Source organism: Cololabis saira, chromosome 9 (genome assembly GCF_033807715.1).
Source record: "Cololabis saira isolate AMF1-May2022 chromosome 9, fColSai1.1, whole genome shotgun sequence".
Lineage (NCBI taxonomy): Eukaryota > Metazoa > Chordata > Actinopteri > Beloniformes > Belonidae > Cololabis > Cololabis saira.
This window is the reverse complement of record NC_084595.1, coordinates 36,579,154-36,721,117: the sequence shown is the minus strand read 5'-3', so window position 1 is coordinate 36,721,117 and position 141,964 is coordinate 36,579,154. Positions and strand designations below refer to the sequence as shown.

Sequence of the window (141,964 nt, the reverse complement as noted above, 5' to 3'; positions counted from 1 at the left end):
CCACCCACGTTAAGATGACCTTCCACTTAATACAGCTGGAGAACATTTCATAAGCTAATTTTTCTGAACCCACATATCCCTTCCCAGAAACCTCAGACCAAGGCAATCTGCTCCCAAAGCTGCTCCGCCTGCTCTTCCCTGCTCCGGTCTGGTCACATCTCTGGTCCAGCCCAGAGGAAGCCCCTCAAACACAAAACCACCTCAAAAGGCTATATAACCAGTACTCGAGTTGTAAAAAAAAAATCAGGGGGGATGGTGGATTTTATCATATGGGGACAGATCATTTGTGCTGATTACAAATAATATAATATATTACAAATAATAGCACTGACCAAAACACTGGCAGAAATACTGCAGGAATGACATAGCAGCAGTTAAATGCAGCCTTCTGTAAGCTTTAAATATCCACTGGGCTTACATCAAATACATCAAAACACAACAATAAAAACTGTTTTCTGAACTTATCAATATGACTCTGTCCTTCACAGGATAAGTAAAATGGATCACTGCAAAAACTCAAAATCTTAACAAGAATATTTGTCTTATTTCGAATTAAAATGTCTCATTTTAGTAAAAAAAAATCTCATTACACTTAAAACAAGACTCATCACTGGAAAAAACAACAATTTTCACCTGTTTCAAGTAGATTTTCAGTTAAAATAAGCAGAAAAATCTGCCAGTGGAACAAGATTTTTTTGCTTGTAATGAGAAGATAAATCTTGTCCCACTGGCAGATTTTTATACTTGTTTCAAGTGAAAATTGACTTGAAACAGGTGAAAATTGTCAAATAAGTCATTTTTCTGGTGTTATTTTTCTGGTGATGACTCTAAATGTTGAAATAGCAGTATACCACATTCATTGATGAAATGACATAAGGGATGGAAAGGGGGGATGATTTTGACTGTTTTTATTTCCGGGGGGATGCCATCCCCCCTCATCCCCCCTCAACTCCAGTACTGTATATAACCATCTTCAGGGATACACAGCCGTTTAGATGAGAAGTGGAGGGCAGTGAGGAAATCACAGGCGGTTAATGAATGTCTCATTTCCTTCTGTCCTCCCAGGAATCAGTTAATTAAAAAAATAAAAAAACAGCAGCGGGATATGAAACCAATAAGAGTTGGGCAGGACCAAACATATCCCTCTTTCTTAAAAGAATGTAAGCAAGTAATGAAACAATCTGGGCTGGAACAGCAACCGTACACACCCCACACACCGGGAACACTCTCCCAATAAATTGACAGCTTATTTAAAAAAAGACAGGCTTCACACTCATTGCTTCATCAGGGCTTTGCTCCGACACATCTGCACCATAGCAGAGAAGAGACGCCCGTGCCCTGCAGCGCTGACTCGCTCACTTTCATCACCGCTGGTTTTTATCTGCTGAACCGCGGCATCAAGTCATGTTTGCCTCCGGCAGTTTGAAGCTTGTGCAACTCAAACCACGTCTGCCAATGGAGGCGGTGGACTCGCAAACAAAACCAGAGGAAAGAGATGGGAGCACTCACAAACAAGAGCTAATGAGTTATACATCACGACTCCCTTTCACAGCCACACCTAAACCTGTAGCCCGGGGGAGGCAGATAGAGATCTGCTTTCACAACGTTCTTCATAATCAGTCACACAAGATACAGAAAGGAGAAACGGTGTACGGTTGGGATGGGCGGTATGGACTTAAAAATGTATCACGATCATTTCTGGCATTTATCCCGATAACGATAAAAATTACGATAAAAAATACCAATTCAACTCCACTATTTTTAACTATAAATCTATCACCACATTCAGTCTTTGGAGCCAAAACACTGCTCTAAAAGAATACTGAATGCTACTAATCATCAATGGGAATTTTTCTTTCTTTCTTTCTTTCTTTCTTTCTTTCTTTCTTTCCTTCTTTCTTTCTTTCTTTCCTTCTTTCAGACTCACATCTTTCTTTCTTTCTTTCAGACTCACATCTTTCTTTCTTTCTTTCAGACTCACATCTTTCTTTCTTTCTTTCAGACTCACATCTTTCTTTCTTTCTTTCAGACTCACATCTTTCTTTCTTTCTTTCAGACTCACATCTTTCTTTCTTTCTTTCAGACTCACATCTTTCTTTCTTTCTTTCAGACTCACATCTTTCTTTCTTTCTTTCAGACTCACATCTTTCTTTCTTTCTTTCAGACTCACATCTTTCTTTCTTTCTTTCAGACTCACATCTTTCTTTCTTTCTTTCAGACTCACATCTTTCTTTCTTTCTTTCAGACTCATTTCCTTCCTTCCTTCCTTCCTTCCTTCCTTCCTTCCTTCCTTCCTTCCTTCCTTCCTTCCTTCCTTCCTTCCTTCCTTCCTTCCTTCCTTCCTTCCTTCCTTCCTTCCTTCCTTCCTTCCTTCCTTCCTTCCTTCCTTCCTTCCTTCCTTCCTTCCTTCCTTCCTTCCTTCCTTCCTTCCTTCCTTCCTTCCTTCCTTCCTTCCTTCCTTCCTTCCTTCCTTCCTTCCTTCCTTCCTTCCTTCCTTCCTTCCTTCCTTCCTTCCTTCCTTCCTTCCTTCCTTCCTTCCTTCCTTCCTTCCTTCCTTCCTTCCTTCCTTCCTTCCTTCCTTCCTTCCTTCCTTCCTTCCTTCCTTCCTTCCTTCCTTCCTTCCTTCCTTCCTTCCTTCCTTCCTTCCTTCCTTCCTTCCTTCCTTCCTTCCTTCCTTCCTTCCTTCCTTCCTTCCTTCCTTCCTTCCTTCCTTCCTTCCTTCCTTCCTTCCTTCCTTCCTTCCTTCCTTCCTTCCTTCCTTCCTTCCTTCCTTCCTTCCTTCCTTCCTTCCTTCCTTCCTTCCTTCCTTCCTTCCTTCCTTCCTTCCTTCCTTCCTTCCTTCCTTCCTTCCTTCCTTCCTTCCTTCCTTCCTTCCTTCCTTCCTTCCTTCCTTCAAAATGTCATCAATGGGAATTTATCGTTTTTATCGTGAGATGACAAATTCTTACTGTGGGGAATTGTTTTGACGGTTTATCGTGAACGGTAAAATATCGCCCATTCCTAGTGTACGGTTGGGGCAGACAAAAAGCAATAAAAGAGAATGGGCAAAAGTTATCCACACAGAACTCTCTCAATGTTCCCATGTATTCTGAAACAAGAGCTGCTCTCTTGAAGAACCCTCTGCTAACCAGAACCATGTGAGCCACCACTTTTGTTGCCCACCATAAACATGAAAGAGCTGCAAGAGGAGAAAATGTTTCCCATAGATAGGCTTCTAACCGCAAGTTGTCCTCATAACGTTTTCTTGTAAGTGATGGCCACCGTCAAATAAATGTTTAGTACTCCAGAGTTGGTTAGATTTATGTCGTAGACCTCGTTTAAACATGATAACAATTCCAGCTTTCAACAGACATTAAAACAAGATATCCAGACTCCACATGAACGGTGAAGAAATACCGACAGAAACGTCAGTACCGAACCTATTGCCTCAATGGACGATAAAAAAAAGGACCCAAAAATGTAAACAAAAAAGTAAACGGTTCCCTCCAACTGCCTCGCACAGGAATAGACCCCATTTTACAGACACAAAAACAAATACTCCACCATAAACTGTGAAAAGGTGCCAGGCTGTGCTCACTCATCCAGAGTCTGATTACATCAAGACGCATGACTTCCCCGGAGAAAAGTATCGCCTAAGCTCACGTGTTTGTCTGTTTGTGTGTGTGTGCGTGCGTGCTTGTGCCAAAGTCTGAATAAAATCATCTCTTTTCATCTGGTGAGATTCCAGGCTGCACAAAAACGTGCTGACACCCCCCCCCCCCTCGCCCTATTTGAGCCGTCTCTCAAGGACGTGCCCTCCCTCAGCCCAGAATGCACTCCTTCATTGTGGACAGCAGGTCGCCGCGGCCCCCTGCCGTCCCATCCAGGACCCTCACGTTTCACTTCCACGAAGACAGGCATGATGACGGCCTGCTCGAGACAATGGTGGGGGGTTATAATTTAAAGGAGCTGTATCTAAGAGCAATAATAAAACGAATCATAAAATGACCCCGATATGTCAACAGACATTTAAAAATCATGTTCATTTCAAATACTTATGTCACTGACAACAGCACTCAAGCCAGGATATTCCAGTTTAAAAAGAGGAGTTGCAGCCCTCAACTGATGTTTATGTTGTCATTTTTTGTTTTGGCCTGAAGCTCCACCCTCCACCTATCTCCCAATCACCAAGTCAGTATTGTTTCTGAAGCTCCACCCTCCACCTATCTCCCAATCACCAAGTCAGTATTGTTTCTGAAGCTCCACCCTCCACCTGTCTCCCAATCACCAAGTCAGTATTGTTTCTGAAGCTCCACCCTCCACCCATCTCCCAATCACCAAGTCAGTATTGTTTCTGAAGCTCCACCCTCCACCTATCTCCCAATCACCAAGTCAGTATTGTTTCTGAAGCTCCACCCTCCACCTATCTCCCAATCACCAAGTCAGTATTGTTTCTGAAGCTCCACCCTCCACCTATCTCCCAATCACAAAGTCAGTATTGTTTCTGAAGCTCCACCCTCCACCTATCTCCCAATCACCAAGTCAGTATTGTTTCGGCATCCGGGTTGCCAGCGCGGCTCTAATTATCGCAGCCATGGCAGCCTACGTTCCTGCTGCATTCTGCAGCCTACCTGGCAACCTCTGGTCGGGGGGAGGAGGGGGAGGGTACACGCCGCTCATCAGTATTTTGAAAGTGACTGCAGTACCAGTTTTGGACATTTCTTACAGACGGCTCCTTTAAGAGGAAAATTTAATTTAAAAAAACAATGTGTTCATTCTAAAAGGAAAAGCATGTGTATCTCAGTTGTTGGAGTGGATCTATGGAATGGGTTGGGTGATGGGTAGAAGCAATGTAGAAATATAAATCAATGTAAAAAACAGTAAAAAAAAGGAAGTTCTGGGAAGTTATTTGATTGAGGTGGAGTTATGTTCAAGGGCGAAACTTTAGTTTCAGAGGTGGAGGGGACACAAGTAGGAATGGCAAATTTATGCGTGTAGCTGTAGCGTGGATGTGCAGTGTGGCTTTGTAAGACTACGTGTGTGTGTGAATGCGAACAATCAAACAATTTTAATATGCATTTACTTTTTTAGTACTTTACTTTTTTTAGTCCTTTAGTTTAGGAGCGGGGAGGCTGTGCTGTCTTCGCATCGCCTTCGCACAGGGTGTCTTGATGATTTGCAATTACAGGCTGAGCCTACCGTTAGTTTTGAAACTGTAAAAAGTGGGGGGGACAAAAACATGATTTTGAAAAGTGGGGGGGACATGTCCCCCCTGTCCCCAGTGGAAATTGCACCCTTGGTTATGTTAAGGAAAGATTGTGTTTGTTAGCTGGTTAGGTGCAAAGGCTCAACCAATGGGAAAATCGGTAGCCTAATAGGTAAATTAGCAGCTATTTATTATTAATATTTATGTTTAATTTATAATAGAGGTAACAAGGGGCAGGGTTAAATAAGTTTTACTTCTACCTGCTCCTTTTCAGACACTGTTTTTTTTCCCTGTTTGTATTACGTTTTTGTTGTTGTTGCTTTTTTTCTGTATGTTTTGAATTTGTTTTAAAATTTTATATTTTTTTCCTTATGTGTTCAAAATAAACAATTCAATCAATCAATCAATCAATGGTCAGCTCCCAATCTGCACTGCTGTAACATAGCTACAGTTGGATATAAGAAAAACGTGACTGGGCATGTAAGTCATTTAGGTGTCCAGCTGGGTGGGCTGCCTCCAGTTTACAGGTCAGAAACCCACGTTTGCAAGCAGAATTTTGCACTTTACAGTAAGAAAAAAAAGAAAAAGAAAAAGGAGATTCCAACTTAGATAATAAACAAGGTAAAACTACAAGAAACCAATCGTGGAATTGGAAAATTATCCACAAAACGTTACTTCTACTGGGGTATAATTGTTGATCGAGTACCATGAGATCATCTGTGGTGGGGGCTTAATGTGGAAAACTCAGCAGTTAAAAGACAGGATGAACATGTTTTATTGAATCTACTGATTGGAAGTTAACATTTAACGGGAATTTTCACAAAAGAGGAAACAAAAGTTTTGACTGGGTTCAAAGAAAATTAAATCTGAGCATTTGAGCTCAGATCAGAGGAATTTTTTTTTTTTAAACAAATAAAATACGGCACAATGTTAATCACAAAGTGTCCAAAAGCTCCACTTTGAACAAATGCCAAGTCATTTGTAACCCATTGTGCCTGTAATACCTCTCACGCTGTTCACTTCTTAGTAGAGAAACATTGTTTCTTTAAAAGGGGCGACGCAGAGTTTAGATGACCCGAGGCCAAAACTATGCAAAGTAAAGCAGTTTACAGAGCTTTGCAGCAAAATGTCAATTAACGCAAGCACTTGGGACAGTTTACTTTCATCAAAATGAATATCTTAAGCCCCTAACAAGATCGAAAATGTCATTCAGCCTAAGTGATAGTATAGATGGGGCCCTACAGGTGAACTATGGTCATTTTAAATTTGGATATGTACTAAAAAGGGAGTGTATACAATCATCTCCTTCCGGTCGCTTCCACCTTGTTAGAAGGTGACGACCAAATGTTAACAAAAACTACTGTTAACAGACGGAAAGGACAACATTTCATGGCTTCAGCTTCCTTAGAAGACCATTTTGTACAATAACAAAGTTAAAATTACTTCAGTTTGTCTACATAGACCCTATTCACATAGTCACTTAACATTTCTGAGTCTTGTTGCTGGCTTCCTATTCATCGTGACACAGTAGGTCTATTATAGGACTTCTAACAATTAATCACAATTTTGCTGAAAACAAATTCTGTTCTCAATCAAACTGTTTACATTCAGTCATTTTGGTCCCTAACAAAGGTTTACACTCCTTACCAACTTCAGAAAGTTCTTTCAACACTACTTTCCCTTACTGAGTTAATAGTTTCACTCCAAAATAATCAGTTCCTGTAGACTCTCAGTCATCCAGGTCATGGTAACTCTCAAAGACTTGAAACAAGGTACTGGACTTCCTCTCCTTTTGTTCTTAAAGTTATTTCACCATCTATCCACGCTGGAAGATAAAACCTCTCCATGAACAAACAAAGAGGAAGTCCAGTTGCCTTATTTTAAGCCTTTAAGAGTTATAAGTTCATCTTGGCACTAATATCCAGACAGAGAATGTGAAATTGATTTTATTCGAACCAGGCCGTGGCTGTGCTGTTTCTTTGTGAAAGAAGAGAGGAATAAAGAGGGGGGGAAAGGAGCAGGGGCTAAGAGAACATGTTAAAGCATTTTCACATCAGCGTTCAAGAGCCGTTTCATTTTTGACCACAAATAAACCTCTGTGCAACCTTGTGGGAACGAGCTTCGTGGCCAGAGTGAGTGTGACTACAGTTCAAGCACCATTTCATCCTGTTATAGTGACCTCACTCCTTTGTTCGGGTACACAGAACTGCAGCTCTGACGCCCAGAGCGGAGGTCAGACACCTCACTTTTTCCTCTTCCACACTCCCGCAGCTATACGCCTCTTTACATTGGTCAAAAAGCCTGATGACTTCAGTAAACATCTGCCTTTTCAGTGCGGTGGGAAAGTGTTCAATCTGCATTTAGTGCTGTGTCAAATAAATCTGCAGTAGTCTGGTTTTCATCAGCTCCAGCTCCCACCAGCCGCTGATGGGTTGCGAGAAAGCACACAGCTTACTTTTCCTTTACAGAAACACCCCTGAGACAAAAAAAAGCATGTACTGCGTAGTTTGAGTTGAAATGTTTCCACGCTGACACTCACTTATATACAATGACTCAGAGGTCCAAACATTTGGAGAGAGCTAAAGCAAAAGATCCCCCCATCACTCCACTCTCCACGCTGGATGACCAATACGTTCTACTCATCCCTCAGTGAGGGGTATTCCTGTTAATCGGCCCAGTCAGAACCCTTGAGACCTTGTTTCAGACTCGTTACAGTCTGCGGATGCTTCATGCTCAAATGGCAGCTGACAGGAGAAGCATATTCTATTCATTTATGGTAAAAAAATATATACCGTATTTTCTGGACTATAAGCCGCTACTTTTTTCATAGGTTTTGAACCATGCGGCTTATACAAAGGTTCTATTCTGTGGATTTTTTTTCCACCGCTCGGGGCGCTCTAACCAGAATTAGAATCAAAACTAAGACAAAATAAATGCAAAGAAGAATACGCTACTTTTTCTTTAGCAGATAGAAGTAGGTAGAAACAGATTTCAAACAGATAAATAGATAAATAAATACTGGTTATTTTCTCTTGGTTCTGTCCAGTTTTAATCAGCAAAGTTGCTGCCGTGTTAAAAGACTCTGTTAGGAAAGGATCTATTTAGGTACAAACATGTACATCATTTACAGTTCAAAATGGTTCTGTACATGTAGTAAATATCTAATCTAACAACATAAATATTTGCGGCTTGCATATCTTTTTTTTTAAATAGAGCGGATGCGGCTTATATACAGGTGCGGCTTATAGTCCAGAAAGAAACGGTATATAATAGATGAGTGGATATAATGTGTTATGAGGCTTATCTTATTTTATGCAACTAAAGCAAAAATATCTTAATTGTCCTCCAGTGGCAAGCAACAAGTTTGTGAATGTCCAAAAGCATTCAGGGGAAAGGCGGCAGGTTAGATCAATCACAAATTTAGTAAAGTTCAATTTAACAGCATCATACCACAATTTGTGTAATTTGTTGCGCTTATGTTTTAGCTGTAAATATGTTTAACAGAAAACATATTTGATAGTGTGATGATTCTCGCCTCCCCTGGTTTTGCTGAAGTTCGTCCTTGAACAGAGCTTGTGTAAACACTACAAATGTTTCTGGTTTTGTTTAGCTTATGATGTATTGCCATTTCCCCTCTGGGCCAGCACAGTGTGTGTCGGCCAGAGAGCTCCATGGGTGGCTCTCACACACACACACATGGACCTCCTCTCTGGACCTGAGTGGATAGAGAGGTGGAGGCGGCTGTGTGGACACATGTGAAATACACATTAAGAGATTAAAAACCCATAACAAACAAAAGAAATAAACAAAAAATGTTTAAAAAAATGTGTGGAGGCGATTTCTCTTCCACTGAGATGAAATTTCCTACTTCACCACATGTTACATCTGAAAAGTGGTGCAGCCAGCTCACTTTACTTTCTCCACAAAATGTGGATTGAAAAAAGGAATCCCTCTTCACCTGGGTGATGAATAAATTAAGCATGCAACTGTCTTAGTACCAGCTGCTAGAAACATCTGCAATAATAGCAACATCTGGATTTCAATGAACTGCTCTGAATAAGTTTTTCTTACATTGTGTCCGTGTGTGTGCAGATGTGAATCCATCTAACACACCCACTCGCAAGACAGCAGAAAAGTGTTTCTTTGTCGTGTTACTTACTTTGAGTCAGAGGACTTTGGAGGCGCAGAGAAGAAGTCGTGGACCGCTTGATCCCCTCCCGGTGAAGCCCCAGCTCTCCAAACGCGTCGCCCCTGCCTCCTCTTTCTTCCAGACGTTTTTCTCTCCCCGTCCTTCACACAAAGCCGTCCCACTGGCCTGTGACGTCACCGGCCCTCCCCTACTCCTCCGGCCGCCTCCTCCCATCCCCCACCCGGGATCAGCGTCAGGGAAATAGATACATGTGTTTTGTTTTGCAAATAATATGAATATATAAATGAATGAATGAATGAATGAATGAATGAATGAATGAACAGAGGTGGCTAGAGTAGCCAAAAATTGTACTCAAGTAAAAGTACTGTTACTTTAGAATAATATGACTCAAGTAGAAGTAAAAAGTAGTCATCCAAATAATTACTTGAGTAAAAGTAAAAAAGTACTTGGTGAAAAAACTACTCAAGTACTGAGTAACTGTTGAGTAACGTCTGATTATTATTTTTTTAACACAACCATTCAAACAGACAAAAGTACAAAATAATCATCTTCAGGCAAATTCAATCAATAATAATAAAATAAATTAAAATTAATAAAAAATTAAAAACAGCTTAAATTAAAATAATCTTAAAGTAAATTCAAGTACTTTAATAAATAACAAAATAAATAAAATAATAACAGAATAAAAAAATAAATTAAGCACAAGTAGAACAAAATATTTTTTAACCAGGCAGAAGAATCACCCAGTGATGTCATGAGATTGATGCGTACGCGGATAAAAGGGATAAAAGAAAAGTAACAGCTCAACGTAGCCTAATGTAGCGGAGTAAGAGTAACAGTTTCTTCTTCACAAATCTACTCAAGTAAAAGTAAAAAGTATAGTGATTCAAAACTACTCCTAAAAGTACAAAATGTCTCAAAACTTACTCAAGTAAATGTAACGGAGTAAATGTAACTCGTTACTACCCACCTCTGTGAATGAATGAATGAATGAATGAATGAATGAATGAATGAATGAATACTTTATTACAGACTCAAAAGGTTCCATATAAAATACATAAATACATAAAAATTACAGGTCACACATTAAAATACATGCAAACATCTGTTGTTCCAATGTTTCCATAGTCCAGATGTGTACCTTCTATCACTCCGTGTGATGTTAGTGAGTGCAGTTATTAGACAATTTTCTGACTCATGGAGTCGACACATACATTTAATTCCTCAGCAGAGCATGGAAGGTGGGGACATAACAATTAACAAATAAACTGCTTGCAATTGTCCATCTTGGAAACTTAAGGAGGATCCCGAACGCATCATTATATGCTACCTGCAACTTCTTTAGCTTGGCTTTGGTGGTATAATTACACCAAAGGTGAGCTGTGTAAAGAGGTGTACAATAGGCTCTGAATAGATTTACCTTAACATCAGCTGTGCACATATGGAATCTACGGGCAGCACATTGGCCTGAGCATAGAGCTGGATGTCATCATCATGACATAGATCCTCATTTATGATGTGACCCAAATACTGTACTCTCTTAACAACATCTAAGGGGCGGTCAGACAGTAAGAATGGGGGAAACATGTGTCATAAGAATACAAAAGTTTTGTCTAAAGTTTTTTACTTATTGATTTATTTCAGTCTTTCTTCTCATGAGCAGCAGGACATGCGCACAGGTGCGCGCTTACACGCCATGCTCTTAGGCCAGGATGATGTGGTTAAAGTGGCAGGTGCAGATTTGATTCTTGAAAGTGAAAACCAATCTTACATCTTTCATTTTATAGGTCTTGTCTATGAAAATCAGTTTAGCGGAAAGTATTAATTTTACATGCCCCAGAAAAAAGACAACTTTTTTGACTGCAGCATCTCCAGGTCTCTTCTTGCATCTACAACCAGGCATTTCTCAGGACTGTTGCTTTTTTTACCCAAATTCTGAAATACTTTATCTTATATTTAACAGGCATATCATACAGTGAAAGGTCAGAACAGTTATGAATACTCATGAGTTCACACTTGTTCAGATTCAGATGCAGACCTGAGGCTTGGGAGAACAGTTTAATTGTTTCTAAGGCCAATAGAATTTGTTCATTGATTTAAGAAAGATTGTCGTGTCATTGTCAAGCTGACTTATAATTAATTTATGGTTGTTTATGTCTAATCCTTTAATGTTGAATTTGCAACAGTTATAGCTAGTAATTCTGTGGTGACAATAAATAAAAGAGGTGAGATGCTGCATCCCTGCCTGATGCGTCTTTCTATACAACATAGCAACCATATAAATAAATGCGTCACCAAACCCAAAATGTTTTAATAATAAAAGCATGTTCGATTGAATCAAATGTTTGTGAAAGTCCAGAAACAACTTGAAACCATCATCTTTGATTAAGTGATTGTAATCAATGAGATCCATAACCGGGCAGATATTATTATGAATTGACCTTCCTTTAAGAAAGTCTGATTGTATTGAAGTAATTATTTTAGAGATCCCTGTTTTTAATCTAGCTGCCAGGACTTTTGTAAAGATCTTGTAGTCCGTGTTTTTTCTTATCTTTTCCGGGTTTTGGTATCAGTTTTATTACACTTTGTTTCATTGTTTAGTTCTTTTTGATTAATGAATTCACTCAAGTCTCAGGACTGTTCCTCTCTGTTACAGTATGTTTTGTAGACTTTTGAAACATCATCAAAAAACGCAGGAAATGTTCCCATTCAAAGTTTGCAACTAATCAAGTACTTAACTGTTTTGTTCAGGAATGATTGAAAGATGATCCTGTGGACTCCCAGAATGCAGAACCAACTTAAAAATATGACACTTTTATCTGGTTGCACAACAATCAACATGACAAATGATGATTCTTTCTTTTGTATCAATAGAATTTGAATGTAAGAAGTTATAGCTGTATTTCATACTTCGGTAAGCGATATCTCCATGAACCATGAGAATCTGCATCTGACACAATGAAATGTAACTGACCGGTTGTGTTGATTAAAGATGATAAATGATTCTAATTTTCAACACTTTTTGAATATATTTCACATCCAATATATTGAAGGCTTAACAATAGGTGCATATATTTTCTGTACACCTCAGTTGTGTTGAATATTTCATGAATGGATGTGTTAATGAGATGAGGAACATGACTGCTCTGGGAACGCCCTGGATTTGACTGACAGAGTTACACCTCTCGGTTTTCTCTTTGTGGTTCACATGCTCAATATTTTAGGCAGGACAAAGACTGGGCCATGTTGAGAAGCTGTTTGGTTGAGAAAGTTTTAAATTATGCACTTTCATTTTTTTTTTTGTCATTTGGTCCCATAGCAACATACCGTACAGTATAGTTTAAACTTTAGACACAGTTTTGGAAAAGTATGTTCATGCTGTCATTTCCTGCAGGAAGGAAATGATGCAACAATTGTTTAACATGTTTACTTTCAAATCTGATTATCTTGATTATCATCAGAACCCAAATAATCCTAGGAATTCATTGTGTCTTTACAATTTCCAGTGTGTGCTCTATTAGCTTAAGGATATGAGCACAAAGCCTTCATGTAACATGTTTTCAGCCTTTGTTTGATAATTCATCATAAAGTAAACATCCAATATATTTGTTCCAGCCACTTCAATACCTGTTCAGCTTGACCTGTACAATTATAAACATTCAGCATTTTCTGTGTTCAGTTATTAAGTATCTTATGCGTTTTATGGCAACTTCTTATACAATTATTTGCCCATTTCCCTCCTCTGTATCAGACTTCTTTCCACACATCCTAGCCTTAATATTCATATGATAAACAGACACACAATAAAAGTAAAAAAAAAATCTCTCTTACTCTCAAACTCTTTTCCTCTTGTTTCATTTCATTTGTTGATTAATTCCAGACATGTCAAAACGATTCTATAGAGCTTAACAACGTCAACACTAGTATTAATCTATGTATCTATATACAAATAGATATACACACACATGCATATGTCACACATTTTCAACATATAAAATCCCCTTGTAAATACATGTATATAAATAAATGAATATATTTTAACTGAATGTACACAAAATAAATACATTTATGAAGTAAATCTATACCCAATGAGTACACACCTATCTATACCTATGTACATGCACACGCATAACAATACACATACACACAAATCCTGTTTAACATGTCTGAACAGGGTTGGGAAGAAGTAAAACTTATTTAATCCTACCCCTTCTTCAATATTCCCTAATTACACTAGATAGTCTGAAAGCTCATAAAGTCTTTATTTTTGGTAGAAAATGACAATATAAAGTTTTAAGATGCCATCCCTCATACAAATATTGTCCTTTTTCACATTTCACATCATGACATTTCTTTTCTTTTAGCCTTCTATTTTATGTTTTGTAATGTGTTTATGATGTCAGGTCAACCTCTCCCACGCTGTTTTTTTTAACCACATTCTTGATGCATAATGCTTGTGTAATATTGCATACACACAACCTACGCAAAAAAAAAAAAAAAAACAACAAAAAGGAAGAAGCCCAACAACTCCTCTTCCCAGCTCGTTCACACCAAGCTTCCACTTCCCCTCTGGGATGCTGCGCTGGGAGTTTTTACGTGCCGCCCTTGCAGCATTCTTCCCAGCCTCAAACATGCTCTACTGTCTGTCTGTCACTCACATGAGGCCTCCGTTCTGCGCTGCCGCTGTGCCACTGTGTCATTTAGCTGGCCTCATGCCTGGGACGTCCTCATACCGCACCGCTGTTCTGTTTGTGTGCGCCTTTCCTGCTGAGAACACTGTGGGAGGTGAAAAAAAAAAGAAATAGCTGTAAATACAGAAGTGTGGTCATGGCAGCACCCTTGTCCCAGGACGCAAGAGGATGTTCTTAGATGCAGAGTCACTCCATGGGAACTCCAGGCAGGACTGAAGAGACACTGGGAGAAATGCATGGGGTTGCTGGTTAGCGGCTGTGGAGAGGAAGTTTTGATGATCCCATTCTTAGTGCATGGGTTCACGGGCGTCCATGCATGTGAAAATACAGGCTGGTGTAATTAGGTTAATTATAGTAAATATGTGCCTGCACTGACTCCAAAACTATCAATGAATGAATCATGTCATCAATTTCAAAACAACATGAGAAAACATTTCAGAATAAAACTGTTAATAGTACAGCTCTGTCTCATGGAAAACACACTACCACAATACATTTCTGATCAGACAATGGACATAGGCCTGAAAACCAACAAGGCTGACTAACATTAGTGTCCGCCAAACAGAAAGATGGCAAGCAGAAAATGTAGAAAGGTGGATGGGAAAAGTTCAAACAAAAGAAAGAGAAGTCATTTGAAGAAGATGCTTCAAAATGTAGAAAGCTCACAGAGCTTTTTGGCAGCAGTGCAACTGCAAGCAGCCAAAGCACTATAATGTCATCACCGAGCGAGACTGAGAACAAGGTGGACATCCAACCAGCCCCACCACATGCTGATGAAGGGGAGGCAGCTGAGGGAATATCACCAGAGGAGGATGTAAGGTAAGTGAAGACAACATAAAACCATAGCATCAAACAGGTTACGGCTCTGCGGATTTGCGGTGTGATGAGGAGAAATATGTGGCTTATTTCTATCAAAATGAACACGTAACTACCAAGCATGCCAATTATAAGTAGTTAAGCAACCACAATTGGCCGCGATTTCATATTCACCTCTGCATAATTCATGCTGACCTTTAATAGCCAACATTCAGAATAACTGCTCGGTGTAATTATTGTTGGAAAAGTCAGTTATATCAGTGATATAGATTTTTTTCTCTTTAAAATGCAAGCATATACAGTAAGTGACACATAAGTGGTCGTAAAATCAGTAATAGAGATTTTTTTCTTTTTAAACTGCAAGCATATGCCTGTAAAATATCAGTATAAAAGACAATATCTTTGTTCATTTTTGGTTTAGGAAATGCAAGTGATGTATATTAGTATTCGTGAGTTCTTGTGTAGTTCATATGTGAGGGTTATTGGTGGGTCTACTGGGGGGGGGGGTTCCAGGGTCATTTTTTAGTCCCAGTCTGTCCCTGCAGGTGGGGCACTTGTATCCTCCAAGCTGGGACAGAAGCTCCAGATACAGCAAGAACATCACAGATCTCAGTCCGGAAAAGTGCAGCTTTGGAACAACGAAAATACAACCGTCAAGTTAAAGTTACTAGTCATTGTAGCTTCCACCTTCAAGTGACCTCTGTCCACTAAAATATAATCATCTATCTATTATACATTATCTATAGGATCACATGGGTCGCTTGGAGGCTATTCCAGCTCTCCTCATTTGTAAAAAGCGCAAGATAATGGTTATATAGTTTGCTGCACATCCCGTTTGACATTATTTGCAATGATGACTCCTAAAATGGTTAGGCTTGATTTTTGTATCCAAACGGGGAAAGAGGTCCTCATTGAAGGCAAAGAAAAACTCTAAAGGCTGTTCACAATGGAACAGATGTTTTCACTGTTTTTACTTACAAAATGTACACTTACTAAGCCTTTCAACAGGTCTTGTTGTAAGAGTTGAAAAATGCATGGATTACCTCATTTTTCCCATTTGAAGGGATGTTGATCCATATTTTTTTCCACAACACCTACAGCGTGCCAGCATTTTCTCCCATGCGAGTGGCTATCAGTTGCTTCAGAGGCTGAAGCTTGAGATCTTCAATTCTGAATAAATAACCGCGGGGGACAAAGCAGATTAATTATCCTTGAGTTTCTCATCCAGCTAGTCCTTGATGAAGGAATCCACTTAATTAGAGGTTGAAATGCCTCAGTGGAGGGAAGTAAACATAAGCTTACAGCAGACAACAGTGTGGTCAGAGACCTGGCATTTGGGAAAGAAAAAGAAAAAGACAGAGAATAAATCATGAACATTTTATTTAGTAGTGGGTTGGTGGGGGGTAGATTGGGGTTTAATCCTGAGAATGGCTTCAGATGTGAAGATAAATTAAGTATGACATGAAGATGACGCAGCAATTTCGATCATTAAAACACAGCAAAGAAGTGATGCGTTGGGCAATAACTTTTAAAGAAACAAATTACTCTGAAGTCTCTGCTGTGGCCAAAGAAGCATCTTCATGATGGTGAAAGATGCATTTGTGTGTCAGCAGGTCAATCTGAGTTTGACTCCTTAATGTTCACACAAATGTTTAAATGTTCATTTTGAGGAATGTGTTGTAAACATTTTCACTTCATGCTTATTTAAATTTTGTTTTATCTGGCAACCCTTTGTCCTTTATGCTAATATAAAAAAAAAAATGTATCAACCTGAAGACACAAACATTGAATTAATACAGTCCAACACATTCCTGTGAAATTACATTTAGCACTCAAACTCACTGGGTATCAACAGTGTCTTTCTGTTGTCGGCTCGGCCAAAATATACGCAGCCCTTGGGATCAGTGACTTTATGAATTATGCTTAGGCAACGCACATGCGGTTGCTAACAAACAGAAGAAAACCGACGCTGCCCCATATTTGGGGGGGCCGCTTACAGTACTCAGATTTTCCACCACTTACGTCATTTTAAGTCTGCAAAGCTTTAGCTCTTCAAAGCCCCCTAGAGAGCGCTTTCAATCTCCTCTGATTGCTTGATTGTCATTCCTTGTGCCAAACTTGCCACAAGGTAGGAATCATAGAGAAACAGGTGAATGTGTTACACGAGGGACACATTTGTTGGTAACCCTCAATTAAAGACAGACAAAACCCACAATGTTGACTGAATTAACTCGAAACTGTCATTGTAGCTCCAGGCAAAATCATTTCCTGAAAAATGACTAATGAAAATCAAACATTGCTTGTGAGGTGTGTTTGAAAAACAAAACCAACGGAACTGGCCTGGACATAAATAATGGGACCCTCACCTTGATATCTTTGTGCACAATCTTTCTACAGTATTCTTTTATTTGAATGCTTCATTCTTCCATCTGTGAACAGAGAGCTTACATGACTTGCTTAAAAACTCCAGTCCAAATGACATTCTCCAAGAAGCTTTGTGGCTTGCATGCATTCGGTTGGATACAGTCCAGTCTTTTTTTTAAATTTTTTTAATGATCAACATTGATCCTCCTTGTCCTCCTCAATCGTACACTTTGTTCGACGTTCTTCGGTTACCATTGATATTACCCCTCACTTTAATTTGTCATCAGTTCTCCTCTTGTAGCCATGTCCAGGGAAGTTGGCTACAGTCCCAGGGACATGAAACTTCTGAATGAAATGTGTAACTGCGGTCACAAGACCATCAATCAGCCTGGAGATGGTCCTCTAGACTTTATCCTTAATGTGCCTGTCTATAATTTTCTCTGTGATTGCTTCAGACAACTGTGTCCTTTGCATTCTCTGTTTAGTGCGGTGCAGCACCGTGATACCAAACAGCAGGGGGACAACTTTTCACCCTTTACATACAGTCAGACTGGCTGACTGCAAGACTGAAGGCACCTTTGATGCTAATTACAGGACGTACTCTAGTTTAGCATGCCAATCTCTTTTCTAAAGGTGCCAGCTCATTTGTCCAGGCTAGCTTCAATAGTTTATTTTGTTGTTTTGTTTTAAAACAATTCTGTTGAAGCACAATTCAAAAGTAACGTATGGTTTCCATAAGTCACTCTTTAGTAAATAGTTTTTTGTTGTTGCTTTTGTGTCGGATTCAAGTGATTTCAGTGACCGTGTGGAGATTGGTGTGGAAGAAGAGACTAGATGATGTTAGGCATTTCAGCCAGAGCAGGAACAGTGCTTTCTAGAGAGAAAAAATGTGTTTGCAGTTTTGCAGTTTTTTTAAGAAGAAGGGGAAATTAGGGTGACTTTCTAAAAATCCATTGTGAAGTGGAGCCACATGGCCCAATGTGTGAAAACTAGTGGTCAATGTCACTCAAATCGACTCGCATGTCCTCCATTAATCTGGTTGCCAGGGTGACAAAACCCTCATAGGATGTGGTGAGACCACATGTGAAAAAGACAGGCATACATGTACTGAAGTTGGACAGCAGAAAGAGCCGATGACAACTGAAGAAAAAATAGTTTTGCAATAAGGTTTTTATGGTCACTTTAGATGCTCTTTGCCTTTTCTGAGGAGCTGCAGTGAGGTTGTGGGTTAGTAGCCTTCTTAGCATTCTTGGTGGTTGTAGATTCCTCTGTACTTCCAAAATCTAATCACACATCCATCCATCCATCCATCCATCCATCCATCCATCCATCCATCCATCCATCCATCCATCCATCCATCCATCCATCCATACATCCATCCATCCATCCATCCATCCATCCATCCATCCATCCATCCATCCATCCATCCATCCATCCATCCATCCATCCATCCATCCATCCATCCATCCATACATCCATCCATACATCATCCATCATCTCTGCCTGTTTTTTTTCCTATTGAGGGTTACAGGATCTGCTGGAGTCTGTCCCAGCTCTCTTTGGGAGATGGGAGACCCTGGACAAGTCAGTAAGTAAAATCATTCCAATGGTTATAGGAAAGAATGAAATTGACCAGCACTTGCTGAGGAAAAAAAAAGATTAATTAATTACAGTTTTTCTCAGTCGCTTTGGTGCTATTCTCAGATCACTCTTAACATTTGCACAACACTTAGTGCATTTCTCAGAACAATTATCACAAACTGCAAAACCTAGTGGATGACCTGCAAAAGCGCGTCACTTGCTCAAAATGGATTGTCTATCCCTCAAAAGCAAGTACTCATGTCAATGAAACTGTCAGTGTCGTCAAAATGAGAAGTCCTGTCACCATCGTTTATGAGCATGATAGTCAAATGGCTTTGTCATGTTTTCATTAGGACACTATATTCTCTAAGAGTTTTCTAATGTAAAAAAAAAAGGTCAGGACTTGGTGACACTACCTGAAAATGCTCAAGGCAGAACTATACACTACTTGTACAGCCATTTGAAAACTACAGTAAAGTTACACATTGCTGTAGTTAGGGGAGTAACTGAGTACAAGACACTGAATATGTATGTTTCACATTTTTACTGTATGCTCTTTGCAATTCTACAGCATTGTGCAAAAGAAAAATACACTACAGTCACTAATTTACTGTAGAACAAACATAAGAAACACCTTTTTGGTAAAGCCGTGCACAAATGTGAACAATACACTATAGCAGTACATATTCTAACTGAACATAGGTACAGTAAATCATTCTGGCACATCCAGACGTTCCTGTCTGTCTGGCCACATATTTTCATCTACATCACAACGGATATCATCCCTTGCAATGCAACGAGGAAAGTATGTTCTGGAGTGGCAAATCCACCCTCTGCATGAATCTGCTGTGATGTCGTCACATGCTGCATCCATGGCTGCTAGCAGGGTCATTTGTGTATGTGGACGCCGGTCATAAACCTTCCACCTCCAAGCAGAAAAAAACTCCTCAATCGGATTAAGGAATGGGGAGTAGGGAGGGAGATACTCGACCAGGAAAAAATGATAAAGAAAGGTATTACAGTAAATTAGCTTGACACAATTTGATAACTTGTTCAACAATTTTGTATGTAATGACTAAAGCAATGAAATGAGGACTATTAGTTTTTTAGGAAATGACTATTCAGCGTCCATAAGTATAGTTCATTTTGACTGACATGACATAAACAAATGATAATGTTGTAAAACAGCAGAGAATTGTATGAGAGCAACTGATACATGTCCAAAAGCATTTGCAATTTGTTCAGAGGAAGGAGAAACTGCTACTATGATGTGGACAAAGGACTACATGTTGTGGAGGTTGAACTAATAGTTATGAGAACTTTCATTCTGATCTGAGAATAGCACCAAAGCGACTGAGAAAAACTGTAATTCTGTCTATTATTATTTTGTCCAAAGTTTTTTTGGTGCTACTCATCCAGACTTGGAGCCACTTTGGATGAGTGGCAGGTTTTTTTCTATATCACATGTATTGGCTAAGGCAATTCTCTAAAAGCAAAAACAGCTGCTCATTCATGTGATAAAATATATCTCAAACATTTTTGCTCAATCAGAACTGCGGTGCGATGAGCACGTTTCAGAAAAGGCAAAACACACATCGTGCTTTAGTAAAAGGTTTTCCAAAATTCTGGACATTTTGTCAATTTAGGCCATTTCCCAGAAAAAGACATAGTGTTTCTTGTGACTGTAGTGTTTCAGCCCATGTGTGTCATCTCTTAATATCAAGCTATGAGAAGGTTTGTACTCCCTTTTCTGTGAAATCAAGTTGTTTTTGAGCAAAAATTGCTTAAACAGCAGAAAGGATGAAAAGGGATGAAATGCCATCTTTAAACTTTATAAATCCTCTCATGTCATAAGCTTATAAATTGAAGACTGGCTGTGGCTGTTCAGCTTTTGGAGAGTTGCTCTCTGAAACTTTGTGGGGAGAGAGGGAGAAGTTTAAACAGGAAAAAGTATATGGAGAATACATTTCATACATGGTGTTCTCTCATTAAAAAGGGATGAGAACGTGTGTGACAGCCTTTTTTTTTCCTTTTTTTCTGAAGTGAGAAAGTTTGTGGTTATCTTCTGTGAAGCCACTACTGTCAAAGCATACAAAATAAACCCACGTTCAAAGCGGATGTGTTGAAAAGTTTTTAGATTTCCTTTAGGCATCCCACGCCGGCTCATTACTGCAATGAACTATGACCTTTGCAGGGAGTGAGAATTAGCAGGCAACTAAATATAAAAAGCAAAGGAGCTTTTCATGCATTTATATTTGTGTTTGTGCACAGATGCACATGCTGGCCTCCTGAGGAAGACTGGCAGGCTGAAGAGGGACTGGAATGCCTGGTGCTGCAGCTGCTCGTCAGACGTTCGTGCTCCCCCCTGTGCTATTCGCTGTCTGAACTTGCACATTTTGAAACACTTCCTAGATTCTCAGCATTAAATCACTTCACTGGGACACACAAGTAATATTATTTTGGAAGATGATCAGAATTGGTCTTGAACCCTGGGCCTGCCGTAATATGTCCATTCAGCATAACATTTTCATAAAATTAAAGTTGCATTTTGTGAATGCTGATCAAAGAAGTTCTGCACTTTTTTGTTCTGTCACTTATCTGTCAGAGCTTGAGAAAATGTAGTATGTTGCCCTCTTGTGTGTAAAGTACTGCACTACCATGCACCCTCTTAAGCAGGCCTTTCTTTGTTTCTTAAACATCAGTTTATTGTAATAAATAATCTAACTTTTAAAAAAAATAAAGGAAACAAGCGTGAGCTTAAATATTTAGTAGAGTTGAATCAGTCACAGAGTGTTCTCATCCAGTGTCTGTCGGTCTCTTCCTGTGGCCTAAACTCCACAAAAATGATGATTTCAGCAGAATGTTTCTTCAGCTTGAGTCGTGATTGGACCAGAGGAGGGGGTGGAGGTAAACAACGGGGCTGTGGTGGCGCATGGAGTCTCCATATAACAGGAGACCATAGATTGAAGCAGCACGTAAAATCTGAACATGTGAGAAATGTTCAGTGGGATAAAGAGGCCGGTTAGTGATGGCTCTCACATGCACCATTTTTATATTAGTGCTGTTTGTGTTCATGCAAACTGACAATAGCACAAATGTGTATTGTTCGCTAGTCTAGTATCGGTGTGCATATTGATTAACTTGTAACAGCATCAAATAAAACTTGGAATGCAGTTACTATGCAAAAACACAATATTGTGATAAGAATGGCCATTCGCAGTGTTAAACCAACTTTCCTCTGTTATATTCCTACTGCAACCTGTTCAGAGAAGACGCTTGATCAGTTTGTTAGTAGTCAATAGTTAACCAAAACTTTGTCACTCATACTCCAAACCTGCCCCCCACCCCAGCCACCCTGCACATATTTAGTTTTTAAACACTGTCGTCTTTCAGTCTAAAGCTTAAAATCTGTCTTGTTTCCCAGCCAATCTCCCTCCCTGTCCTCACGTCTGAAACCACACCAGCTCAGTAGTCCACTGTGAAGAGGTCCTCCCTCTAATCTCTGCCCAATCCTTTCACCCTCTGCCTCAGTCGTTGGTCACTGAAGTTGCACAGATGGCCACAGTTCCAGCCCCAGCTTGCAGGAACTAGTTATAGCCACACAAGAAAAATCTTAAAAAACTTAGTACATATAAGGCACAGAGTCTGGGGCTCCAACTGGAATAGTTCGAATTACTTTAAGGAAACTGAATATGGTAGATATTTACTATATGGATAGATTTCACAGAAAGGAATCCCTGGAAGACTTTCTTGAAGGGTCAGTGTGTAAAGATTGATGTGGCGTTTGTGGCTCTTCAAAGATCAGTGAAAGGAGAAAAGGAGCTATGGCGCAGCCACAAAGTCAGTTCATCAGCTTTATATGGTGGAAAGAAAAAAGGAGACAAACGTTTTTTTTTAATTTAAAAGATATACCATTTCAAGCTTCTGTGGTCCATTGATTACACGTTACGTAAGTCATCTGCTCAGTGGACATGGCATTAAAGCTGGTAGCGGGGAGAGCGCTCACTCCGGTGCATCTGGAGCTCTTTTCAGACCACAGTTGTGGTTAAACTCTGCACTTGGAATTTGGGGTCTCCTCCATTATAGAGATCAGCTGCCTGAATCAGCACCACCGTGACACATGACACATTTGAACTATTTCTGCTCTGACACACAAAGACATGCACATATGGGGTAGCCCACTAAAAGTATACATGCAAAGACGGAGCAAAGACGCTCAGAAGATGCCTGTGAGTTGCTTTTGCAAGTAAAAATGCTGCAGCTTATTGTAAATTTGCCACTTGTCCTATACACAGTCAGAGCACAAGAACCTTATATATAAGTAAGCTGTGTCTTTGTCTGGTGAACAACTATAAAAAATGACTTTTTGTGACATTTGAAAAGTTTAGTTTATTCCTTTTTTAAAACACCGGGTTTCGTTTTTCTACCTAATATCAAAGAGTATGGTAAGTATAATTAAAATATAGACAACAAGTGACCTTTTAACTTTATCTCTTTCATTTGACCAGTGCTCAGCTTAACAGCACGAGTCTGACCCTGCAAGAAAACCGGTTTATGTAAAATAGCATGTTTGCTAACAAGGGCCAGAATTCATTCATCCATTGCAAAACCCATTATCACATGAGATGCGATTAGCACTCCAACACAACCTGACGAAATCCACTGGTGAACCGTAGATTGGAGGCGGTTTCCTGAACTTTGACTCTGTTGATAAATACACGAGAAAGAGCTATCTGTGACATTCTCCCTGAAACTGGATAGACCCAGCGCTGACGGATCTGCAAACCACCGGTCTGCTGAAGGTCAATAATCCACCTATCTTTGTGTGCAAGTGTGTACTTGTGTCCATTTTTTTGTAAGTGAGGGCAGAAATGAAGAGAGTTGGAGGAGAGAAGGGTGTTAATGGTTAACCTAAATCCAACGATAAAATGCAGTTGTGGTTTTAAATGCGCAACAATAGGGAATCATGACATACAGGACAAAATGCATCCACGGGGCTCTATTTCAACATCAACTATTAGGCAACAGGTCCAAAATGCTGCAGGGAGAGTTATAATTGAACTCCTCTTAAATCCACAATAGAAATTAGACATTTAAGACTGTTAATGACCAGCCTCTTTAGCCTCTTAAAGACCCCACATTTAAACACTTCACAGATACAACTTATCCCAAAAACAGCATTTTGCTGTCAGACTGCAGGTTTACTTGTGGTTCCAAAAGTTCAAAAGAAAGGAGGGCAGAACCCTCAGTTATCCAGCTCTCCTCCTGTGGAACCAGTTCTCAGTTCAAGGTTTCAGTTCAGGGGGCCGTATATTAAGCTTATGATAAAACCTTTACATGTTTAAAGCCACGCAACGACCTCGCTACATGATGACATTTACATGCAACATCCAGCTATATGAAAATATACAGGTTTCAGGACTGGTGATTTTTTTAATTTGCTTTCCCTAAATGGTGAAGTTTATAGAAAGAAAACATCTTTAGGGGATAAATATTTAATTGTCCCTGGATAGCAGATACCAGGATCTCATGCAGATGCTGTTGGTTTGTGTTCATCTCTGCAAGGCTGCAGACAATGAATGAACTAAAGTGTGGAGCAAGTCAATAAACATCGAACTGATTCAAATTTGTCACTTTAAGCATTATGAGATTTTAAAAGAAAAACATGCTGATCATTTATTTATTGTGAATAAAAAAAAATACATTTACTACTTAATGCAACTCTCAATGAAAAAAGTTATTCAAAGCACAGATTTCTCACTTCATATATTAAAGATGCTTTCATCAGTGGCAAAACACTGAGTTATACTTGCCACTCAAGAGCTGCACATAAACTGCTCGTTTCAGGCTTGTGTGTATAACAACACTAACCTCAACCTCTCAGGAAAGAAATTTGAAAAAAGTTTGTCTCGACAAGAGGATACAAACCATGATAGTTCACGGCAAAGCTCTCTTAAACAGGTGCTATAATTCATAGGGCTGTTACCATAATCCTTTCCACAGCCAGAATTCTCTTTCTGTAACAAATCCATTCCCTTTTCTAACCTCAACTGGCTGATACAACCCATGGCTTTTTCATCGACCCGTGTGCCATTCTGTGTTGGCCAGCGTCCAAGCAGACATTTACCAAGATAATGTGAATTTGGCATCAAAATGAAATCCTCCCATTTTTGTCCACCAGTATAAAAGTGGTGACAAACAACTCTTGTCACTCTTCGGGGATTCACTTTTACAAAGTGCTGCAACTGAAACTGGGAAGAGATGGCACCTACCAAAAAGGTAATTCAAGCACTTTGCTGACAATGAGGAACATTTGTTCCTTCTTGTTTTTTTTGCAAACTTCACATCATCAAACACAGAGAAAAAGTAGGCCAGTCTTAGATAACGGATTGAGCTGTTGCGAGTAACATGTCGATCTAAGTTTTACGTGAGAGTGCACGCTTGCTACACAGCCAGACTAAAGCGGCGACTGCCGAACAACCTCTAGCTAAAACTGCTTTTATCTCAGCACCTTTGTACCCAAACTGCAGCTTTTCTCAAATAAACCCATGCAGAATGATAAAATTGTCATTGCACATAGATTTTTGCTCAATAAATATGTATGACATCCACCATCTTTACTCTCATATTGTACCTAAATAGATGTTGTACTTTAAAACTAATTTTTATTATTTTTAAAGATGTAAAATGAGCTAAGATATATCGGGTAAAGCGTGCTGGTGGATCTCCCCAATCAAACAGGGTATCCTCGAGCGTCTCAACGCAGGGGAGGTTGTGATCGGTGATGGAGGCTTCGTGTTTGCCCTGGAGAAGAGGGGCTACGTGAAGGCCGGGCCCTGGACCCCCGAGTCAACCGTCACCCATCCCGAGGCCGGTGAGACGGGCTCCACTCCTGAAACTCACAGGCTAAACTCACATGGTTTTACAAAAACATGACAAAGTTTATCTTCCCCAGTGCGACAGCTGCACAGGGAGTTCCTGAGGTCAGGATCTAACGTCATGCAGACGTTTACCTTCTACGCCAGCGATGACAAACTGGAGAACAGGGGTCAGTCACTGAAAATCACAGTGAGTACATAACGGAAACCAATTTGACAATAGAAATGGTTCCTACAACCTGTCAGCAAACATTTGGGGTGGTTGTGTGTCATCATTAAACTGATCACCTGCCTTCCTCTTTCAGGGAGCAAAAATTAATGAAGCCGCCTGTGACCTGGCCAGGGAAGTAGCCAACGAAGGAGATGCCCTCGTCGCTGGAGGAGTGTCCCAGACCCCGTCCTACCTGAGCTGCAAGAGCGAGGCGGACGTGAAGGCCATCTTTAAGAAACAGCTGGAAGTGTTTGTGAAGAAGAATGTGGACTTCATGATTGCTGAGGTGAAGTGGTGTTGCAATTCAGAGCATTTAAGTCATATGAAAACTGCTTTAATTTAAGATGTTATCAGTGAACTTTAATTGTGATTTCAGTACTACGAGCACGTCGAGGAGGCGGAGTGGGCCGTGCAGGTGCTGAAGACCAGCGGGAAGCCCGTGGCTGCTTGCATGTGCATCGGACCAGAGGGAGACATGCACGGCGTCTCACCTGGGGATTGTGCCGTCAGGCTGGTGAAGGCTGGTACGCATGCTTTAGTGCGCGACGTCGCACGTTCTCCTTTTTGCTTCTTCAGATGATAAGAGCCAACAACAATTTCCCTTCCAGGTGCCCAGATTGTGGGAGTCAACTGCCACTTTGACCCCCTGACCTGCGTGAAGACTGTGGAGATGATGAAGCAGGGAGTGGAGAGAGCCGGGCTGAAGGCTCACTACATGGTGCAGCCGCTGGCATACCACACCCCCGACTGCAACCGTCAGGGATTCATCGATCTGCCAGAATTCCCATTTGGTACATCTTACACTTCAAAAGGAGAAACAAATACAATTGTGCCGTATTTTCCGCACTATAAGGCGCACCTAAAAGCCTTTAATTTTCTCAGAAACCGGCAGTGCGCCTTATAATGCAGTGCGCCTTATATATGATCATTACGGTAATTTCTGTTACTGTAGTCAGGGGGATTGTAGCTACTGTAGTTGGTGTCGCCGAAGTAACGGTGCTAAAAACAGGAATCGTCACAGACGTTCAAGACAACAGCAGCGACACTGACTCGCATAATGGCGACTTTGACGAGACGGAGCAAAGCTAGTTTTTATTTTATTAATAAAGTTTGACATAAGGTACTTTTCTTCTTGTTTTTTTTTTTTGCATTTGCTGTAGGATTTTGTAGCATTTCCTGTAGCGCAGCTCCATCAGGTAGATAAGTAACTCAACCCCAGCCACTATAGTATGTTATTTGACCATATATTTATTGCGCCTTATAATGCGGTGCGCCTTATATATGGGAAAAGTTTTTAAATACGTCTTTCATTGAAGGTGCGCCTTATAATGCATTTTCATCTTCCTTCTCCGCTCAGGCCTGGAGCCCAGGATCATGACCCGCTGGGACATGCACAAGTATGCCAGAGAGGCCTACAAGGCCGGCATCCGATTCATCGGCGGCTGCTGTGGTTTTGAGCCGTATCACATCAGAGCTGTGGCAGAGGAGCTCAGTGTTGAGAGAGGAATGAAGCCCCCTGCATCAGAGAAACATGGAATGTGGGGCTCGGGTCTGGAGATGCACACCAAACCTTGGGTCAGAGCCAGGTAAGAACACGTGAACATGTTCATTAACCTGAGCTGGGGCATGATCTGGAACCAAAATGAAATGACCTGGCTCTTCTTCTAACCTAGGGCACGCCGCGAGTACTGGGAGAACCTTGCGCCTGCATCTGGTCGTCCCACTTGTCCGTCCTTGTCCACACCAGAAGGCTGGGGAGTGACGAAGGGCGATGCTGACCTGATGCAGCACAAAGAGGCCACCACCACCCAGGAAATGAGGCGTGTGATGGAACTGCAGAAGGCCAAGACCTCTGCATGAGCAGGGTGGAATGAGAAAACCCATGCAGTCAGTCAACAAGAGGGGGTCAAGGAGAAACGACAGAACGCCTTCCCAGTTCAGGCACTTTTAACAACTGCAGTCCACTTGTAAAGTGTTATAATCCCCCCAAAAAATAAAACTGAGTTTGTTACTTAAGTTTCCTGTTATGTTTTGTCAGTGTTGAATCAGTGATTCTGGACTTCTGTGGTAAACACAAAACCATTCAAAACATGGTATACACATTTCACATATGAACCTCAGTGGATGTTGAAAATGTCCTCTGCAATCTAAAAGTAGGGTCAAACATTGAACATAAATAAACAAACAGAAACCCACCCACTAACAGTGGGGTTTGCAAAAACACGAAGAACTGAATTGGATCCGGTCCAAACTAGTAGCACACACTCACAATACTCTCATTCACTTAAGGGGAGGTAAAGGAATAAACATTGCCGTTGTGTAACCTACCCGTGACCAATCAGAGCAAGTCCAATTTAGAGTCCTCCCCTTCTTCTGGGAGATTTATTGTGGCCCTCTGCTCCACACTACGGTCACTTCAGCTTCTCAAAGTCTGAGCAATCAGGGGTCCAAGGAGCTGCAGGATAATGGCACCAACAAAGAAGGTATGTGTCAGAGCAACATATGCAGGAGAGCTGTGGAAAATATCCATGCAGGAAAGTATAGCTGGTAGTTTTACCCAGAGCCAATAATCAGATGTATCACACTCAACCTGCAAGATAATTGAAGGATGTTATAGTGGTTCCGGGTCAATTGGCTTAAGTTCATATTTTACTAATATGTTGGATATCAGTGGTGGAAATTTCTTCTCCCAATCTGAAGCACTGGTGGTGACAGTTTGGGTGGAGCACAGTGCTAAATTATGATTATGTTTTTCTGTGGGGTATATACTGGGCGGGGGGGGCTTTAGTCTTCCTAATGCATCTACAGCACAGCTGGTATGTCAGGTCACATTTCTGACCACCTAGGCTTCCAACAGTTGCTAGAAATTTCTCAACATTAAACATCTATGATGCACTTTAACACCCCTCGAAGATTAGGTTTAAAGCATTTATTCTTATAATTATGTATTATTATGATTAATTCAATTCTCAAATTCTTTAAGAAGTAGAAGGATGTGTTTTCAACTTTCTAGGATTTTTCCTGTTGGAAAAAAAAAATAAAATAAATTTCCTTTGTCCTTCATCCCTTAATGATAAATAAGAGAAGTTTTGGTGAGCATAAAAACAGCATAAAAGGAGGACATAAAAGGACTTTTTCCTCGGATTTGAATGTAAAAATGATTTGCAGTTTCCACTTCCACTGCACTAAACCACGTTCAATATAGTGATTATTATTTAGTAAACAATTTAAACATCATGACCAAAAATCATCACACACCAAACTAAACACAATACGGCCCCGCTCCAGATAAGCACTGGGGTCAGTGAGTGCGTGTTTATCAGGCTGCTCTTCTGATCTCTGCTCTGCATTTGGGATGCTCTGATGTAGACCCACAGTAAAGGCTGATTTATGGTTCCGCGTTACACCAACGCAGAGTCTACGGCGTAGGGTACGCGGCGACACGAACCGTACGGTGCGTGTCGCCGCGTAACCTACGCCGTCGATTTAACGCAGAACCATAATTCAGGCTTAAAACGGTATGAGCTGATGTTCCCAGGTAGTTTATTTTAGTTTATTTAGTCTCTTAATGCAGTTAAACTTTACCAGTGTTCTGAGTTCACGGTCTTTGGTGTTCACAGGGAATCTTGGAGCGTCTGAACGCCGGAGAGACGGTGATCGGTGATGGAGGCTTCGTGTTTGCCCTGGAGAAGAGAGGCTACGTGAAGGCCGGGCCCTGGACCCCCGAGTCCGCGGCTGAGTACCCCGAAGCAGGTGGGGACAGGTCTCTTCTCCCTTCTACAAAACAACATTTCAGTCTGCAACTTAGAATTCTCTCGTACTTTTATTTTGTTATGTATCTTTTTTATAAGTGGAGAGGATCTGCAGTTTTTAAAAGCTCCACAAAAAAGAATCAGTTTTTCTCCTGCAGAGGGCACTGTTTTTAGTCTTTTTTTTTTAATTGAGAAGGAGTTATATACAAAGAACATCAGACAAGTGCTCCAATATATGCAACAAAAAAATAAATATAAAATTCCAGTGAAATGAATAGGAGTAGGGAGAGTGACACATAAACGAGTGAATAAATAAAAAATAAATAAATAAAAGTACATGAAAAACTAAATAAGTAAAATGTAAATGCAGTATTCATCTTTAAAAAAAACTTCTCATATATATCGGTGCATGTTATACTTTGTTTAGTGTCAATTAGTTTAAGGGATTTAATGTACTCTTTAAACTTAAGTAAGAAACCTTTAAAATGGGGTGGAGTTTTGGAGTATTCACATTTGTGTATTTGAAATTTGCCGGTTTATAATAAAAGTGATGTCATTTTCTTCAAGGACAAGATAAAATATCACACTCCTACAGTCAATTGAGATGTTTACCTTGATTTTAAACACTATATATTGTTCAAATTGAGACCAGAAATTGAAAGATCGAGCACAGTGGTAGAACAAATGAGTTATGGTTTCTGGTTCCACGTTGCAAAAGTGCAGGCACTGCTTTTAGTCCATGTTTGTGTTCCTTTACTTAATGACGTCACCAAGACCCACTATTATGTTTTGAACAGTATAGCGGGTAAACAGCTTCTAAATGATCCCAAAAATAAGTATATGGCGCCGTAAAAGAGCATCTTCTGCTTACCCACCGCTTTTCATTACATGTCACCAGTAATATGACTTTTGCAGTAAGTTTACATCTCTTCATTCATGTCTAGTGCGTCAGCTGCACAGGGAGTTCCTGCGCGCTGGAGCCAACGTCATGCAGACCTTCACCTTCTACGCCAGTGACGACAAGCTGGAGAACCGAGGCAACAAACTCACTTTCACTGTAAGTCACATTAGACAATGCGCCACTTTAAATGAAAAAAAAAATGAATGAAAAAAAAATAAAATTCTGCAAGGGGCCGGTGTTAGGAAATGTCAGTGAAAAGGAAATATTCAGTGTTTGGATTTCCAGTTTCCTCATTCTCACCAGTTTGAATTGGGTTTTGATTCTGCAGGGAGCTCAGATCAACGAGGCCGCCTGCGATTTGGCCCGTGAGGTCGCCAACGAAGGTGACGCTCTGGTTGCAGGGGGGGTTTCCCAGACGCCATCCTACCTGAGCTGCAAGAGCGAGAAGGACGTGAAGGCCATCTTCAAGAAACAGCTGGACGTGTTCGTCAAGAAGAACGTTGACTTCCTGATTGCTGAGGTAGATTCAAAACAAACGCAATTGTGGAGGAAACAGAATAAACTGAATTCAATCCCAGTTTCTGAATGCTTTCTAATGGATGTTAATATATATATGTATGAAAGCAATTTCTTGAATAACACTAAACACTTTGTCTGACAGTACTTTGAGCATGTTGAAGAAGCCGTGTGGGCTGTGGAAGTGCTGAAGGAGACGGGGAAGCCTGTGGCTGCTTCTCTGTGCATCGGACCCGACGGAGACATGCACAACATCTCACCTCAAGAGTGTGCTGTCAAACTGGTCAAAGCTGGTGCGTAAAGTGTTCTTAAATATCAATTTAAGGCAATTATCCCTTCTTCTCCCTCAATCCACAATAGATATTCCACACTACTTTACATTTTGTGACCAGACAGTGTTGATGGCAAGACCATCACCAACAAGCAGCCATTAAACAAGACATCTAGTGAGCTTTAACTGGGATCAGCCTGCAGACCGAAACTGATCCCACTACATGCTCTGTTCAGTCACAGCAATAAAATGTTTATTCATAAAAGAAAAAGAAAAAATGTAAACAGTCGCAAAAGTGCACAGTTGCAACTCGAAGCTGACGTTCTGTAACTTGGTTGTTTACTTATGTCCTATAATTGCATGCTCTCCAGGTGCCCAGATTGTGGGAATCAACTGCCACTTTGACCCCTTGACCTGCGTGAAGACCGTAAAGATGATGAAGGAAGGAGTGGAGAAGGCCGGACTGAAGGCTCACTACATGGTGCAGCCGCTGGCATTCCACACTCCCGACTGCAACTGTCAGGGATTCATCGATCTGCCAGAATTCCCCTTCGGTAATAAGATACTCCCTTGCACTTAAAGTTTTGCTAATTAGAATGGCCTTGTATTAGATTACACACTAAAAATAAGCTTTTTCTCTGTGTCTCTGCACATATCCTCTCTGCTGAAGTAGTGTATTAGCATCCAGTGATCACTCAGATGCTCATTTTCCCCACAAACCACCAATATGCACTTCACTAACCTAACTTTCTGTCAGGCCTGGAGCCCAGGATCATGACCCGCTGGGACATGCACAAGTATGCAAGAGAGGCCTACGATGTTGGCATCCGATTCATTGGTGGTTGCTGTGGATTTGAGCCGTATCACATCAGGGCTGTGGCAGAGGAGCTTGCCAAGGAGAGAGGCACCCTCCCTGCTGCATCAGAGAAACATGGAATGTGGGGTGCCGGGCTGGAGATGCACACCAAGCCTTGGGTCAGAGCCAGGTCAGAGGCAACTATGAATCTGCCATTCTCTCCCCGAATGTGCCTCTGAACTCATGCTAGTGCTTTATGAGCAGCGAGTACTAACTAATAACTCTTTTTTTTCTTTTTTCCTTTAGAGCCCGCCGTAACTACTGGGAGAACCTGAGGCCGGCCTCTGGTCGTCCACAATGTCCTTCCCTGTCTGAACCCGATAGCTGGGGTGTTACAAAGGGCCACGCTGATCTCATGCAGCAGAAAGAGGCCACTTCCAAGGACCAACTCAAACAGCTGTTCGACAGGTCAACGACGCACTGATTCAGAACATCTGCTTCCCCCGTGACAACATGAGTCGAAGAGCCACACTGTGGAGCTGCTGACACACAGCCGTGTATAGAATCTGCAGTGTTGCACCTTACCAACATACGTGGCAAACTCTCACTCGAGACTGCACTGCTCTGTACTCTGTCTATTGTGCAAACGAGGCTACAGTGTCTCAAGTTAGGAGATGGACTATGTTGAAACAGAAACCTTCTTGCTTTCCATTAGCCTGGACCAGTTTGTTTTATAAAATATCATCATAATAAAAAATACAAACTGATAACTGACTATTGAGGTTTCTTTGTGTGGATTGAATGGTGAAAGACAAAAGTGGGGGATGATCTACATAGTACATTTATACAGTGCATGAGCTAATGTTTTACAAAATAGAGAACAAAGTATCAATGCAAAGAGAACTTATAGAAATTCATTAAGCCTCCTTAGGTTGGTGGAATAGATGTGGTTAATCATGCAAATGCAGAAAAAAGTAAAACAGGTTTGAATAATGGTTTATTTGTTTTTAGCCAAACCCTTGTGAACACACACAAAATGAAATCTGCACACTATAATTTCAGAACATGCAAGGCAAGGCAAGTATATCTGTGTAGCACAGTTCAACAACAAGGGGATTCAAAGTGCTTTACAGAGACATTAAAACATCACATAGTAGAGAATAAACTTTAAAAGAACATGATTTAAATTTTAAACAAAAAGAGAAAAAGAACAATAGATGAAAACAAGTTACAATCTGATCCAGTTTTGAAGTTCAATCTTAAAAGTATCAGTGAAAATTTAGAGCTTTATTCAAATGCAGTTCAGAACAGGTGATTCTTCAACCTGGATTGAAATACAGAGTTTCAGCTGATCTGAGGCTTTCTAGGAGTTTCTTCCAGACATGTGGGTCATAGAAACTGAACGCAGCTTCTCCATCTTTGGTTCTGACTCTGGGAACTGATAAAACCGTATCCCGATGACCTGAGGGGTCTGGAAGGTTAATACTGAGTCAGGGGGTCACTGATGTATTTTTGTCGTAGATTATTCAGAGCTTTATAGACCAGAATCAGAACTATATTCCTATGTCTGTTTTCAAGCAAATGTCCTTAAACACTTTGGTCAGAGCAGTCTCAGTGCTGTGGTGCCGCTAAAACCTGAGTGGAAGACATCATAGCAGTTGGTTTGTGTTAAAATGTTATTTAGCTGTTTTAATGAGCTTACTTCAAAATAGGAGATTTGAGATCTGCTGGTAGTTGTTCATTTGTTATTTTTCAGCAGAGGCTTGATTACAGTGGTTTTCAGTGGCTCTGGAAACAACACCAGGTCTGATTTCAACATCTTTGAGACTTTCTGTCAGCAGGATGTCTAAACAGCAAGAGGGGCAGTTCAGTGGACGTGTGATGTCCTCCAGGTCCTTGCTGTTAATGGGATGAACCTGAGTTATGGTGTTTGAACCGGTTTTCAGTGGACACAGTACATATCTTGAACCTGCTGTTGAAGTTTGAACTGCTTGTCTGGTGTTTTGGATTTTTTTTGTGAAGAATTTGGCAAGACGTAAAAGTCTATAAACTCCCAAATGTCGGCACAACTGTGGCTCAGATATGATACATGGATTTTACTATTTATGAATCTACCACATGTAAGAATAGGTAGGACAGATAGAGCGATAGAGACATTTTAATGCAATACACACAGGAACTTTAATATAGTTGCAGAAACAAGTAATTGTTTCCACTGTCTTTTCTCTTTTCCTTCCATTTCTGTAACTGTATGTATCAAGACCAGTACTCGAGTTGAGGGGGGATGAGGGGGGATGAGGGGGGATGAGGGGGGATGAGGGGGGATGGCATCCCCCCTGAAATAAAAACGGTCAAAATCATCCCCCCTGTAAAACTGCCATCCCCCCTTTCCATCCCTTATATTACTGCTATTTTGAGATTTAGATTTAGAGTCATCACCAGAAAAATTACTTATTTGAAAATTTTCACTTGTTTCAAGTAAATTTTCACTTGAAATACCGTAAGTAGAAAAATCTGCCAGTGGGACAAGATTTATCTTCTCATTACAAGCAAAAAAATCTTGTTCCACTGGCAGATTTTTCTACTTATTTCAAGTGAAAATCTACTTGAAACAGGTGAAAATTGTTGTTTTTTCCAGTGATGAGTCTTGTTTTAAGTGTAATAAGATTGTTATTACTAAATCACTGCAAAAACTCAAAATAAGAATATTTGTCCTATTTCTAGTTAAAATGTCTCATACATTTTAACTAGAAATAGGACAAATATTCTTATTTTGAGTTTTTGCAGTGATCCATTTTACTTATCCTGTGAAGGACAGAGTCATATTGATAAGTTCAGTAAACTGTTTTTTATTGTTGTGTTTTGATGTATTTGATGTAAGCCCAGTGGATATTTAAAGCTTACAGAAGGCTGCATTTAACTGCTGCTATGTCATTCCTGCAGTATTTCTGCAGGTGTTTTGGTCAGTGCTATTATTTGTAATATATTATATTATTTGTAATCAGCACAAATTATCTGTCCCCATATGATAAAATCCACCATCCCCCTGATTTCTTTTTATAACTCGAGTACTGATCAAGACAATCCTGAATTATAATAAAAATGTATAATTTGTATAAACTATCCTTTATAACACAACCACTCTGAGGATGAACTTACTCTACATTGATTAACTAGTGTATCTTTTTTTTAATACTTTATAGCAGTAAGGTGCGAGTATAAAGTCAGATTATACCAATATGGCCAGTGTGTGCTGTGTTCTGCAACTTGATCTATCTGTTTATTTGAAAGCGGACTCTTGAGTTATCTGGTAGTGACACATCTTCCTCGTAAAACCTCTCTGCTGCTTTTGATTGGACAACCTGTGACCACGTGACAAGGTCCTCCCTCCCCCAGGCCCCCTTATGCTTAGCATCCATTCTAGCATAGTGTCCTTGTATTGTCATATTAGAGAAAATAACCTGCCAATTTCTAAAATTATGTGTAACAAATAATTTCTTGATTATTGATATTTCGTCGTGGATTTAAATCTTTGTGTGGTCTGTATCCGTCTAAGCTTAATGACAGAAGATTAACAGAGGACAAATGTATGGCTTAAACCTGTCAGGACTATCACTGTCAACAAATCTGTGAACTACTTGGAATTACCGGTACAGAGGTAAAGACAAAACTCAAGGTAGGCTATGGCTTATATGACAGCTGCTTAAAATTATGAGTTCAGGTCGCCTTCTCAAACTACATTGATAAATACTAATAAATATACCCTTTGTGCATTCTGCATATTCCCCATCTTTGTGAATAATTTTGACACGTTTCTCACGTTTTTCAATTCACCAGTATTGTAAATAGCCGCAACACTCCTCTGTCTGCACCATAGACATATATGTCTATGGTCTGCACCACTTATTTTATTTAAAAGAATAAAGTGTACTGTTTTGATGGCAGCAGCGCCCTCTGGTGGCGAGTCTCTGCAGCTGCAGCAGCTGTTTCTCCAGACCGGAAGTGCACCCCTGAGGTCGTCATGGGGAGCAAAGTCAGCTCCAAAATGGCAGCTCCCACCGCTAAAGTAATTCAGGTAACATCGTTTATAAAATCTCAGCTGTTGCAGTTTCACTAATGTATTGTTGTTTTAACGGAAGGTTTAAGGTGAACTGTTGCTTTTGTCGCGTTTTGATCTAGTTTGAGCTGGTTTGGGCGAGGCTTTGTTGGGTGAAAAGCTCGTCGTACCCTTGTTAGTGTCCTTGTTACACTCAACACACCACTGTCCTGGCACGTCCAGCTGCACATATACACCCATTAAATAGGATTTAAAGTTAAAATCACAGATTAATTATCTCCTCGGGTAGATTAGGTTGTGAGCTAAAATCTTCATGTTTAACAAACGTCAGCTCCTGATTGATTGAAGATTATGAATAATTTTCCTTCATCATTCAATGCTCTGTTGTATCTTTGTATTCCAATTACACTCATCTTGATGCTGCTTACACGTTTGTTTTTTACAATTTTCATATTGTTGATCAGTTTATTTCTCTGTAATGGCAAACTCATCCTATAGTTTTGTTTAGTCTAGTTTACAACCAAAACTCCATTGATTTTGTGTTCATAGTTTAACATGTTAAAGATTGGTTTTACTATGTGAAACATGAAACATGCTTATTTTTTAAATTTATTTTAAATGTTATTTTACTGAGAATGATTTAAATTTAAATTTTATTAAAATTGAAAATATGAAATTAAATATGATTTATTTAAATTATGGAGAAATCATTACAGCGCTAATATGATCAGAATTTCTACATTTTTAATCCAAATTGTCTTAATCATCACTTGGAGTTTGAACAATTTAGATAAAAAGGATAAAAATGTGACTGTGTAGTGACCACTCACGAGCAGTACACTGTTTAACTGTTTAGGTTAGAATTCACAAGAATCTAGCCGTTATTAATGATGACGATGTGTTTTCTGTTGGTGTTCTGTTGGTAACGTTGAGTTAGTAACGAGAGACTGGATTAAACAACACAATTTTTTCCTTCGTCCACAAAAAGCGTTTCTCTGTTTTTTTTGTTTCCAAACTCCTAGCTGCTGTTGTCCCAATACTCAAACTTCTTTTTTTTTTCTTTTTACCCAGCCATGTTTTTTTGTTTGTTTCCTTCCAGGCTGTACGGCCTCACATGCCTCTGATCAAGTTCCCCAACAGACACGGCCTGACAAAGGCCAACGGTGAGTATTTACTGGATATTAAAGCTTTCTGTGAGGAGGCCTGGAGAGCGTGTTTTAAAAGCAGAGGTGTATACTGACAGAATACCCGAACGAGAAGGATCAGAAATGGACGGATAACCGCGGCAGGTCTGGTGCTGGTTTGGAGCCTGTTTTCACGTTGGTCAGTTCTATATTTGCTGATAATCAGAGCCTAGTCTCAGCCAGGAAAGGTGGTGCACCAGCTCTTTCATTTTGGAGCAGGGAGCTGCTTGTATCCGGACCGTAGGACAGAATAATAGTGACCAACCAGGCCGATGGAAAAAGTTGTGACCGAATTGTTTAGAAAACACAGAGCCTGTGTCACATAATACAGGAGGAAATCTTCATAAGCAGAACTTCCATATGAAGCTGAAATCCAAAGACTAGTGCAAAAGTGGCTTTCTCCGCCATTTAGCCATTTAAAGGATTAATATCAGTCAAGTCTACTGTTTGTAAAGGTCATGAAGTGCATTTAAAACTATTATTAGTATTTGTTCATTGTTATAACACCACCAGTAAAAAATGAAAAAACTGTTTAACAGATAGTCAGAATTACAAAAGATAGGACAAGAAAGATGATATGGTGCTGATTTGCAGGGACATCTGGGATCTGTGGATGGGACAAATGTACCTCCCTTAACTGTAAACCTCCACAGAAAATCAGAATACACTAAAGAGTTCAGATTATATGTAGGGATAGACGTGAACAATGATGTACTGATGAGGTTCTGCAAACGGGTCTTTAAAGGTTTAGAGTTGACCCAACTGATGTGAGTACTCTTGGTCAAGAAGGGGCACGTGTCCTTCCACTTCATTCTCACCAGGAGACTATAATCTAGTTAAAACATTGATCAAGTTAAATATTGGATGTGCCAGAATTTTCTTTAATTAAATGAATTTTGGAGCCAAGAAAGATAGATTATAAGTCAGCGCTAGCCTTCAAACCGTGAAGCTAAAGAACAAAGAGCCAAACTAGAAATCTGGGAGTGTATCTGGAATTGGACCTGAATTTCAACAGCCACATTAAGACAGTAGTGAAGTCGGCCTGTTATCACCTAAAGAACATATTAAGGATTAAAGGACTGATGTCTCAGCAGGACTTGTCCACATTTTTATCTTCAGTAGACTGGACTACTGTAGCGCTGTTCTCACAGTTCAGAACGCTGCTGCCCGAGTCCTCACTAGGACCAAGAGAGTGGACCATTTAACTCCAGTTCTTAGATCTTTACTCTGGCTTCCTGTCTGTCACAGAATAGATTTTATAATCCTGCTGCTGGTTTATAACTCTGAACGGGGTCAGGCCGATCTATATCTCTGATCTCCTGGTTCATTATAAACCAACCTCGGTTGTCAGGGTCACGCCTACTTTCTGTACCCAGCGGTAGAATCAAACACGGTGAGGCAACGTTCTGTTTTTACGCTCCTCACTTCTGGAACAAACTCCCAGAATGCATCTGGGCTCTTGAAACTCAGTTGTTTTAAGTCAAGGTTGAAAACCTTTTTATTTACTGCTGCGTTTCAGTAACCCCCCCATAAAGCATGACAACCTTTATTTCTTGCATTTATTTGTCTAATTATTTTTAACGTATGTCTTTTTGTCTTTAATTCCTGCTTTTTAAACTATTTGACTTTTTAATGCGTTTTTAAAAAGCTTTTCATGTAAAGCACTTTGAATTGTGTTGTACATGAAATGTGCTGTACATATTATGTAAATGCAGCCTTGAACAACATACACTTTTTTTGCAGCTGCTTATCTGGCACAACACCACAGTGGGAGGCTCAGACTCTTTATATACACAATGTTCATATGACCCTTCTTTTGATATTGGGGAGTCTTTTTTTTCCACATTTCCTTTTAGGCATTAATGAGGCAGTTTTTAAGCAGTATAAACTTCTTTTTTTTTTTTTACCCAGTCAAGATTTCATATTTTTGTTACTTTTACCGTTTTCCTCTTTCCTCTTCCAGCCCAAGAAGCACTGAAAAGCATAGGAATTAACCTTCCACAACACAATGCTCCCAGCTCCGGCCCTCCTGTATCCAGACCTCACATACCGTTGACTCCGGTCCCAGGGAGCCCGGACACGCTGGCCTCCATTCAGCTGCTGCCTGCACGCTACCGCAGGAGAGCAATGACAGCGGATGAGATGGAGTACATCCAGGTGAGAAAAACCACCACACACAATACAAAATATATTTTTTGTCATTTTTTGTCTTGCACAGTATTAATGTGAATCTTTGAAAAGTTTGGACACGCCAGGTGTGTGTAAACTGATGTGTATTCTGTCTCTCTCTCTGCCACAGCGCGGTGGACCGGAGTGACGTGAAACTACCTGATGACTGCAACCAAAGTCCTTATCTGTTGGAGATCAGTCCGTCTTTATTCTTCTCCTCAGCACAAAATTCATGCCACGAGACATGTAGAATAAACTATTAAATGAATCCGTTGAAATGTACATATGTTTATTTTTAGATGATTGTGATGTATTTTAAGTTCACACTGGTGAAACATCATTGTAATTTACAGAAGTCATAATATCCTCTCAGTTTCACCTTGTTCACCATCTTGGCAGTAAAAATGTTTCTTGCATCTTTGATTTTGATAAACTCTGGTTTTAAACCTATAATCGGCTTAATTAACCGACTTTCCAGTTAAATATTTCCATCTTGTTTTGTTTTGGCTTCATTTCAAATGCCACCACGAGACTAAACAAACGAAGAAAAGAGATGGATTAAGAAGTTACGTCGGCTCTCAAGTGTTGCTTGTGTGACCCACTGGATTTACATGATTAAAAGAATACTGCTTTTTGATTTTTGTGTTCTTAACATGCTTGATGTCGGCACACAAACGACCAGTAAATAATGAAATTAGAAACAACAGGCCGTGATTGTTGGATAAATGAAGAATATCTGGTTCACTTTGAGGTGTTTATTGTTACCATTGCTGGCATGCTCCATATGGTAAACATCCACAACATTGACATTTCACAGCAACGCCTCAAGACTGGCCACCGTTAATGTTTCTCTAACTAGGAGCTTCAGTAAGCAGTTTATTACTCGGATGGATGTCGGCACAAGTATACAGACAAGACGGGAAGGCAGAAAGTGAATAAACTCCTCACCAATCTGGCTGGGAGGTTGTTGACTTGGTCTCGTATCAGAGCTGAGAAAATCTGCTCGCATGACTTTTTTTTTTTTATCTAGAAGTGACACCCAGGCAGAAATTTTAGAGAATAATTCTACATTTCACACATCTGCCTTGTGGCAAAAAAGAAAAGCTTCAAAACACATGAATTCAGAAAAATTCATGGCTTTACAAAAATACCTTTTGGATGCTTAAATACTCAATATCAAACACAAGTTATGAACAAAGTGCAGTATAATCAAACACAGCAATAGGGAGCCGTCAAGTCACAAATGATCACGACACGGGAAGAAACACGAACGAATGCACACATTACTCCGGATTATTCTGGCTGGGCATATTGGTCCAATATGTGTCTTGGTTATTTGCGTAAACATTGATTTGTTTTTGAGAAATCTATTAACTTTCAATTGGAATATCTTGTGCAAATGTAAAATGTAGCAGAAACAAACTACAGCCACACTGGCAGCCAAATAACTTGTCAGTTGCTCTGTTCCTCCAGTTCCTCCAAAGCCGGTAGGAAATCAGCGATGGTGTCCACCACGTAGTCAGGCACAAAGCTGTGGTTGGTGGTCAGGTCACTATTCCTGTACTCCTGGGCCTCCTCCATCTGAGACACGCCGGTCAGGGTGAGCATGGTGTCCACACCGCAATTGGACCCAAACAGCATATCTGTCTCCAGGCGGTCCCCGACCATCAGGCACTGGGCAGGATCCACCCCGCTGAACTGGCTGGAGATGCACTCGAACATGAAGCGGCTGGGCTTGCCGATCACGGTGGCCTTGCGACCCGATGCCACTTCCAGGGCAGCGATAAGGGAGCCGGAACCTGCCAGGGAGACAACACGGAGGCAAGGCTGAGTTACAGTAAACCCCATAAGGGCAGGTATTGCAACTACAGTTTATCGCCATCTTATACTTTTATACAGTAGAACTTTCTTTGAAACATGAAAACCTAATTGGAAGTTGTTCAGTGTTGAATTCAAACTTTTTAACTAGTGATGCACCGAATGTTCGGTAACCAAAATTGTTCGGCCGAAAATAGCAAAAAAAAACACTTTCAGTGTTCGGTGGAATAAGTGGGGAAAAAAAACGAACAATTAATAACGGCATGTTTAGATGACGCAAAATAAGTGGATAAAATAAATAAAAAGAAAATTAATCCCTTTCCCATATTTATACTTGTATGGGAAAGAGAGTGATTTTCTTTTTCTTTATTTTGTTTTATCCACTTCTTTTTACAATGCACTTTAATGCATTAAATGCGTTTTTTTTGTTTTAAGGCCTATGTTACAATTTTTCAGCAGTCAGTTATAGGCCTAATTTAAGCTCAAAGATGGACAAAAAAATTATTTTGCCAATTTATTTATTTTAAATTATTGTGCTTTGTTGGTATAATGTCTGCTGGAATATTTAAAAAATGCTGGGAAATGTTCAGTTGTTCATTCATCAATAAATATTTCTACCTTGTAATTTTGTAAAATATTTTTTTTCTTTGAAAAGCATGCCTAAAGCACATTTATTTGATATATACAAATCGCCAAAAAATGTGCAAAATAAATGGAAAAACTGCGAAGAACCATGTTTGGTATGTTATCCGGTATTCGCCCAAGTGTTTATTATTATTTTCGGTTTCTGACACAAATTTTAATTTCAGTGCATCACTATTTTTAACATCCTTACCCTTCAGGGCCTAGAGTCCCTGCATTATTATCACCTAATTTGTACCATATTTACTGACATTTTGTGTATTTTGTAAAGAAAAATGGGTTCAAATTCCACTAACATGATGCACAGTGAGTTCTACATTAAAATTGTGAGTGAATAAATGCAAGCTGAAAAACACACCGACAGCAAGTGGAATCTCTGTGTTGTGATCAGAGACTTCTGGGGCCGTAAATATCAAAAGAAGCTTCCACCTGTAGTCTGCTGTGTGAGGATGGAAGGATGTGTAAACAATGCGTAGAGAAAGAAGAATGAACAGCAAAAAGGGCCATATACATATCCCTGGTGACCTCCCTCAGTGTCTAGTTGACAAAACAGATGTGGAGCGCAGCATGAATGCTCCAATTCAGTCACTTTGAAAGCTGGAACTCTTTTGTTAGTGTTTTATTTTTGTTTGGACAGCAGCAGGGACGCCCAACCTCCCCTCACGGTGTAGTGTAGACTATACCATGAAAATTCCCAGCAGCATACAGAAAATACTCTAATGCAGGGGTCTTCAACCCTGGTCCTCGAGCCCCCCCGTCCTGCATGTTTTAGATACTCCCCTGCTTCAGCACACCGTGATACAAGTACCTGTGTCATCAACAGAGTTGTGCCGACCTTGATGAGGACCATTAATTAGAATCAGGTGTGTTGGTGCAGGGAAACATCTAAAACATGCAGGACAGGGTGGGGGGTCTCCAGGACCAGGGTTGGAGACCCCTGCTCTAAGGTAAACGCTATATCATTGGATTGGAGGGAAATGGCTTTATAAAAAAGGTCACAGGTTCAAATTTCTACTTGAAATGACTGTTTTGCACTTTAAAATAAGATAATCCTGATCATTTAAGAAGGATCAATAAAAATCCGGGGGCCCCCTCATTGCTCTGATGGGGGTAGTAGTCTAGTGGTTACAGAGGTGGGCTTGGGTCTTCATTTGATATTTACGGCCCCACAAGTCTCTGATCACAACACAGAGATTCCACCTGCTGTCAGGTGTTTTTCAGCTTGCAATTATTCAAACACTTACCATTTTAATTTGGAAATCACTGTGTAGACCCAGGTTTGAGCCCCAAAAACATGGCTACCAAAAATATACCACCTTGGGCCCCATAGCAAGGCCCTTAACCCTGATTGCTCCTCAGGCGCCAGAATAAAGGCAGTCCACTGCTACTAGTCTAAACTAGTGATGGGTTAAAAAAAGACACATTTCTGGTCTGGATGATTCTGCATATTTTCAATATTTTCAGTTAAAATCTATTCTTACAAAATTTTAATTTGAAAGGAATCAAGATGGGATCTAATACTGTCCTTAATAGTAAACTAAGAGCTGCTTCCACAGGACGAGGAACAGTTTCAGTTATTTATAAATTACTAAGTTCATCTCTGCCTGACAGCACCACTTCTACCAAGTCACAATGGGAACGGGACATTGGTTCATCTCTCACTGCAGACCAGTGGAATCTAATGTTAAAGCAGTCAACATCCATTTTCAGTTGTGTGAGATATAAAATTATACAATTTAAAAATATACATAGAGCTTATACCACGCCACATAAGTTAAGAAAAATGGACCCAAATGTTTCTGAACTGTGCTGGCATGGCTGTGGTGAGCTTGGTACATTTATGCATTTACTATGGTTCTGCCCAGGGGTCCAACAATTCTGGTCTGAAGTAATTGACATTTTAAAAGCTATTTTGAATATTCATATTCATCAATGTCCTGTTGTATGTTTATTAGGGAGTGCAATGGAAAATATACATGTAAAAATTATACAACGTATCATTGCCCTAGCTTTTCTGTTTGTGAAGAGGACAATACTTATGAATTGGAAGATTTGCAAGCCAAACTGCTATAATAAATACAATTGGCTGAAGGACTTTTTGGATTTATTGCCAATGGAAAAGGCAACCTCAATCCTTAAAGATAATGAAAATGGCCAATTTGCCCCATGGACTGTGATTAGAGAACACCTGAGAATAATAAAACAATAACATGACCTGTTGTGTTGGTCACAAGCTTTTTATTTTTATTGTACTTATTTTTCTTTTAGAGCTGGACCTGAACTGACACTAGAGGCTCCATCATCTCTAAAGTTTATCTGTACCAACACTTCCCCCCACCCCCTTGTATTTTTTTTTTATTATTTTGTCATTGTAATGTTTTTCTTTTTGCTATGTGAAATATGGTGTTAACCTCTTTTTTGTCTTCATTTTGAAAAATAAAAATTATAAATAATAAAAAAGGACACATTTCAGTGTGTTTCCATGTATATTGACGAATAGTGATTATTATTATTATTATTATTATTAAAAGTGAGGCCTTATCTCTATGTAGTTCTGTGGGTCTACAGGACTGTCTCAGAAAATTAGAATATTGTGATAAAGTTCTTTATTTTCTGTAATGCAATTAAAAAAACAAAAAAGTCATACATTCTGGATTCATTACAAATCAACTGAAATATTGCAAGCCTTTTATTATTTTAATATTGCTGATTATGGTTTACAGTTTAAGATTCCCCGAATATTCTAATTTTTTGAGATAGGATATTTGAGTTTTCTTAAGCTGTAAGCCATGATCAGCAATATTAAAATAATAAAAGGCGGGCTGGTGATCGATTCAAATGTCAAGAATCGATTCGATTCCGATTCTTAATATTCAGAATCGATTATCATGATTCGATTCGATATTGATTTGGCTTAGTGTTATTTAAAATGTTTTTTGAGCTGTTGCCTGAATTATATGACTGTAAAATAACTAGTGAAATAATAATTTCACAATAATTATTGTGAAATAACTAAGAAATAAATAACTCAAACAGTCTTTTCAATATCCATTTAAAGCAAAAAAGAAAGAAATTGCAACAGTTCATGCAGTAAACAAATCATTTTAGCTCATCTAATTTATTCTGTCACCACGCACACATATTGCCATGAAGCACCTGGCATTTATCAAAAGTGTCATGAAAAACTGTGTGTCCGACTACTGGGATTAAAGTTCACCGGGCGAAAATGATGAAGGGAAATTTTTTTTTTTTTTTTAAATCGATCTTTAGACATAAGAATCGATTTTTAGGAATTAATATGAGAATCGATTTAGAATCGGAAAATCGATTTTTTTTTTCAACACAGGCCTAGTTGCAATATTTCAGTTGACTTGTAATGAATCCAGAATGTATGACATTTTTGCATTACAGAAAATAAAGGACTTTATCACAATATTCTAATTTTCTGAGACAGTCCTAGGCTGTACATGTGTGGATTTAAAGGCTTATTTATGGTTCCGCGTTAAGGCTGATTTATGGTACCGCGTTACACCAACGCAGAGAATACGGCGGAGGGTACCGCGGCGACGCACACCGTACGCCGTAGGCTCTGCGTCGATGTAACTTATCTCTCCTACCTGGCAGGATCCGTCCCCCGGACAGCGGGTGCCAGGGGTCGTTGTCGGTGGCCAGGAACAGGCAGCCCGGGTCCCTCAGGTAGCAGGAGGCTTTGGCCAGCTTGAGGAAAGTCATTTTATCATCGTGGCCCACCAACACCGCCCTGACGTCCGTGTGCAGGTTGCAGGTGTAGATGGAGGCTCCCTCCTCGTCCTCCTCCTGCGGGCAGCAGACCCCCAGCTCCGTCAGCTCCCTCCGCAGCCCCTCGCAGCCGATCACGAACACCCGGCCCCGCACCTGCACCACGTCCCGCAGGTACAGGGCCGAGCAGTAGGACGAGCTGAAGATCTGCTCCAGAGCCACGTCGGCGAAGCCCAGGCGGCGGAACTTGGTCAGGTAGTTGTCCCGGGGCCGGGTGGAGTTGTTGGTGACGAACACCACCCTCTTCCCGCGCCGCAGCAGCGCGCTCACCACGCGGGCGGCCCCCGCCACCTCCGCCTCGCCGTGCCAGATCACCCCGTCACAGTCGAACAGGAACAGCTCCTTCGCCTCCAGCAGGCTGCGGAGCTGCGGACCCAGGATCTTCTGGCAGCCCTTCAAGCCGAAGGCGCCAGCCATCCCGGCGGTTTCCTCGGTGTCAGTCCGTCTGTTTCAGCTAGTGGTGAAGCCCCATGTCAGGGGTTGGCGCATAATGGGGTTGCAGAAAAACGGGCCTGGCGATATAACAACAAACCATGGGAGAGGAATCACATTGCAGAGACCTTGGCGCGGTTACATCGGTTACATGCACGGAGAACAGCATAAACATTGACGTCCAGCCACGCCCCCTGTGTGAGGGCTGACCAATCACATTTCAGCTCTGTAACCAATCACGGCTTACGTCTCGCGAGACTTCCGGACTGAAGGTAAAATAGCGCCCTCAATGGTGACAAAGCAATTTAAAGGCTTCTTTCTTTCTTTCTTTCTTTCTTTCTTTCTTTCTTTCTTTCTTTCTTTCACCTTTAATTAACCAGATAAAAAAGACCCATTGAGGTCAAGACCTCTTTTCCAAGGGTGACCTGGCCAAGGAAGGCAGCAGCACCCGTCCACACACAAATAACAGCAATCACGTAAATAACATTAAAATGAGAGTGCAAACTGTTTAGCAAATAAAGTGCAATAGTGGTGACTTCAATAATATGTAAAAAACAACAACTTCAGAAATAATTAAAAATTTAAGAACACAGGCACAGCTTTCTTTCTTTCTTTCGACACAGAGACAGTTTCTCCCCCCACGCTGTTGCTTTGATGAACTCTCATCACTCATAGAGTCTCAGAGTAATCAATCAATAACTGTGCAATAGTAATAACTACAATCATATGCTGTAACAACGCACCTTTCAATAATCATGTCACTTTTATTTATATAGCACATTTAAAAACGACCGAGGTCGACCAAAGTGCTGTACAGATTCTGATTAACCCTATATTTCCGAATGTATTATAATTGATACATTAATTGACAAGACCTCTGCACAAACTCCCATAACAAAAATATTTTTATACAATAAAATCTAAATAAAAATCACCTCATTTATTCATAGTATAACACTAATGTTATTTAGAAACTGTTAAAGAAAAACATTTAATTCATTATATAATAAACACGTTAAACTAGGATTTTCTGTGTGTTCTTTCATGTGTCAGGCTTTAAAGGGATAACATGTGTATGTGAAAAGACATTTTGTTTTTTTATGCATTTTAGTCAGAGCTCATTTTAATATGTTATATTTCATATCTATTGGACGGAGTCTGGCATAAAATTCACAAAATTTTATCAGAGAAACTTAATTTAGCATACTGTATATTTTCCTTTAAAAAAATCTGATAAAAGTAGTGGGGTCAAGAGTGCATTATTTCACCCTAATGAAAGTGATTATACAAAAATGAAAAATAGTTATCCAAATACTTTGAGGTGAAAAAGAAAACAAATTTGTTTAATTCATAGCAAAAACAAGTAGCTATATACTACTTTTAGCTGTGATTTTTATTTCATTTTATTTATTTTTTACTGATGTAGCCGACTCATCGTGGGATGGGGATATCAAGAGTTTCTTTCTTATTTCCTAGTCACTAGATGGGGCTGCAACCTACTGAAATCACAGATTTGAGCACAGAATTGTTGAGATCCTAGAGACCGCCATGTTTATTTGTGCTTTCATAACTTCTTCTCTTTCTACTCTGCAGTGTCCCTAATCTACTGTTGACTATTTGGTATTATATTAAAAACAAAACTGTGGTTTTGTGCCTATTTGTTTTTTTCAGTGGCAAAGGCTTTGTCTTCCTCCTTACACGTCACCCAAGCAACATATGTGCTCGGTCTGATTCAGTTATTCGGTCATGGCGACCTCTAGAAGCAGTCTGTTGTTGAGCTAAGTTTGGAGGAGCAGTCTGAGCCTAATTAGTTTAGGGTTTCTTTTATTTTTACTGAGCAGCCGTCAGTGGAGTCTGCTGTTTGGAGATGCATGTTGTCACTCCTCCCTGCAGGAGTTTGCTGCAGGTGCTCCAGCTTCCACCCACTCTCTAAAAACATGATGTTGGATTAATTAGTGATTCTAGGTTTACCAGAGATGTAACAATAGATTGCTATCTCTTTCTTTGTAATTAACCTGTCCAGGAAATAACCTGCCTGAAATGGGATAGACTTCAGTTCTAACTCGAGCAACTGATTTTTGTTTTAGATTAAGAATGAGGCAGCAAATTGTAAATTTAAAGAGGATCAGACCCTATCAAAATAACTGCCCATTAATTTTTTTTTCTGATGGTAAAGAAATTAAACCAGCCAAATGTGACTTTGGTGTATTTTTCTTTTTCATACGTTTAACTTTTTCCGGTTTCGTCATCTTGTCCCATCATGCTCTCTCTGATTTAGACCGTGTGCAAGACAAAGGAAGACTCACTGGCACCGTCAACTGCCAGACAAGCAGAGAAAATGAAATGCAGGGCAGGAATGAAACAACAGACATCTGAGTGGGCATAGAGCAAGCTGTCTTAATTGGTGATTATTTCCCTGCGTATCTGCATTTCCCTTGCTGCTAACCCCCAACACAGATGTGAGAAGTAGAATGGAGAACAGAATGGGAGGGGGGCTTCAAGACCTGCTTGTATAAACACTGGCTAAATCACTGACCAGAAAGAGATCTGTGCTCTTTTGTGCCTTGATTAAGAAGGGGAAGGAGGTTTAGTGAAAACGAGGAAAAGATGGTGTGGGGTCAAAGTTGATCCTTGCAGGTGGTGCTGGTGTATCCGGTATAGTATATATAGTATAGTATAAAGCACCCCTGCGTACATGTATCTATATAATTTCATACATACACAAAACTTGCAGAAAGGGCAAATTTGATGAATTTGAATATATGCTATGACAAATTATTTGTCCACACAAGTGTAGTTAAACCAAACAAACCAAGTGACACGAAGGAATAATGTGCAAAAACATTGGGAGAAAAAAACGATTGCTTAGTGAGAGCAAGTGTTTGTGTGTGGTTCTTTGTGAAGAGTGTAATTAGTTTCAGCATGCAGCACAGTCGCATCAAAGCAGCACAGAGGTGTTGGACAACGTGCCGCTAAGGAACAAAAGATATCTGGCAGACTTGATGGCGCTGGGAGGGGAGAGGGGAGACACTTGACATTAGAGCTGTTGACCTTGAATGAAAGTGGAATGCAGAAAAGAAAAATAATTGATTTTATGAAAACAGTTAAGCGCTGAAATAGGATTTTATAAATGTCATTCAGCAATTAGAAACCGATATTATGAAGAAGAGGTGTGGCTATGAAGAGAATTAAACGCTCATCTGTCTGCTGTCAACATTGTTTGTGTTGATTTTTTAAATGTATTTTAAGAAGAGGATGAATAATCTAAACATTTAGGAATTATTTATTAATCATCCGACTATTTGAGGACAGCAGGCAAACATTTATTAGAGGTTTTCATGAATGTTGTATGAGTATCCTTAAATAAACCCTCATTGTATTTTTTTGTGTTTATCCCTATTCTTTTTCCTACACAAAGCCCAGCAGAGGAGGAGAGGTCCAGAAAGACCCAGGGACAGGAGGAGCAGCAGGTCCAACAGGTATCTCTGGTACCAGGGCTGTGCTAGGGAAGCTGGCTTCAGATGGGCTCCACCTCCGCTGCTCAGAATGTGTTCCACCCAGTGGGAGAGTCGAAGGGCTGGAGGAACAGGGTGGGATTTATGAATCCTGCTGAGGGACAAAGCTGAGGACTTAAATCTAGCAAAAAGAAAAATAAGGAGGAGCAGTTAGAAACATTTCTAAATTCAGTAAATATCACCCATCAGCCACCTGCATACCTGTTGTCCTGTAGGAGTGTTTGGATGGTAGTACTGAGCAGTTCCCTGGTGATGTGTGTGGGTTTAATGGTGAGGCCAAGTCCCTTTGCTTCAGCCCTCACAACGTTATCAAACTGGTCTCCAAACAGAGGAATTCCCAGCACAGGGACACCATGAAACACGGCCTGGAGCAGACTGTTTTGTCCCCCATGGGTGATGAAGAGACGCACTTTCTTGTGACCTGAAGTAAACATTAGCCCCTTTCACACAGCCAGTTCGAGGCGGGAACGTTGCGCCTTTAAGCCGCCTCGCTGTTCTGTGTGAAAGTCACGGAGGCGGAATGGGGGGGCCAAGTGGCCCCACCAATAAGCCGGCAGCGGAGGTAGTCACAGAGCCGAAACGGGGTCTGTGTGAATGACACAGCCGGCATGCCGGCATGCCACTAGACGCTGACGCTGTCGTCACGCCTCTGATTGCGGAACGCCGGCATGCTGTGTGAATTTACAGACGGGAGCGGCGTTATGCCGGCGTTGTATGGTTCTGTGTGAACCAACAAAGGCGGCGTATTGGCAGGACTTCTTTACACCAATATTGCGGAATCTCTGTGTGAAAGGGGCTATTGATAAGAGAGACAACATTTAAAAAAAATAAAAGGTTTGCTTAAAGCAAAGACCAATTCAACTTACCAATTAGGACAAGTTACACTTTAATTAATGCCGACTACCAAGACAAGCATCTCTTTTACTATGATGTGGACATTACAACACAGTGCAGTGGCCAGATTAACTTTATTTTATCATTAAAGTCTGTACTGAATATTGCTCAGTTTATATTTTTTAGCAAATTAACCCTTGTGCTGTCTTCAGGTCAAGGAAGGAGGAAAGGAAGAAAGAAGGAAGGAAGAAAAGAAGGAAGGAAAGAAGGAAGGAAGGAAGGAAGGAAGGAAAAAAGGAAGGAAGGAAGGAAGGAAAAAAGGAAGGAAGGAAGGAAGGAAGGAAGGAAGGAAGGAAGGAAGGAAGGAAGGAAGGAAGGAAGGAAGGAAGGAAGGAAGGAAGGAAGGAAGGAAAGGAAATACAAAGGAAGGGGGGAAGGAAGGAAGGAAGGAAGGAAGGAAGGAAAGGAAATACAAAGGAAGGAAGGAAGGAAGGAAGGAAGGAAGGAAGGAAGGAAGGAAGGAAGGAAGGAAGGAAGGAAGGAAGGAAAGGAAATACAAAGGAAGGGGGGAAGGAAGGAAGGAAGGAAGGAAGGAAGGAAGGAAGGAAAGGAAATACAAAGGAAGGAAGGAAGGAAGGAAGGAAGGAAGGAAGGAAGGAAGGAAGGAAGGAAGGAAGGAAGGAAGGAAGGAAGGAAGGGAGGAAGGAAGGAAGGAAGGAAGGAAGGAAGGAAGGAAGGAAGGAAGGAAGGAAAGGAAATACAAAGGAAGGGGGGAAGGAAGGAAGGAAGGAAGGAAGGAAGGAAAGGAAATACAAAGGAAGGAAGGAAGGAAGGAAGGAAGGAAGGAAGGAAGGAAGGAAGGAAGGAAGGAAGGAAGGAAGGGAGAAAAGAATGAAGGAAGGAAGGAAGGAAGGAAGGAAGGAAGGAAGGAAGGAAGGAAGGAAGGAAGGAAGGAAGGAAGGAAGGAAGGAAGGAAGGAAGGAAGGAAGGGAAAAAAGAATGAAGGAAGGAAGGGACAAAACAAGGAAAGAATGTATGAGAGGAGAAAAGAAGGAAGGAAGGGAGGAAAGAAGGAAGGAAAGGAGTAAAGAAGGAAGGAAGGAAGGAAGGAAGGAAGGAAGGAAGGAAGGAAGGAAGGGAGAAAAGAATGAAGGAAGGAAGGAAGGAAGGAAGGAAGGAAGGAAGGAAGGAAGGAAGGAAGGAAGGAAGGAAGGAAGGAAGGAAGGGAGGGAGTAAAGAAGGAAGGAAGGGAGTAAAGAAGGAAGGAAGGAAGGAAGGAAGGAAGGAAGGAAGGAAGGAAGGGAGAAAAGAATGAAGGAAGGAAGGAAGGAAGGAAGGAAGGAAGGAAGGAAGGAAGGAAGGAAGGAAGGAAGGAAGGAAGGAAGGAAGGAAGGAAGGAAGGAAGGAAGGAGTAAATGTATTTTAAAATCCTTAAAGGTGAACTTTATCTCTCAGCTGTTGTTTTTTTTCAGTGTCTGAGAGAATTCTAGGAATATACGTAGGTGTTACAGATAATCAATGCAATATCTTCTGCTGTGATCTAACTTTTTGACAGATTGAATAGAATAGAAGATAATAGCTCATTGCATTTGTAGAGAACGGAAAAGGAAACAGACTGTCCTCACCTAGCAGGTCATTAACAGGAAGCCAGTTCAATAACCTTAGATTGGGAGGTCTATCCACGTGAGTGGGCCATTGCTGAGAATCATACCTGCAAGCATATTACTGCAGACTTAGGAACATTTAATAATATTCTGATATTACCAGTTTCCTTTGTGCATTTATAAAGATTTGGATAGTGACAAAGAGTTAAAATGTCAGTTTGAACCCTTGTCTGAATGTATTAAGATGTTACCTCCAGAGGACTGCCTGTGGGATCCTGCTGAATCCAGCCACCAGCTCCACAAGCAGAGGACCCACGGACACAGACGACACCATTGATCCAAGAGTCACAACAATGAATCCTGCCTCTCCAAAACTAGAGATCCACAAATCAAGTTCCTAGGGGAAGGTAAGCACAGAGAGCAGGAAAAATATGTCAAGACAAATAGGATGAGATAAATAATAGTACCGTATTTTACGCACTACAAGGCGTACCTAAAAGCCTTCAATTTTTTCAAAAGCTGACCATGCGCCTTATAATCCGGTGCGCCTTATATATGGATCAATATTGAGCCACAACAGGTCTCGCAACTACGGTAAACTTTTCTTACATTTCTCCATACTTGGCCTTACTGGGGTTGAAAGTCGCGACTAATGGATGGCGTTTTGGCGGGTATACTGGCTTTTGTGAGTATGACGTTTATTTTGAGCGACGAAAAACAATGAAATATATTTATTCTAATATGTCAAGATCACAATAATCTTCCAATTTAGAACTAAAATATTAAAGAACTAACACAAATAAAATACTTCAATTAAATACTTTTTTTTGTAATTTATTTTCCCAAGCCACTCGGAGCCGCAGTATAAGGATGAAATAGCGGAGCCGCAGGTTGCCGACCCTTGGTCTAATTGTTGTGGTATGGTTTTTAAAGGACCCAAGTGCAGGGAGAGAGAGGGAGGCCAGAGGCAGGAGTTCTCAAAAACAAAAGGATTTAATCCAAAAAAAGGCAAAACACAAGGCGCTGCAGAGCAGGATAAACAAAAACCAGGAACAGGGAAAACCGACGAGGAGACATGGAGGGAAGAACCAGTACGGACCGACAGGGAACCAAGGAATAACAAGACAAGATATACTGAGGGGATAACGAGACAAGACGAGACACAGGTGTGGACACAATCAGGGCAGATGGGACACAGGCGGGGCAAGACAGAACTGAAAGTTACAAACACTGGGGGGAAGTGTCAAACCCTGACAGTACCCCCCCCTCAAGGGACAGATCCCAGATGTCCCCAGAGTCCTAACCCAGGGTGGGCGGAGGGGGCCTGGAGGAGGGCCCAGGCCACACACGGCCAAAGTTCCGGGGGCCGACCTCGGGACCGGGCAGACCAGCGAGACCGCTCGGGGGGGCGTCCCCGAGGCCTAGGCCTGGGTCTTGGCGGGGGGCGTGACGGGGATTCTTGGCGTGGCTCGGGAACCTGACGGGGCTCGGGAACCTGACGGGGCTCGGGAACCTGACGGGGCTCTGGGACCGCCTCAGGAACCGAGGGCTGCGGGACCGCCTCAGGAACCGAGGGCTGCGGGACCGCCTCAGGAACCGAGGGCTGCGGGACCGCCTCAGGAACAGAGGGCTGCGGGACCGCCTCAGGAACAGAGGGCTGCGGGACCGCCTCAGGAACAGAGGGCTGCGGGACCGCCTCAGGAACAGAGGGCTGCGGGACCGCCTCAGGAACAGAGGGCTGCGGGACCGCCTCAGGAACAGAGGGCTGCGGGACCGCCTCAGGCACAGAGGGCTGCGGGACCGCCTCAGGCACAGAGGGCTGCGGGACCGCCTCAGGCACAGAGGGCTGCGGGACCGCCTCAGGATCCGGAGTCGGGGCTGACAGGAGGCGGGAAGCCGGAGTCGGGACTGACAGGATGCGGGGAACCGGAACAGGAGCAGACAGGATGCGGGGAACCGGAACAGGAGCAGACAGGATGCGGGGAACCGGAACAGGAGCAGACAGGATGCGGGGAACCGGAACAGGAGCAGACAGGATGCGGGGAACCGGAACAGGAGCAGACAGGATGCGGGGAACCGGAACAGGAGCAGACAGGATGCGGGGAGCCGGCGTCGGGGGGCAGAGGATCCCCGGAGCTGCCCGAGTGGGGACCCGGGTCCGTGGCGCTGGCTGCGGGGGTACCCGGGTCCGAGGTGCCGGCTGCGGGGGTACCCGGGTCCGGGGCGCTGGCCCCCCCTCAAGGGACAGATCCCAGATGTCCCCACAGTCCACATCCAGGGCGGGCTGGGGGGGAACACGGGTCCTCGGAGCTGGCTGAGGGGGGGCACGGGTCCTAGGAGCTGGCTGAGGGGGGGCACGGGTCCTCGGAGCTGGCTGAGGGGGGGCACGGGTCCTAGGAGCTGGCTGAGGGGGGGCACGGGTCCTCGGAGCTGGCTGAGGGGGGGCACGGGTCCTCGGAGCTGGCTGAGGGGGGGCACGGGTCCTCGGAGCTGGCTGAGGGGGGGCACGGGTCCTAGGAGCTGGCTGAGGGGGGGCACGGGTCCTCGGAGCTGGAGCAGGAACAGGGGTCGATGCGTCCAGGACCACCGCTAGAGCAGGAACAGGGAGCGATGCGTCCAGGACCACCGCTAGAGCAGGAACAGGGAGCGATGCGTCCAGGACCACCGCTGGAGCAGGAACAGGGGGCGATGCGTCCAGGACCACCGCTGGAGCAGGAACAGGGGGCGATGCGTCCAGGACCACCGCTGGAGCAGGAACAAGCTGGGACTGGCGCTGGCGCCGTCGCTTCCCCTGGGGCTGAGAACCCCCGGGCCCGCCTCGAGCCAGGCGTGTTCCCCAGAAGGGGGGAACAGGCTGGAATGCGTCCAGGACCACCTCGGGAACAGGAAGAGGTGCGTCCAGGGCCCCCACCGGAACAGGCTGGGGCTGGCGCTGACGCCGTCGCTTCCCCTGGGGCTGAGAACCCCCGGGCCCGCCTCGAGCCAGGCGTGTTCCCCAGAAGGGGGGAACAGGCTGGAATGCGTCCAGGACCACCTCGGGAACAGGAAGAGGTGCGTCCAGGGCCCCCACCGGAACAGGCTGGGGCTGGCGCTGACGCCGTCGCTTCCCCTGGGGCTGAGAACCCCCGGGCCCGCCTCGAGCCTGGCAGGTTCCCAGAAAGGGGTCCCCATTTTTCTCTGCCTCTCGGCGGAAGAACTCAAAAAGAGTAATATACTCTCCCGCTGGGTCCATGTTGGTCGGTCCGTTCTGTTGTGGTATGGTTTTTAAAGGACCCAAGTGCAGGGAGAGAGAGGGAGGCCAGAGGCAGGAGTTCTCAAAAACAAAAGGATTTAATCCAAAAAAAGGCAAAACACAAGGCGCTGCAGAGCAGGATAAACAAAAACCAGGAACAGGGAAAACCGACGAGGAGACATGGAGGGAAGAACCAGTACGGACCGACAGGGAACCAAGGAATAACAAGACAAGATATACTGAGGGGATAACGAGACAAGACGAGACACAGGTGTGGACACAATCAGGGCAGATGGGACACAGGCGGGGCAAGACAGAACTGAAAGTTACAAACACTGGGGGGAAGTGTCAAACCCTGACACTAATGGATGCAGAACGTAACCCCAGCCTCTACTGTAGCGCCTTATAATGCGGTGCGCCTTATATATGGAAAAAGTTTTAAAATATGTCATTCGTTGAAGGTGCATCTTATAATGCGGTGCGCCTTATAGTGCGGAAAATACGGTAATAATATCGAGCCCAAGGGAAAGCATAGGGGAGAGAGGAAATAGAAGAAAATAAGGATTGTCATTTTAGAAACTGGTGGCCTATCCATATATTTTAGGTTTGTGTATCAATAGAGACCTGTTCCAAAGTGTTTGCAGGTTTATTTAGCAGACCTCCCACTAGCACGGTGTAGGGCATTAGAGGCTGAGGGAACTCCAGTGAGAAGTCTGTGTTGAAGGCCCAGAGTTCAGCTCCTTGCTGTAATTCAGTCAGACCACCAGGGGGTGGACCTGACTCCAGGTGGCGCTCAGCCACTCCCTTAAAGATCCTCCATACAAGTTCCTGACCTTTGACATGAAACACAAGACATAATCAGAAAATAAAGCCCTTTTGTAGCGTGATAAGAAAGTGTCTCATCTAGAGTGCTTTTTATAACGGGCAGTGAAGACGTCAGCTACTGAATCTATAATCTATAATACATCTAGCAGTGTTTGATTTTCAGCGTAATCCCCTCCTTACCAACAGGAGACAGGAGAGAATAGAAGAGATTTTTCGCACGACTCCAGAGGCTCATGTGGTCAGACAGCTGGGAGCTGAAAACTGGGACGTAGGAGAGGGGGCTGGGCAGAGCGATGGACAGAGGACCATTTAGAGTGCCAGGATAGAAGGCAATGTACTGGACACCTGGAGTATGGAAAGAGTTCATGTAATGCTGTAATGTCAACATTCAAAGGGTGACTGCTATTACACTGTCCAAAGTGATACTAGGAGGATTTACCAAGTTTGTGTGCCAGGATGAAGGAGCAGGGGTTAAAAGCATCAAGGATGATGAGATCGTAGTGTTCACACTGAAGAAAGGTTATTATCTCTTTATCCCCCAGCAACTTGTCACACTGGAAGGACAGATGCCCCATGAATTTTAAAAAGCCACTAAAGTTATCCCTGAGAGTAAGACACAGCAGAGAAAACATTATGAAGCCACTTTAACAATAAAAGGTTAAACAATGTACAATAGGGATGAATTGGGAATACTATTGTCATAATTAAAGAGTTTCTAAGTGTCATTTATTTATCCTGTCAATCCTGTTCATGCCTAGAGGTATTTTATGAAACAGAATTACCTTCCCAGTAAAAACTGTGTTTGCTGTTCCAGAAACCAGCCATTGTATTCTTTGATGTACTTCTCTCCCAAGGACCAGGAGCTTCTCAGGTAACTTTCTGAACGTGCAGTGTAGGGAAACCCTGGGAGCGATACAAACGGGCAATTATTTACATACATAATAATATGTATATTATTATGTAATAATTAATAATTTACATTATTATAGTAACTAAAAAAATGAATAACGTTAACAAACTCTTTCTAAAATGTCTCTGTTTCTATAGGAGCAATATACCTGTAATAACGGGGTTGCCTACTTGCAAGAGCATGCGGACCTCATGGCCTTGCTGGTGTAAGCTATGAGATACTTCATCTAACAATAGATAGTGGCTTCCACCTAGACAGGAGAGGAGAGGAAATAACAGTTTCCACAACATTCTGCAGTATTACTTGCTACTGAAAATGTAAATAAACTTGCAAATAAACCTTTATTTTCACCAACTCTTGTAACCAGTACTCGAGTTGTAAAAAAAAAATCAGGGGGGATGGTGGATTTTATCATACGGGGACAGATAATTTGTGCTGATTACAAATAATATGATATATTACAAATAATAGCACTGACCAAAACACCTGCAGAAATACTGCAGGAATGACATAGCAGCAGTTAAATGCAGCCTTCTGTAAGCTTTAAATATCCACTGGGCTTACATCAAATACATCAAAACACAACAATAAAAACAGTTTTCTGAACTTATCAATATGACTCTGTCCTTCACAGGATAAGTAAAATGGATCACTGCAAAAACCCCAAATCTTAACAAGAATATTTGTCTTATTTCTAGTTAAAATGTCTTAGTAAAAAAAAATCTCATTACATTTAAAACAAGACTCATCACTGGAAAAAACAAAAAAAATTCACCTGTTTCAAGTAGATTTTCACTTAAAATAAGTAGAAAAATCTGCCAGTGGAACAAGATTTTTTTGCTTGTAATGAGAAGATAAATCTTGTCCCACTGGCAGATTTTCCTACTTATTTCAAGTGAAAATTGACTTGAAACAGGTGAAAATTGTCAAATAAGTTATTTTTCTGGTGTTATTTTTCTGGTGATGACTCTAAATGTTGAAATAGCAGTAAAACCACATTCATTGATGAAATGACATAAGGGATGGAAAGGGGGGATGACAGTTTTACAGGGGGGATGATTTGGACCATTTTTATTTCAGGGGGGGGTGCCATCCCCCCTCATCCCCCCTCAACTCCAGTACTGCTTGTAACTGTTTTTAGTAATTAGTTTATTTCCCTGGCAGGGGGGTTCATACTGTTAATAATTATAACTATTTCTACAGGAACTAGGCAAGAAGTTGTTAACAATCCCTAGTCCATTACTTACCAATCAGACAGAGAGTCAAGATCTTAGCACACTGAAGAAGTGGAAAAGCCAGAAGAGAGAACATCCAAAATACAATCCTCATTCTGTTATTAGCAGCATACGCTGAACTCAAGCCAAAGTGTTTTATCAGCCAATTAAAACAAAACAAAAAAACACTAATTGAAATGTTACAGTTGAAAACATATATTTCTATAAAAAAAAAAACAACAAAAAAATTTGCCTTTAAAATATTTTATACCGTCTGCAGTCTGAAGTTGTCATATGTGAACTCCCCAATCCGTACTTGGTGAACTATCAAGTTCTCCTGTTCACTTTGTCTTGTAAAAATATAAAAAAGGTCCCAAAAAAGTCCACAGTTTTTTTCCCCCTTATCTTTTAGTTTTTGGCTGCAAGAATAAATCTATTTACATGCAAGTTGCTCTATGTTCTCTGCCCGTCAGACACTGAACGACTATGAGCCCTGGACCTTGCAGTGATAATGAAAGGGAGAGAACACGGGAACGGGTGGTGTGAGGGGTGGGTGGGGGTGAAGGCTTCCCCAAGGTCCCATTTTATGAAATGGGACAAATGGAAATAGGAATACTGTTATGGTTTGTCTTCGAACCCAAGTGCAATGACACCAGACAGAGTTCAAGATCAGCCAAAAACACAGCCTAATTTATTATAAAAATGACAAAGGAGGGGAAAGTTCCGCTAACAAACAAAACTGCCTCCTTAAATGGCAGGAGGAAAAAAAACAACTCACTGAAAAAATCTCCACAGGGAAAAGTTCTCCACAAAGTAGTCCACAAGGAGTAATGTAAAAACTCGAGGGAAATAGCAACCATCGTCTATAGAGAAAACAAGACGAGCTACTGGCAGTCCCGCTATTTAATCCCTAGTAGCCTATATGCCTGACAGGCTGAGTCCTAACAAATAAGAGTTTAACTCCCAAAAGACTTTTAATGGAAAGAATCCCACATAATGTTACATAAAGTATTACTTTCTGAAGGGTTCTCATAGAAACGACCTGACAAGTGTTATCTGCTGTGACTGATTTTTACTTTGAGACTCTAACAAATCTAACAAAACATGATTTTTATCTATTTATTTTTTTATCTTTTGTCTTTATGTATATTCTTTTCCAAAAGTACTAACATTGTCCCAAATAAATTGTGATGGGTTTGCCTGTGGCGTGGCAGGTCTTAACTGGCAGTCAAGCTTGACATGTAGGTTATCCTGGACAATGCTCTCATTGTGTCCGTCAGGTCGTTACAAAACCAAGTCACTGCAGGATTGTGTGAGGAAAATGATGTATGTAACAGCAAGTTACAGGGGTCAATCCACCCATCAATGAGGTAATTTCATAATTCAAAATATGATGTACTTCCCTCCCTTAGTTTTGTTTCAGTAATTTCCACTAAATCAAGAGATTGCTGTATATATTTATATTTATTTATTATTGAAGCATAAACATGAATGAACTACATGTTGAACTACTTCATCCCGATCACTGGGCCGTCCTTCATCCTAATCACCCTGGAGCATTTGGTGAATATTCTGAAGCAAACAGAGAAAGACAGAGAGAAACATATTTTAGAAAAAAAAATAAAGGTTTGTAATGGAAAAATAACAATGTACTCTACATTTCGGACACATGGTTATACTTTATATAATGCACTTTGATTCCAGACTTGTACTTTGAATGAACTCACTGTCTGAGTCTTGGAAATGCAACCATCCTATCTTATGCTCTTTGTTTTTTGTTTAACTTTATCTGAATCCAGGAAGGAACAGCTGATCACCTGTACATTGTAATTTCTTTCTTGACTGTTTACAGACTTGATGACATTTGGCATCACACCACACCTATAGATCATTATACATTTACTTACACAATCTTTGTCTATAATTCACAACTACACATAGGGGCAAACCATCAGTGTGCAATTATTCTTTGTTGTGATTGTATGCTGATCCCTTGCAAGGTTTTCATTAAATGACTTAAAGACCATTTGGTTATTTTGTCAGTCTTTATTTTCAGATTTCCACCACAGGTTAAGTCTGTGACTGAATAAGAGTCAGTTTGTGTGACTGATCGTAGCAGCAGAAAACAAACGATGTGCAACCTTGGATTCTCATCAAAGAGATGGATCATAAATAGGTTCAAATAAAATTTAGATCAGTATATATTTTTAGACACTTACAACGAGCTGGTAGTGCGTTGAGTTCTCCATCAGAAACTTGGTATATGGATGCTTAGAAAGAAGAGAGAACGGAACACAGTCTTCAGGGTCGTATCCAAGTTCTCCGTATACTCGTGCCAGGTTCTAGAGGCCATCATGGAAAAACAGAATTACCATGACAGAAGCAATAAAACATTTACATTTCTTTCTACATTTAATCACGGATTCATTCATTTACTTTCCCTAAATACTGAGTATTGAGTATTTGAGTATTCAAAGGGAGACAGATACCTCTGTGTGCTTCTCCTTACTCAAGCAGCCTGGAGGAAGGAGGTGTTTGCCTTTCATCATTACAGCTTTGTGGCAGAAGACATTAAGGAGAGAAGAAATTGGCACTTCCTGCTCTCTCAAATGACTGCTTGATGGGTCAGGAGTCTCATCTTCCTTGTAGGCGCTGTTAATTTCCGAGGAGACCAGTTCTGTGGCTTCTTCTATGCTGGGCAGAGACTACAACACCGAGACAGCACAGACAGCTTCAACTCTAACAAATATTAGACACTACAAATCTGACAATTCCTACTGGGAAACCATTAGTAACACAATAGTAAAATACTGGTTTAAGTTATTCATCTGGACCATTTGAGAAGACTGACAGAAAATGTAAATGTATTGCATAGTATAGGACAAGGATTAAAATCAATTTTATTGGGATTTTGTGCACTGATCTTTTTGTGAATTCACCTTAACAGCGTGGTCCATTGAAGGCTGCCTGAGATCTTGCCCCAGCACCACACTAAGTGCTCTGATAAAACCATGCCCGGGGTCAGGGTCAGCTGCAAAGTACTGGAGCATCAACACATAATCCAGTTGAGGAGGAGAGAATGAGTGGTCTGCAAACAGCTGGAAAAAGAACTAGGAGGGCAAGAATAGAATAAATGTTTAATCTTTCACGGGGCCGAATATATCAACTGTAAACACAAGACATCAAGGTCGAGAGTAAAAGTGATGTGACTGTAAAAGCTTCGTAATCTTTTATTGTACATGTATGATTATTAACTGGTACATGTATTTATTGTTAATTTGTTTTTGTCAATGGCTCTGTTCATTTTGTTTAATTTTACATTTTAAGAAAAAAAAGAATGAAGCTGTGAAATATTACACCCAAGTACCTTGCGAAGGTTAGCCAGACGGTCAAAAGGCAAAGGCTCCTCAGGAACAGTTTGTGTGGTATCACTGGAAAACCACAACTCTGTCTGGTGATAAAAGAAACAAAAAAACAAAAAAACTTGTTTTATTTTTATATTTGGTAAGCTAAAGTTCTCATTTTATCTTCAAATAGCCTACACATTACAGACAGTATACTAAAGAAAATGGCAGTAATGGCACAAGGGGGCACCACTGGGGATATGAGTGGATATGTTCTTGTAACACAGAGAAGGAGTTTTTGCATTTGAAAACAGTTAAAATGTCTGAGCAGAAAAGTATCTGGATCAAGGACTAACCTTTAGGTACTGCTCTTCCTTTATGTAGCCTGTACCAGCAACATCTGCTACCTTGAAACGTCCCAGTACAACCAGTAGCTGTGTTAGTGAGGGAAAAGGCCAAGGGAGAGCAGCACTGAGTAGAAACCGCTGCCAGTCTATCAGCTCATAGTCAACCTTTAGCAGAGGGACAATCTCCGCCCACTGGGAAAAGAGGATAAGGTCTTTATTGTTCTTTCTAAAAGGAATTGTTTTTCTTCATGAGATGCTTCAACAATGCCAAAACAATGCCATGCCTTTGTAAGATCATATCATAAAAGAACATATAGAATAAAAAAAAATACAGGAGAAAAAAGAGCACATCCTATGGCCAGTACTCGAGTTGTAAAAAAAAAATCAGGGGGGATTGTGGATTTCATCATATGGGGACAGATAATTTGTGCTGATTACAAATAATATAATATATTATAGCACTGACCAAAACACCTGCAGAAATACTGCAGGAATGACATAGCAGCAGTTAAATGCAGCCTTCTGTAAGCTTTAAATATCCACTGGGCTTACATCAAATACATCAAAACACAACAATAAAAAACAAACAGTTTTCTGAACTTATCAATATGACTCTGTCCTTCACAGGATAAGTAAAATGGATCACTGCAAAAACTCAAAATAAGAATAGTTGTCATATTTCTAGTTAAAATGTCTCATTTTAGTAAAAAAATCTTATTACACTTAAAACAAGAGTAATCACTGGAAAAAACAACAATTTTCACCTGTTTCAGGTAGATTTTCACTTGAAATAAGTCGAAAAATCTGCCAGTGGAACAAGATTTTTTTGCTTGTAATAAGAAGATAAATCTTGTCCCACTGGCAGATTTTACTACTTATTTTAAGTGAAAATTTACTTGAAACAGGTGGAAATTGTCAAATAAGTTATTTTTCTGGTGATGACTCTAAATATTGAAATAGCAGTAAAACCACATTCATTGATGAAATGACATAAGGGATGGAAAGGAGGGATGGAAGTTTTACAGGGGGGAGGATTTTGACCATTTTTATTTCAGGGGGGATGCCATCCCCCCTCATCCCCCCTCAACTGCAGTACTGCCTATGGCAGACCCAGGGACATGGTCACATCAAACTATAGTACAATAACTTTCAATGTACGTAAGGAATGGCTTTTTTGGCGGGGGGGTCTCCACCTTTGCTTCAGTGTTGCCCATCCAGGGTTTTGGCACAGTGTTTCTACCCGTGTCAACAGAGACCAACTCTTTGAGCAAACTGAAGAATGCAGAGCTGGACATGACACCTGAAAGTGAGAAAAAGGAAAACAAATGACTTCTCGATATGGATAAATGATTACCTGACCCAGTTACACTACATCTTGTCTGCCTTGCATGCACCTGATGGAGCAACGCTCCACAGCCTATGGCGGAGTGATTCCAGCTGAACCATAGTTGGTGTGGACCCTACTGGTGTCTCCAGAGGAGCTGGACCGAGAGGAGGAGCCAGACTTTCCACCAAGAGATGGTCTCCATTTATACAGATGTCAGACCGTTCCTGAAGGAAAAAAAATGCTTTCAGGTGTTAAACTGGAGCATTTTGTTTTTTAAATGTGAATACTGGAGCTTAAATTCCGTTATTCTAAGCCATTACAAACCAACACCAGCTCATACTGCAACATAGCTCCAGCCTCTATGTGGTGGCGAGCCACTTCTGATAATTGGTCAATACTGTAGAAGATAAGAGAAATGGGAATATTGAACAATTTATGGCAACATTCTTCTGTGGCTGATCTGACAAATAAGTCATTCAAAACCCGAGGTTTTTGAGAAGCTCTATATAACATTTTTTTAAATAATTGTTCTAGATGAGTTTACTATTAAAGCACTTTGATTTGAATATCACTTATGTTTTGTAAATCTTAAAGTAAAACACAGTTGGTTTAACAGTTTATTTTGCATTTTAACTAAATAGCCTAACTTCCCCCATTTAGCTTTATGATCAATCATATTCAGTTCAGTGCTACCGCTGGTTCATTCATATTTATGTTGTAGATATGCACACTTGGCTGCATCCTACAATATCACACAAACAGATGCTCATATATCATACCACTTCAGTTCTGCAAGAAACTGTGCTTGTAACCAGTTTTCCATTTTGTCAGAGGTCTCTTGTGCTCTGCATTGCAGAGAGTGTACCATCTCCAGGCCATGCCTTTTCACCAGCTCAATGTGCACCGTTGCTCTATTCTCTAGAAAACAAAAAGAGGAAGAGACCCATGCAAAGACTGATACACACATATTGATGTATTATTCATACACATATACATGCACCAGTGGAACTTCTGCATATATGTATTTTATTTTATATTATTCACTTTCAGAGCAGTCTTTCATGTTTTTATATCAACCTATCACCAAAAGCCACAACTTCAAATCAGGCCATATTCAGTGTATATTGGAAGTAAATGAGTCAAAACTCATTTTTTGAATCTCTATTTTTCTTTTTCAGTAAACTGACAGCAGTAGCTAGACAGTTAATTTAAGATAATAAGATCACAAGGCAATAACACTCTATAAATAATATATCTAATGTTGAACTTTTTATGGACAACTTTTTTCATTTTATTTTTTCCCAATTCCAAGTTCCCATTTTTGAGCAAATGTGGCATCAATAGTACAGAAGAACAAAAGAACACACACAACCCACCATTAAAAAAATCAAAACAAATATTATAGCTCTTAAAGCTTGCCTTTAAAAATTTGAACAAAGCACACACAGTACCAATATTCATGCCCAGGATTTCCAAGTCTATAAGTGAAGGAACAATTCTTGCAATGGTCTGTAATGGTCTTTCTGCATGTTTATTTTGCTTGTTTCATCCAGTATATACTTCCTGTGTTTTTCCATTGTCAATTGCTAGACCTTTATCTGATCTCCATCTTTGCAACCCGAGGCTCAGCCTCAGTTCCCTGAGGTCCTGCCTGTTTTCTGCTTACTTGACTTTATTACTCCATCTTCTCCTTGTGTTACCTGTTTTGTCTTTTTTAATTTATGTTTGTTCCTCTGGATTATCTGCCAGTCACGCAGTGCTTTTTGTATTTTAGTTGAATTAAAGCTACATAAATTCCTCAAACACATTTGTCGCAATTATAACCTTTCTTGTCCATTGCACCAGCTGACTATTATGTTACTAAAGCATTCCCAGTTAAAACACTGCAGTGCATTGTTTTAGCAACCTGTGGGCAGTTCAATACACGGCTGGCCAAAAGATTACTGTATGTCTAAAAGAGGAACAAGCTCAGTTTGCTGTGCGTTTGTCACAATGTGGGCTATCAGGGTCATACACTACACAGACTGGACAGGATAATTAAAACTGCTTCCAAAATCAATAAACATGAACTCCCCACACTGGACTCCCTTTACAAACACCACACCATCACACGGGCAATTAAAATAATTGAGGACCCCTCACACCCTGCTATCTGTTTAAAGCAGCACTATGTAACTTTTCCACCTTAATATCATAATTCCAGAGTCATTGTGATGGTACATCAACTTCCAACAGGTTTAATGACACCTCTGTCATGGTCTGAGGGGTCTGTATCGCCTTCACTGGCACTATGTAACTTTGAGGAGCATGGTAGGAACCCTGCCACACTAAAAAACTACACATTTTTACGGCTTTGACTGCTTTACGGCATACGTCACTTCCCCCTCCTTCCCGATTCGTAGTCGAGACGAAAATGGGCGGGGCTTGGAGCGCAGCTCCGCAGAAGCTGGTAACCCGTTGCTGAGTTGTAGCTGCAGCAGCTCCACACAACAGACATGGGGAAAAGATCGCTAATGGTTTAACTTTTCACCGCTTTCCTGCTCGGAGGCAGAACCACGGAGGCCGGCCAATTATCTGAGATAACAAATTAAAAGAGTAAAAGAGTCGTTGGCTCGGTTGGATCGTGGCTGTAACGAGTTCGACCAAACATAACCTTCCTCAGTAAACAAACAAACACGCAAACAGACGGGCGTCGGATCAAAACACGGGTTAATTAAACCACAAACAAACACTCACAGACCGGGGTCGGATCATTCAAACAGGTTTTATTCCCCACTTCGCCAGCTAAACGCAGTTGTTGGCCAGCTCTCTGCGGTGCGATTAATTTTGTTGAGGAAAAAATATGAACTATTTAGCAGAGGAAAAAAATAATCTCACGAGGAAAAAAAAATATTGCTCACGCCTCAGAGCCTCTTCAAAGCAGTCAAAAAAAGAAAAGAAAAGTAAGAGTAATACAAAACATGTACTGTATGTTGTACTATTATACTAATTTATTGAAACACATGGCGAGTCAAACATTTACCAAAGCAGCTGCCAAACACTCCTAAACAAGGTAGCCTAAGACGTGGGTTCTGCAGAACTGCGGCAGTAAATCCTTCTAAAGAGTGGCGCTCCGACGAGGAGCTCTATTCTTTAGTAGGGATTTCATATGGATCCAGACCGTTAATAATCATTATTTTCTCCATATACCGCTCCCTGGCTTCCTTGTTTAAGGTATCCCGGTAAATTCCGGTTCCTTTCCAGCAGTTTAACATCTTTTTTTTTGCGTTCCATCTGTTCACTTGGTGAAACAGAAAAGCGTCCCGTCTTCTCTCAAAACAAATGCACGCGACGGGACAGGAGTTTTCCGGCAGTACGCGCTGGTGCTCATGGGAAACGTAGTGTTCTTTCTGGTAAAGCACTACCGCTTTTGTCCAAAAGATGCCGCCAAACTCAGAAAAGCTGAAATTTATGTTGTGCTGCTTTAAGTGCCTCCGCTCCCAGAGGAGGATTATTTATAAGTCACTGGGTAAAAGGAATAATAGATACAACAACTCTTTCCCTCGGCCGTACGACTACTAAATGCTTAACTCCTAGTCCTATTTAGGTGGTCCTGTCTGATATGTGCTGTTGTGCGCCTTGTCAAGTTTTGTCTGCAGTGTTATTACTCTGTCTTTTTTCTCTGGAAAATGTTCTGTCTTTTGTATTGCTGTGGTGTACTGTTGCAGCTACCACCTGCACTGTGAAACAAATTCCACCGGCCTAGCCGTGTGGCAATAAAAGGAACTTGACTTGACTTGACTTGACTTACAGTATATGCTCTCGGATGAAGGAGAAAGTACTTCAAGATGTACAAGTGTATTTTTTGGCAAGGTAGGTAAAGGCTCTTTCACTGATCTCAAAAGAGATACACCCTAAAGCGGGGGTGAAATGTAATTGCTTGGTCCACAACTTGCTTAAATGGGCTGGATTCCAACTGTCTGCTAGCTTCCTGGGAAGTGGACTGAAACGTGGACTGAAAAGGGTATTCAATCAAATGTGGTGATATGCATTGGGGATGTTGTAGGTTCTTCGAAGTAGAAAAATCTTGTTATGTGATGCTCCATTAGATGACATGAAGGCAGGCAGCACTGGTTATGCACACAGTGGAATGGAATGCAGCCACGGTTCAAAAGGAAGTTCATGACATGTCATACAAATTTCATTATACATCAGGAAATTATCTCAGCTTGTGAAAAAAGGCTTTGTTTCCTTGATAATTCAGTGGATTGTAACGACAACCCAGGAGTAGATATTTTACTTGCGTGTGCATGTGTGTGTGTGTGTGTGTGTGTGTGTGTGTGTGTGTGTGTGTGTGTGTGTGTGTGTGTGTGTGTGTGTGTGTGTGTGTGTTTACCCTCATTACTCAGTGCGGCTGAATATTCTTGAAAAAATGTCTCTCTACCTTCCTGACACTTAATCTTCAGTGAGCCATCGTCATCATCTTGGACAGGGGGAGAATGAACGGTGAGTTACAAATAATGTAGAAAAGCTACAGAACATGTACACTTTATGAAGTGTTTTTTCAAATTTTTGACTGTTTGACTGCATTTCTTTTTTCGTTGTGTTTGCCATTGCTGAGGCTTTATTGTTCTGCTCCTCACCGGTGGAACAAACTTCCTGTAGACCTGAGGTCTGCTCCAACTGTCAGCTCCTTTAAATCAGGCCTAAAAACATTACTGTTTACTGAAGCGTACTCTTAAATTAAATACTTACCTGTTGTACTCTACTACCCTTACTTTTTAACAACTTGTGCTTTTTATTATTTTACCTCTTTTCTTATCATTTTACTTGATTTGATTTGTTATTTATTGTATTTTATTTCATTGTATTGTATTATTATTTCTTATTTCTATTTCCCTTTTTAATTGACTTGTTACTGTTTAATTGTGTCTTGCTGTTTTTAATATTGATGTAAAGCACTTTGAATTACCTTGTGTTGAATTGTCCTATACAAATAAACTTGCCTTGCTTTGCCTTCTCTTGTAAACTCTCCTCATTCTCTTTTATCTCTGGCTGATGGGCTTCTGCTGACACTTGTGTAACCTGTAAAAGTTAGTAACAAAAAAAAACAATGCATAATAAATACAGAGTACGGTACCTTAAAAATAGTGTTATGCAAATACTCACTGGACTAGACAGACTTACATGCTGAGAAATTAGCAATTTGCTGATGGCTTCAAGTGCTGCCTCACAGTCAGTGGTGAGTTTTTCGTGTGATGGCTGAAAACAAACAATGAAAACAGTCACTCTCTACTGTGTCTGAATAGCTCCATTATCATCTTCATTAGAGTGTAGCAGGAAAGCTAACTTTTTCAGGTTCTTCATTTTTTTCATTCTTACTGCTCTTTGAGGAGTGAGATCTGTTGAAACAAAATACATCTTTCAATATCAATAACCGTACACGCTTTGCAATCTTGCACTGGCTGATATGATCAGGTTGATAATATTAGTGGGTTTCTTGTCTCTCACCTCTCACTCTGAGCTTCAATTCCAGGTGTTTCCAGCAGGGGAATACGGGGACATTTGGGGAGTGGTTCAAGTGGCACTTGTCTCTGCGTGCCCAAATAGTAGACTCTTAAAATAGCAGATGTTTCCTCGAAACGGCTCAGCTCTACCTGTAGAACGTCATTAATCCCACATTGTTTGTTTTAGTTGTTTTTTTTAAAGGGTATTAAAAAACAACCATAGTGAAGAAAGCAAGTAGGTGCTGTTAAGCTTAAAAATGTATGATATCAATAAAAGAAACCCAAAGACCAGAGATCTGAGAAAGGTTAGAAAAATTATTTTGAGCCAAATGGTTAGGGTATGTAGAGATACCTGTGTTAATATAGAGTGGTGGTTGATGAGGAGAAAGGTGTGCTCATCCAACCAGTCATTACACAGGAGCTCAGCCCTCTTCTGCTCATTTTCCTCTCTACGTTCGTCAGTGATGTCCCACAGTTGTTCACGCAATTCCTGTTTGCACACCAGAACATCTTAAATATACACTACCCAATATGTTTATTTTCAGCAAAGTTATGTCATGAGCAGTTAAAGAATATTAGCTTTGGAAGACAGTTTATTGCCTCCTTACATCCAGCTTCAGGTATAGCTCTGCCTTGATCTCTTCAGAGTCTCTATCATCAGGTGTGCTATTGAAGCCCTCCTGCCACTGAGACAGTAACTCCTGCTTTATGTCTGGACGTGCCAAATATTGCTTGTATCCTTCTCTGCAAAACACAAGGATTAGGTAAAACACTTGTGAAAGGATACAATTAAAATGCTATGAACATAAATGTTTCCTTCAACTGTAAAATATTTCAGACTAGGACTTTCATAGCGTGGCAGTTAATGCTCAGTAGTTCACACCGAATCTGTAAAGGTAAACATACATTACAAAATCTAAAATAGAAAGATAAAAAAGGACCAACAAATTGTTAGAAGCTCAAAGTGTTGCCAAATAAACTAGAGATTTTCAGGGCCTAAATGGTTTACTAGTTTTTCATGTTGTACAAATCCAAATGTGCACATTATAAACTTTATTGCATGTTTCCCTAGTTTGTAGTGACACAAATCCTATTTGTTCTACCTAAACGGTTCGCAGTAGTACCTGATTTCAAAAAGCTGATGATCAATAGCACTGCGTTGTGAGCGCAGCTGCTGCAAGACTTCCTTTATATCATTTACATAGGAATCCAATACAGTATCCCAGTATGCGCACTGGTGCTGTGGTTTCTCCTAGGGATATATATTTAACAAAGAAAAAAGAAGGTGGAAATCAATAAAGTAGAGAGAGAAGGAAAGTAAAATAAAACAGTGAAACAAAGGACATTGCACAAAGATGTCACATTTTCACATAACATTTAATACACTCTAATAGGCAATACAGATATGAGACTACAGGTCCACTTGATGAAGCCAGAAGACCAATTAGCAGTAGCAGTCATACATGTATTTGGATGTTGTTTTAATTACCGTAAATAAAGAAAAACAACAAAAATATAAAAGATTTATCCTACTGGAGGCAGAGGATCATCCACGTTGTCTTGACTGGATGGAGCTACACCTGAAGAGACGAGCTCGTGCTGGTTCGTGGGGACTCCGTGAACATCGTCTTTGGACTCAGAGACAAGTGATGCATGTTCTTTTTTTTTAAAGATTTTTGGGGTTTTTTGGAAGGACAGGAAGGAGGTAGAGAGAGAGAATGGGGATGACATGCAGCAAAGGTGCGCAGAAGCATGTTCTAAGTAACATATGTATTTGTCAGAAAAATAAGTTAAAATAATGATTCAAAAATAATAATGTATAACTGTGACACACTCACCTTTTGGGGAGTGTGTGTTGGATCTGCAATGTATAGACTCAGTTTGGACTTCTTCCTTCTGCGCATTTGCGTCTGATTTTGTAGGGTCATGTTCTTCATCGGTAAGAACTGGAAGTGGCTCTACGGGTTGTGGTTGAGTTGTTGTGTCTGAAGTGTCAGCAGCTTTCACACTGTGTAATTTCACAACTTCAACAGGTAATCTTGTTTCCCCTGTCTCCTCTGGCCATGCCCACTGACCTGCCATTTTCTACATCATAACAGTTTCTTAGAATTCAGACAGCTCTGCTATAACCAATTATATATATTTTTTTTTTTTCCGTGTTTTCTTGGCTATGTGTAATATTTTTCTTTGAAAATGTTATTTACGCAAGAAAGATGATCTACATGCAAGTACAGACAAACAGACACAACGTTTTGTTAAAACGACTGCATTTGTGTGTCAAACTCACCGTGTATTCATCATAGTCCAGGTTGTTGAGCATCTCCTGCTTCTGAAGTTCTGTGGGGTCTTGTGAAGTGAAGGACTTGGAGCTTTCCTCATGGGTTTTTGTTGGCTCATACAGAGACAGACCTTTGAACAGCAGTTCCTTCCAGTCTCTCATCGTCTTCCCTGGAATCAGGCTGGGAATGACACCGTATGAAAAACACATAAGACAAAGCAAGAACTGCAACTGTGCTGAAAGTGACAGCATCTGAAAATGGTTACTCTATTTTGAACTTTTTATTCTAATTATGTTTTTTAATGCCGTCAGAATGCATATATCATTATTGTAATAGAAAGCCACTGAAATTAACAATAAACAGAAATGGTTCATGTGGATATGTTTGAAAAAGCTGATGTAGTTGACTAGTTAAAACCCGCTGTAACTTACATACTATGAATATTATGCAGGGTGTTGTAACCAGCGCTTGTTGAATGATTTGATGTGACAGCATAAAGAGAAGACACCCATATAAGCAAATGTATGTGACGTTTTACAATCATTTTTCAATATTTTTAATGTTCCATAGTTTTTAACATCAAATCCTTATTTGCAATAAACTTTTTTTATAATTAGTCTTCAGATTTCAGTTTGTCTGTCCTTTTCGAAGATGACCCTTCCAAATTTTAAGCTCTTATGAAATAATTTTTTTTTAACTATCTGGTTTAACTTGTTTGTTTCTTTTGAAAGAAAATGAATCAACTTTTCATTCAATTTATCCATGTTCATCCATAAAAATAAAACAATGTCATCCTTCATACTTCGGATAACAATGTCAGAAAAAATAAATACAAACAAACAACTCTGATTAAAAATAGAACAGAAAAGGATTGTTTTTTTTAAACTTAAAGTTTAGAATATTCCTGCTGTCACTGATAGCCCAGCATTAATAGGTTTCTGTTGCATCTTTCAAAGGCACCTATTACGACTTACTTTCCGGTGAGCAGGCGATATTCTCCAACATTTGTTGCCAAGTCCACTATCTGTTCCAAAGTGCCCTTACAGCTCTCAAAGTGTTTTATCAATTCACTTTGGGCTCTCTCAGCAGCAATCTTCTTATGGAATTCAGTCCCTTCTCTGATCTCTTTTTCACGGGCTAACTTACCCTCCTGAGCCAAAACCTATACAGAGCCCAATCAGAAAGATAGTCAGAGGGTGGGGACTCGGAACACAACTCAGAAAACAAATTCCAATGGAACACAGCATTACCCATCTAATGTGTTATTTTGACCCATTACTCTGTAATTGTACAATTTTCAGTTTTTTCCCCCCTCAAAAATATTACCCTACTGTTAGTGAACCCCATTTTTGCACTCAGAGATAAAACCATATCATCTGAGTGACACTGACAACTATTTTGACCAGTGTCACAATTCATCACTCCATTATTCAAAATCATCTTTATTTTGCCTCACATATTCCACTAGATAATACGATTTATAAAATCCCAAACTATGTAATCACAGAGCTAATTCTTCTTCTTGCCCTGTTTATTTTACTCTCACCGATTCCCTGTGCAGAGCTTCTTGGAATTCCCTCTCTCTTCGCTCCTGGTACTGCTGCGCTCTGTACCGGCGGTTTTCCCTGATCACCTCTTTTTCCTTACGGTTCTGGAGTACCTGAGCAGCCACACGCCGCTCTTCCTTTGTCTTTTCTGTCAGACGCTTCACCAACAGTTCATTTTGCAGGGCGTCCTCCTGAATCAGAGGGTGCACATTGAGTTAATGATTCAGAATCTAAATGGCAACAGTACATTATCAATTAGTCTGAAAACTAATAGGACAGCAGGATGTTTTTTTTTCTGAATATTGCACGTGAATGTTAAAAGTTAATATTTTTGAATTGTTCACGTTTCCTGTATAAAAAAAATTAATTGTAGTTTGTCACATGGTTTTTCTTTTTATTTAGTAAACAGTTGGTAAACATTTTCAGGTTTAAAAGACGTTGAAAAAACGGCTATGTTGAAAAATTGTTCAAAACTGGTTCAAAAGTGAAAGTTTTTCCACCGGCTATTTGAAGACGTTTATTAAACGTTCATATTTAGACCAAATTTCACCTCAATTTCCAATACTGGTTCTGCAATGCAAAATTTCGATGGCCGAAACATAAAACCTCCTTGAAAGATGCACTCTCCTGAGAGAACAAAATTTAAACTTTCTTAAACAGTTGTATTTTTTATGGATACCCAATGCATGTAACACTGTTTTGTGAACAAGATTACTATATGACAGAGTCGATATTAATGAGTTCCAAAGTGGAGATTAAAACATACCTAAATATTTCAAGTAAGTAAGTAAGTTTGTGTTGCATGAAAATAAGAAAAAGAATAAACAACCTTATATACCAGGGGAGTCTGACTATTTCTTCTTCTATTTCTTCAGCCTTATAGTTAGTGTCAAAGAGCCGGTTGTACACTAAATACAAGACTACTTAAATGAACCTGCTTTGTTTTTAATCATATTACATAATTGCCTTTGCATTTAACTAAAAATATTATATATAAAACTGTATTACTATTGTAGATGCTGATGAGTCGGCCTTCAGACCACTAAAATACTAGCTTCTCTCCATAAGAAGAAACATGTCTTTAGTTCCCTTCCATCTTTTTATTCCCTTTCACTCTTCAAAAGATTTTCTTTTTTTGAACATTTCTGTTTCAAATCCAAGACTCAACCACAAAGCCATTGAAGGAAATAGGTTAATTTGAGATACTGCCATTTAATGGGTATTATCTTGAAACAGGTGAGGAAACAAGATGTGTTTGGTAACATGTCATTGTGGTCGGGTGTATGAATCTAAACCAGACTTGTATTATAAGCACACAATTAGCTTTGTATGTTGTTGTGAACCAAATAAAATGAGCCGGCAGATTTGAGTTTGACATGTCTGATGAATACGTATTCATGTTGAAAGAAAAAATGGAGAAAAAAATGACATTATGGTATTTCTCTATGGTCTCTTGTACCTTCTCACTCTTTCTTTTTCCTTTCTAATCCTGTTTTTACATTTGATAATCATCAAACTCATTTTCTCACTGTTGATAAAATTCAGGACAATTTGTTGCAATAAATGTTACTAATAAAACCCCCAGAAACTAGCATATAACACAAACATATACTACAAATGTTGGAAACAAATATTAACTGCCACCTTACATAAGAGTCGATCTCATGCTCCTTCTTGTGCAGGCATGTTTCTTCTTGGGGCTGCTTGATTTCCATCATTGTCCTGCTAATTTCTGCATTTTTCTTCTTTTCAAGCAGGTCATAGAGTTGGTGAAGGAGGTGCATGGCAACACCTTCCTTCTCCTCCATCAGGTCTTGGGCTGTTTTCATGTCAAATGAAATCCCCAGTAGCTTTAGAGAAGGTTCAAGGCGTCTTAAGTTGTTCACTTTGGAGATGGCGGTACTAGGACAGAATAGGTGATTGTTATCAAGACTTTCAAGAGGTTTGAGAAGTAAGAAGAACAGAGGCATGAGAAATAAAGGGGGTAAACTCACTCTTTCTTCATAAATGAAAAGAAATCATCTTGCAGCTGATATCTATGAAGAATTTCTCCAATGAGGTAACCACTAGAGAAATTCTTGGCAACGCTCTCTGCATCTGTAAACATGAACACAAATCATCATGCTGAACCTTAGACGTACTTAGTGAACTGCATAAATAGCTACCAAAATTCATAGACATAAGATTCATTCTTATGTCTATAAATAAAAAGTGTAAGTTGAATCTACTGCCACGGAGGCACAGAGGGATGGAACGATAGCAGAAAATAAGATAACCTCAAAGAAAAATAAAGATAACCTCAAAGAAAAATAAAGATAACCTCAAAGAAAAATAAAGATAACCTGAAACAGGACTGGGAGGACTGGTGGGGCTTTGACTAAATCCTGAGGAGAAAGTTTGTTGTTCCCGTTAATGTTCATAGAATAAGAGTTTGTATATCTCTTAATATTGTTAAATAAGTTGTAGGTTTTAGGTCCTTAATATATATAATATTTTTCTACATTTTTTTTCTGGATATTGTCGATAGGAGAGTTTGTACATCTTAAATGCGTTGTAGGTTTGAGGTCCTTATATTCTTTTCAACATTTTTTTTCTGAATATTGCACTTGAATGTTAAAAGTTAATATTTTTAAATTTCTCCCGTTTCCTGTATAAAAAAAATAATTGTAGTTTGTCACATGGTTTTTCTTTTTATTTAGTAAACAGTTGGTAAACATTTTCAGGTTTAAAAGACGTTGAAAAAACGGTTATGTTGAAAAATAGTTCAAAACTGGTTCAAAAGTGAACGTTTTTTTCCACCGGCTATTTGAAGACGTTAACGTTCATATGGTGACCATAGTCGTCTTTTAAACGTCTTTTCAACCAAAAAATGTTCGCTGAGATAAATGGAGACAAAGCTGCCGATTATCTAAAATGAGACTGAAAATGTATTAAAACTATACTTTGAGAAGAAAACTTTGCAGAAACATCCCCATTAGGTTAAACCCTAGATGTTGTATAATGTACATGTGCAATCCTTCAACAACGATTGGCATCAGCTGGGGCGATATGTATTAAATAAATACTTACTGACAGTTTTCGAAAGCCGGAGGCTCTGGTTCAGCCACCTGTATAATTTATCCGACATCCTCCTTTGTGTAATAAAATGCACCTTAATTTCACCTTGTATTGTAACTCACTAAGCGGGAGACGGCGCCGCAGTAAACACGCTCTCTGTTGCCATGGTGACAACAGGGTCACGAGGGGTGTTAAAAATCAACAAGTTGATAATTTTATGAACTCAACTGGAAAAATGTGCGTAAAATCTCAAATCAAATCCAGAAACTATAACTGAGGGAGTAGAGAGGGGTAAAAAACATCGTGACCTGCAGTCCCCCCTCTGACCACCTGCTGTCTACATCTGTTTATAAAGTCATAGGCAAGTTTATTTGTATAGCACAATTCAACACAAGGATATTCAAAGGGCTTTACATCAACATTAAAAGTGGCAAGAGACAATTAAACAGTAAATAACAAATAAAATGAAATAAAATGATAAGAAAAGAGGTAAAATAAAAAGCACGAGTTGTTAAAAAGTAAGGGCAGTAGAATACAGCAGGTAAGTATTTAATTTAAGAGTACGCTTCAGTAAACAGTAATGTTTTTAACCCTGATTTAAAGGAGCTGACAGTTGGAGCAGACCTCAGGTCTACAGGAAGTTTGTTCCACCGGTGAGGAGCAGAATAACTGAACTGCCTCACCTTTCTTGGTTCTGGTTCTTGGGACACACAACAAACCAGATCCAGATGAACCTCAGGGGTCTGGGAGCTTCATAGGAACTAACAAATCCACCATGCATTTTGGTCCAAGACCTTTCAGTGCTTTGTAGCAGTAAGATTTTAAACTCTATCCTTTGATTCACTGGAAGCCAGTGTAGTGATTTCATGACCGGTGTAATATGGTCCAGTTTCCTGGTCTTTGTAAGGACTCTGTAGTGCACCAAGTAAACATTGTGTCTGTGTCTCTCCTCTCTCTGTTCTTCATTCTCTCCATCTGATCTCTCTGGTCCCCCTTATGAGCCAGGTCTTGGTCCAGGTTTCTTCCCTCCTAAAGGGGAGTTTTTCCTTGCCCCTGTTTGGCTTAAGGTTTTTCTCACACTAGGGGAGTTTATGTTATCATTGCTCAGGGGTCATTTTCTGGGTCTTTGGAAAGAGAGACGACTTCTGTTGTACCGGTAATAGATATATATACATAAAACTGAACTGCATAAAAAAAAAAAGGTATATCTCTATAGTACCATATGAGGCCTACTGGACTAAACTGAATGCTACAAAAAAAGTAAACAGCACTCAGTGTTAAGTGGCCAGACAAATCACTTTATTGCCATCAAACAGGTATATTATCATCACAGTAATTTGCATTATCACTGTTAACATTATGCATTCACCAGGAAGAAATGTATGATCTGTTCAGTTTCCGAAGTAATAAAATAATCTCACAATCTGCAAAATACTGTAAATTCTACTGAACTTTGAGGGAGAAAAGCATTTGGCTGATTCACACATTCATGTTATCATGCAATGGGTTAGTCAGTGCTAGTGTTAATTAATCCATGGTAAAACAGAAAGATACAATAGGGCCTTCGCACTGTAGGTGCTCGGGCCCTAATTAAGGAATTGAAAAGTTTACAAGCCACTTTGTTTTTTCCAAAGCAATATCTTATACAGCATGCATCAATTTCACAAAAATATCCTGGGCCAGAGATGAAGATTTGCTTGACAGCCCTGCATAATGTTTACAGGAGAAGGGGGAAAAAACAAAACCAGACAAAAACATGCCAGGAGTTCCTTTGCATAACTCAAAATGGTTTAAGTCTCTGGCGAAGCAACACAGCTGTGATAAAATGTAAAGATGGCTGAAGTCAAGAGCATTCTTAATTCAATAAACATGATATTTCAGAAGGACTTTTCATGTGTTTCAGCTCACATCAAATACACATTTTGATAGACTATGTGGTATCACAATTACAAGCATTTACATTAAAAAAAACAACTGGTTAGTCAGCATTATGTTCTGTGGAATAATCTCATCTTAATAAAAAGTAACATTTTGTAATGTAAGAAAGAAACAAGAATCTAAATATTTATGTACAGTTAGTTGCATAAAGGAATTGAGAAAAGATGTGCAAATATATTTATCTTAAAAAAAAAATCATGTAACATATCTGAAAAGTCACACTTGTTTAAGAAAGCACACTTCAAATAACAAAAAACAATGTGCAGCCATTTTTAGACACTTAAAACTAGATACTTAGAGTTCTTTACAATTACTTTGAATCAAATACTAATATCTCCAAAGTTTTTTTTTAACCTCAAATAAACAACTCAAAATTCAGATTTGCTTTACAAGTCAAAGAAAACAAAGTTATATTTTTCTTTGTTGTCATAATGGACTGTACCAGTAACCAGTTCATCTTTAAAGACCTCCAACATGGTTAATGGTCAGTCATCTTTCCACGTCACAGTAGTTTTACTTAAAGCTTGTTGGCTGGAGGCACTTACAAAATATTATAACACAAACTGCCACACAGGCAAGCCCTGCCCTGACTCAAAACATACCATAAAATAAAGGACTGGGACCACCGGAGAAGTGTATCAAAGGATGGACTGTGCATTCTGATGCTTTTGTCCATGCCAGTGGTGCGTTCTGAAAACGCATAATACCCAGGAAACAATGATCATGTTTTTGGGGAAACTCAACTGCTACCAAGTAGCTAAAGTAAAGTAATTGCCCTACATATTAAAAAAAAAAAAAAACTTCATGATGGTGTGAAAAATCATTTCCCAATACATGCTTTCCCCTTGGTCCCTTTCCCCAACCATAAAACTCAACGGTGGCTTTTGCATTCAAAAGATAAAGATTGAAAACGCAGTGAAGACTTGGGGCTCAAATATCAAAATGAAGCAATGACTTCTTTGCATTCACTCAATGCCTTTCAGATTATTTGTGAATTGCATTACTGCAGCATCTTGATTTTTCACAAAGATAGTCAAAAGGTGATATGGTTAAAATGACTGGAAGCATTATGCTTGTCTAGGCTATTTAGCCACTGTAATTACCCATAAACGTAAGTTCTGCAAATCAAAAACGTTATACACCAATCACCATTTTCACAATAAACAGCAAAGCTTTAAAAAATAAAAAAAGGGCACTGGCCTGACGGTAAAATGTGTTTCTTAACAAGAAAACGATAATAAAAAATAAACTCTTCTGGTCAACAAAACAAAGACACTCAAACGTAACAATAGTGTGTTAGATTACATCAGTCTATGTTTATGTTCTAGCTTATATTAGTGTATATCTGATGGGTTCACCACCCATGCATTTCCAGACCATAGTAGAAAGCACCACTCCTGTATCTGTGTGGTAGAGTAGGAGATCTCTTTCAGAAGTGTATCTTTCAATTAACATCTCGCTGTATTAGACAGTAGTGTGAGAAAAAAACCATCATGTCAGTAAGAATGGGAGCTACCTTGGTACTGATCTAAGTGATCGCACCTTTCCAATAATTTCTTACAGCCAAGAGGCATATTTTCTTTCAGTGGCTCATCAGCTTTCAGCAGCCAAGATTACCCCAACAGTGGATCAACATCATTGAACGTATTGGACAGGAAATTTAGCTGATACTTTGTAGCGTCCTCAAAATTGTCTCAACCTTTACGTGTTTTTCAATGTTCAGCTATTTTAAAAACATCTGAAATGCAAGCTATAAATTGGACATACTCAGCTAAAACACAGGATATGTCATGGTGAAATGCCCATTGCAACATGGCGCAGAAAAAGGCCGTGAGGGGATCCAACAGTCGCCAGGTAACCTGGGGATGCGTTCAGTTATGGTATTAACAAAGAATACATCTTCTGAGGATAATCCTTTTTAGAATAGACTATTTCATATATATGTATATATACAAATGTACATATTTTGATTTATACTATAAGTATGGAAATGGAAATAATTAAATATGCATTTCTGTTTGATGTAAACACCTTAAAAAGAATTAATGACCTGCTGTCAGAATAGGGGTTTTAACAGTGTAGTGCTGCACTGGAGGGGATATCATTAAAGCCATGTTTAAGTCAGAGTTGTTGAAATACGACAATCACAAAAGGAAATAACAATTAATGTTAAACCCATAAAACTATGGCTGCTAACAGGGACAATGAGATGATATCATGGTTTTGTGGATGACAGTAGGTTGGAGAACCAGGTTGCCGCCGCTGACGAAAGCTGTCGTTTCTCTTCTGCGTGTTCCTCTCCATCAGGCAGGAGAAACTGAGTGGAAGCAATAGAGGTGGGTGATCCAAGAGAGGGGGCTAAGCTGCTCCTGTCACAGGCCTCAGTAGGAGAGTCTAAATGCCAAGATGTCTGGGGTTTGTAACCCCCAGAGCTAGAAACCTGGGGTTCTAAGAACGGCTCTGGAGAATCCAGGCCCATCTCATCACTCAAGGGTTTAGGATTCATCTGGGGCCGGTAACCCCCGGCTCCATCGCCAAAGCTGGCAGAGCCGTCCCCACAAGAGCCCTGTGGATCCGGCTGGAAGACCAAAGAAGAACCTGAGGTCTGGATCCCTGTGTATGTCACGTCGGTGTGTGCTGAATCCAAAGAAGATGCAGAAGAGACAGAGGAGTCTGGAAAACGTGGTCTTATGGGGCGATCATCCACCACTTGGTTGTAGTAGCGCAATGCCAGAGGCTCGTCTGTGTCAACTGATTCATCTTCTATCCCCTGCCCATCATAATCCTCATCTTCTTCAGGAATGACTACAAGCATTTCTTTACTAGAATCACGCTCAGGCTTTTCTACGATGTGGACCATACTGTGGCGAGCTGGCTTTATATCCAGAGGGCCCTGAAAGAGAAAAATACAACACCGCTGCATCACTTTTAATAGGGGGCGGCATCATCAAACTTCTCGCTAGATAAAGCTGTTGAGAAATAACCAGATGAGTGAATTAGGATGCTAATGTACCTGTGTCCTTGACCAATCAGTGGGCAGCTTGGGCTCAGGTATGTCTGGATAGAATGCCTTTTTCACCCTAGTAAAACCAAACATAACTTGTTAAATAACATTATAATCAAGCAGAATTTCAAATTTATTTAGCAAGAACAATCAAAAGCTTGTTTTTAAGACATTCAAGGCCTGTTTAAAATAGGTATTAGATGCCATAATAGGTCCCCTTTAAGATCCTGGCCAATGATGGTTTAAGTACATTTGTTTCCTTATGTCAAAAACACAAATGAGAAACACAAGATTAGAGAAAAATAATCTCACCATTTTCTTTTCTTGAAGCAAATGAAGGTAACAGTGAGCAGCAATATGGTTACGATTCCCAAAGTTGCCAACATTTCCAGGATTAATCCTTCTGCTGTTAATTGAAAGCAACAAAATAAATATTACACATTCAAATATGGACTTGTTGTAAGACACTACAGTACTGTAGATGAAGTTGCTTATTCACGTACCGCGTGGCTCCATTGTGATAGAGACAGTGGCGCCCGTGTCCTCGCCTGCCGACGTGTATGCCTTCACCGTAAATTTATAGACTCCTTCAGACAGACCTTTTACAGCATATTTCCTCATCCCAAGGTCTGACAGATTTGCTATTGAAAGGGCAAGATGAGAAACAAAAATGAGAGGAAATTAAATTTTGCAACATATAAAAACATACTTGAGACAAAAAGTGTCTTATAAAAACTGAATCATTCATGTTTTGTCTACTTTTCCCTTTTCAAGTTATTTGCTATAAACAGATGTACTGTTTAGAAAAACATGTACCAAGCAGTGTGAGCTGGGAACCATTGTTGATGTAAACATTGTAGCCCAGGAGGAAGCCTCTTCTGTCAACTAGTGGGATCTCCTCCCAGGTAAGGATGACACTGGAATAGTCCCGGCTGATTCTCAGATGGACAGGACTGGAGGGCACTAAGGAAAGGGGGGAAACAATAGTGGAGGAGGGTTGATAGTGAAACAGATAGAATTACTTCAATCTGCAGTAAAATGTAGAGCTGTATGTCTGACGTAATACGTTTTTCTAAGAGGTGAAACCTTCCACATGCAGCACAACACTCACCAAGCTCCTGCGTGTATCCCTGCCATCTCTCCATTAACTGAAGGGAATCTGAAGGGCAGCTCTTGAGGGAAAAGTTGTATCTCACACCAGGCTGGAAGTTGGCTGTTGACAAGGGAAAATTAAAAATGAATGAATGAATGAATGAATGAAGTTTATTCAGTCATGACAACACAAAACACCCCAAAAAAAAACATTGTGCTTAGCATTAACATTTCATACAAAACCAAAAATGTGTTGAACAATGACTGAAAAGGCATAGGCTGAAGCAAACTGCTTATAAAAGCCTATCCTATATTAACAACTTTCTTTTTGTTGCTACCGACCTCCAGAAAACCAAAAAGAAAATAGAAAAGCAAAGAAACAACAGAAAAGCAAAGAAACAACAAAAGGCAAAGAAACAATAGAAAAGCAAAGAAACATTAACAGATAGTCAATTGCACTTATAAGCTTCAAAAATAGCTTTACAAACCATTTTTTTTAAAACCCAAAGAGAATGACATGTTTTTAAATTTATGTTGGCATCATTCCAGAATTTAACTCCAGTAATGGAGACACATCTCCTTTTCATACCTTTTTTAGCTTTTTGTACAGTGAAATTGTAGACACGTCTGAGATTATAGGGAGTTTCCTGAATTGAAAACAACCTCTGTATTGAGTCAGGGAGCATTTTTGATTTTGCTCTGAACATAATTTGCATGATTTTATAATAAAACAAATCATAAAATGTAATAACATGAGAATTTAGAAAAAGTGGATCTGTGTGAGCGTAGTAATCAGCCTTATTGATGATACGTATGGCTCGTTTTTGAAGTTTTATTATTGAATTTAAGGTGGTTTTAAAGGTGGATCCCCACAATTCCACACAGTAAGATAAATAGGGAACAATCAATGAGTAGTAGATCAAATGCAAGGCCTTGGAATTCAGTACATTTCTGGATTTATACAGGATTACGAGTGATTTTGAAATTTTCCCTTTAATGTATTCAATGTGTTGTTTCCATGTTAACTTTTGGTCGATGACAACCCCAAGGAATTTAGTCTCAAAAACCCTTTCAATATCAACATTACATATTTTTAATTTAATATTACCATCACTTTCATTTTGATTCCCAAAAACCATGAATTTTGTTTTCTTAATATTTAAAGATAATTTATTTACATCAAACCAAGTCTTGAGATTTTCCAGCTCTCTTTCTACACAACAAAAAGATTATGAAGTGCTACATACATTAACATTTCAAGTTTCACAGCCCGCTCCTGGCAGGTAGTTGAGCATGTGAGAAAACATACATGCAGTGCATTTGAAACTTGCTCAAAACAACAGTCTGATTTCACAAGCTTGCATGCCTAGAATACCTGACTCAATGGAGACATTGGTACTTCCAGCAGCCACACGGAGCCACTCCACTGGACAGTCAGCCGCGCATGATGCATCGTACCATTCCACCACATAACTACAAGAGCTGCTGTCGTTGCGTTGCCAGAACAGGGAAAAACCACTGTTTGTATAAACCGTTCTGGACGAATTAGGAGGTTCCACATCTGGAAAGACAAAAGAAAGCATCTATGTTTAAACGTAGAGCAAAACAACTCCATATTCACTTTTTTTTTTAAGTAAATAGCCTCTGCTTTAGTCTTTCATTTTCAAGCATTTCAAGCCTGTGAAGCCCCAGGTGCTCTCAGGGCTTCTATGACAAATTCATCTTTTTAAATCCCTCTTTACAATTCGAGAAAATATTCAATACACACTCGTTCTATTTCCACATACCATTCGAACGCAGAGGTACACTTGCTGTTGGAGATGCTCCTTTATAGCTCTTTGCAATGACGGTTGCTATGACTGTTGCGTCACTGCTGAAGGAGGACATTTGTGTGAGGTTGACTCGTACGGAGTGAGTATCAGGTGGAACGACTTCTGTGTGCTGTAGATTTTCCTCAGGATTCCAGAGAGTAACTTCATATCCCGTGATATGACCGTGGCTCTGTTGTCGAGTCAAAAGCTAAAAGAAATCAAATTGAGAAGAAGGAACAGGGGAGAAAATTTGGAGACTATTTTAAACCTTGTTTAATTGATGAAGAGTCAGACATGTTGAAGAGACTGGGGAGACTAGAGCAGACTACTGGCAATGCGAATGACTGACCTAAACGCCAACTAAAAATCAATAATTAACTCAAATTCAAAGTTGAAAAAAGCAAGACAACATTACCTTCCAAACAACAAGTCCGGTGTTGTCTTTGTTCATCCACATCCACACGTCGGGGGCATCTGGAACTACAAATGGAGAAAAAAAATATATAAATATCAAACTGAGCTTAAACATGAGATGATGAGAAGATGCCACAATCAAACCCTGTACCGTAGGTTTTTGTTGTGAAGGAAAACGGTTTGCTCCAAAATCCCCACTTCCAGAAATTCTTCTGGGCTCCACAGTGGACGCGAACACTGTATTCCTCATCAGGATGTAGGTCTGACAGAAACGCAGACTGAAGACCCACACCAGTGAAGACACGCTGGACACAAACACACTTGTTTTGACACATTTGCTTCACGTGTTTGAAACAGGTTCAAGTACAACGACACAAGTCACGACATTCATATACATATACTACTCACCTTTGTCTTGAGCCCGCTGTTGTCCAACTCTACCTGGCAGACAAGGGCCAGGGAGGAATAGCTGCTGTACGTCCACTGCCACTGCACAGTGGCATTCCAGGCATTGATGCCATCGTCAGGAGCGTCGACTTCAACTGGTGCTACTGGACACACTGAGGAGAAATGGTGTAACAAGAAGTAAACTAAAGAGTAAAAGTTCTATTTGCACACACATTTTTATTTTTCCCGTTTTCACTCAACTTGAATGACCGTATTTTCTGGACTATAAGCCACTACTTTTTTCATAGGTTTTCAACCATGCGGCTTATACAAAGGTTTCTATTCTGTGGATTTTTCTTCCACCGCTCGGGGCGCTCTAACCGGAATTAGAATCAAAACTAAGACTAAATAAATGCAAAGAAGAATACGCTACTTCTTCTTTAGCAGATAGAAGTAGGTAGAAGCAGATTTCAAACAGATAAATAGATAAATAAATACCGGTTATTTTCTCTTCGTTCTGTGCCGTTTTAATCAGCAAAGTTGCTGCCGTGTTAAAAGACACTGTTAGGAAAGGATCTATTTAGGTACAAACATGTACATCATTTACAGTTCAAAATCCTTCTGTACATGTAGTAAATATCTAATCTAACAACAGAAATATCTGCGGCTTTCATATCTTTTTTTTTTTTTTTTAAATAGAGCGGATGCGGCTTGTATATCTTTTTTAAATTATTTTTTAAAAAATAGAGCAGATGCGGCTTGTATGCAGGTGCGGCTTATAGTCCAGAAAATACGGTATAAATTTACAATCATTGGATATGAATTGTATCCATCTGAGTCTTGTGCATGTATCCAGAGACAGTGTTAAGCAAAGAGCGAGCCACCCACCTCTGTGACTAAGTTCAGCTGAGTCAGAGAGGCTGTAACGGCCGAGAGGATTCTCAGCCACCAGTGTCAGGTTTCTGTCCCAGCGAGGCAGACTGCACGTCAGCTGTGAGCTGTCGTTGCAGTTCCTGCAAGATACAGTAATCACAAGAAGTGTGACAAAACAAAAAAACACAATGTTACAATAATATTATAATCACTTCAAATTATCAAACTAAAGTACATCAGAGAACACAAACACATATATTGGACAGCTTTCAGAATATTCCTGTAAAGAGTCTGGAAGAGAGCCAATCGGAAACAAGTTGTCCCTCAGACTGGTAAGTGCTTTATAGCTCTCGTCTTTCTTTCCCTCTCTCTCTTTCTCTTTCCCTCTCTGTGTTTTTTTTTCCCTGTGCAGAAAATAGTTTATAGAGAAAGGAAAAGCAACCTAAAAACAAAAAGATAAAGAAAAGGACATAAAAGGGAAATAACTCAGAGCCGTTATCTCTAGTCGCCACCCGCTGTAACCCCTCGGTGATGGCACATTAACACATATACAGAAAAAAAACAAACAAACATGAAGATTTGGCTTTCCATGATTTTCCAAACAGCAAAAGAACATTGTCTTATTGAGAGAAATTCTGTTGCATAGCACTTTATACTCTGTAGATGTTTAAACAGTCTAAATCTTTTAAAAGCGAGTACTTTGTGACGGTAGTTGCATACCTCTTGTTCAGCGAGTAGCGTGTTCGTCGTTTTCCATACAGGAGAGTGTTTCGTGCTTCTTTCCACTGGCACACAGCTGTGATCAAGTCACGAGTCTCGCACGCGAAATCCTTGAGTAGTGGCGGATCTGAAAATGGGGTCAAAAATTAAACATGTACTCTTCTTCAAAACATAGATGAAGATTACAGAAGATAGTCTTCATTCATTCTGGAGATGAGGTCTGTGATATTTTTGGTACGTACCAAACAATATTTCATTTGGACAAACATTCTGAATAAGATGAATAAATAAAAAAAAAATCTGTTAAATAAAAGCTAATACGCTGTTACATCATACATTAGTCCAATGACATCTGGCGAGTTTGAACAACTTTATAGCTTAGTCCACATAAATACTTTTCAAAGTGTGAAACTTTCATGACAGTTATGACAGTCATTTCACTCCGTGTTATTTTGTAACCAAAAATATCACAGTCCAATCCTGATGGACAAAATCAGAAATGTTGACAATGGCATTGTTGTACTGATATGTTTTATGGATCGCTCTTCTGGGTCGTAATATATCCTCCTCACATTCACTAAGCCTGTATCACGTGACCATCACTGGAAGATAACACTGTAGGTGTTAGTAATGCATCTCAGATGGTTGCCAAGTGCCAATAAAACCTGAATAAGAGGGATAAAACACAAAGATGTGCCTCAGCAGCTCTGCTGACTTTGTCCTTGGTTTTAGCCGTTACACAAAGTCCGTATTTAATAACAACACACTGCATGACATGTGTAGGAGGAAAGATAATATGGCCCACTATAAGAACAATCTGCAGTAAATGTTTTCAGACTGACATCACTCTTGTGGCCATGGATGGCCGTGTGATTTGTGTTCGCTGGAAGGAAATCATTACTGAAACACTAGTGTGGACATGATCCAGTTCTGTTCTCTTTTGAAAAGCCAATGTGGACTGAATATAGACCAATATGGATTCAGCTTCTGCGACTTCAACCACATTCACACCATGTAGATCAGATAAATGTTCACCCCCTCAACCCCCTATGTATTTAACTTACATCCAACAAACACGACTACTCCAGACAGGTCGTTTTTGATGGTTGAAGTACAAAGAATGTTGGCTCCAGAGGTTTGAGATGGTCCCTGATGAAACGCTGTAGTAGCATAAGTCCGTCGACTCAGTCGTGTAACATCCATAGCTTTGTTGCCATAGGAGATGCCCTTAAAAAACTTTCCCTCTCCCATAATGCAGCAGAAAGTTGTGTTGGCTCCCACAGGTATGGTTCTGCTCTTGGGATAGACCTGAATGTCCGGGTTGATAGGGAGATCTCTTCCTGAACGGGGGGGGCACAAAATGTTAATGAGAAAAGTAAGTTTGAAGCAGAGTGAGGTACATCTATAGGAAGCAAACTGTTTAAAATAGCAAAGGAAGTAAATGTAAACTACATTTACATGATTATTGAATGATTGGATGAGAAAATATTTTTTTAAATCAATGTTAAATCTTAGTCCAGCTAAAATGACACCTAGTGAGACAAGCTATGGTTGGAAGTCAAGCTAATTTTGCATGTAAATGTTCATTCATTAAAAGACATGGCTTTAATAACTGTCAACTGACCCTGAAGTATTTGAGTCTCGCTCCATCCACTTGTTGCTTGTCCATCTCTTGAGCGGACCTTGACTGACAGTGATGTACATTCCAGAGGTTCAACAGAAGTCCAGTTCCACTGGTGCCGACCACTATCATGATTCACTATCGCAGACACTGTGTCCTACAAATACACAGAAAACACAGAGAAATTGAGCCAGAGCATCATAAAAAAAAAGAAAGAAAAAAAAAAAAGGTAAAAGTTTCTAGCAGGCATAAAAAATAACTTAATAAATAAATTACACAGAGAAGAAATTGATGGACATGAATTCCTGAAATATTCCTGAAATATTAGGATCTTAAAAATGTAGAAGTATGACACCTGGACTTTAAAAAAAAAAAACAAGAAAAAAAAGGAAATCAATATCAGCTTCTGATTTTTTTTTTTATATATATATACTGTTAAAAAGGAATTATACATATTTGCCAAAGGTCCCACAAGGACAGTTGCAGCTCAATGGCAACTCAACTGAGAGGAAAAAAGGAACCACAGTTCTTACGTAGAAGACGGTTTCATTGAATTCTGTCCTTAAAATGATGAGGTCAAAGGTTGTGGCTGCTCCTCCCAACCAGGATATAGACAGCTTCTGTGTAGGCATGTCTGGGGAAAGGCTCACTTGCTCCGGGACAGTAAGGACTGTGGGGGGGGAAATGGTTAGCTTATTAGTGATTACGGTATTCATAGTTAAAATAAGGAAATGACAACAGAAGATGCATCAGACTCATGAGACTCACTTTCACTCACTCAAAGATCAAATCTTTCTGAAACTACTCACTCCACTGCACCAGTGACCCCTAGTCAAGGTCAGAATTGTTCACTGATTACATCAAAAAGTTAATTTTCCATTAGTAGAGTTCAGTACTTACCAATTTTGCCATAAGTGTTAAGAGCACAGAAGCTGAGAAGAACACAGATAAACCAGACGAAGCTGCGGTGAGGTTTGGATGAGGAACTGATGCTTAAGTAAGACATGATTGGCAGGAGGGTGAGCCACTGATTGTTGACCTAAATGCGATGGTCCTCTCCACTACTGTAACACCAAGCTTAACATCCTGGGAGGCAACGCGCACGGAGGAGCCCTGTGAGAGAGAACAGGAAAAAAAGGGCAAACCCCCCAATAAACAATGGTAAACATGTGATGACAAAGAGCTGTTAACACACAAATCACACAAAAACGATACATAAAACAACCACCACACTGTAAAGAAGTTCAGTCATAAAGATGCACTATCCTTTAAATGGGGACACCAACAGTATTTTGGTGAATTAAAACTCAGAGAGTGACAAAATGCACTTCGATGTGTCTGAGGGTAAACGTTTAACTATCGCAGAACTAAGCACAGGCAATCTACCAATCTTATATCAGGGACGATCTTATTTATTCCCGAAAAGAGAGAGATAAGGCGGAACTGTCTGAATGTGAGAATGATTAAAGGAACAACTACCGAGCTGGAGCATGTGCAAAGTAAGCACGTATTAAATGTGGGTGGAGATTTGTTACAACTCCGATGTACAACATTGTGTCTTTGTAGGAGGATCAGTTCCCGTGCTCTTGTTTTGTACGTGATCTGCTTAAAATCATCTCATACAGAAGTTGGGCTAAGCAAGACCGTGACTGGATTTAACACAGTTAGGGCGGTGCCTACTGCAGGGCCAGGCAATTACAGTCCCCACCGTCCTGCATGTTTTAGATGTTTCAATGGCAGTTTAATATCATTTGCTGTATCTGAAGAGGAACTGTTGGAACGTTATACAACAAATCTGTTGAAAGCAACATTTCAAAAAGAAAAAGAAAAGTACCAAAAGATCCTAGGTCATTATTGTCCTACCCAAAAAGACCATCATATGATCACGGTCAGTCCCAGCAAATAAAATAACTGATCAACTGGACAGACAATCAACGGTATATCACAATGTATTTAACAGTAATGCCAACAGGCCTCTTCCATCAGGTCGAAAGATACTTCAACCTGTTAACTGGCTGTGTTTTAACCTTCCTATGTAGTGACATTCAGTGTCTGCAGCTCATAAATACTGCACAAAGGCATTTGAGATGTATTTACCGGTGGCTCTGGAAACAGCATTTCTCACAGGTGTGTAACATTTATTGCATACACAAAAAGATTTATTGTTAAATCATATCAGGAAAAAAAATATTGGGGTGTCTTCGAGATGACTCCCTAGGAAAGTGTTTTAGGCATGTCCAACAAAGGACAGCTAGAGGAGGTGGCCCATCCATCCATCCAGATGGATGGATGGATGGATGGATGACTAATTACCATAATAATGGTCATGCAAAAGGACTCTCCGCAAAAATATGATGAAAAATAGTTTAAGATTCTGCTAAATAAATTCTAGCTAAAAATGATCTCGACAGGAAATACAAAAAAAAACAACTCATGTTCATCATGAAGTGGGTACTTAAAAAGAAATAAGAACCCATGTCTCAGTGCACCAAGTGAGACGGTGATACTTTGCGATAAGCCTGCCTTCTTTTGATTTTGTTTGTTTAACAATCTCCAGCAGTTCTTCTAGTTTCACCTCAGGCGAGCTGGAGCATGCCACAAAACCCTGTGAATGGTTCACCTGAGAAAACAATGTCCTACCCAGCCAGTTGCAACCAAAACACAAACTTAACAGGAAAATTAACAGGCAAAGCCAGTTTTATACAAGTGGTTCAACAGGTCTCACCCTCACCACAAGCATTATTAATACTGTTGGTAATAAACCTGATTATGATTATGAATAAATGGGGAAAACTATCAATATTTTTGGTGCAACCATTACAAACATACATTTGCAAAATGTTTTTCTGCACCCGTGTTCATGTCTTAACTCTGTGTGCTAAAACAATGTTAAACAGAGTTGCGAGCTCATAGCTTGTGATATTCCTACAAGCAAATCACCACGCAAAAATGAAACCGCTTCAGAACATGATGGATGCTTATTTTCCTATCACATAGTAGTGAAGAAAACAAGTTGATACGAGTATCAAATATTTGCATCTCACAAGTGATGCGTACTTCTAGAGAAATATGCTCACATTACGGTAACGGGCGCTGTTATTTATCCAACTGTATCATCTAGGCATCGTTTGAAAACACATTTTTATTTAGAAACTGTTGAAACAATGCCATAGAGATAAAAAAAATTCAGTTCAACACACGTCACTTATCCCCGAATCTATCGTAAAGTACCCTCACTTTTTTTAAGAACTACTATTTAATCAGGAAGCCTTCATGGACAAACTTAAAAGACATTCAACCAGGTGTTTGGTTTCCATGTGGAATAATTCATTTTTCTTGTGTATATTTACCGCAATGGAAAAGTTAGTGGCTCTTAATAGTAAAGAGTCCCTTCACAACAGCTATTTCTGTGGTGGACACCCTAGTTAATTTAATAGACCTAATGTAATTTCTTCATTTTTACATAGTTGAGAAGAAAATAGTTAACAGCTTACATCTGGCTGGATGTTAAGTTATTAAGTATTTTAGTATGTTCCTGCTTAAAAAAAAGAGAGAGAGAAAGAAAAGGGAAAGAACACATCATCTTCAGTTGAAATTTAGAGACGAGGCGAGACATAAATACAGCTGTGTGGCGTTCACACATATGTGCCAGAACACAAATCTGTGTTTTAGAGACTGAATCCAAAGGATTATTTTATTCACAAGGGTGAAATGCTTTACAACCTACGATACAATGTATCCTCTGCTGAGCACTGAAGAAGGGGTGGAGAAAAAAACATGCACTTATGGGAAGCGGTAAAAACAACTGTAGATTCTGGGAAACCTTATCAAGAAACTGATAGCCTCAAATACACAACAACACACAAATCAATAACTCTCCACTTGGCTCTGGTACTTGTCCTTACAGCTATAACATCTGTGACCACAAGCTGCAAAAACCACAAAGATAATAATGCCAGCACTTCAAAAACCCTCCATCTGTGTGTCTGCAGTCGGCACATTTAGGTTCAGCACCTATTTTTCCAAATTTTTACCAAACAGCTTTATGAAGCAGACTTGTGGAAAATGCTCAGATATACTCCCACAAAACATTATGTGCAGATCCAATCAAAAATAAATGGCAACAATTTCATTTTTCTATTTTTGATTACCAAGTTGCACCAATTTCAATTTTCTTGACTGATTCAGAATAATCTTAAAAGTAATAATTTAAAAAGATATACCCTGTAGATTCATATACGAGTCAATTCCCAAACAGCATCAGGTTACACGGTCTTCTCTCAGTGTGTGTTTCCAGTATATTTAAAGCAAATATATTTCCATTTTTTTCCAACAAAGTTATGCCGTCTCCTGTCAAACCTTCCAAGAATAAAAACGATGAATGTCCAGTACTTCTTGGAAGGTTCATTTGTATGTTTGAAAGCACCGACTGTAACCATCATTAGTTTTACTCAAGAAAAGAGGTTGAAATCTGCAACGTGTTTTGTGATAAAAAAATGTTTTGTCGTGCAAGAAATGATCATTTAAACAGTTGAAATGTTTATCACAACATCCAAAACTCACCAAGAAGTGTAAAAAAGGTAATGCGCTTCTTAATATGGATTGGTACAATGGTCTTTTGTTTGTGCTTGCACTTATGGACAATCTGATAAGCTTGCTGGGTACAGGATTCGGCATTCTGTTTCAGGTAGGTTTTTTCTTCCCACCACATGCAGGAAAACTCCTTTCATGAGATGCAAAAGTTTGTGGTAAAGTGACAGATGAGTCATAATTTATGAAAGAGTCTTTGGATAGCATGGACAGTAACTCTAATGTGCTGCTTGCTGGTTTACTGTGACCCTTTTTCTCTCCAAGGGCTGGTGCACTTTGTGAAGCCTCGGCAGATTGCCGTTTCCCGGTCCTATAATGCTGAGCTATGGGCTAGTTTGCAGAATGCGGCACACTTTGGGTAAAAAGCTGGCGTTAATGCAGAAACCCCATCAGGCCATTTCATTTGCAAAGAGATCAATGACAGGTATGAGGAAATTCATGGTGAGCACATGGGTGGATGTAATTAGCAAACGGTCTAACAATAAATGTTTCTTTAGGAGGCTTAGCAAGGGCTAGGCAGCTGTGTGACGGCCCTGAGCACTGTGCCCACGGGAACCAGTTTCTCCAGAAAAGCAGACATGACTTTTTGGTACGTCACATACAGTAAACTGCTTAAATAAATGAATAAATCTTCAACAGTCTGGCAGTATTCCTTATAGAAACACCAGAAAATCAAGCAACCATAATTTTTTTTCTACAATACAATGTAAATTCCATTTTGACAAATTTTTAAAGATAATGGAAAGGCAGCTACAATCACTGAGAGTAAAAATAAATAAGAAATAGGGCTCCATGATAATGAATATATGAATTTAGAGGATTTTTTTAGGGATGACGTATCCTCTCATAACACAGCAGATGATAGTTCTTTTTTACATCTCAAAATAGAAAGGTATAACAAAAACCAGGACAAACATTTGGATTCCACCAACATTGACTTTAAAATAAGTTGCTGTATTTGCCTTTTTGCAAAACTGACAAGTCTGAATTAACATGGACATTAAGCGGAGGTCAGATGCTCAAAATCAGTCAAAATTCATTGCTGCACTTACACTGGCTTTCAGCAGGCAGTGTTTGTTGCATGAAACAAGATTTAAAAGTTTCGTAATGTAATGTGATGTCCGAAAATAAGCCCCTGCTCAACATAATCTATTTTGGGCTCAGGTGAAGCATCAAGTTTCGGAAACTTCTATACTCAGCAACAGAAGAATTCCAGGAACGGATCTTATTTTAGCCACCTTTGTTAGCATTCATGTTGTTTATGCTCATCGTGGCTGTTTTTAAGGACTGATTTAAAAAACGGTCTGCGACATATTATATCTAGCTCAATGGAACTGTATTGTAATTACTGGCTTTGGAAAAACGTCCAGACCTGACACGTTTACAGAAGGTGAATCTGCTGTAACCGTCTTTAAAAAAAAAATTAAAAAAAAATAAGCAAACACCACCCAAGCAATTGGTACATCTATATTCATTATTATTATTAGACACTGGCTTGTAACTGGCTGAAACGCAGCCAACATTTAAGATATCCTTGCTCATGTTCCAGCACCTCACGGATTGCACAACTCAGACGTGCTTACTGGATAGAGCTCTTGACTTCTGCTGCCAGTCTAAGACAAAAGAAAAAAACTTTAACATGCATGCACGCATGTTTAAGCTGATGTCATCTCGGTAAGCAATAGATCAGGCTGCAGCGATTCCTCAAGTGACTCGATTACAAAAAAACAATCGAGGAATTTCCTCTGCTTCAAAGCCTCGTTTAATTAAAAAATACATTTAAAGCTCACGTTTCGCACAGATTCTTTTTAGTGTGACAAAACGTGCTTACACGTATGCTTGGTGCCTCTTTTTGTAACGTGTGTGAACAGTTTTGCTGAAGGCTAAAGATGCCGGGCCGGGACCGAAAACAGTCAGTATTTTTACATGCTCTAACAGAAAGTCAAATTGTTGCCTTAATCCGACCAATATCGAATTTTTAAAAGCTATGCCAGGCTGTAGTCAAACAGAACTGAAGCTCTTTAGATCGAGTTATTAGAGCTAGATAATGCGGGCCTAATTCCGAGTTATTCCAGCATGTATACGCAACCCACGCTTAGCCGAGCGATTGACTGCCCCGGGACTCCCCCTTACGGAAGTGACAACACTGCAAAAGCCAAAAAAATCTACACAGAAGGAGAAGGCGAACAACAAAGAATGAACTGGAAGAAAGCCTACGCAAAACGTGTGCATGGCACCACCTAGCATCGCGGGGTCGAACGCACCTCACTCAATAATCGATTGTCTTCTCAAGCATGTATACTTGGATTTCTTGGAAACTCCAGCTTAATCCTTAGCTAGATTGTGGCCAATAGCTTGATTTAGCATGTAACCACACTGAGTGACAGTGACAATGAGCAAACGCAGCAAAGCGAATGTAATAAGAGGAAGAAACAGAAGATGACAAAGACATGGGATAATTTTAATTTAAGGTCCCGATGCACATTGTGTAAGACTCTTGTTCAAAGTCCCAGTCCACAGCCGAGCATTTCTGTTTAAACGTTGCAGCGTTTAAGAATATTTTTTATTTTATTTTTGATACTTGGAAAACATAAGTGGGAAACATTTGTTGTTTTTTTTCTGTTTTTTTTTTTTATGTATCAGGATGTTAAGTTGAAAGTAATTAGGGCCCGAGCACTTACAGTGCGAAGGCCCTATTGTATCTGTAGGGGATGTTTTTTTTCTCGTTTTTCTTCCAACGAAATGAGGGCCTTTTTGCCCCCCTAAACATGCCCCAAAAGTCACCAAATTTTGCAGGTAAGCCAGGCCTGGCGAAAAATTTGATATTTAATGGTTTGCATTAATGGGCGTGGCCTAATGGCTCAACAGCGCCCCCTAGAAAACTTTGTGCCTCAAGCCCCACAATACGGTTTGACGTACATGCACGAAAATCGGTACACACCTGTATCATGTCGCAACTTAAAGAAGAGTCTCTTGGCGCCATGGCCGAAACCGAACAGGAAGTCGGCCATTTTCAATTAATCGTATAATTTTGGCGCAATTTATGCCATTTCTTCGGCCTTTAATGCGGCCCGAACCGTAACGTGCACCAAGGTGCGTTATACATCAAAATGTGTGTCTCCATCCGGCGACGATGCGCATTACTTTTCTCAGTCAAAAGCGTTACCGTGGCAACGATAGACGCCAAAAAACGCACCCCCCCTTCATCTGGTTGGTCCATATTTGATAGTTCCTACTTTCTGCCATAACTTTTGAATGGTTTGATATAAAGAGTCGTGGGTGGCGTCATCGGACTCGGTTTTGACTCCTTCACCATAATTGGTGCAAATTAGCCCCGCCCCTTCTTGTGATTGGTCGATATTTGATAGTTCCTATTTTCTGCCATATTTTTTGAATTGTTTGACATAAAGAGTCATGGGTGGTGTCATCAGACTCGGTTTTGACTCCTTGACCTTTATTGGTGAAAATTGCACGCGCTGGAAACAGTTTACTAGTTTGCATAATATGTATATAAATGTCAATTTTTCTTATAACGGAAACAAATTGGTTGTTTTTATTAAGTGAGCTGTCTTGTCTTCTATTTAAGTATGTTTTATCCGATTAATCAATGGAATATTCGATAGAATACTCGATTACCAAAATATGCGATAGCTGCAGCCCTACAGCAGATTTCCTCAAAGCATTCCGTTTGTACAAACAAAGCGACGTGCACAGCAACTTAGTGTGACAGCCACACTTTGAGAAATCTGTGAGAAATCACAACCTATGATTGCATTTTCTTCAGCCAAATACGGGGAGAAGCTTTGCCTCAGTCCTCGTCCTACGCTCGGCAATGCTGTCATTACCCAGTCATGATGACCGCTAGAAACAAACAAGCGACTGCGCAGTGGCTCTAATGTACCATATAAGTATGGGGATATTTTGAAACATGAGCTTAAGTTGCTGCTAATTATGTTTGACCTTTGAGTGTGAAGAGAGGAAGACCGGATGCTAGTGAGAGAATAAGTGGAAAAACAGGGAGCATTACAAAAAAAAAACGAAAGCGTCCGGCTGAAATATGGACACACTGACCTCAGTGGAAAAAAGGACATTCAGTTCTTTGTGTGTGTATAGTTTTTGGACTTCAACCAAGCAGTATTTCCTTCCTTCCTAATGCGTGTAATTCCTGAATGCACATCTTTGAAGCAACAGGAAGAGAGGAAATACTGTTTTAAGAAAATAAATAAATAACAAGAGGTTTGCTTTTAAATCAAAAGCCTGCCTGATGACAGAGTCACGAGCACTTTCTTTAAATGTCACCCACAACAGGCTTAAACATATCTATATGTATTAGTCTGATCATATTACAAAAAACTAAGTAAGAAAAAAAAAACAGGGCGGCTACTGTCCTGCGAGGTTCAAGTAGATGTTTTATGTTTATCCTGATTGCTATGGTGACTGAGGTCAAGTTTTTCTTTTAGTGAGTCACTCTAAAACAATAGTAGGGAGCATTCAAAAAATAACCTTGATTTTGCCATTAGCTCTTCTATAGAATTTCAGCAGATAAGAACTTTTTTTTTTTTTTTTTTTTAATACTGCCAAACGCTTCATGTTTCTTTTTACTGACAAGAAACTTAAAAATCCACCCAAAGAATGAGAGTCTCCTCATATATTTTATTATGCATTAAAGGATTAGTTGCCTTTTTCATGAAGACATATACATAGCTGTCTTATTGCAATTCTCTTTTTTCCAAGTTAGCAACCTGAAGTGATCATACACTCTGCGTACAGTAATAGTAACTACTGTAAGGTAACAATCAGTAATAACAAAAGAGTATTTCTTTTTGAGAAAAATATGTAGCAATGCCATTTAATTGAATTTTTCAATGTCAGAAAGAAGAATTTCTTATTATCATAAAGATGATCTGATACCGTCAAAAAAAGAGAAAAAAAAACACACACATTTCCAATGGATTGTACAAAGTCTAATAGTATCAATAAGAACCTATGTTGGTACTCAGGTTCAAGTACTCAAATATAAGTACTTGTACTCTGTTTGAAAACGTGGCATCGGTGCAACCCTAATTACTACTACTCAGTAGGGCACTAAATAGAAGCATAACGTGACCAATAGGCATTCAGTTAAACTCTTATTTTTGAAGTTCATGGCCACTACATATTGGTTTTGAATTATTTTTACTTGCCCTACAGACAGATCCTTACACTTTTAGTACTTTTGGTAACAAATTCTAAATTAGATATATATGATAATGCCCACAAAGTTTATCTGAGAATGCTGAGGTGCTCTTCCTGTAGCCAATACTGTTGATAAGAAATAAGCAAAAACAATTGGAGAAATTTTGGAATTATACATCTCCAGCGTTGTTAACCCATGTCAACTAATTTTCTTGTTTCTTTTATCTCCACATGCTTAGTTTTTTTCCCCCTTTGGAGACCTGACATTTTGTTTCCCTTAGAAAAACTTAATGTCAGTTTGAGTTTTTAAAATTAAATGCCGTCTCACCTCTCTTTTCATTTAATGGTCACCAAGTGTCGGTATATAACTGAACTCCATTGTTATTTAAATGGTTAACAGGGCCTTACAAACCAAACCTAGAGACGTCGAAAATGAGAAATGACCTGAGACATCCCCACCCGTTTTAGTGGGAAAACCTGATGCATGTCTGTCTACAGGGAGTTGAAATAACCCTGCCCGGAAGCTTGCAGACCTTATTTGAGCAAGACACTATGTTTTTCAGGGCTCTGTAAACAAATCAACCTATCCATGTCGTTTTCAAACTAGGAGAAAGAATAAACACCTCTGTCGCAGACACACAGGGCAATGCCTTGGTGTCGTAATGAAAGCAAAACAGCCCTAACCCAGTTCACCCAAATAACCATGATGAAAAACATACACTTACATCAACACTGCAAACCTCAGGGTCACAAAAACAGAAAAACAGAAATCAAAGGGTATCATGCACCTGGTTCATATCTCTTTATTCTAATATAGATAGCAGATAAGTGGCATTAATCCCAACATGCCCAACTGCATCATCACTGGATTCATCTTTAGCTTTAGCTTGATAGGCAGTGCAAATCCCAATAACAACAGACAAAATGCGCAATTGGAAGTAAATAAGCTGTACTTTGTACAGCTTGTTTTCCCACTGAAAGGCTGGGGATCGTGAGTGGGACACATTGAGCTGACGGTCATTTTAGATCGACTGGGCAGACAGTCCCCAGGCAGCCACACATGCAGACAGGCCACTGTTTGGAGGAGAAAAACACGCTGCTAGCTCGAGCAGCGGCCATGAAACTCTCCTTTACTGATATGAATTATCAAATAACACAACAATTACCTCTGGTACAGGGTTGGATGTTTGTTCAGTGTTGTTTATGGTTGATTATCCAGTAAATCCAGGCTCTTGCCGTTGTATAAATCCCGGTTCCCTCACGGTTCAGCGGTGTTGACCATTCCCAACCTCTCGACTGAAGGGTGGGATTCCAGGAATACTGCGACCTCGCTCTTTGATTGACGTGTCCGTCGACCAATGGGCTGGGAGGACGCCGTGGCGCCCACGGAGGGGGCGGGGTCAACGCAATACAACGCAATGTTGAGAGAGGGAGCAGGAGCTTTCACAACACCCGGGTCCTGGGAATACGGCCATCCTTAGGATGATTTATGCTTCCGCGTTACACGATTTAACGCAGAATGCAGAACCATAATTCAGGCTTTAGGATGATTTAAAGTTATTTATTGTGTAAACTCCACCGTAAAATGTTATGTTGTGTTACACATGATAAATTAAACTAAATCTAATACACAACTTGTGTATTAGATTTAGTTTAATTTATCATGTTTTGTTGTCCATTGATTGTGCATCCTTGTAAGTTATAGGTTTCAGTTTATAGAAATTATTTAGAGTGGTTTAAAGATATTCAAACATATAAATTACTCTTGTCCTGAATAAAAATACTCAAATGAGTATTAAACTTAATGTTGCATTATAACATGTAGCACCCTATAATGTAATAATTTCCTGAAAATGTAATAACGCCTGAAAATGTAATAAAATTTGCATTTAACTCAATCGAAAATGTAGCCTAATAAAATCCAATAATGTAATAACTTCACTAATAATGTAATAAAATATCTTGACTGATATCTTATTACATTATTGGGAATTTATTACATTTTCAGGTGGGTCTTTATTTTTTTTCCAAAACTGATAATGTAATACTTGACAAATAATGTAATATATATGTTCATTTTCAGTCAAGAGTTCTACATTTTGTGTTTTAAGTATCTAAGAATGTTATATACACTGGATTTGAAACACCAGAATGACTATTGGAGTTAAATTGCAGACTTTTAGTACCATGTAATAAATTCCCAATAACGTAATAAGGTATTAAATTATTGGTAAAAATGTTATTACAATATCCGTCAGGATATTTTATTATATTATTGGGGAAGTTATTACATTATTGGGTTTTGTTACATTTTTCGATTGAGTTAAGTGCAAATTTTATTGTATTTTCAGGCGTTATTACATTTTCAGGAAATTATTACATTATAGGGTGCTACCTAACGGTTTGTTCAGAATCAGAATCAGAAAGAAGTTTATTGCCAAGTAGTTTAACACACAACAGGAATGTGTTGTGTTGATTGGTGCAATACAAAAGAACAAATAATATTAAAAGAAAAAAATTTACAAGTTGGTTCTAAAGTGCAGGAGAAATGAGTCTGTAGGAAAAACATGTACATGAGGTGACCTGGGATGTGCGTTAATGTGACGCATAAGGTTAGGAGTGGAGTCTTTACGTCAATGTAACGTAGAGTGGGGTGGGGGGACAGTCTGTGGTAGACGGAGGAGAGGGGGGTCCGGGGCTTTTTTGACGAGGCCAGCTGCAGTCAAAAACAAAGTTATTTAGATGCCACCTGAAGACAATCTGACAAACTAAACAAAAACACAAATGTATATATTAAAAATACAATACTTTAAAAAAAAAACAGTAAATTCAGTGCCTGAGTCTATTTGTGGCTAAATGGTTGCCTTTATTTGGACAGGGAAACACAACAGTTTATAAAATTATTCAATTTACTCTCCCTAAAAATCAGCAAATAACCCCTCTACTAGTGCTCTTTAAGGTGCACACGCACTAGACGCTGTTAGACCTTTTCTGTCACTGTGACTGCTACACTATGTGAATGGCACAGGAAGTGGAATGGTGTAATATTTCACTGTACCAACCTGGATCTATCTTCAATCACACACACAGCTGGAGAGTGGAGGCAGAGTAAAAAAAGGGATCACCAGCACATTTTTATAGCCATTTTCACTCAGTGCTCAGGCTATGAAGACATGTAACTGATTTAGTTTGTTTGTGTTACCACAGCTGGAGGAGCAGTTAGGGTGAAGGGCCTCGCTCAGGGGCCCAAAGTGGTTCACCTCGGTTGCAATCCGGGGGCTTGAACCTGGGTCCTCCAGAGCCAAGCCCACTTCTGTAACCACCACAACTTCAACTAAGAGAGGCATGTTTAAAGAAAATATTTATATATGAAACACTATAATTATAAAGTATATGATCAAAAACATTCTAGAATGTGAACCATCAATTTTATATTTTGTCTTATTTATTTTTTTCTTCTTTATGCATTGTTTGTTTCCACAGAGTAATGCTAATGTCTCATATCTAAACTGATCATAAGATAAAAAGGGTAGGCACTATAAGCTACGGCTTCAGCCTACACCTTTTCGGCAAAAGAAATGTTTATTTTACCTTTTCATCTTGTTTTGTAAAAAAGTGTGTACAAGCCGAAATAAGGATTAATTAATTAATTCATTCCTTCATTCATTCCTTCATTCCTTCATTCATTCATTCATTCATTCATTCATTCATTCATTCATTCATTCATTCATTCATTCATTCATTCATTCATTCATTCAAAACATAATGTTCAACCTGCCCCCTGCCGTCTTTCATCCATTATGTGGACCCAGTCATTACTATTTTGGAGAAAACCTGTACAAGCACACAGGGAGAACCAGAACAGGCAAACTCTAGCTCTGCGCAGAAACACACCTGCTGGAACTCAACAGTGCTTACCATCAAGTCACCATGCTGCCCTCTGCCTTCACTGACATGTTTTTGTATTTTGTATTTTGAGTATTACGGGTCCCTCCACGCCGCTAGGGGGCAGCAGCCTCAACACCACGTGACGGAGGGGGCGGGGAAGTGGGCGTGGCTCTGATGACGCGTCAGCGCCACTTTTGAGCAGCAGCAGAAGCGGCGACGTGGAGCCGCAGAACAATAACACAACAGAGTTATCAGGTATTTGTCTAAACTACGGTCTCCTTTTCATCTTTAATGTGACTAACTTTATAAAGGCCCAGCTAAAATAAGCAGGTGCTTATGGCTTGTCATCAGCACGGCCGCGCCCATCTCTCTGGTTGCTAGGAGCTCCGCTCGCTAACGCCAGCAGCTCAACTGTCACATTAAACTGCAGTCAAACCTCTGTACATTTGTATTCGTGCAGCCAAAGTACACGGCAGACTATTTAACTGTAGACTAAACTCTTCAACTTACTCTTTCTTGGAAAGAGTAAGAGAAGGTAAAATATTTACTGCCATGCTTGCAAAACCTTTAGAAATGGCAGACTATCTTATTTGGTGATAAACTCCAGTAAGGCAAGGCAAGTTTATTTATATAGCACAATTCAACACAAGAGTGCTTTACATTGACATTAAAAGCGGCAAGACATAATTAGACAGTAAATAACAAATAAGATTGAATAAAATTATGAATAAGATGATAAGAAAAGAAGTAAAATAATAAAAAGCACAAGTTGTTAAAAATAAGGGCAGTAGAGTCCAGCAGGTAAGTATTTAATTTAAGAGTACGCTTCAGTAAACAGTAATGTTTTTAGCCCTGATTTAAAGGATCTGACAGTTGGAGCAGACCTCAGGTCTACAGGACGTTTGTTCCACCGGTGAGGAGCAGAATAACTGAATGCTGCCTCACCTTGCTTGGTTCTGGTTCTTGGGAACCACAACAAACCAGATCCAGATGAACCTCAGGGGTCTGGGAGCTTCAGATCAACCAGATCAGTAGTGTGGAGATAACTTTAAGTTGGGTTATTATCAAATTCCAAATGTGTTATAAATATCGTAAGTAGTTGAGCGTTTGAAAGGCTTGGTGGATATGTAGAAATAAGATCCTTAACTTAAGAAAACGGGAGTGCTGAAAATGACAGCATGTCATGGATTGATTTAAAAAAACATTATGTGGTTGTTTTTTTTAACAAACAACACGTTATAAATAGTGTGAGGTACTTCACTTTTATAATGCTTAACAGTGTATTTGTACCTCAGATTTCAGTATTTTGAGTTGTTAAATAATCTGTCCTGATGATGCAATTTTTACATAAAGTCTTGTTTAGGTTTGCACAAGTTTGGGTTCGAGTTCATGCAACTATTTAATACATGAAAACAACATGATTTATGGTCTTTATTTTTGTTTGCCCATTATTACCAGACTATTAGTTTAATAATTATTGACCTAATTTTCCTTTAGCTATTACTACACATGAGGTTGGGATTTGTATTTGTCTAATTTATTTATCTCCTAGGTTAAAGATGGTTCAGGACAACGCGCAGATACGGCGGCAGGGTGCCCATGACTTCATGGCGTACTATGAATTTGCCTGTGCTCGGCAGGATTCAGTCCCTCTCTCTGCTGTTAAGATGAATCTTGAGAAAGGGTTGCTGGACTTTAACGGAGACAGGATCAAAATAAATGACTGGCCACCAATTCTTCATTCTATATCCATCAACAAGCACCTACACCACATTGCAATAAGCAGCACATACCGAGCTAGTCTAGCTTCTGGTGATGCAGGTAAGTCAGAAAATTACTGGAGTAACAGTACTACCACTATTATTAAATGTGTATAAAGAGTGACATGAGAAATTTTAATGGCTTAATTTTACATACAAAAGGTAAATACAGTGTATCACCACCAATTTCAGATAAAACCTATCCTAAGGCTGCCTTCAGGAGGAGGGTCCCAGCCATTTGCTCCAAGGACATGACTTTAAAGTTGTGCAAGGCCCTGAGAGAGTGTTTGACTGTTTCTCCCAACCTCAAAACTCTGCAGCTTAAAGGTCTTCTGCTGAGAGAGAGGGACCTAATCACCTTAACAAAGGTAAAAAAGACATGGAACTACTTTCAGTACTTACTTAAAACTGTTTTTAACGATGTCATTGTTGAAGAGGTAGAACGTCTTGTATCCCATGTGCGACATAGGAGCTGAATAAATAGAATAAAATGTATTCAAGCTATTTTTTTCTTTTGCCCAGAAAAATGTGATGAAATCTAGAAAAAATTAGCCATACTTATGTATCCTGTTTCAGGGTTTGGCGAAAAGTACTTCCTTGGAAAATCTATCCATGGCTAATTGTCCGATCTCTGACCAGGGCTTAGAGAGTATGTACTGTATATTAATTATTTATTTTTACTTATCACAAGTTGTTTGTTTTTTGTTTTACATGGCCTCGCTTGACATAGACATATTGGTTATGTAATTATGTAAAAGGTTATTTCTATGTGTTTCAGTCATTTGTCAAAGTGTCAAGTATTCCTCGAGCCTTCGGACAATAGATTTCACTGGATGCAGTCTTACCTGGCGAGGAGCAGAACATTTGACCAACATCATCAAGGTCTGACATGAAGTTGAGAAGCCAAAATGAATAAATTTGTCATTTAATAATTTGTCTGAACGTGTATTTAACAGGCATAATCTAACTTAAACACGATTCTTCGCTGATCAACTCCACTTTTTTTTTTAGAAAATGTAAACGGATGTAGGGTATCATGCTAGATACACAAAAACAATTACTTAAGATGTCATGCTGTTGTAAGCTATTCACATAATGGTTTTTGTGCAAGAACCCACAAGCTCTTGGAAAAGATGCCACGTTGATTGAAAAAAAGCAGATGTAATAAAAGCATGAATAACACCCAAAGTCTTGTGAAGGGAGGTAGACCTTCACCTTACTGAGGACTTTTCAATCAAAGACAATGGTCTTCTTTACTGAACTAACCTGTTTAATACATTTTAATGCACCATCTAACATTACCCCAATGTTTTTTTTGCAACTGAGTGACAGTAAGACTCCAACCAGCAATAACCCAGTCAAACCCATCTAGAAGGCTCAGCTTTCCAAATACAATGATTTCTGATTAATGACTTAGAAAATATGACTCTATCCATGACTGCACATTGCTAAAAAGGTTTAGCAGGGTCTGAATATTAACATGACTATCTGCTTTTATTGCCAGATAGATCTGGAGATCATCTGAAAAACAAAAAATATGATATTGTGCATTTTAAAAATGGACCCTAAGAAGAAAGAGTCTATAAAGATAATATGGAGCTTTGGGGAAACCTGTAACTAGGTGGGGACGCAGCTTAAGAATTCAGATGTAACTTAACAGAAAAACTCCTATTAGGCGGATAATATCGGAACCATTTCAAGACTGTACCTTTAATACTGACTCACGACTCAAGGTGTGATAAAAGAATGTTGTGGTCGACTGAATTCAAAATGACCTGTAACAAAATGATGTACTAAGACCTCGGATCTTTTCAAATTTGGCTTTGAGAATTTTTTTTAAAACTAACTGATGTTTTGACAGAGTTGGGTAAGCCATCCTTGTCTAGAAAAACTAAGAGCCAGTGAACTTCTGAACTTCCAAATTTCATTCCCAACTTTTGAATATGTTGCTGACATCACATTCTTAATTTGTTAAAATACACAATGAAGTTGGCCAGTGAAGACTTAGAATAGTTTTTGGTTACAACGGCCACTGGTATTAATAAATTAGTAGTAGTAGTGGTGGAATTACTGAAATTTTAACCTTTCTTTCTTTTCTGTCTCTCTTTCCCCCTCAAGTATCAAGGAATGCAGAGACATGGTACTGCGTGGGCAGAGTCTCTGAGGTACCGACATCCACAGTTTGAGGGGATGAGAGGTCTCCGTCGTGTCACTCTTAACTGTAACACTTTGATTGGGGATCGAGGTGTCGCTGCGCTTGCACACGAGCTTGCTGAAGACCTCTGGATTAAAGGTTGGTATATGCAAGTTTCAGAGTTTACAAAGCTGAATTGAAGTTTGTTTGCTTTTATTCTTTATATTTTATAGATTTTTGCTCAGGGTTTCTGTTTTGTGATTCTTGTTGAACAGCTGTGGATCTACAGAGGTGTGGTCTGTCCAATGAAGGAGCTCGTCGTTTGTTGGAAGCCTTGAAAACAAATTCTTCACTGCGTGTACTGGATATCCGTAGTAACCCTTTAGTTGGTAAGACAACACATTTGGCCTCATTCATGAAATGTGAGCAGAATTACTTTGTGCATTAAGTTTTCGTATTCTGTGGTCTGATTTCGACAATATGCATATATATTAAAAACTTGAGAATACATTTGAAATATTATACATTTATCTAGACAGCTGGTGAAAGACCACAAATCAGTTAAAAGAAGGAATCGCTTCCAATTGGACAAACATAAATATAAAAAAGAAATTCCTACAGATACAATAGGGCCTTCACACTGTCAGTGCTCGGGCCCTAATAAAAATTAATACATAGATATATATTGCAAGTACTAGGTTGAGGACTAACGAAGGAGTGTGGCTGTCGCCATCAGGTATGATTCCGGCAAAAGAGAGATAACTTCAGTCCGACTCAAGTTATAAAGGCAATGCAGTTGTTTTCAGCAGAAAGTTGTGTATGTGGAGAAATTTAGATTTTTGTTTGCATCTGAATTTTTGCTTCACCTCTTGAATGCTTTATTTGGCGTTTGTCATTTCTTTCCAGGCCTGTGCCTTGGTTGTTCTTTTACTGCTTGTAAAAAGAAAAAAAAATTATTTGGTCTACCTCAAAATTGGATACTGGTATATTGTCAACTCTCAAATTTCTTACTTTCTTTCTCTCTCTTTTTTCAATGTGTGCCAAGTCCACAGGTAGACCTGCAGGTTGAGAGTGAACCTTTGCACCACCATGGTGGTCTCTGGGCAGGAAGCTATGCTAATTAATGAGCAGCCAGTGTTTCATGAACTGCTGTCCATGAACGTACATGTTCTTGGAATCAAATTCAAGTTTTACACAGTTTTTGGGAATGTGGAGTAGGTTTTTATTAACAAGGTGATTTATGTGTGAAAATATTCAGATTTACAAAGATTTCATAAATGAGGTGTGTTGTTAGAATTGTCATTCTATTGTGTGCATTCACTGCCTTTTTTCATTCTTGATATTGTGGCATAATTTCTTAACTCAGTAGTAAATATTTTAATGTTTAATTGACATTTCAGTAAAGAAATGTTTCTGAAACTTTTCTCCCCTCTACAGAGAAAGTCTTAATTAAAACTGTGATAGAGAAAGTACTAATGAATGCTGATGGACAGCCAACAGAGGTGAGTTTCTGGGAATGATGTTATTCAAAGTTCCAGAAAAGAAAAATCAGCTACTCAAAATAATTTTCTATTAGCATGCATGTTTTCTTTTCATCACTGGCTGTATCCAGTGCTCATGCTTTTAATTTTGAATTTTTTTTAATGGTGTCCTGTAGTACTGCTGGATCAAGCCCGAAACGACAGAGCCTCAAAGAGTTCCTGGTCCAAAAAAGCGGGCCCTACACAGCACAGTAAGAGGAAAAACTACATTAAAGAAAGGTATTTGTATTTTGTGTGTGTGTGTGTGTGTGTGTGTGTGTGTGTGTGTGTGTGTGTGTGTGTGTGTGTGTGTGTGTGTGTGTGTGTGTGTGTGTGTGTGTGTGTGTGTGTGTGTGTGTGTGTGTGTGTGTGTGTGTGTGTGTGTGTGTGTGTTCATTCATTAATTTGCTGTACCATTTTCAGACAGCTGGTGGAGCAGTGGAGTAGGGCTGTGCGATTAATCGATTTTAAATCTAAATCGGATTTATTAATCACAATCGATGTTAAAAAAAAATCGGAAAATCGATTTTTTTGCAGCTGGCTGCATTACAGACAGAGCCCGTCTAGTCATCTTTGTTTGGTCAAGAAGATTGTAAATGTTGTCACTTTACTAAACTCAAGTGTCACAAGTTAAGTTAAGTTAAGAGGATTTACAGTATCTTTCAATTGCACTTCATTCCCAATAGGGACATTTGTTTGCTATTTTTCTTCAAAAATAAAGATAAAATATTTGAAACAATTTATTCAGAATCAGAAAAAGCTTTATTGCCAGGTCAGACATAAATCAGACGAGAGAACTTGACTCCGGTTTACACCGATGGCACCATTAATACGGACGCCATTCCATTGTCTTTTGTAGTTTTACCAAAAAAATCGAAATTGAAAATCGGGTTTTCAGAGAAAAAAATCGGGATTTTATTTTTGTCCAAAATCGCCCAGCCCTACAGTGGAGTACACCTTGGTGGTCTGTCACAGGGACACCAACCTTGTACACGAACCTAAATCTAAAACTAGCACTTTGTGAACCTAGTCTACTTCACCTACACATGCAGCATGTAATAATAATATTAATAATAATAATCATGGATTACATTTATATTACGCTTTCTGGACACTTTTAAGCGCTGACAATGGTTCCATTATTCATTCCCTCCTCATTCATTTGAATTAATAAGATGACATTTTCTCACCATGGGTCAATGTTTTCCCTGTTACCACAAAAACTCAGTCACTTCATCTGTTCACTTCTTTGTATTAATGTGGATTTCCACTTCTTCACATGGTCATCTTTTTTAGGTGTAGCCACTTACAAAGGAGCATCTCCTGGAGGATGGAGTTCACTTGTTGTTCAGACAAACAAGTCCAGCTCCTGTAATGTACCTTGGCGTGCTGCGGCACGGGCTGAGCGCCAGAGGTGAGAAGATGTCTGCAAAGCTAATCCTTGCCTCTAAAAGAAGAAAGCAGTAGGAATGTGTTATTTTTGTATTTAGTCTGAAAGGAACCAGAAGTTTTGGTATTTTCTTTACACATATCATGTCTCTTCAACAATTGAGAATGAAACATTTGTATTTCACTGGATATTTTGTTTGTATGGAGACTTAAATTATGTTGTTTTTTTGTTTGTTTTTTTTTTATGTCAGAGGTCTGCCTCCTGGAGTTATGGTGACAGGCCCGAGCCTTCAAGTAGGTTTTTCTTCTGCATTTTACCGACCAGTGATAACATTGTCATTGTCAAGTTTTACTTTATATTAATTCTAATAATACATCACAAGAGCTCTTCAGAACTCTTTGAAGAGCAGTAAAAAACAGCTTTTTGTTCCTGTATGCATTTAAGTTAGATGTTGTCAACCACAGTGAATTATGCTGTGTATTTCATTAGCATGCGACTGCTGTGAAGGTTACCGTGGAGTCGGATTCAGAGGGAGAAGAGGACTATGATGATGAAGAGGAAGAAGTGGTTGACGTGGACCAGAGACCGTCTTCTGTTTGCCTCCAAGAAACGATCACTGCAAGACAGTATGAGCGTATCCAGGTTAGCCACATCACATAAATCCAAATTTAAGCCAAATTTGGGGAATTTCAATTTGACTGTTTTATTATGTATGCCCTCTAGATGGAGCTGAAAGAGTGTCGTCTGAGGCTGGCAGAAGAGCGCAGGGCCAGACTGAAAGCTGAGTCAAGGCTCATGGAGGTAATTACATTTAAATGAATTAATGAATTAGATTAATTCATCTGTTTTCTTTTCACCAGTGTATTTTTATAATGGAGGCAAACGTGCAGCTTAAACCTTCATACACTATATGGACAAAAAATATTTTGCCACAACTGTTAGTAACTGGATTTTAGGTGTTTCAGTCAGACCTGTTGCCTCAGAGGTTTAAAATCAAGCAGCTAGCCATGCAGTCTCCATTTGCAAACATTTGTGATACAAAAGTGGTCATTCTGAAGAGCTCAGTGACTTCATCAAAGGACTGTGATAGGATGTCATCCTTGCACGAAGATTTTCAACAGTTTAAACAACAACTTAGGCATTAAGCAGAACATCACAGAGTAGGGTTAATGACTGCTACGGCACAAGGTGTATAAAAGACACCAACCCTCTACATAGCTGAAGAGGTCTGAACTTCAACTGGCTTTGTTGTGACCCCAAAAGCTGATGGGAGTTTGATGGAATGATTTTTTTTTTACAGCTAAAAAGCTGCACGCAAGCCTCAAATTGCGAGGTTCAGTGCTGTGTTAAATTGACTGATGCAAAGGACACTTCCACTGTGGAGCAGTGGCGACGTGTTCAGATCAGGCTTCTGTGTTTGACAGTCAGGGAATTCTGGTCTGGTGAATGATGGAGGAAGATTAGCTGCCTGCATTGACTCAACTGTGAAGTTTAGTTGAAGAGGGATGATGGTATGGTTCTGTTTTTCAAGGCTGAAGGTGGACCAGCTCCAAATTAAAGTATATGTACCGCTATTTGACTAGTATGATAATACAGTACAGTCCCTGTTGGTGTAATTGTCAGGCGTCTGAGTTTTGTCCATATAGTGAATTTACCCATCTGCTCATGTTATACTGCTGTACGTAATTAATTTGACTGTAAATGATCAAACAGGAGACTGATTCAAGTGTTGTCCTATTTCTGTTCAGTATGAGTTGGAGAATGCCAGACTTCGTGATGCGAAGCAGTCCCTGTCAGAAGCACTTGCAGCCTCCGGTTCTGCAGCAGCAGGACCTGCTTTCAGCCCTCTTGAAGATGACGCAGTTCTTGAGAGTATAGAAAACTCATTTACAAAGTTCCACGCCTTCCTGGATCTCCTCAACGATGCAGGGTGGGTACGCTTAGAGCAGGCCACTTTAGTGTCATCCTGGTTATCAATTGATTCCCATTTGAAGTAGTTAAATAAATGAACTTTTGGTTTCATTATGTAGCTCATTGTATTGTCACTCATTGTATCATAAAAAAGATTAGAAACAATGACATCTTGTTATACTGTAGGTGTGGTTAGGGTCTGACGCAAATGTATTCAGGAGGTTAGGGGCCCATTTCTTGTAAATGGGCTCCTTGAAATAAGGTGATCAGATGATTTTGGTTTCAGTTTGAGAGTCTTGGATTTGCAGAGCCACACCTACCACACCAAGGGTTTGTGTTTGTCAGCACAGTTTAACTTTGCATCCTCCTTGAAGGATGTAAAATAGTGTATCCCTTATGTACGTGCAGCTTAAACTCTCGTACAGACAAAAGTATTTTGCCACAACTGAATAATAACTGAACTTTTGCTTTCGTTGTGTGTATTTAGTCATCGTGTTAATTGAGTTTGAGTGAATACCTCATGAAAGATATGACATAGTTAATGCTCTATCATATGGCTATCTAGTCATTGAAGATTATAATCACATCATTGTATTATAGAAATGATTACATACATGATATCCTGTTATAGGCATGGTTAGGTTGTGACACAAATGTATTTCTGGAAGTTGAGGGCCCACTTCTTGTAAGTGGGCACCTTAAAATAAGGTGATCAGATGATTTTGGTTTCAGTTTGAGAGTCTTGGATTTGCAGAGCCACACCTTTCACACCAAGGGTTTGTGTTTGTCAGCACAGTTTAACTTTGCATCCTCCTTGAAGGATGTAAAATAGTGTATCCCTTATGTAGTCATTTTTTCTTTGAAGGTTTAATCGGTTTGTTTAAAATTTAGATTGCAAACTGTAGTCAGTCAACAGCAACATTACAAAAAAGTTCTCACAAGTCACACCATTGTGGTAGTTGTTACTTAAATTTGGCAATGCAAGTAGTATGTATTCTGAGGCCGTTAAGATGAATGGGTAATGGTTGCAGTTAGATGATCCTTAAACAATCAAATATCCTGACCAGATTCCATCCCAGATACCTGTACCTGCTATCATTAAGAAATGTACCTGCTGGACCGCTGCCTTTTTACCACCTATCTCAAATAATAACAGCTAGGTATGCCATGGCCTGTGTGTACATAGCGGAAGTGTTTACTGACCACGTAATGTCAGGGGACAACTGGAAACCTAAATGCAGAGATCAGTATCTGCTTTCTGATTCATGCTATGCAAACAGTCATGAAAAGTCTGCACCATCAAACTAAGACAGAGAAAGAAAAGGAACATAATTTGATCTAATAAACACTTCAAACCTGTGGTTACCCAAACGTGGCCTTTGGAAAAGTAGCTAAGAAATCTTTAAAAACGTCAATGAATCAGCTTTATTTATAAAGCAAATTAAAAACAACATGGTTGGCCAACGTGCTCAAGATAAATATAGGGACAAATAAAACACAATGGAATTATAAACACATAAAACCAAGTATAAAACATCACAACATAATACTGTAGAAGCAATAAAAGCAATAAAAGCCAAGATCTCAAACTGATTTAAAAGCCAAATAAAAAAAGGTGTTTTAAGACAGGATTTAAAAACAGGAAGCGTCTGTCTGCCTGATGTGCAAAGACTTCTCGATCTACAATACTGGGGCAAGGACTGAAACAATTTGGTCACTTCTTTCTTTCATAGTTCTTTTTATTGATTTTCACTTGCACATAAACAAAACATTAAAAATTCCCTCCCCACAACGAACTTCCCTTACCCCTGCTGTCACTCAATGATGTTAGGCTTACTCAGTGAAATTTTACAACATATGTTTGTATAAAAAAAAAAAAACAATTACTACAAGGCTCTAGTGAAACACAGTATAATTGAAGACTAAAACGGATTGTAGAAGCAGCATGACAAGGCCTGAGACGCCAGCAACCCCATACGTCAAAAATTAATTACTACACTTGTGTGGAGGGTTTATCAAAAAAGGTCTCCACACTTTAAAAAAACTTATTTTCAGAGCCCCGTAGTGTATACGTAATTTTCTCCAGTTTCAGATTTGACAGAACATCCCTTATCCAGTGGGAAACTGAGGGTGGGACAGCCTCCTTCCACCCCAAAAGTACCAGGCGGCGTGCCAGAAGGGCGGTAAAAGCGATCACTTTGTGTCTCCCTACAGGTAGCTTCATCCCCTCAGGAATAATCCCAAATATAGACATCAGAGGGTTTGTGTCGATTTTAACTGTTAACATCGTGGAGAGAGCTTCAAAGATAGCCTTCCAATACCCCTTTAACTTTAATTTTGGGCAGAGCCAAAACATATGGATTAATGTTGCTTCCTCCAATTTACATCTGTCACATATAGGGTTAATTTGTTGATATTTTTTTAGAAAGTTTTGCTTTTGAAAGGTGCACCCTGTGTATCACTTTAAATTGGACTAGTGAGTGTCGTGCACACATCGAAGAAGAGTGAATTTTGACCAGGTTCCGTCAACTATTGTTGTTTGGAGGTCTTCTTCCCATGCAATCCTGATTCTAGCCAAGGAAGGGGAGTCTAATTCTGAGAATAGCCCAAAAATCTGTGAGATTGCCCCCTTCTTTGTTGGGTTAAATGATATGATGTCATCTATGATTGATTTAGAGGGTTTATTGGGGAACTGTGGAAGAACACTCTTAACATAATCCCTTATCTGGAAGTAAACAATTTGGTCACTTCTAAGCCTCCAGCTTTTCTTAGAAACAAAAGCAATACATTGACTAGCACCTTTAGCTAAAATAATGTAATTGATAAAAAAATGCTTAGTTTCATGGTTCTCTGATTAGAATTGCCACCTGAATCATATCCCCCTTCCACTTTTGCTTATTCTAGTGCTGCAAAAAGTCCAAAGACCTTTACATAGGTCAAACTGGACAACATCTTCACAAACACAAAACAGCTTCTCAGGTCCAATTCTCGTCTGTCCAACAGCATCTAAAGGATGAGGGGCACTCTTCTTAGGACAACACCTAAATCCAGTCTGGACAAAGAAATCAGATGGTTTTATAGAAGAGACGTGAAAGGAGCCATCTCTGAAACTAGAAAAACCAAACAGGCCGCCTTAGATTTCACTTCACCTTTACAATTGAAGATAGACTCCTCTTTCTCACAGGTGGGGTCACAACCATTTGCACTTGTTTAAGGACCTAAACATTTAAAATTCTAATCAAGAAAACAACATACCCCTAATGACACTACAAGAGAAATAAGGGCTGGGTCAGTGATTTAAATACAACTTCAATGACTCACTTTCAATGTTTGAGGGCAAATTATAAACATGAAACTCGCCACCAGTCAGTTAGAACTAAGAAGAAGCCTTTGGCTGAGGAAAGAAAAAATCTGTGCAGAAAGGGAAAAAGTCAAAAGGCCTTTCCTCTTATATTTTTAAATTGTACTGTAATACCAGCAATCACACATGCAGTTAGGGTTTCACTATCCTCAGGCCTGTTAAGCTTGATTACTTACCGTACACATTTTTTCAATATGTTCATTGCATTGTAACTGGAAGAGATGTTATTATTATTTTAGAAATAATTGCAAATATGACCTGTGTGCTTTGTTACTACTAATACATTTTGGCTTTTAGCCTCATCAGTCAAATTGCATGATTGCCAAAAAAACAGGAAGAGGGTGAAGGTTTGTTTATGTAATTTGGGGTAAAGTGGTAACTGCTTTCTGGTAATTGTCAGCACATTTCTTTTAAATGGGCGACAGACATTTGATCTGATATTTCAGTTTCATTCTGAGATGAGACGGTTGATTTTGTTTTGTTTTTTGTCCTTCCTGTAATGGCTAGCTAACACATCAACCAGTTATTCTTTGTTCATTCGTACTGTTCATTTTTGTCATAAATTTCTATTGATTTTTGTTTTGGAATAGATAATTTATTATGAGTTGAGAATAAATGTCCACAGGCTGGCTGTAATATTTGTTAAGTGTATTACCCCTGTGCCAGTAGTGACCAACCTGCTTTCTTGAAATATTATGCATTGATATAATCACTCTGCTCAAACTTAATTCAAGTGGAGCTTTTTTTAATTTGAATTGAATTCCTTCTGGTGTGCTCAGTCATTTTAACCTATATTTTATGTTTTTAAATCCCAGTAATTATTTATTTGTCTATTTTCTGTGCTTTAAAGCATGTCAGTGTATGCATTTGTCACTTGGACTATAAGAAGATCCTCTGTAGTATTTCATAAATGACATGCACATGTCATTGCAGGAATTTCAATGCTATTTCAAGGGTTTGCATCTGTTCTTGTAGCCTAGGTCAGTTGGCTTCGATGGCTGGTATTGACAAGTCAGATCTCCAGCCTCTGGGAAGACCTCAGCTCTCCTCTACAATAGGACCACACCCGGATGGTGCAGCGTCACTGACTGCAAGGGAGTTCAGAGATGTTCCTGACAGGAATAATACAATGTCTGTGGTAAGGAAAGTGTGTGATCTGCCAATCACAAAAGTCATCGGATCATGTTAGTGAGCATTTTAGTTTTGTGTTTGCATCTAAATATGTCAGAAAACATTGCCTGTATGTAAATGTATGAAGAAGAAGTGCTTTTAAGCACCAAAGGCCCAGCTTTTATTAGATAAAATATGCCCTCAATACTCCATACAATACAGTCACACACATACACTTTAACCTTCCAAGACCTCGCATACACATATGTGGACATCACAGCTTTTGTTGTCCATGTCATAATATTTTTTTCTTAACGGGGGGCCAAAATAACAAGAAAAAACATTGCATCACGTCTTAAGAGGTTAATACATACACAATAAAGTTTTGAGTATTTGTTGCATTACTATTTGCCCATATAGCATTAAACCTTTTGCTTTATCACTGATAGCTTGAAATGTTTTTCAAATACTGCAAAAACTTTTTTTTTTTTTTTCGTTTGTCTTTTTTTAGGCAGCGACCGTGGCGCCTGTTGTTTCTGATAAAGTAGCTGACACCACCACTCACAGATTTCCTTCCCCTGTCAGGGCATATTGTGGTTTGACACATGCAGCTGAGCCTGTTGTCAGTCAATATTTACAGCCTGACAGGGAGCATGAGTCAAGCACTGAGTACAGTCACTGCAGTCGAAAGTCTTCAGCTGGTATTTCTGTGGGTAAAACCTGCCAGACTCAGTGGAGCCCCCCCAGGACTGGTACCGTGTCTCAGAGCAGCAACAGTTCCCATCGATACAGCTCCAACAACAGCTGTGTGAACAGTCATACCTCCAAATGCAATGCATCTTATGTCAGTTCATCTGACAGCGTTGGTGAGATTATAAAGGAGAAGACGGAGTCTGCAGGATCTGTAAGATCAAGAAACGGTGAAAATGGTAGAATGGTGATAATTGGTCATTTGGGGTCAGAGAAAACAGCCTATCCTGGGAGGGGCACCCTGGATCAGATTGGATCTGTGGGAGATCAGTCGGATGTTGACTCTTTCTGATATTTATGACCACCAAAATTAATTATTCATTATATATATATATATATATATATATATATATATATATATATATATATATATATATATATATATATACACACACAGAGTTTTCACAATAGTAGTAAAATTCACTGCTTATTTCATGTGGTTTTTTATACAATATTTTTACTTTCTTTTTAGAATGAATGCTTAGTGTTTTTTTTTAATGTTATGGATTTGTATTATTGTAATGATCTTGTTTGGTCATACAATTCAACTTTCACATTTTGGTTTTATAATAAATATTTTTGGTTTAATCCTCCAAATGATTCATTCCTTCATGCATTCAACCATTAATTTATTCATTATTCATGCTCCAGCGCTATTCACTGAACCAGGCTGGAGCTTATCCCAGTTGTAACTGTGAGACAGGGTAGAACCTGAACAGGTTGCTAATCCATCCGATCCAGGCAATCATATGAGTAGCCACTATCAACATTTACCTTTTTTGGATTGGAAAAGCTTACAGTACCAAGAAAGAAACCCTTCCATCCCCAGGGAGAACATGCATGCTCCTTTCAGAAATGCCCAAGTTAGGTCTTTCCAGAACTTTCTAGTTCTAAAACAGCAATAAACAAGTATTCATATTTTTCTGTTTGTTTTAGTTCAGGAGAGAAATATATATATATATATATATATATATATATATATATATATATATATATATATATATATATACTTTTTATTTGTCAAAATGTGCTTCAAGTTGCAATATTTATGTAATTGATGTGAGCAGAAAAGAGAACCACTACTAATGTTTTTTTTTTTTTTATGTCTCCTGAAAGTATCATAAGGCTAATTAGTAAAAGAAGGCTTCTTCCTACTGGAGGCTTTATTTATTTATTAACTGCAAGATAAGTTCTCAGCATTCTTTCATGTGTCTCTCCACAGAGATTTCAAAAGGCTTGGCGCATCTTCCTTTTTAGTATGCACTTGGGCGTGCTTATCTACTTGGATCACTTCACATACCGCTATACAGATCATCTCCAACTGTACTACAACTTTCATTCTGAGCAGGTCACAGTTTAAATTTATTGCTTCTCTGGCACACCCACATGGATGAACAAATGCCACCTTCAACTAAATTGCTTAAGACTAATCTCTTTGTCATCTCCGCCAATTGGTCTGACCATATAGTATGTCCTCAATTTAGATTTTTTTCTTTTGTTCTTATAATTTCCACTTTGAAAACTCTTGGTAGGATCAACACTAGTAAAGCAGGCGCTTTTATCCAAAGCGACTTACATCTGAGAGAACAAACACATCATTTCCCCCACGGAGCAATTCAGGTGGTTCATCTTGGTTGCCCTTCGGGGGCTTAAACCTGGGTCCTCCAGACCCCAGCCCACCTCTGTAACTGCCAGACTACCACTCCCCTCAACCCCCTCAACATCAATAGATGGTGAAAACATTGTCAAACATTTTCATGTGCTACATTTTTGGGGTCAATTCTTGTCCGTTGCATTCAACATTCATTTTCAGCTTAAATATTTAGCATCTGACCTCCAACCTCCACCTCTGACAAACTCAAGTTACTCAACAGAATTGAACAGACTTTCACAAACATTAACACATTATTATAAAGATATCCTGCTTGCATTGTTGACCAACATTGGGACATTCATGTAGATCTGAGTGAATGATGGCTGAAGGTTGTGACTTAATGGTTTTTCCTTCCTCTAATTGTGGGCCTGTTTCTTGTAAGTTGACATGTTCCAAAAGGAATCTGATGTTTCACTTTCATTCTGAAATGTCTGACTTAACGGTCTGCTAGTACAGCACTCAATGTCCTCCCATTTATTTGTGTTCTATTTTGGGAGGGGCATCCTGGAACACACCATACTGTCTTTGTATCTAGTATCTATGTTCAACTTTAATTTGGCATGAGCATAAAAATCATAATCACTTTAATGAGATAAATATAAACTTATATACATAATTTGTATGTAATATTTTACACAATACAGATGTAACATAATGCAGAGGATACAATATGTAACGCTTTTTTGTCCGTGATGAGGAGACATTAATTAGCCTATATTAATCTGATTGAAATCTGAAAGAGCCTGGCTTTGCAGACTTAGACTTTTTGCATGTCTGTAACATTATTTTTCATTCTAAACATTTAACTTTCCACTTAAGGGAATTTTCAATTTGAGTGTTTTATTATGTATGCCCTCTAGATGGAGCTGAAAGAGTGTCTTTTAAGGCTGGCGGAAGAGCGCAGGGCTAGACTGAAAGCTGAGTCAAGGGTCATAGAAGTAATTTAATTAAAAATTAAATTAATGAATTAATAAGATGAATACACCTGTGTTCTTTTCCCCAGGGTGTCTTGAATAAGGGGGCAAACGTGCAGCTTAAACTCTCATACAGACAAAAGTATTTTGCCACAACTGAATAATAACTGAACTTTTGCTTTTGTTGTGTGTATTTAGTCATCGTGTTGATTGAGTCTGAGTGAATACCTGGTTAAAGATATTACATAGTTAATGCTCTATCATATAGCTATCTAGTCATTGAAGATTAAAATCACATAATTGTATTATAGAAATGATTAGATACATGATATCCTATTATAGGCATAGTTAGGTCGTGACACAAATGTATCTCTGGAAGTTGAGGGCCCATTTCTTGTAAGTGGGCACCTTAAATTAAGGTGATCAGATGATTTTGGTTTCAGTTTGAGAGTCTTGGATTTGCAGAGCCACACTTACCACACCAAGGGTTTGTGTTTGTCAGCACAGTTTAACTTTGCATCCTCCTTGAAGGATGTAAAATAGTGTATCCCTTATGTAGTCATTTTTTCTTTGAAGGTTTAATCGGTTTGTTTAAAATTTAGATTGCAAAATGTAGTCAGTCAACAGCAACATTACAAAAAAGTGGTCACAAGTCACACCATTGTGGTAGTTGTTACTTAAATTTGGCAATGCAAGTAGCATGAATTCTGAGACCGTTAAGATGAATGGGTAATGGTTGCAGTTAGATGATCCTTAAACAATCAAATATCCTGACCAGTTTCCATCCCAGATACCTGTACCGGGGGGGTGGGGGGTTGGTGGAGGCAAGCAATGTGTCAGCAAGCAATTTGAGATACTAACAGCCTTCGATTTGTAGAGCCACACTTTTCACACCAAGAGTTTTGGTTTGTCAAATCAGTTTAAATTTGCATCCTCCTCGAAAGATAGTTTATCCCTTATGTAGTCTTCTTTTCTTTAAAGATTGAATCTGTTTGGTTATCATTTCCAATTTGTAAACAAGTCTGTTATTTTTGGCCCCTCTTCTTGTAAACAGACATTTTCAAAAACTGATTTGATGTTTCACTTTCATTCTGAAATGTCAGTGACACATATATTGGTCTGCTAGTACAGCACCCAATGTTCTCCCATTTATTTTTGGTCTATTTAGGGAGGGGCATCCTGGAACACACCATATCACCGGCGGGTCAGGGTTATTTTCAGGAACAACGGACTTGAAGACATGTAAGGGTTCTACAGTGGCCTGCACATGGTCCTTCCCTGTCCTCATCAGAGAATGTGCAGGGAAATTAAAAATGAGACATGCAACAACAATGACCCCATATTAATGCAACCTGGAGACATGTTTGCATGGTATCCGCAAAAATGTTAACATTATAAAGTACACAATCATAATGTTTTTTGAAACAGCGTTGCAGGTTTGAAATGAAAAAATGGATAACAAGTGAAATTCAATTATAACTTGGGGTCTTATTGTATGCAAAGCCTATAGATCAAATGGGGTCATTGTGGTATTGAAATGTAACATTCCTTTTAAATATCAGCTTTATTTTTTTTAAAGATTTTTGTGGCACTAGTGGTCTTTATTGGGAAGTAGGCAGACAGGAAAGGGGTAGAGAGAAGGAGCACGACACACAGCAAAGAGTGACAGGCCAGGACTGTACGGAGGTGGTGGTCTCTGTAAATGCCCACTCAACCCACTGGTCCCACAGGGCCAGAGCTATCCGCCCTTTGACACAGAACAGCAGGTTTGCACCAAAATATCTTCTGAGCTGTTCATTTTCTTGTCTTGACACGTGTGCCCAGTCCAGTTGTAGAGCAGCAGTCCCAAAACATAATGCTATCCCTAATCTGATTGAAATCTAAAAGGGCCTGGCTTTGCAAATTTAGGCTTTTAGCATGTGTATAACATTATTTTTCATTCTAAACAATTTACTTTTGGGTTTTTCATTTTCATTTTAGCCGGATTTTGGTTTGAAAGTAAAACATGCCTCTGTAAGCTGCCTTTCAAGCTAAAATGTGCTTTCTTTATTATTAGTGTCTATGTTCAACTTTAATTTTACATGAGTATAAAAACCATAATCACTTTAATGGGATGAATATCAATAAACTAATAATTTATATGTAATATTTTACATAATACAGATGTAATATAATGCAGAGGATGCAATGTGTGACACTTTTTCGTCCGTGATGAGCAGACATTAATTAGCCTATATTAATCTGATTAAAATAGCGACTGACTTTGCAGATTAAGGCCTTTATCGTGTGTAATAACAGGCCAACATGCACATAGCACAGCATCAGTACACTTTGTTGAATGAGTATTTTACTATCAGTGTACTGAGGCTTATTTGATAAGTAGATTATCAAAGCTCTTCCTTTTCTAATTGCACTAGAAGGTTAAAAAACATTTGGCTTGTTGTTATCTTCATAGAACACTATCCAAAACTCTACTTTGCGCTATAAACCTCAACACTGCCAGAACCCGAGCAACGGGTTGCAATAGTTTCATGATCTCTACATTAGCTGCTGAACAGATATTGGTGCAGCATTAACACGATGTGGGCCATGTGTAAAACATGAAGAGGGGGTGGGGGGATAACAGTAGACAGGATAACTTTAGACTGAGAAATCTTACACAACCAAAGAAACACCACCCAAATAAAATAAATAACATAATTCCAAAAATGTCAGTAGCGCAATCTTGCTGCTACTTTGTAACTTGCTCTCTATCTGAAGCAGACATATCATGCTAGGTCAACATGTACACTGTAGCGATTGCATTAGAATCAGTCTGCAGAAGCTTTTGTCCAAGGTTAAAAATGGTAAGATTCAATAAGAACAATGGAAAGATGCTAAAATAGGAGATTAAGACACCACTTGGAACCTACATTCAGGTTATCTTAATGTGTGGTATAAACTGTAAGTATTTACAAAAAAATGTGAACGCATGCTCAAATGCAACCACATTTCAAAAGAACAGGATGGTTTGTAACTGCAGTAACACTAGTGGAAAATGACAGATACAAGGAGTATTTCCTGCATTACGTAGAAGAGATTTCAGTCAATCAGACTTTTTTGTCTTAAAGGTGGAGTTCCAATGTTACTGGTAAGGGGTCAGCAGTTTCCTTGATTACTAAATGGAAAGTTCCCAAATTTCAAATGCACCAAAAGGTTTGTCCCTTTTATCTTGCATGCCCCTGCTGCTATGGTTACATTGAAACACCGGAATATGGATTAACTTCACACATTTTTAAGACTAGACAAATTATGATGATCATCCAGGGGCATTCCCCACCAAACTTGTCTTATGGAAAGCCCAGCTCTCTAAAACAAACCGTTGCAATTTCCCAGCATGCAAGACACTCCTGAATGCAGGCACACCATTCAGTGGTATGTTCATGCTATTTTGAGGCTACAGGAGGAATTTGATCACAGGTTTGCAGACTTCAAGACGCACAGAGCCACATTTCAAATTTTTGCGGATCCCTTCTCCTTTGATGTGCAAGACATGACATCCTGTGCTTCAAATGAAGCTCATTGACCTGCAGTGCAACTCTGACCTCAAAGCCAAGTTCAGGGGGGTGAGTGGGAAAGAAGACAAGCTCGGGTCATTTTTGCTTCCTTGAGCTTTCCCGAATGTTCAAGCCTGTGTGAACATTTGTGTGAAAAGCTCTTCTCCACCTTGAACTTCAGTAAGTCCAAGTACAGGTCCACCTTATTGATGACCATCTTCAAGTCATACTGGAGGGTCTCAACTGCTTCCTCCCTCAAGCCAAATGTGGCTCAGCTATGTGAACGGAAGCAGGCAAGAGAAGCCATGTTCAGAAGAACTGTTCATGTTCTTCAATATTCTATTCATGTTCAGAAGAACCCATTGAAGAGTAATGACCTTTGAGAAGTTTGGATTTTTTTAGCTACGTTTTTTGTGGATTACTACCTCCAGCAACCCCCAGGTCATTTGAGTTAATGACCCCTGCTTTAGATGGATACAAATAATTCATAATTATTTATTGTAAAAAGGTAGTCATGCAAAGCAGACATTGCTTATTAAACTAAACACATTCTTCAACAAGTTCAATTTCAGAAACAAGCTCAACGTCCTCCTCTCCTGCCCCCAGCCAAAACGACACAGTGATTCAGCAAAGCAGCTCCTTCAGTCAGAAGCTTCTTCTGCTGCAGCACAGACCGCTACAGGAGATACTTTAAGGCTTAGGCTATTTACACCCGGGTGCAAGTACTGATGCGTGGGCTATTTACACCCTGCTATCAACATCAATGTATGCTATTTGCACCCATGTATTATTAGAAAAAAAATGTAAAGAAAATTATTTATAATTAAAAAAAAAAACATCAACTCACCAGTGATTGACAGGTATTCACACCACTTTTGATAAACTTAATTTAATCTCATCAAAATATATTACAATATACAATATAAGTATATTACATAAACAAATATATTACAATACAATATAAGAAAAAAAATTGTTCATACAAAAGTGTGAGAGGAGATCAGGTTGGAGCAGACGTTTGCCTGGCTCGATTGTTTGACATAGTTCCAATTTCAGAGTGGTGCGCATGCGCATGAGCAACGCATTTGTTTTCATCTGTGAACTGGGTGTGAATAGCTCAGCTGGTGAGGGGGCTTGCTATTTGTACCCTGGTGCAAATAGTCACTCTGATACTTTAATGCCCACAGCAATAAATCCCTACAATGACTTAAATCATGACTACAACAATGCAACAATTAATTTCCTTTTGGGGATTCTTTTTTTTTTAATTGAATTGAATGGGTAACTTTCTATGATATTGTTATTATCTAGCAGATTGTGTGCAGAAACCTTTTAGATTTAGAACAAGAAGATCAGCACTGTTCAATGCATCATTGTTCCCACTGAAACAGTACTAACAGATATTGATGCTGCACTGTTGTTTTATTAATGGTCTAATCTTCTGAAAGTTTGTAATTTGGTAATTAAAGCATCTAGTTCAACATCAGAATGAATTGTCAGATCAAGATAAATGTCTTTTGAATGAGACTCACTTCAGCCCAGATTACGGTGATCGTGGCCTCTTCCTGAGGCAATCAAAGCTGACAGTTCAGGATTATGTAAGTCTGGCTGGAGGCCATCGTCTGGTTGGCCAGGTACACAGAGACCATGGAGAAGTTTGGACAAACTCATCTCGCTGGTACACAGTGGCTTCAGCAAAGGCATGATTAAATAGATGCGACTAATATTAAACCAAACTGTTGTTTTTTGATGAGTTTAGAAATGCAAAAATACAAATGATCACTGAAAGGAGAAGCAAATAAAACAGTGAAAACTCAATTTCTTCAAAGCTACTTTTGGATTAGAATGAATTGACTTGAATTTATCACAGATGGATTGGACATGTTTATTTTCTCCTTAAAGTGCTCTGTGATGACTTGTTAGTTGGCACTTTATAAATAAGCCAAGTGTGTTGTCAAAACCCCCCAAGTCATACGTTTACACAAAGGAATTTCTAGAAGGGAATAAAAACAGACAGACTCTTACATGTTCGTTGGCAAAGGCTGAAATCATCTGACTGGATATGTGCAGCTGGCACGAACAGTCTTTCTGATTGCACCTTATCTTTCTTTCTACTGTCAATACTACATTCAAACTATGACATTTAACTTGTTTGCTTGCCCGAGAGACGCCAGGACTGTGCAGATGTTGATGACGATTATTTAACCGCTTATCAGTGCTGGTTAACGTAATGTGTATATTGGTCAAGGTAAGGGCCCATCAATAGTTCCCTTAAAGTCTGGTGGGGCCTCCTGCTCGCTTCCCTGACGCCCCGGTCTGACCTCACCCCTCATTGCAATACATAAATTACCAATTCTAACTCTAATAATCATTCCTGGCATTATCATGATATATTATTTCATAGTGTATTATTATATTAAGTTATGAAATCTCATGGGATGTTAAACTATATTATTATTATATATTACAGTATAGTGATATAATTTGGTTATATGTTATAATATTATATAAAAGTTATGTTATATTAGGATATAATTATATTATTATGCTATATTTATATCGTGCTACACCACTCTATATGATAATTATTTGTTTACTTATTTACTCTCAAATTAATACTCTCAATTTATGTATCTACTTTCATCATCTTATTTACACGTACACACACACACACACACACACACACACACACACACACACACACACACACACACACACACACACACACACACACAAACTGATGTCGTCTTTTGTCGTTGTTTGCACTGTATGTTAATAAATAAATAAAAAAAAAAAAGAAAAAAAAAAGAAAAGGTTTTGCTTTCTCAGCCAAATAAAAATGCCTTGCATGAAAAAAAAAATAGTTCCCTTAAACCAAAGTACAGATTAAAGTGAAAAGTTGTCAGTGTCAGACACGGCTTATCTGTTTCTAAACTGTGTAATAATTTTGTTTCTATTACACTCAGATAAACTCCAATTTTTTAGCCATCATTGTGTATTTTGAAAAATTGTTGAAACTATTATTTTTTTCTCATCTCTATGCTTTACACAAAATCTTTTTACACGCATCCCAACTACCGTGTTTGTTCGGAAATCACGATTGACCAGTCATTCACAATATCAACCATTAAAACAGAAAACACAGTGATGTTTTGTAAAATGATAAGAGTTCTTTATTGTCTCATAGATTCCTCAATACATTACTGAAATGTTGTGCAACAAACACTATTGATAAGCATTCACAATAGTGAAAAAGACAAGACAATGAAGTTATATGAAAGATTAAATGTGTTTTATACTCTAAAGATGTATTAATTCTTCACAGAAATTATATGTCATTCGACGGGGCAATGTGAGATTAAATATCCTTCAAAATATGCCAAAATGAAAATGTGCCAATATCGTGTATTTTTTTTAGTTTTTTGACATGACTGTTCCTCTTAATGCAAATAGTCTTCAGTGAACAAGATATCCTGCAAATAAGTATCGCACCATTACAAACAACACATATCTAAAGCTTTACATTTCTTACAGCGACATAATGCAAATAGAAAAAAAAATTCATCTAAACTGTACATATATTCCCACAATGACAATTTAAAACTGTTTAGACAATAGGGGTATTGTTTGATAGTAAATACAGTAGCAAAACCATTGATTCCAGAACTCTTCATTTTTTCCTCAAAAATACATAGACAAAACTCTAAAAACAGCAATATTTTAAAAATGCTAAAGCTCAACTTTTGACTATGGGCTATAAATTTACAGAAGTGTGCTTACATAGGTCATGGATGGGCAGGAATGTTGTTATTGAAAAAGGGTCACCTCGAGCCCGGGAAACAAAAGGCAGATTCAGTCCATGTCCAAGCCTATTCATCAATCGTCCTTTGCTCATCAGTATTTGCCAAGCTCGCAAAGGGCAGCAATAAAGCCATTCTAATTTCTGGGCTGTCCCTTTGAACCAGCCAGATCCTGATTTTAAATTGGGTTGCTCAATCCCCAGCAATTCCCCGTCAGTCAACTTGATTTTAATAAGTGTTGAACATTGGGAGCCTCCTTTGGGGACCTCTAGTTGTTCTCTTGTGAAAGTGCAGTCTCCTAAGAAAAACATGACATAACAAACAAAAAGACAAACAAAAAAAAGAACAAATGTAGGATCATTAGTCAGTTATTTACTACATTAGTGCAGATTAGGTCCAAAGTTAAATTGCCCAGAGTTTGGCTGCATTTCCAATGTAACCAGAGTTGCAATCTAGCTGAAAAACAAACTCGGAGCAAGAGTGTCTGTCTGAGGTTAAGATCATTGCGTACTTACACCCATGTACTTATCTTATCTCTACCATTTGATGTTGCAATCTGATGAGCCAACTTAAACATTTATGGTCAAGATATGCTTATATAACTTAGAGATGTCAGCTAAAGCTGATGCTTTTGACATGACAGCCAAAACATATATGTTTTGAGTCTTATACCCACTGCCAGGGTTTTTTTTCGTTGTAACATAACCAAGTAGAAACCTTTTTCACTGTGATGGAAAGTTCCTTCGAGGGATGCTGCATCAGCTACTTACTCTCAGCTTAATGAGAATAGCAACCATAAACGGCCACCCCACATTTCCTGCTCAAAGAGCATGTTGTATGGATGGAGACGTCTGTGCTTAATTAATAGTCTGTAGTTTTTCCTGGCTGGGGAAGCGTTTGGTAACAAAAAGATTACATTTACAGATGTGCACACATGAACTTCTGCACAAATAATAGGTTTTTCTATGTCTATATATGCAGTTTGCAAATACTTTTGTGGCACTAAATAAATAGTTTTTGCTCTCTTTGACAAAAAGATCTGCTTGTGTTTTGAAATGTTACCATTTTGCCACATTATCACATATCTCTGGGTTGAAATTCTCACTTTAATAGTTCTGCGATGTCCACCTATATAAATGAACTCTGTTCATTTTAAGCTTCAAACGTGTTTGCATGTAGCATTTCTACTCTGATAATATGCACAACAACTGTTCAAAGTTTTTTAAGTTTCTTACGGCTGTCATCCTATCTCCAAATTTGCTCCAGAAGGTCATCTTCACAGTGTTCTTGTGGCCTGTCCGCTCGTCGAAGGTCTGGCAATGACCGAAGGGGGGGCTGTACAGGTGCAAACTCACTGAACCCTCTGTGTGGCTGGCATTTTCCACACGATGCAGACCGATGGAGTCTAAACACACATGGACAAATGAACAAACAACATGTTTAAGGTGTACGTCACTGGAATTGTGTGAAACAGGGCTCTGTGACCAGAAACTGAGGCCAAACATTAGACCTTGGGCTCTGCTGGCTTCAGGAAATAAATCAGCCGTAATTGTGGAAAGAGGTATCTCTACGGTTCACGGTAAAATCTTTGAACTAATTTGATATTACATAACTGGGTAAAACTGAAACTCAATTAGTATAAAATGAATCGATTACTCTGTACTGAGAAACTTTTCAACAGTATTGTGTACGGCCCTGACATTGGCCAGTCAAGCTTCGGGGACCTGTTACATCAGCTCATGTTACGTAAGATGTTACGTTGTGATAGCAGGTTAAGAGCTCGAGATTAGATAAGAAAAGAGTAATAAAGGAATATGGAGTGGTTTCTTACCATTGATGTAAGCGACCTTGTTTTCCTCAAGAATTCTGTCTGACTTCTTGACCATGTCTCCCTGCGATTTGCCTTCTGGCCAATCGTAAAGCGTCTCCTTCAGTTGCCCCTGCAGCATCTTCATGAAACAGTGGGAGTCTGTGTGGTCGTGGATACTACTGCAAAGCGTTAAAGAACACACAAGCATCAGAATATGCCGTCACCGGCATTTAGAAATGTGAAGGCAGGATGTATTTTGTCTTTCAGAGAGTTTGTGCTGCTGTGAATTCTGCACCACTTTGGTTATCAGGGCAATAACATGTGACTAACACTGGTGAAACCTATCATCGCAAAACGCTGTTAACCACTACCGGTAAGTCTTTATCTTGGCTGCATCTGCTTGAGGAAAATGACTAGAAATGTGTTGTTATGCACACTTTCACCACAGAAGATCAAGTGTTTTAACCAGCAGTTACACTGGTAAAGCTACATCTCTTTTATGATCATAATGCCACTGCAGATGGTGTGTTGAGAACACTGCACTAAGGTGTGAAAAACTGCTTATCTGTGTGCTAGAATATGTTGCCATATAAGGAAAAGTTGCAGTTTCGCCACAGATCCAAGAAAGAGCTAACTTTAATGCCAAGTGTTTAGCTGTGGCATATATGTGATAGATATCCTTGAAATTATGATGTTTCAAACAAATTCAATTCAAATTCAACAGTATTTTATTAATCCCCAAGGGGAAATTAATTAAGGGTTTGATTCATTCAGGGAAGTTGTTCAATTTAACAATTAATTGAACAACTTCTATAGCCCCTACAATCTCCATCAAATAATACAATAAATCTGGAAAATCCTTTGAACATGTGGTTATTAAATGGTTATTAAACACCTGAATGGTTTACTGGTTTGACTTTTGATGGCTAAACTCTGTGGTAAACACTAGCACAATATATATACCGGTATGAGTATATATATTAGTCTTTTAGAAGAAACTCACCTGCCATGTCCTTCACCCCAGCAGAGAGCTATGAGATTGAATTTCCCGTTTCCCTCATCGACCAGGTTTCTTGTGTACCTGCAAAACGGTTCAATAAGTTGACTGAAAGTGGACACATATTATGCCTTTCTTTTGGTCTTTTTTTTTTATTTTAAATTTTCTAACGTTACAATTTTAAATAAAAATTTCAGAAAAAAGATCGATAGGCCTACTCGTATTTTACATATGCCAAACACTTTGTGCGTCAGGCGCAGAAAAGTTACCGCCCTCTCCCCCATGCCAAAGTCGAGTCTGTGTTCTTGTTTGTTCTGTTTTTTTTGTGGTTTTTTTGTTTGTTTGTTTTTCTTTCCAGGACGTTTTTCGGCTAAACACGTCATTGTGAAAACACTTTCTCTGGCATGGATCTCCCCCCATGATCTCCCCCCGTCCCGGCCAGCAGCGGGTGCGCTCCGTCCTGGCTGCTGATTGGCTGATCTCTCACCCACCCTCAACACAAATCAAAATACTGCCGGAAGACGCTTTTACGACCCTAGGCTGATTTATGGTTCCGCGTCACACCAACGCAGACCGTACACCGTACCGTCTGCGTCGCCGCGTAACCTACGCCGTTGATTTAACGCAGACCATAAATAAGCAATATCACACAATATCCAGAATTTATAGTAAATATCTCTCCATGAAACAAGGAATAAACTGCATATTTAAGATGCTTTTCAAAATAAAATACTTCTAAATACATTTTGTTTTCAAATTATTCAAAGTGTTTACTGTGTTCAAAATGTGACCGCGTCTCTAGGTGGCGACAATAAGCCGTTTTCTCCCAAATTTGCCTTAATAATATTAAAAGTTAGTTTTTCTAAATTAATTCACATGCTGTCAGTCTTTATGCATATATACCATATACTTCTGGAATCAAAACAATGCAGAAAAACAAGCAAAGATATATGTTTCAAGCGTTAGACCATAAAAACCACACAGGGGAAAAAAAAGGAAGGTTCTGCAAAGTGCATCAGCACAATAAATGAGCAATATCTGCATACCATGTAGATGTTAAATAGCATGAATAGATTTACCTGTACTTGTCAAAGATTGCATACTTCTTCCACTCCTGCGGATTGCTCCGATATGACTCCATGACCTGCTGAACCTCCTCCACATTGACGCTGTCACCCTCGAACATTTTATGCAGGATCTTTATGAGGTCGTCCAGGGTTTCAGGCTTCACCACTTTGGTCTGGTCCATTTCTGCTGCACAGAGATGTTTCTCTTTCTTCACACTTCACTTCGACTTAAGAGATGATGATGATGTTTGTGTCTCCCTGTCGACTACTTTTATACCATCTGCCCCAGCAGCAATTTAGGTAGGCGGGGAAGGGTGGAGGGGGGCTCGGCTGGGAAGGACCGTACCATCATGGGAAAAGGTACGCCCACAGGTCATAGTCTCCTTTTAAGAAACTTTGTCATGTGCACATATTGAAACTTTACAAGAAAAACACCTGGCACTCCTTCCACCTTGCAGAAAATGTACTTCAGCTTTCAGTTTACTCACAAGCAAAAGAAATGTGCGTTTATTTCCCAGCAACTTGGACTAATCCTCCATGATTTCATGTCCACCCTCCACCACGTTGTCACAAACACAGACCCCCCCGCACCCCCCAACCCCTCTCACTGAGCCATTCCTCTAACTACAGCTGAACTCCCTCTGTTGTGCACCCCCACTCCAGGCGATCAACAGCCCTCTGTCCAAGGTGTATGCAGGGCAGAGGATACAAAACAAGAGGGGGGTGGGGGCTTTTAGACCTTTAAAGACCCCCTTTCTTTTTCAAACATGAACTTTGGGATGAATGAAGACAGCTATCTGCGTGTGAAATGGTTAGGGATTAAGGAAAGGTAATTTAGCTGATGCCATGCCTATAATAGATGAGCAATTAAAGGCTCCACTTTGAAAATGACTTAGGCCTAAGTGTGCTCTGCTGTTATAAAAATGTAACTAGAAGGTAAAGTCCTCAGGAAGTATTTTTGAAACATCTGCAGACTCAAATCCATGCACTTTTCCCCACTTCATATGTTTCACAAAGCTAAAAGTCTGTTAGACCCGGATATCAAATACTAACTAAATTGACTAACTGAGTTTGTGCTTCATATTCTTATCTTCCTTTCACTTCTGTTTGACATCATTTGTAACATGTTTTTAGTGTTGTGTCAATTGGGCTCTTTGAAGCTTTTGTGATCATACATTGTGATATTTGAAACTCATTTCTTCAGAGATATGACCACAACCACTCACAGGTCTGTCTTCCCCTGGAGCCAAAGTAAACTCTCATTGTGAAGAAGGAGGATATTATGGGTTACATCTGGTGCACACAGTGTACAAAATGTTCATTTTCCCTGGGGTTCTGCACAGGCGCCGCCTAAGCTTGCAAAATAGCCTAATTTTAAAAGCAACTTAGAAACATGATGACATGTTGTGTGAAACTTTGGAAAGAATATTTGTCAAATCAAAAATAAATCAAACTTTTTTCATATTTTTTCCAGAACAAAAGAAATTGTTAGAGCGTCAGTGGTTTGCACAGGCAGGACTTCAGACCGCAGCTGAGTTTGGATCTTCCCGTTGGGAAATTTCCTTTGTTTTGAGTTATCTAACATGTGTATACTTCTGTCTGACTGAGGAGAATTCAGGCTACTGAGCTGTCTGCATGAAAAACTGAGAACCTTCTATGATTGAGCAGTTCTGCCAAGTTGTACTCTCATCTGCCACATCATCAGTACCAAAAGGTCTTTAGCTCCACCTTGTGGCTGAAACGCGAACCTGCCTCCCCCAGACAAAGCATTGAGATTAACAAGTGGATGAATTTGGTTTGCATTCAAAACAACACTTTGAAATTAGGAAAAATTCATTTAAAAATTAGGAAATCTTTATATGATACTTTTGTGGCTGTGCACATAAATATGTTTGTATTAGTAGAGTAACATTTAAAAAAAAGAAAGTTGTTAATGTTCAGAATTTAAATAAAAACAGAATGCAATTATTTGCAAACTTTTAAAACATTACATAACATTTAGCAGATGATTTCATCCAAAGAGATTTACAACAGAGGAAAATAATCAATTCACAGTAACAGTACCACAACAAAAACAACGACGACAACAACAACCAAAACCTTTAAAAATAACGTTGAATGAAAAAGCAAGAAAGCCCAGCTTGAGTGTGTTCCCACATATTTGATTCATACATTCTGGGACAAGGGCATTTTTCACAGATTCTTTTAGCAACAGACTGCGAACATATAAAAACTAAGAAACCAGTTTAACTTGCTCAACATTTCAGGGTTTACTGAGGTGTATCTTTTTATAATGTACCAAACTTTTTCAAAAGGTAAGCAATTTGGTCTGTAACCACCACAACGTCAACACCAAGACTCTTTTACTACAGAAACACAAAACATTGTGGGGTAAAATTATGTTAGATTAGATTAGATTAAATATTTCTTTATTTATCCCTCAGAGAGGAAATTCACATTGAGCAGCAGCAGTGCACACAACACACACATGCATACACATACAGAGAAAAAAAGAATAAAAAAAGTAAAAAAATATCTAATTCATAAAATATGAACAGTATATACAGAAGAAGAAAATAAATGAAAAATGAGATAAAATACAGTGCAAAAAACAAAGATATTGTACATCTCTGTTATTATGACTGGTGAATTATAATACTAAAAAGAGTTCTGTTCTTATTTGCAAAGTAAAACTCACTTTTCCATCCTTTTACCTGTCAGGACAACTGCTTCCTGCTTGCTCTAAAACTAAATACTGCACCCTTATGGATTAAATTTAAGAAGGCCAGCATCCATAAATTACAGGTTGCGTAATTTTGTCTGCGTATTTTGCTTGGGAAACCAAGATGTTCTAGTGCAAGTGAAGGTACAAGTTATCACTTTTCATGCTCTTTTGAGGCGATTGATGTTCAAATTCATATTTTGACTTAATAGCTCTTATAATGTCATTATTATGATGTTAACCAACCCAGTCCTCAGTGCTGTAAGATACCAGTCTGCTATGTGGAAACACTGGTATGACTGTCTTTTTTAAATATTGTTGTACAAAGTATGTTTGTTTGTCTTTTTTAATGGACCTGAGTCTAAAAAAGATTGATTGATTATTGTCCGTTTACTACTGTGATCAGGCCTGGTTGTAGTTGTTATGGTTGTAATGGATTGCTTTGCTGAAAGAAGCAAGGCCTTGAAAAGGACTCATTGAACAGTAGCTATAAAATGTGTATATTTCATGGAGCAGTAATTGTATCTTCACAGATGTGTATCAGTGCGTACACCATGTGTTCCTTGGTACCCACATCATGGATGCTGGAACATTGTGCTGATGACCAGCTGAATGGCCTTTCTCCTCTTCCTCCTGAAGGATGATGTCAAAATAAAACTTCAGTAATTTATTCATCAGAACACATTACAGTTTTCTATTTCACATCACTTTATCTTAAATCAACTCAGACGAAAAGGGGGCAGAGGTTTCTCTCCTGTCTATATACTATATTTACATTTTGCTTTATCTGTTAGAGCTCGATGTCCTTTTTGCAGATGCAGTGGAACACTTCGTTCTCTGAATGTGATTTTCCGAGGTATTCCTGAATCCATGATGTGATTCCCACTACGGAAACATATTGATGCAGCACTGTTTCACAGCCATTCACTTTTGGTTCTCATGTGTCTTCAGATTTTTTTCTTTCTTTCCGAAAAAGTTGTTTTCTGAACGTGTAAGGATAATAGCATAATAAGTGATGATTAGTTCTGTTTTGTTACTGACTGACAAAAAGAAAAAATATCTTAAGACATTCTATGAACCTTTTTGTGAAATAAAGATAAAGTACAAAAAAAATACAGTACAATCAACAACCAGAATATAGAAATTATTAAAGAACTGGTGAGTGCGATCCAGGGCCTAATTACAAACTTCTTTATGCAAGATTTAAGGGGGCCTTCCTTTGCTCTTGGTTTTTTCTTTTGGGGATAGCAAATCAATACTGTCCTTTGTCTCTTCCACTCTCACACCAACTAGCTGCATGTACTCTTTCACTGCATCCATAAATCTCCTCTTTGGTCTTCCTCTTTGCTGCTTGCATGGGATCGCCAGTATCCTTCTACGAATATCCCCATTGGCCCTCCTCTGCACATGTCAAATCCATCTTACTCTGGCCTCTCTAACTGTCTCCAAAACAGTCAACCTGAGTGGTCCCTTTTATGTGCTCATTCCTATCCATCCACACTACTCCTGAGGAGAACCTCTGGATCTTCCGCTCTGCTCTTTTTGCCATTGCCTCTAAACCATATTACATAGCTGCTCTCCTCTCACCACCATGTTACAGACCTTCTCTTTGACTCTTGCTGCTACTCTCTTCTTACACATAACTCCTGACACGTCTCTCCATTCTCTCCGCCCTGCCTGCACTCTCCTCTTCATCTCTTTCCATGCTCTCCATTGTTCTGAAAAGTTTCATAAACACACATGTATTCTGTCTTTGCCACAACTGACTCTCATTCCTCTTCTATACCTCCACCTCTCTAGGTTTTCCTCCACCTGTCACAGTCCAAGGGGATTCCTGTCTGGTCTCCTCTGTCATCCTGTCCATCACCATAGCAAGCAAGAAAGGACTGGGATGGGATGGGATGGGATGGGATGGGATGGGATGGGATAGTTTTAGAGCCAATTTTGTATTGTGTTGTGCTCCCCATTTAATAACTTGTGTGGGTATGTGAATTGTTGTAGTGCCATTTCTGCACAGTAGGTGGTAAATGGAGTTTGGGAGAATAGGTTTAAAAAAGATGAGGCTCATCACGGGCAGGTGTGCTGGTTGCCGGTGAGCACAGTTTTTTGACCGTCTTAACTTTAGCGTTGCATTGTTGCCGTTTTGGTCTTACAGCTTTACTGGTTTCATGCAAGTTATAGCCTTAGAAGTGCATGTAGTTCGCTGTATATAAAGGGTGTGTACAAATAAATACCTTTTTTGAGCATCACAGAGGATGTTTATGGAAAATCATTCATTCAGCTGACATGCTGCCCAAGGAGACGCGTCATCTGTTACTGCTAAATCAGCGCCTCAATGACTTGTAGGTTTGTTTGGGTCAAATCAAGTTAAGTCATGACAGATATGATAGGACAGGATAGGATAGGATAGGATAGGATAGGATAGGATATGATAGGATAGGATATGATAGGACAGGATAGGATAGGATAGGATAGGATATGATAGGATAGGATAGGATAGGATAGGATAGGATATGATAGGATAGGATAGGATAGGATAGGATAGGATAGGATAGGATAGGATAGGATAGGATAGGGATCGGGTGGGATGGGATAGGTTAGCATCAGTTGGGACTGGATGGGGTAGGATAGGATGAACTTTATTACTTCCAAGGGGGACATGCATTTACTAATTAATATAGAGCAATAAAATAAACTAGATTTCAAACCATAAGTAAAGAAACATAAACAATAATCAACACAAGGGCAGCAGTTTGTGTTAAAAACTGTCATTGCAGCAGGAACAAAGCACCTCCCAAGTCTTTCTATGGAGCAATGAGGTATTAGAATCTGCTGACTCCTATCACTTCTTATTGAGAAGCTGTACAAGGGGTGGTCTTCACGCGATCAAACACACCTCAGGTCGAACACACCTCAGAACACACCTCCACATGGTTCTCTGAGATTGTCAGTGAGCCATAAAATAGCAGACAGATTAGGGTTAAAATGAAGGTGCTTTTCCTGCTAAAATATTAGGCTTTCGTGCATTAAAAACTCTAGAAAAATAAATCTGCGAGATGCAATCTTTAGCTAGATGTTTGTGTACCCTGTGTAACAGGTGAAGAGCATCGACTGCACCTACTCCCTCTCTATATTCAAATTGGAGTGGGTTCATGAAATCACACACCTGTTTTTATTTAGTGTCCAAGAACAGTCCTCTCAAAACATAACATAACATGTGACATGTGTGCTATGGGTCTCCAGTCTCTATGTGACCTGACATTAAGTCTCTTAGGCACTGGCACACAGCAATATATTTTTCATATGCACAGAGCCCACACATCCCTTGAGGAGACTGGAAACACTGTGAGTCATGTTTTGTGACTTCTCCAGTGCTTCTCCAGGGCAACCTGCCCTCTGGAGGAAGGAGCAACTGGATATGCAGGAGGATGTGGCACTGGTGACCTGGAACATCGACTACCACAGAGGTTTGCCACAATATTCTGAGGCTGGGGAACACAGTTTCGGACATGGTGGTGAGCAGCACAGGGGATCCCCTCAGGGGACGGTACTGTACTCCATTCCTGTTCACACTAACATCAAACTTCAGACAGTATTCAGTCCTGCTACCTGCAGAGGTTTTCAGATGACTCTGCTATTGTGGGCTGAGGTCGTCAGGCTGAGAATAGGAGAGTGGTGGGCAGCTTTGTAGTGGTGGTGCGAACTAAACCACATACAGTTAAACATGGAGAAGACAAAAGAGCTTGTGGTGGACTTAAGGAAGCGAAGGACCTCCTAATGTGATCAAAATCAAGAGCGCAGAGGTGGACACTGTGGACTGTTACACGTTTCTACTGTAGGTGTCAACAATGATATAAACTGGACAGGACCAAAGACATGGACACTCTGTTCATGAAAGGACAGGGTAGAGTCTACTTTTTAAAAAGACTCTTAAGACTTTTACGTCTGCAAAACCACGCTGCAGAAGTTTTACCAATCACAGGTAGCCAGGCCCAGTACCATCTTCTATGGCGTGGTGTGTTGGGGCAGCCTGATTAATATGACCAACACTATGCATGAGAGCTCGTTCTGTTCTGGGACTGGATCAGCAGTCTGTGGTAGAGATGACAGAGAAGGGAGTACTGAGGAAACTTTTCACTATTCAGAACAGCCCGTTTCATCCCTTGCATGCTTCTCTGGTATCTCACCAGCGTACGCTCAGTTGCTGATGGAGCCTACTGAGGAGCATCACTGAACACCACAGGAGGTCCTTCCCACCCAAGTCTGTATAACTCTTGTCCCCTTTAGCAAGGAGGAGAGTTTGTGGACATGGACTATTTACATTTTTGTGCATTGATAATTTTTCAGTAACCTCCACTGTCCTCTGACGAAGTACAACCTTTACATACCTGGCACCCATTCAACAAATATTCTGGACTAGCTTTTTTTTTTTTTTTTTTTAAGCTTTAAGACATATGTCTACCTTATGCTTATAGAGTTTTATTCATTAGTCTAGTTCAGATTACTATGTATGTTTTATTTCTTATCCTACTGCTAATTTCTAACGTTTATCTTTATTTACTATCAGTACATTTACATTGTTTAAATCATATGTATACCGTATTCATTTGTTTACTTTTTTTGAATAGAATAGAATAAGCTTTATTGGACAAGTATTAACATGCCAGACAGGGAATTTGTTTTCATTTTTTTTCGCTCACTGAACCCAGATTTAAATAGTTACAAACAATAATAGACAAATGGCTCTTATTAACATATATACAATTTAAAAGTGAAAGGTGCAGCAGTATGAAATCGTCATGGTTATTGAAAGGTGGATTGTTACAGCATATAATTGTGGTTATTATTATTATTATTATTATTATTATTATTATTATTATTATTATTATTATTATTATTATTATTATTATTATTATTATTATTATTATTATTATTATCATTTTGCACAGTGTTTGATTAATAATAATAATAATAATAACAATATAATAACAACAATAACAACAACAACAACAACAACAACAACAACAACAACAACAACAATAATAATAATAATAATAATAATAATAATAATGACAATAATAATAATAATAATAATAATAATAATAATAATAATAATGTATTTTTTTTGTTTTAGTTTTATAACATCTAAAAAAATACAAATCCGCAATGCAAAGATGATTTCCTTGATAAACGTTTTCAGTGTTCTTTATTTTAGTGTGGTCCTATTACGCGCCTGCGCAGATGAGGCGAGTGATCCCCGTGTAACTGTGCCGCAGAGACTTGAGCCGCCGCGGCCTCCGTAGCAGCAGAAGGCGGAGGGAACATGACTGGTGCTTGACGTGGAATATTTCCGTAAAGAGACGATGGAGGAGTAGCAGCGTGTCGCCCCCAGCCATCCCTAAGCCATCCCGTCCTCAACTCACGTCTAGACGGGCATTTACACCCTGAATCCCGCTCGTGTTTGGGAGCACCGGAGCCGAGAAAAGCAGCTGTCTCTCATAGACTGATCCCTCCGCTCCAAGCTACAATCATGATAAAAGCTATTTTAATATTCAACAACCACGGGAAACCAAGGCTTTCTAAATTCTACGAGCACTATGTGAGTAACACGCCGATTTATTGTTATTATTCTTATTCTTTGTATTATTATTACTATTATTCTTTATTATTATCATTGTTGTTATTATTATTGTTATTATTACTACTGTGCATTCATGCAACCAATAGACCAAAATAAAAGCACAAATTATAAAATGAAACACGTTGTATCACGTGCATTTGAGCAACCAGTCAGTTGTTGGGAAACAGGAATTCAACTGTGTTGCAGAGAGGAGGTGTGTGTCTTTCACTGATGTGCTGTTATAAATACATCTGGATGTATAAGATCCGCCTCTGAACCACAGTTTCCTTTTCAAATAGTCAATCAATCAATAATCAAACGAGACAATCACATTGCGTCTGTGTAATCGGTGCTTGTTTGGTCCCCTCCCACCAGGATCCAGCTGTAATGATAAGTACAATGAAGGGAGTTCAGTGTTTGTGTCACATGACTTGCGAGGCCCTTGTGAGCAGCTCGTGCTCCAACATTTCATCACTGCTGGTGTTATTAGCTTATTGCCAATAACTCAGCCCAGTGTCAGAAAATAATAAATGACAGCTTACGTAATACTCTCTTGATTGGATTTGTATTTCTATGCCGCCTGTCCTTGGATTAATATTGCTATGACGCTAACAAGACGTCACAGCCTCGTCCCAACCATGCATCTACTTCAGTTCTTTGCTTGAGTGATGGTAGATAGGCTTTAACCAGTCAGGATTAACCAGTCTGTTTAGTGACAGTAAATGTTCAACACGTACCAATCCTATCTATAAAAGGATTTGCATATTTAGTTTGAGGTGTTGGATAGTTTATTAACATCTTTTAACTTGGTAGATTCATTCTCCTCTAGGTAATAAACTGATCTTACTTTTTCAGTTCTGATACTTCTATCTGCTTTGCATATTGGAGATACCCAATACTGATTAAATACTATTAATGTGTGGATTAGACTGAAGCTTTAGGCTCCAGATAAATAGTAACATAACTAAACACATTACTACATACATAAAGATGTACCAGGTGTTATTTATTATTAAAATACAGTGGCAATTGTTTGATTTAAATGAAGATTGGATAACATTTTATGAAAACGTAATGGAGAAAACCTATTAATTAATTGAGCTTCATGAATCTTTTTCATTATTCAATGCCTGATCCAGTTATATAGACAACATCGAGCCTAATATCTGAATACTAACAACAGCATCGGTGCAAATTGCATGTTGTATTTGCTTTCACAAACCATGGGAAAATGTCGGGTGTGCCACGTCTCCGCAGCTTGTTTAACTCCTTCAAGGACACCAACTCAAGTGCTGAAATCCCAAAGTGGATGATTATTTAAAAAAGGAAAACAAAACGTGTTAAAGGTACTGTAGTCGATTGTACATTTGCAGAACTCGGACTCCAAGTATATGCGATAGTACTGCATCAAGAATGTCTGTGGTGTACTTCACACTCACAGCTCACAGCAGAGCGTCAGTGAGATCTTAATCAGACAAAAATAGACTTAAGAGAACTGTGGCGAACGTTTTTCACAATTTTCCAACATTGATCGAGATTCATTACTCAAAAGAAAACAACAGATGAATACGTAACGAAAATGATAACTCACAGCATTTTTCTATATTACATAATCCGTTTATTTAGATTGATTGTGTTTTAGAGGGTTGAATTAAAATTGATCAGATTGCAAGGAGGATATGTAGACACCATCTGCTATATTACAGGCCGAGGTGTTGACTTACAGGCTGGCAGGATATAATATTTCACTCATGCAGTCCCGTGAGCTGTAAAACTGTCCCCAGCATGCAGTTTACTAAAATTATAGTAAAAGCAGGGTCTCGGTTTGTTGTTTGGTTAGGAGCTGCAGGGACAATATTAAAAAGTGACAAGTTTTGTGTGTGTTGAGGCAGAGCTGATGCCTTGTTGTTCTGTTTGTTGGAAAGACCATCTGGATCAGGGATAAAATTTAAAATCCATTTATCGTCAGCCCAGGTAAACACAATTAGAAGCTCAAAATTAAATGACACAGGAGAAATACATTCGTCCCTGGTATGAAGGATCTGTACATCACACCAAGTAACTTAATGTGACTCAACTCCAGAGGCTGAAACTGAAGCACAGCGTCTCCGAGCTTGAGTCATTGGGCACGCATTCCTCATCAAAGTTTCCCAAATTGAAGCCCACGCTGTTACAAATCCACTCACCCAAAACCAATCAACCTGGCGAAAATACTGATCTGGATCGGCTTTGAACGAGGAGCTGCCAGCCCGAACAAAGCTGACTGTGCAGACAGGCGGCCTCGCTTGTCCACATTCAGCTTGCTACCTGTTTTTACTTTGAAGATCTATAGTTTTGGCATCTCTCAAACAAAATCTTCATTCATATCATGCTCGACTGTTTCCTCAAGTAGCTGATGTTTGGTATGTTATCCTTGCGCTCTGCTGGCTGCAGTAGTTGGTTGTATTAAATAAGTAGTAATACAAGTTTAAGCTGAAGTGGGTTTGAATGTTTTCTTTGGATTTTACATGTAATTAATTGTTTCTAGTATAACAGATCATGTGTGTAAAGATTGTAACTCCTCTTGTAAACACAAGTGCAGGATGTCTATGAATAATAAATGATTTTCAGATTAAAATACAGCTGGAATGATATCAAATCCTTATAGGATTATTAATGCATACAGGGTATCAATACAATCTTTAGCTTAACTGTCTACACTTACTGTATGTGTGATTAACATATACAGTGGGGCAAAAAAGTATTTAGTCAGCCACCAACTGTGCAAGTTCTCCCACTTAAAAAGATGAGAGAGGCCTGTCATTTTCATCATAGGTACAGATAGAGACAGAATGGGGGGGGGGTTCCAGGAAATCACATGTAGGATTTTTACTGAATTAATTGGTAAATTCCTGGGTAAAATAAGTATTTGGTTACCTACAAACAAGCCAGATTTCTGGCTTTCACAGACCTATAACTACTTATTTAAGAGGCTCCTCTGTCCTCCACTCGTTTCCTGTATTAATGCCACCTGTTTTAACTGGTTATCAGTATAAAAGACACCTGTCCACAACCTCAAACACTCACACTACAAACTCCGTGAGGACGTGAGAAACAGAATTGTAAACCTGCACCAGGCTGGGAAGACTGAATCTGCAATAGGTAAGCAGCTTGGTGTGAAGAAATCAACTGTGGGAGCAATTATTAGAAAATGGAAGACATACAAGACCATGATAATCTCCCTCAATCTGGGGCTCCACCAAGATCTCACCCCGTGGGGTAAAAATGATCACAAGAACGGTGAGTAAAAATCCCAGAACCACACGGGGACCTAGTGAATGACCTGCAGAGCTGGGACCAGAGTAACAAAGTCAGTCAGTCATGACAAAGTCATCAGTAACACACTACGCTGCCAGGGAATCAGATCCTGCAGAGCCAGACGTTTCCCCCTGCTGAAGCCAGTACATGTCCAGGCCCGTCTGAAGTTTGCTAGAGAGCATTTGGATGATGCAGAAGAGGATTGGGAGAATGTTATACGGTCAGATGAAACCAAAATAGAACTTTTTGGTAGAAACACAACTTGTCGTGTTTGGAGGAGAAAGAAAGCTGAGTTGCATCCAAAGAACACCAAACCTACTGTGAAGCATGGGGGTGGAAACATCATGCTTTGGGGATGTTTTTCTGCAAAGGGACCAGGACGACTGATCCATGTAGGGAAAGATGAAGGGGGCCATGTATCGTGAGATTTGAGTGAAAACCACCTTCCATCAGCAGGGCATTGAAGATGAAACGTGGCTGGGTCTTTCATCATGACAATGATCCAAACACACCGCCAGGGCAACGAAGGAGTGACTTCGTAAGAAACCTTTCAAGGTCCTGGAGTGGCCTAGCCAGTCTCCAGATCTCAACCACATAGAAAATCTTTGGAGGGAGTTGAAAGTCCGTGTTGCCCAGCGACAGCCCCAAAACATCACTGCTCTAGAGGAGATCTGCATGGAGGAACGGGCCAAAATACCAGCAACAGTGACTGCGTTTACATGCACTCAATAACCCTTATAAAACCCGAATATTGGCAATAACCCGAATTTGCACGGCCATGTAAACACCAATAACCCCTTTGAATAACCCGAATTTTTTTTATTATATTACCCCTGGGTTACTCCTCTTAAAACCCGAATATTCGGTCATATAAACGCCAAACGGAATATCCCGATCAAACGGAACATGAATTTGTTTTCTGCGCAGGAATCCTGGTCTTTTGAGTCCAGGAAGTTCTTATAAACACGGAGAAACGCAAGACCACGCCACACTTTTGAAGTGAGGAGGAAACTAATCACTTCATAAATGTAATGAAGGATATGAACATTTTGGCATTTGTAGACGGTAGAAAGTACGGGGATAGCGAGATTTACAAGAAGGTGAGCGAAAAGTTGCGCGAAGCAGCATTTGTTTTGAATTTGGATACAGGAAGAAGAAGTGGAAATGACGGGAATTGCGTCATCACGTTCTCCGCGCGTCGCTGGTTTGATCGGGATATCCCGAATGATTAATTACCATGTAAACAGGGATAACCCTGTTTGCTCACGCATGTAAACGGAATATCCCGAATGTTTCAGTAACCGGATTATTAGCAATAACCCGAATTTTGACTGCATGTAAACATAGTCATTGTGTGAAAACCTT

At 39.5% G+C, this 141,964-nt stretch overlaps 11 protein-coding genes and 1 long non-coding RNA gene across 15 annotated transcripts in view; 5 read left to right on the top strand and 7 right to left on the bottom strand.

Annotated features, from left to right (window-relative positions):
• The window catches only part of LOC133451112 (LHFPL tetraspan subfamily member 2a protein-like), a 19,317-nt gene extending 9,859 nt beyond the window's left edge, over window positions 1–9,458 (bottom strand). The window contains exon 1 of the mRNA XM_061730055.1: window positions 9,345–9,458. The gene's annotated coding sequence lies outside the window, so the exon portion shown is untranslated. The remainder of the gene's footprint in view (window positions 1–9,344) is intronic.
• Window positions 9,459–24,968: 15,510 nt separating this feature from the next.
• LOC133450647 (betaine--homocysteine S-methyltransferase 1-like) lies at window positions 24,969–27,892 on the top strand. Its single transcript, XM_061729429.1, has 8 exons — window positions 24,969–25,066; window positions 25,529–25,661; window positions 25,743–25,855; window positions 25,971–26,162; window positions 26,253–26,400; window positions 26,485–26,667; window positions 27,234–27,462; window positions 27,550–27,892. The coding sequence occupies exons 1-8, from the start codon at window positions 25,049–25,051 to the stop codon at window positions 27,734–27,736; spliced, it is 1,203 nt and encodes a 400-aa protein (XP_061585413.1). The 5' UTR covers window positions 24,969–25,048; the 3' UTR covers window positions 27,737–27,892.
• Window positions 27,893–28,201: 309 nt separating this feature from the next.
• Window positions 28,202–32,882, top strand: LOC133450648 (betaine--homocysteine S-methyltransferase 1-like). The gene is made up of 8 exons (XM_061729430.1): window positions 28,202–28,359; window positions 29,497–29,629; window positions 30,573–30,685; window positions 30,858–31,049; window positions 31,191–31,338; window positions 31,688–31,870; window positions 32,074–32,302; window positions 32,419–32,882. The coding sequence occupies exons 1-8, from the start codon at window positions 28,342–28,344 to the stop codon at window positions 32,594–32,596; spliced, it is 1,194 nt and encodes a 397-aa protein (XP_061585414.1). The 5' UTR covers window positions 28,202–28,341; the 3' UTR covers window positions 32,597–32,882.
• Window positions 32,883–35,524: 2,642 nt separating this feature from the next.
• On the top strand, window positions 35,525–40,159 carry kgd4 (alpha-ketoglutarate dehydrogenase subunit 4). Of its 2 annotated transcripts, none has more exons than XM_061729428.1 (5): window positions 35,525–35,788; window positions 36,058–36,187; window positions 37,269–37,332; window positions 39,317–39,510; window positions 39,653–40,159. In XM_061729428.1, exons 2-5 carry the CDS (start codon window positions 36,134–36,136, stop codon window positions 39,668–39,670), a joined length of 330 nt encoding a protein of 109 aa, XP_061585412.1. In that variant the 5' UTR covers window positions 35,525–35,788; window positions 36,058–36,133; the 3' UTR covers window positions 39,671–40,159. The 2 variants fall into 2 exon arrangements, with proteins under 2 accessions (XP_061585412.1, XP_061585411.1); XM_061729427.1 differs by having other exon boundaries at window positions 35,526–35,788; window positions 36,061–36,187.
• Window positions 40,160–40,243: 84 nt separating this feature from the next.
• pdxp (pyridoxal (pyridoxine, vitamin B6) phosphatase) lies at window positions 40,244–46,392 on the bottom strand. Its single transcript, XM_061729426.1, has 2 exons — window positions 45,600–46,392; window positions 40,244–41,321 (listed from the first exon to the last, which is right to left on the bottom strand). The coding sequence occupies exons 1-2, from the start codon at window positions 46,195–46,197 to the stop codon at window positions 40,975–40,977; spliced, it is 945 nt and encodes a 314-aa protein (XP_061585410.1). The 5' UTR covers window positions 46,198–46,392; the 3' UTR covers window positions 40,244–40,974.
• Window positions 46,393–49,583: 3,191 nt separating this feature from the next.
• Window positions 49,584–57,342, bottom strand: LOC133451280 (UDP-glucuronosyltransferase 3A1-like). The gene is made up of 9 exons (XM_061730249.1): window positions 57,281–57,342; window positions 57,005–57,125; window positions 56,662–56,825; window positions 56,403–56,567; window positions 56,022–56,230; window positions 52,417–52,562; window positions 52,187–52,272; window positions 49,929–50,148; window positions 49,584–49,848 (listed from the first exon to the last, which is right to left on the bottom strand). Exons 1-9 carry the CDS (start codon window positions 57,312–57,314, stop codon window positions 49,584–49,586), a joined length of 1,410 nt encoding a protein of 469 aa, XP_061586233.1. The 5' UTR covers window positions 57,315–57,342.
• Window positions 57,343–59,874: 2,532 nt separating this feature from the next.
• LOC133451279 (sperm flagellar protein 2-like) lies at window positions 59,875–75,803 on the bottom strand. Its single transcript, XM_061730248.1, has 26 exons — window positions 75,746–75,803; window positions 74,671–74,773; window positions 74,326–74,578; window positions 72,676–72,867; window positions 72,104–72,291; window positions 71,138–71,309; window positions 70,689–70,935; window positions 70,384–70,508; window positions 69,975–70,102; window positions 69,459–69,594; window positions 69,203–69,340; window positions 68,855–69,000; window positions 68,694–68,745; window positions 68,531–68,605; window positions 68,350–68,428; window positions 67,740–67,826; window positions 64,144–64,282; window positions 63,689–63,761; window positions 63,432–63,588; window positions 63,231–63,337; window positions 62,047–62,229; window positions 61,714–61,797; window positions 61,286–61,456; window positions 60,836–61,051; window positions 60,566–60,688; window positions 59,875–59,918 (listed from the first exon to the last, which is right to left on the bottom strand). Exons 1-26 carry the CDS (start codon window positions 75,801–75,803, stop codon window positions 59,889–59,891), a joined length of 3,462 nt encoding a protein of 1,153 aa, XP_061586232.1. The 3' UTR covers window positions 59,875–59,888.
• On the bottom strand, window positions 68,316–68,747 carry LOC133451111 (uncharacterized). Its single transcript, XR_009783148.1, has 3 exons — window positions 68,694–68,747; window positions 68,531–68,605; window positions 68,316–68,428 (listed from the first exon to the last, which is right to left on the bottom strand). It is a non-coding gene; the product is annotated as an uncharacterized LOC133451111 (long non-coding RNA).
• Window positions 75,804–77,010: 1,207 nt separating the features above from the next.
• On the bottom strand, window positions 77,011–98,683 carry lifra (LIF receptor subunit alpha a). The gene is made up of 18 exons (XM_061729425.1): window positions 98,525–98,683; window positions 88,494–88,706; window positions 88,127–88,263; window positions 87,597–87,750; window positions 87,037–87,312; window positions 85,973–86,099; window positions 85,268–85,392; window positions 84,401–84,552; window positions 84,144–84,297; window positions 83,994–84,058; window positions 83,555–83,786; window positions 83,143–83,328; window positions 81,787–81,888; window positions 81,492–81,638; window positions 81,179–81,316; window positions 80,988–81,081; window positions 80,685–80,751; window positions 77,011–80,564 (listed from the first exon to the last, which is right to left on the bottom strand). Exons 2-18 carry the CDS (start codon window positions 88,597–88,599, stop codon window positions 79,887–79,889), a joined length of 2,940 nt encoding a protein of 979 aa, XP_061585409.1. The 5' UTR covers window positions 88,600–88,706; window positions 98,525–98,683; the 3' UTR covers window positions 77,011–79,886.
• Window positions 98,684–101,437: 2,754 nt separating this feature from the next.
• cep78 (centrosomal protein 78) lies at window positions 101,438–115,559 on the top strand. Of its 2 annotated transcripts, none has more exons than XM_061730054.1 (16): window positions 101,438–101,501; window positions 102,799–103,067; window positions 103,199–103,374; window positions 103,583–103,655; window positions 103,785–103,888; window positions 105,125–105,299; window positions 105,416–105,529; window positions 106,578–106,642; window positions 106,798–106,900; window positions 107,957–108,074; window positions 108,301–108,343; window positions 108,558–108,692; window positions 108,774–108,851; window positions 109,799–109,980; window positions 114,298–114,460; window positions 114,944–115,559. In XM_061730054.1, exons 2-16 carry the CDS (start codon window positions 102,806–102,808, stop codon window positions 115,472–115,474), a joined length of 2,322 nt encoding a protein of 773 aa, XP_061586038.1. In that variant the 5' UTR covers window positions 101,438–101,501; window positions 102,799–102,805; the 3' UTR covers window positions 115,475–115,559. The 2 variants fall into 2 exon arrangements, with proteins under 2 accessions (XP_061586038.1, XP_061586037.1); XM_061730053.1 differs by having other exon boundaries at window positions 108,540–108,692.
• An 8,872-nt stretch (window positions 115,560–124,431) lies between these two features.
• cdo1 (cysteine dioxygenase, type I) lies at window positions 124,432–129,234 on the bottom strand. The gene is made up of 5 exons (XM_061729423.1): window positions 128,973–129,234; window positions 127,900–127,977; window positions 126,918–127,075; window positions 126,322–126,491; window positions 124,432–125,384 (listed from the first exon to the last, which is right to left on the bottom strand). The coding sequence occupies exons 1-5, from the start codon at window positions 129,140–129,142 to the stop codon at window positions 125,355–125,357; spliced, it is 606 nt and encodes a 201-aa protein (XP_061585407.1). The 5' UTR covers window positions 129,143–129,234; the 3' UTR covers window positions 124,432–125,354.
• Window positions 129,235–136,966: 7,732 nt separating this feature from the next.
• Window positions 136,967–141,964, top strand: part of ap3s1 (adaptor related protein complex 3 subunit sigma 1) — a 15,907-nt gene continuing 10,909 nt past the window's right edge. Inside the window, exon 1 of one of the 2 annotated variants that reach the window (XM_061729422.1) lies at window positions 136,967–137,281. In XM_061729422.1, the coding sequence (XP_061585406.1) occupies window positions 137,213–137,281 (69 nt within the window). In that variant the 5' untranslated portion in view covers window positions 136,967–137,212. The remainder of the gene's footprint in view (window positions 137,282–141,964) is intronic. The other variant, XM_061729421.1, reaches the window with a different exon arrangement.

What these genes read in the sequence shown, in the direction of transcription:
- LOC133450647 (XM_061729429.1), top strand. An exon ending in GTCAGTCACTGAAAATCACA is followed by an intron (nt 25,856 to 25,970) that starts GTGAGTACATAA and finishes TTCCTCTTTCAG; the next exon opens with GGAGCAAAAATTAATGAAGC. An exon ending in TGGACTTCATGATTGCTGAG is followed by an intron (nt 26,163 to 26,252) that starts GTGAAGTGGTGT and finishes TTGTGATTTCAG; the next exon opens with TACTACGAGCACGTCGAGGA.
- LOC133450648 (XM_061729430.1), top strand. An exon ending in TTGACTTCCTGATTGCTGAG is followed by an intron (nt 31,050 to 31,190) that starts GTAGATTCAAAA and finishes TTTGTCTGACAG; the next exon opens with TACTTTGAGCATGTTGAAGA. An exon ending in AAGCCTTGGGTCAGAGCCAG is followed by an intron (nt 32,303 to 32,418) that starts GTCAGAGGCAAC and finishes TTTTTCCTTTAG; the next exon opens with AGCCCGCCGTAACTACTGGG.
- kgd4 (XM_061729428.1), top strand. Translation starts at nt 36,134, where the DNA reads ATGGGGAGCAAAGTCAGCTCCAAAATGGCAGCTCCCACCGCTAAAGTA. An exon ending in CCACCGCTAAAGTAATTCAG is followed by an intron (nt 36,188 to 37,268) that starts GTAACATCGTTT and finishes GTTTCCTTCCAG; the next exon opens with GCTGTACGGCCTCACATGCC. An exon ending in CGGCCTGACAAAGGCCAACG is followed by an intron (nt 37,333 to 39,316) that starts GTGAGTATTTAC and finishes TTCCTCTTCCAG; the next exon opens with CCCAAGAAGCACTGAAAAGC.
- pdxp (XM_061729426.1), bottom strand. Translation starts at nt 46,197, where the DNA reads ATGGCTGGCGCCTTCGGCTTGAAGGGCTGCCAGAAGATCCTGGGTCCG. An exon ending in CGGGGGACGGATCCTGCCAG is followed by an intron (nt 41,322 to 45,599) that starts GTAGGAGAGATA and finishes TCTCCCTGGCAG; the next exon opens with GTTCCGGCTCCCTTATCGCT.
- LOC133451280 (XM_061730249.1), bottom strand. Translation starts at nt 57,314, where the DNA reads ATGCTCTTGCAAGTAGGCAACCCCGTTATTACAG. An exon ending in TTCTCTCCTGTCTCCTGTTG is followed by an intron (nt 56,231 to 56,402) that starts GTAAGGAGGGGA and finishes TTCATGTCAAAG; the next exon opens with GTCAGGAACTTGTATGGAGG. An exon ending in ACACTCCTACAGGACAACAG is followed by an intron (nt 49,849 to 49,928) that starts GTATGCAGGTGG and finishes TCTTTTTGCTAG; the next exon opens with ATTTAAGTCCTCAGCTTTGT.
- LOC133451279 (XM_061730248.1), bottom strand. Translation starts at nt 75,803, where the DNA reads ATGTCGGATAAATTATACAGGTGGCTGAACCAGAGCCTCCGGCTTTCG. An exon ending in CCGGCTTTCGAAAACTGTCA is followed by an intron (nt 74,774 to 75,745) that starts GTAAGTATTTAT and finishes TCATGTTTACAG; the next exon opens with ATGCAGAGAGCGTTGCCAAG. An exon ending in CAATGGACCACGCTGTTAAG is followed by an intron (nt 61,052 to 61,285) that starts GTGAATTCACAA and finishes TCGGTGTTGTAG; the next exon opens with TCTCTGCCCAGCATAGAAGA.
- lifra (XM_061729425.1), bottom strand. Translation starts at nt 88,599, where the DNA reads ATGTCTTACTTAAGCATCAGTTCCTCATCCAAACCTCACCGCAGCTTC. An exon ending in TCAATGAAACCGTCTTCTAC is followed by an intron (nt 87,751 to 88,126) that starts GTAAGAACTGTG and finishes GTGTATTTGTAG; the next exon opens with GACACAGTGTCTGCGATAGT. An exon ending in CAATGTCTCCATTGAGTCAG is followed by an intron (nt 81,889 to 83,142) that starts GTATTCTAGGCA and finishes CCTTGTCAACAG; the next exon opens with CCAACTTCCAGCCTGGTGTG.
- cep78 (XM_061730053.1), top strand. Translation starts at nt 102,806, where the DNA reads ATGGTTCAGGACAACGCGCAGATACGGCGGCAGGGTGCCCATGACTTC. An exon ending in CTGATGGACAGCCAACAGAG is followed by an intron (nt 106,643 to 106,797) that starts GTGAGTTTCTGG and finishes GGTGTCCTGTAG; the next exon opens with TACTGCTGGATCAAGCCCGA. An exon ending in GCACGGGCTGAGCGCCAGAG is followed by an intron (nt 108,075 to 108,300) that starts GTGAGAAGATGT and finishes TTTTTATGTCAG; the next exon opens with AGGTCTGCCTCCTGGAGTTA.
- cdo1 (XM_061729423.1), bottom strand. Translation starts at nt 129,142, where the DNA reads ATGGACCAGACCAAAGTGGTGAAGCCTGAAACCCTGGACGACCTCATA. An exon ending in GCAATCTTTGACAAGTACAG is followed by an intron (nt 127,978 to 128,972) that starts GTAAATCTATTC and finishes ACCGTTTTGCAG; the next exon opens with GTACACAAGAAACCTGGTCG. An exon ending in TTGGAGATAGGATGACAGCC is followed by an intron (nt 125,385 to 126,321) that starts GTAAGAAACTTA and finishes TGTTTTTCTTAG; the next exon opens with GAGACTGCACTTTCACAAGA.